The 144,179-nt window shown below is 38.2% G+C and overlaps 1 protein-coding gene across 1 annotated transcript; it reads right to left on the minus strand.

The window, feature by feature from the left end:
- Window positions 1-8,122: 8,122 nt before the first annotated feature.
- On the minus strand, window positions 8,123-74,038 carry VAMP7 (vesicle associated membrane protein 7). Its single transcript, XM_030850203.2, has 8 exons — window positions 73,906-74,038; window positions 59,018-59,172; window positions 53,455-53,512; window positions 51,332-51,469; window positions 41,721-41,811; window positions 20,241-20,308; window positions 12,561-12,653; window positions 8,123-8,446 (listed from the first exon to the last, which is right to left on the minus strand). Exons 2-8 carry the CDS (start codon window positions 59,161-59,163, stop codon window positions 8,378-8,380), a joined length of 663 nt encoding a protein of 220 aa, XP_030706063.1. The 5' UTR covers window positions 59,164-59,172; window positions 73,906-74,038; the 3' UTR covers window positions 8,123-8,377.
- Window positions 74,039-144,179: the final 70,141 nt, after the last annotated feature.

Raw genomic sequence — 144,179 nt, forward strand, 5'->3', positions numbered from 1 at the left:
TATTTGTTCTTCTGTATTATTTACCTTGCTATTTATTGCCTTTAGCTCAGTTTTCATCTTGGCAATTGAGTTGTCTAGTTTTGATTGACTTCTCTTTAAAGTTTTTAGTTCCTTGTTACAGTGATCTGCATTTCTATTGATAGCCTATCTTAATTCCTTCAGCATTTTTATTACCTACTTATTGAACAAAGGGTCTGGTAGACTGAAGGTCTGTTTCATTGTTTGTTCTTTCAGGGGATTTCTCTTGTTCTTTTAATTGGGAGTGGTTCCTCTGCTTCTTCATTTTGCTTATATTTCTCTGACGCTATGAATTTAGGAGAAACAGTTATCTACTGTTGTCTTGAAGGCCTGTTTTTATGTGGGGTCATCCCTGTGTAGCCTGCACAAGTCTAAAATTTTTGGTGCAAGGGCTGTTTTTGGTATGGATGCCTGCCATATCTTTCCTCAAGATGTGTTGGTCATTATCCCCTTGATAGGGGGCATGATAAGTGCTGTGGTGACCAGAGTCTGCACTGGATGTTAGACAGGGCCTCCTCTTTGCTCCATGGTTGTCACAGCCCTTTTGGGGACAGGGTCTGCTCTCCAGTTTTTGGAGTACAAGTCCCCAGATCCAGTTTTAAGCTGAGGTGTGAGGTAGGTGGAATTGGAGTGCTCCTGCTGGGAAAGGAGTCACTGTGTATTCCTCTCCAAGAGCTGTCCTCCAAGACTTGTACTCTGTGATGTTGCCCGTCACCCACTGTGTGTGCTCACAAAGTACACTGTTGTTGGCACTACACTTGGGTCCACCTCTGCTGTGGAAGCACTTGCAAATCAGCTCAGATTTCAGCCCCACCTCTGTGTGTGTGCACCCATAAAGCCTGCTGCTGCTGGTGCTGGACCCACCTCAGCTACGGGAGCACCGGTCATCACCTTGGATGTCCCCCAGGTGCTGCGCTCACAAAACTGCCAGAATGAATCTGCCAAAGTTGCACACCCACTGGGAGTCAGCTCAGAGTTCAGCCCTCTTGCCCCCAGAGCTTGCGTGCTCCAAGAACTCATAGCAGTGGAGCTAGGCCCATTGTGAGCAAGCTAAGAATGAGGCTGCTATGGCGGGGCCACACCCCTCCCTTCAGGCAGGCATTGATCATGGGGCTCTTATTGTGGACCTGAACTCCATCCTGCTCACACCACCAGTTGTGGCTCAGACCACACTCCAGGTCCTTTGGGCTGTCTCCACAGAGCCAAACTGAGTCCTGTCCCTGGGTCTGTCCACTGAAGCCTGGATTTCAGCACCCAGCCGATGCATACACTGGCAGGTACACATCTCAGGCTGGGGTGTTCAGTGAGGTGGCCAGGTGGCCTTCTGTGCAGGTCTATCTTTGTTCTGCCTGCTGCAAGCAGGCTGCTGCACTCTCCTCTGAGCCTCTGAAGCTCTCTATCTGTCCAGCTAATCTCCCAGCCAGTGAAGGGGGTTCCCAGGATGAGGGCACCTTTCCCCTTTCAGAGTTCCCTCCCTGGGGCATAGGTTCTGTCCTGATTCCTTTTTTTTTTTTTTTTTTTTTGCCCTTTCGTCCTATCCAGTTATGTGGTGATCTTGCAGCTCTGGTTGTATGATATCACCTGCCAGTGTTCAGCAGGTATTCTGTGAGAATTATTCCACATGTAACTATTTTTTATACATTTGTGGGAGGAGGTGACCTCCATGTCCTTCTATTCCATCTTGATCTCCTGTCTGCTCTCAATTGCTTTGCTCCATTATCTACATCGTAGGCTTCGTCCCACACACTCTGTTCTATATATAGCCTGTCCCTTTAGGGATAGCTTTAGAGCCTTCTATCTCTTGCCTCTCTCCCTGGGTGGAATATCTAAGGCACTTCTCTGGAGCTAGGGACAGGAACCCACTTCCCTCAAAGTGATACCTGTGCTTTCTGACAGGGTGCTGAGCTGGAGTGGCAGCCTGTTTGCCTTGGCACAGAATCTGTACTCTACAATTGACCTGGGGTGAGGGAGATTGGAGCCCCAGTATTTTCATCATGCTGCACCTGAGGTGGAGCCTCTGCCCTATGAAGGGGTACTAGGTGGAGGAAGGGAGCCTTGATTCTTGGCTGCACTGACCTAGGATTGAGCCTCTGTAATGTGGAGCTGGGGACATAAGAAGGGCTGGCAGCCTGACACTCCTGGGGAGATTCCATATCTCTTGACTGGAGCTGGAAGAGGAGGGATACCTATCTTCTAGCCTCACTCCATCAAGCTTGAGTTTGGAGGGGAAGAGAGGGAGTGGGTCAGGGTTAAAGTGCCACAGAATCTCACTGTTCTTACCAAGATGTAGCAGACTTTCCTGATTTTTTTTCATGTGCTGACTGCCCTTAAGTCAATTTCCAGGACTGCAATGGTTGTTTTTTTTTTTTTCTTTACAGTTTTCACCAGCGTTGCTTGTTTTACTGGTGTGTGGGTCAAAGTTGATCTTTGTGTGCTCAGTTTATTTACTTCAAAAGCCACATGGAGCCATCAGAGAAAAAGTGGCTTTCAGAAATGTTAGCGCTAATCAGAAACCCAGTGTTCATTTTCCTCAGGATTGTTGTGTATGTTTTACCTGTAGCAAGTATTTGCAGACCATAAAGCAAATAATTAAATTAAAATTCATGCCTCTACATTGTAACCTTTAACATGTATTTATCTGTGCTTTATCTATTTATGCACAATGATGAGCAACTGAACTGCCCCTAACCCTGACCCCTACCCCTACTCCGGACAACTACCCCTGGCCCCTGATTCTGACCCTTACCCTGACCCCTATGGAGCCCTTAACCTGATCATAAACACGAACACTGGAAAATACTTGTAATTTTCTAATGGCACACATCTCCGGGATTGTAGTTATGCAGTAATATGTAATTGATAAAGGTATACTTTTGATTTCTCATGTCTCACTGTACCTCCAGTCACAATTCTTTACTAGGGTTAGTTTCTAAGCAAGAATCTGAAGTACAAACCAACCTCTAGTATTTATTTTTTTCCTCATATTATAGGGCTGCAGTTAGAGGTGACCCCAAACCTATCCCCCAATATTAATCCCTATACCCTGACCCCCGATGAATTGACACATAAACTCCTTCATCCCTGGATACTCTTTGCTCTGAAATCTACTTCATCTGATATTACAATAGCCATTCCAATTTTCTTGATTGGTGTCAGCATGTATATTGTTCCATATTTTTACTTTAACCCATTAATGTTTAAAGTGAGTTTCTTATAGGCGTTTAGAGTTGACTCTTCCTTTTTTAAAATTCATTTTGACATTTAACAATGTATTTAACTGGTATGTTTCATTCAGATAGTTTGTATTGCTATGTCTTCAAGGTCAATAATCTTTTCTTCTGAAACGTCTATGCTGTCACTAATTCTATCCAGTGTATTTTTTATCTCAGAAAACCTAGCCTTCATCTCTAAAAATTCAATGGGCCTTTTCAAATTCCATATTTTACTTACTTTTTGGAACATATGAAATATAATATTAACAACTTTTTATGTCTTTGGTAATTCTAACATCTGTATCAGTTCCACGTTTATTTTAATTGAATGGCTTTTCCCTTATTATTGGTCATATTTTCTGCTTCTTTGTGTGACTGGTCATTTTTTATTTGCTGCCCTGCCCAACACTCTTTTACCTTGTTTATATTCCCACAAATATATCCTTAAGCTTTGTTCTAGGACAGTTACTTGGAAACAGCTTCTAAGGTCTGGATTTTAAGATTTATTATCCTGGGTGAGACTGTTAAGTCTAGGCCAGTGGTTCTTTTTTCTTCTTTCTTTTTCTTGCGTTATGCGGGCCTCTCACTGTTGTGGCCTCTCCCATTGCAGAGCGCAGGCTCCGGATGCACAGGCTCAGCGGCCATGGCTCACGGGCCCAGCCGCTCCGTGGCATGTGGGATCTTCCCAGACCGGGGCACGAACCCGTGTCCCCTGCATCGGCGGGCGGACTCTCAACCACTGCGCCACCAGGGAAGCCCTAGGCCAGTGGTTCTTAACCAAGGTTGATTTTGTTCCCCACCCCAACTTTGCAGGAACATTTGGGACACTCTTAGTTGTCACAATTGGAGAGAGGGTGCTCCTGGCATCCAGTGGGTTGTGGTCAGGGATGCTGCTAAACATCCCACAATGCACAGGACAGTCTCAAAGAACATCTGGCCCCAAAGGCCAACAGTGCCAAGATTGAGAAACCCTGGTCTATGCAAGACCCTTCTGAGTACTCTACCCAATACCCTGTGACTCATGAGGTTTTCCTGTCTATCTCCTATCTGTAGGGTTATTCCTAGCCCTGTGTGGGTGTAGGATATTCTTCCTTCTAGTCTTTGGGTGGTTCTTTCCCTGCCATTGGGTAGTTTCCTCAGATCTCTAGAGTCCTCTCTCTGCAACTGTCTCATTTTTAGTACCATGCCCTGCCCTGCAAACATCTCTGGGTATCTGTCATGTGTCAACTTAAGGAATCTTCCAGGCTCTTCCTGGGTTCCTTCTCACTCCATTGTAGCCTGGATACTCTCTCAACATAATAAGCTGGGGCAATAATTGGGTTCACCTCTTTGAAATATCACTGCCCTTCATTGCCTGGAGTCCAGTGTCTTAAAAACAGTTGTTTCAAATATTTTGTCCTTTACTGGGTTATTTCAGGTAGGAGGGTAAATACAATCACTGTTACTCTATCTTGGCCAGAAGTGAAGTCTGTAAGGGGTATTACTGAATTTAATGTTCTCTCTCTGTGCATGAGACTTTTAAACTTTTCTTTATGCTGGTTCAAATTGGAATGCAAATAAAAAACAAAGTAAATCAGGGTGTCAACCTGTGCATATGAATTTTCTTTCACAGTTATTCTTTTTGGAAGAGATGTAACAAGTCACAACATATTTTGAATTTAGACGTTTTGTTTTAGTAAACAACACGCATCCAAAATAATTTTGTACAATGTACCTTGACCAAAAGAATGCTTTAACTTCCCAAATGGTCTTTCTCCCTAAGATGAAGCAGTTGATCTTAAAAATGAATATAGGAAGAACTTGACTGTGCTAGACTGGCACCACTGTTCTTGCTAGAAGCTGGGAATTTCATTAAAATTCCCTTCCCTATATGCTTTTAGAATTGTTTTGCCAGTGAAATGAACTCACGTAAGACTTGGAAAGCAGAAGGAAAGTGGAGGCCAATACTCTTTGAAGGTCAGGGCAGTCAGACATGAAGACGCTAAGGTGCCTGACATACCCTAGCTTTTTCTCTATCTCCTCCACTCTGCATCCAGCTCATCCTCTTGACTACTGGCCCTGCTGACCAACTGGGGACACAACTGGGTACTTGGCATCAGGTTTACTGAGCCTGTGGCTTCTTTTCCACACAACTCTTGTCACACACCTATTTTGGCAAACAGACGTGTAGGGATTCTCAGGTTTTCCAACAAGCTCCAACCTGTTCAACAGCACTAGCACTTTAAGTGGAAATGCTTAGGACTGTTCCTCTGATCCCCTGGCACCTCCCTTCCAGACTTTATCTTCCTACTTTGTCATACACCTGTATAAGCTTGAAGACAGTATTAAACCCCTTGTTTCAGTAATACTTGTGTTGGCTCTGTTTTACTCATTGAATTCAAACTGAATCATAGGTTAACCACCACCACCACCACCACCACTCTACCCCATTTATTATTTTTTAAAAGATGGAGTAGTCAGAAACAGATCTGCTTCTAATGTAAAACACTGTAGGAGGGTCTAGGGCTGTTATTTCTGTTGTTATATCAATTTCATTAAGATATCCAGGGAAGCAACCCAATTTCTTCGTCTATCTTGAGGCTGGGAAAGCAGAGTTAAGCAAGGAAGAATCATTATCTGATGGAAGCCATATCCATCTATTCTGAAGGAAACTTAGGGACTGTGACACTATTTGACCTTGTGGCCAAGGGTTCAAAGTAAAGAGAAATAATTAGCTTTTAACCACTTCTTTCTTTGTTCATAACAACCAAATAGCCTTTTTTCCCCCTCTGTCTGGTTAGGGAATGCACACTTCAGTTGAAACCTGGATGAGGCCCGGGGAGAGTTAAATGGGCTGTTTTTGAGTTGCTCTAGCATGTACAGAAACATATTCTACCATTCTTGACTTCAGTTACCTAGGTTCAAAGGCCCAAAGTGACAGATTATTGTTTCGTTGTGGCCCAGTTTTTGTACATTTCATCTTTGCCACTCTTATTTCTTTTTTTCTTTACCCAAACCTGTTTTGCTCCAACAGATTATTCTCTCTCACCCTCAAATGCCTTCCTTTGAGCCATCTATTTCAGAACCAGTCAGTTGTGTTGAACTGGATTACAATCCCTGGGGTTCTTTTCCTGTTCTGTCTCAGCCACGGTCTCAGGATGATGGCTGTAGAGGCTGTGTGGTCATTTCATGATCTTTCATTGTTTTTGGTATGCCCTACATACTTTTTTAACTTCTTTTGTGTCTTTTGGTTTTGAAGAAATTTTTTACACCTGAGACAGTGCTATAGCTCTTTACTGTAAGGCTCCAGGTCACACTTTTAAATGTATTTTCAGCATAAGTAAAATACTTTTGTTCTGTAAACTATAGTAAAATGTCATCAGAAGAAATCAGACTGCAGGAAGAAACTCTAAAACAAGCAACTCATTGTATTACTCTTAAATTTTATTAATGCCTTCAGTTTGTGCATCATTTAAAACAAGATATGTGCTTTAAAAAGCATTCTTATACATAAATAGATCAAGGGATGGTTAAGTAATTTATCCCTAAAACATGCACATCATTTTTATTCAGGTGTGTATAAGAAAGGGAAATAAGCTTTAAGTCTTTTTCTTTGGATTAAAGACATTTGGAAGTTATTATTAAGGAATGCCAAATGTTTTCATGGAACAAATGTGTTTTCCAATAGGAAATGCTGATGTAATTAAAAGGCATTAGTGTTGATAAAGAGGACTGAAAAAACATTTTCACTATACATGTTCACCAGGAAAAGAGTCCCAAGGGGTTGAAAATATGTCAAATAAACGAATCAGCATGAATTGAAAGATATAGATGGAAGAACAGGTAGCAGGTGCCAGATTATGTGACACATAAATATTCAAGGCACATGATTAGGCTAAAAAGGTGACTAGGTTTTACAGACCAATTTGTTCTTTCATTGGGAAAATAGTCAAATGTAATATAATTTCCATTTACTGGCATTTATTGATAAATAAATGCAATTAGATCTACAGCAGCAAATGCTGTCCTTTCAGATACACACCAAAAGTACACACTAGCTAACAGATGCCAGAGTAGCCAAAGCAGTATGATTACACTCCAGTTACTTCACACTGCAGTTACATGGATGTTAGCTAAAATGTCTTGTACTGTTTCTATGTATCATACTGTCTACTCTCAAGTTTCCCAAAAGAATTCTTCAAAACTAGGCAGATTAAAGAACTTACTAAACCACAAAGGATGCTCAAACTACTATTCAACACCAGTCAAACCCAAACCCTGGAGTTGATTGCTGACTATATTCAGTTTGGGCTTTTCCACTGTGGTTCTCTTCCTTTTCTTTGGTGAGCCAGAGGGATGTGTCTCCCCACTCCCTCCACTACCCATTCTATTATCTACACAATTGCCCTAAATACCCACCAAAGAAAAAGGAATACGTAAAAAACCACAACCTTCAACAATATTTAAACCACCGTCTTCTCAAATCAACTGCAATGGAGAAACAGAGACTATCAAGCTCTGTGAGGTTTGTGAATGATCAAAACTTTCTTCCTAAAAGTTAATAATAGGCAGACAAGGATAATTCTGTTTGCTTCTAACAGGCTAGCAAAACGTTCCCCATCTGACTGAGATAAAATGTTTTAATACTTTACCTGCTTGGGCTCCTAGAAACACCAACAATTAATTACAATTCCCCAAATAACAACAATTTTCCACGTATTTTATTTTCAAGCACTTAAAACCCTTCAAAATCAAAAGACATTAAGACGAGATGTTAGCAATACTGTCTCTTAAACTTTTGTGTGCACAAAGGTCATCCATAATTTCAGTAGACAGCTCATAAGACAGGTGGTTTCTACCTTGGTGATAGCTTTGTGCAGTTATAAACAAAAATGTATCTATAAGTAGATGACACTAGTTAACAAACCAAAGAAACAAAATGCCTTTTTAAGGCTCCTGCTGCAATAAATGGTTCGGTCTGAAGTGCACTGGAATAAACTGGTTGATAGGACAAAGATAAATCTGGAGGCATAGAAGAATATTAAAAAAAGAGAAAGAAGAGGGTTGAAGAGACTGGCAGACACCATCTGTCAGTATTAAAAGGCTTGAATCACACGGATTGCTTTTAACTCTTTGTTCTCTCGTATCCTTGGTTAATGATAACTTTTTTATTTCTTCACACAGCTTGGCCATGTAAATCCACCACAGAGTGGTGACACAATAATATAGATGAATACCTGGGGAGGGGCAGAGAAGGCAATTTTATCTTCTTGAATCCATCATAGGCTCCTAAATAATATATAAAGACTGATGAACAAATATTGGTTCCATTAGAGTAGGAGTTGTGTAATAATACAACATACTAATCAAGTATTTTCAAACACAGAAGTGGAATTAAAATGATCTTTTTTGATATAACCCACATCCACTTGAATTCCACTGTTTTCTTTTCTGGTAGGGAAAGCAGTGGGGTTGTTTCTCTTCACTGGGAAGTAGGCAGAATGGAATTATATAAGCAACTCTACTGATAACATCATTGTCATAAAGATCACAGATTAGCATGATTCCCTTAAGTATGATTTTATAATTAAGTATATTTTTAGGTTTTTGCACATGGATTAATTTTTCATTATCAGGATGATTAAAAATATTAAAAAGCATGAGTAGACTCTACATCTATATCACCTATGAGCAAAAATGTTGCCATGAACCTTTCAGTGGATTACAATGATAATTATAATTACCCAATTATAAGTAACACAGCAAAAATACTAGTCCTAATAAAGATGTACTAGCGTTTTAGGACTCAAAAACAGGATACACTGTATGATTCTGTTACGTGAAGTCCTAGAAGAGGCAAAAGTAGTCCACAGCAAAAGAAATCAGAACAATGGTAGCCACTCAGCTGGGGGTGGGGGTTGACTGAGAAAGGACATGAACCGTCTTTCTGGGGATGAAAACACTCTGTATCTTGATAAAAGTATGGGTTACACAAATGTGTGAATCTGTCATTGAACTGTATGCTTAAGATATGTGCATTTTCCTTTAAGTATCTCAATTTTAAAAAGCTTTAAAAATTGAAAAAACAAAAAAGAGGTATTAGCTTTTTAATTATGGTATTATAATTTTAAATTATGATATTCTGCATGGCATATGCTTGCTCAGATTACTACATTCCAAAAATAGATTCATTGTAAAATTTAGGTTCGCATTAAATCAGTCATTTTGTTCTCATTTAAATTGCAACTTTCTAAGATCTTTAAGTGACTGATTTCATTACTCACACACTTAGAAAAAACTACTTTATGAATTACATGCTCCCTACCTAAAGTCAGCAAAGTGTTTTTCCTTACTTCTCTATAAATGCTGGGGGTAGGGGTTATAGAAAATTCTGGTTATTAATAAATAGGCTAAACTACTCAACATATTCACATAAACACAGATATTCCAATTTGATAGAAAGTTGACTCTTTGCCACGGCTAAAATATAAGGATTTTTAAAGCTGAAGTACAGTATGTTAGGTGACAACACCTTCTGGTAAAGGGTTGGCAAGTCGGCAAAGTACTCTGCATGTAGTAAGTAATCAATAAATATAATCTGAATTTAATAATAATCTACCTTTATAAATCAATCTAAATTCCTAGACCAAAGAAGGAGGAAGAAGCTAAGCTGAGAAGCCAAGAATGTGCCACCTGAGGATCCTGAACAAGGGAACAATCAAGGCACAATTTCCAGTACAACATTAATAGAGCTATAGCTGCCCTTCTCTGTTAGGCAAGTCCAGCTGTCTAAGGTGGAAGACCTTCAATAGGGGTCAAGGAGAAGTGGAGCTGAGTCAGAGATATCTGCCAAGAGTTAACTTTGGGCATCTGTAAATGAAAAAAGGATGAGGAGGAAATGCTGCTTTGCCCAGACACAAACTACCCCCAAAGCAAAGGATCCCTCCCCCACTCCTTAGAGCAGCAGCTCTCAAGCTTTTGGTTCAGGACTTCTTTACACTCTTAAAAATTAGTGAGGACTCCAAAGACCTCTTGTTTAGAGGTGGGTTATAACTATCAACACTTAACCATATTAGAAATAAAATTTTAAAAATATACCCATTACGTATAAACATAACTAACTACATTTCTGTGAGGTCAGTTTTGTGTGTCAACTTGGGGAGGCTACACTGCACTGGTATCCAATCAAACACTAATCAAGGTGTTGCTGTATTTTGTAGATGTGATTAAAGCTCATAAATCAGTTGACTTTAAGTAAGGCAGATTATCCTACATAATCTGAATAAGCCTGATCCAAGCAGTTAAAAGGCCTTAAGAGTGGAGCCAAGGTTTCCTTGAAGAAGATATTCTGCCTGTATATACAGGTTTGCTCCTGCCCCTCAGGTCCAGCCAGCCCTTCCTGACAGCCTGCTCTGTGGATTTTGGACTTGCCTAGCCAGCTCTTGCCCTTGCAGAAACGAATTCCCTATGATATATCTCTGAATATATATCCAGACAAATTCAAGGAGAGAGTATATTTGTTAACAAGTACAACTTCTACGAAAAAAAAATGTTAAAATAAGAATAATAAAAGTTCTTAGAAATTTAAAGCATGGCTTTAAAAAATAAACATTTAAAAATTAATTTTTAAAAAGAAGAACTGGATAGCAGAATGAACAGAGCTGGAAGAGTTAGCTGAATGATTCACCCAGAATGTGTTGCAAAAAGGAGTTTAAACATATTAAAAAGGTTACCAGACATGCAGGATAGTTCAAAGAGGTCCAATATCTTTTTATATTGGGGTTCCAAAAGGAGGACAGCATACAGACTACATTTTTTTTTTGTTTATATTGATGTGGACCATTTTTAAAGTCTTTATTGAATTTGTTACAATATTGCTTCCGTTTTGTGTTTTGGATTTTTTGGCCACGAGGCATGTGGGATCTTAGCTCCCCAACCAGGGATTGAACCTGCACCTGCTGCATTGGAAGGCAAAGTCTTAACCACTGGACCACCAGGGAAGTCCCTAGACTACTTTATATTTATAGACAAGGGTAAGTAAGTAAGTATTAGGAAACTGAACTCACCATGCGTTAAAAGAATACTACAGGCTTCCCTGGTGGCGCAGTGGTTGAGAGTCCGCCTGCCGCTGCAGGGGACACGGGTTTGTGCCCCGGTCTGGGAAGATCCCACATGCCGCGGAGCGGCTGGGCCCGTGGGCCATGGCCGCTGAGCCTGCGCGTCCGGAGCCTGTGCTCCGCAACGGGAGAGGCCACAACAGTGAGAGGCCCGCGTACCACACACACACACACACAAAAAGGAATACTACATAATGACCTCTTAGTACTTATCCCAGAAATGAAAGAATAGTTAATTATTAGTGCTTTCATTAATGTCATTCAATATATTATTAAATGTTGTTATATTATCAATTCATTGGGTAGAGAAATACCATTTCTTAAAAAAAACTTTTAGCACTCTAGAAATAAAATGTTCTTTAACTTCACAATAAAAGTGACAAGAATTCATAGTAAATATCACTCATAAATATTAGAAGCATTCCAATTAAAACCAGGAACTAAATAAAGATTCCTACTGATACCACAATTATTCAGCACCGCTTGTAAATGAAATGTGTGTGTGTGTGCGTGTGTGTGTGTGTGTGTATAAATAAATGATGAGGTTAAGATTATTAATAGACAGTATCATAATTTATCTATAGCAGGAGTCAACAAACTACAGCCATTGCTTGTGAGCTAAGAATGGTTTTTATATTTTTCAACAGTTGTTTAAAAAAATAATATGTGACAGAGACTGTATGTGAACTGCAAGGCCTAAAATATTTACTATTTGGACCTCACAGAAAGTTTGCTGACTCCTGATCTACAGCACACAGAAGAATCAACTGACAAACTATTACAACTACTAAAAATTATGCAAGGTTGCCAGAAACAAAACAGATGAATTAGAAAAGAGAAAACAGAAACAAAGGAACAGAAAACAGAATTAACTAGAAAACAGAAATATAATTAGAAAATATTCACTCAATTAGAAAATGCAAGTTTAAAAGAGTCCCATTTCAGCAGTGAGAAAACCATTAAATAATCAGGAATATCTGGAATGCCTTAAACGACTACTTACATATAAGAATTCTCAGTAGGGAAATAGGGTTTAAGTAGGGATGCTATGACACAGTAACTTCATAGGAAAGCTAATCCCTGGTCATGTGTTTCACCATTAAAATTTATATGTAGCTCATTTCAGAGTGCTAATCATTTTTTTTCAGAGTGCTAATCACTGAGAAAGAATTCCAGCACCTAATTTCTTAGAGATTGAAATATAAAATCATATATTAAAAGGACAAAAACTTACGACCGATATGATGATGATGATGATAGTGAGCTTGAGATTCTTCATACACATGGCTCGGGCAAGATTTCTGCTGGTTGTTTTGAAGGTGACAGACTAGAAAAAAAAAAGCATGAATTGTCTGATCCCTGGCATTGACTACATGATTGATTTGCAATAATACCTGCAAAACTTTTACTTTCATTAAATTCTGTTTCAATGGTTTTTACCCCTTCCCTCTCCACAGGTAGAGACTGGCCATTCATAATCACTAGTTCCACAAAGCAGGACTCTGCCACATATATGGTAAGCAGTATGAGCCCACTGGAAAGGATTCCCTCCTTTTTCTTCTCCACCACAGCAATGCATGTGATGTTGAGCACTAGAAGTAGTTCTTCGTGATAGCAGAAAAGCCTTTTCATCTTCATGCTTCCAATAAGAAAGCATGAGCTAGTTGGCTGCAAACACATTTGCCTATTCTGCCCAGTATAATCCTGGCATTGTGAACCATAAGAACCTGTTCAATTTCCATAGGAAGATATGTATTTACTCGTATGAGGGCCCAAACCCAAAGAACTTCACTCCTTCAGTTATCCATTTTCTGTTGCAGCATCAATTTCTCAATAACTACTGAACGATTCCCACCAGGACACAAGCAGTTTAAAACAAACAAACAAACAAAAATCCCTAAGAGCCCAGCAATTCCACTCCTAGGTATATACCCAACAGAGATATTACATGTATAAGTTCATCTAAAGACATATACAAAAATGTTTCTAACTGCACTATTTGTCTAATCTCAAGACTGGAAACAACCCAAATGCCTACTAAGTGTACTGTATCATAAAGAATTTAACCTTGCCCAAACAGGGATCTGACCTTTGCTCTCAGCTCCTGGGAGGTAACCTTTTCTTTTCTGGGGGCCATGGGCTAGACAAATAGTAACAATGTGACTTAGTGCAGGGACTACTCACTCTAGAAAGCCCAACTATATGATTTAGGATAGGGGCTCTGGGTCTCTAGAGGAGCTAGAGACTGGAGACTCAGATTAAGCAAGTAGGCAATCAGTCAATCATGCTTATGTAATGAAACCACAATAAAAACTGAAAAATGAAATAACAAGGTCCTACTGTATAGCACAGGGAACTATGTTCAGTATCCTATAATAAGCCATAAAGGAAAAGAATGTGAAAAAGCATATATATATATATATATATATATATAACTGAATCACTTTACTGTACACCAGAAACTAATGCAACATTGTAAATCAACTATACTTCAATAAAAACAACAACAAAACTGAACAATGAAGCTTGGGCAAGCTTCCTTGTCGTACAATGCTCTGTGTATTTTGTGAAATAAAATTCATATTTTATGGCAAGACAAAAATTTAAACATAAAAATTTTTCTCTGCCCTTTGGCCTCCTCTCTCCCCACAATGTGCACTGTGTATCTGCATTATGCATTGACCAAACCTTCCCCATCAGCAAAAACTCCTGCTCAACCATAAAGACCAACATTCTCCCAGCACCAACAAGACAACTTAAAGATAACATTCCTTCTTGATCTTGTAAGGGGTCACAGTGACACTTAGATCTGGATTGTGTAAGTGTCAATAATATGTCATTTAATGTCCAGTCCTCTGTCTCAAAAGCCTTATAGAACTGTGACTTGACTTCTAACAGGCGGAACAGTTCTCTGAGCTTTCTGAGATTCTCTTCCCTGGTTATAATTCTCAAATTTGGCTCAAATAAAATTTTCCATTTCTTTCTTAGATGGACTGATTAATTCTTTGTTGACAATGTCATCACACATCTATGCTGGGAGAGTAATGAGCCCATGGGGAGAGAACAACAGAAACTGTGGGTTTGTTACCTCTCCAACTCCACCCCATGTGCTGCTTCTTTTGGCTGAGCTTAATCTGTGACCTTTGCCTGTAAAAACCATAACTATAATAGCTTTCATAGAGTTCTGTGAGTCCTTCTAGTGAGTTATCAAACCTTAGAATGGCTTGGGGAATGAACAAACTTGCAGCTGGTGTCAGAATTGAGGGAGGCTTGGGGACTGTGCCCTCTAAATTGTACATAGTTGGTGAACTTCTCAGTTGCCCAAACTCTTTTCAATTACTCACAAACTAAGTCACAATAAAGACTCCAAGAAGGAGGAAGATAATATGAATAAGAAAAAGTAGTGAGCAATGAAACTAATAAACCTAAATACAGTTATGTGATTCAACAGGTTGGGGTGAAGATTTCTCCACAATCCTCAGGTCAGTATTTGAACGCTGATATATCACCTGTTTAAAACCAGTTCAACTATAAAGAACAATTGTTACACCTTACCAAAGCTTCCCTTGGGGATGGGTGGGGGTGGATGTAAGTAGAAAAGAACAAAAAGATATAAAAACCCCTGTGAGAATGACAAGGGCAAGCTGACCAGCCTGATGGCCTCTCCACTTCATGTAGATGGTTTCACTAGCAGCTGATGATGCACTAAAAATGGGCAAAGGACTTGAATAATTTCTCCCAAGAAGATATACAAATTGTCAATAAGCACACGGAAAGATGATCAACATCATTAGTCCTTAGGGAAATGAAAATCAAAACCACAATGACATACCACTTCATACCCACCAGGATGGCTATAAGAAAAATACGGAAAATAACAAGTGCTGGTGAAGATGTGGAAAAACTGGTATCCTTGCACATGTTGGGAATGTAAAATGGTGTGGCAGTTATGAAAAAATGTTTGGTAGTCCCTCAAAAAGCTAAACATAGGATTACCATATGACCCAGTAATTCCACTCCTAGGTAAATACCCAAAGGAACTAAAAGCAGGGACTTGAATGGATACTTGTATGCCAATGTTCATAGCAGAATTATTCACAAGCGCCCAAAGATGGAAATAACTCAGTGGTCCATCAACAGATGAATGGATAAATAAAATGTGGTATATCCCTATAATGGAATATTATTCAGCCATAAAAAGAAATGAAGTCCTGACACATGCTACAACATGGATGAAACTTGAAAATATGATGCAAAGTGAATTAAGCCAGACACAAAAGGACAAATTATTGTAGGATTCCAATTATAGATCTCTAGAATAGGCAAATTCATAGAGACAGAAAGTAGATAAGAGGTTACCAGGGGCTGGGGGGAGTGGGAATGGGAACTTATTGGTTAACAGTTACAGAATTTGTTTGGCATAATGACAAAGTTTTGGACATAGATAGTGATGATGGCTGCACAACACTATGAATGTAATTAATGTCACTGAATTATACACTAAAATGGTTAAAATGGCAAATTTATTATATGTATATATTTCACCACAATTAAAAATTATAATGTAATATGCCAAAACCCATTGAACTGTACACTTTAAATGGGTCAACTGTATGGTCTGTGATTTATTGATCAATAAATAAATAATTACATAAGGTTGTTAGAAAAACCAAGAGGTGATAAAATGAAACAATTTTTTAAACATTTGAATAAACAAAATAAAAAAGAGGAACAAAGAGGACAGAGCAAATAAAAACCAAAGAGCAACATAGCTTACTGAAACTCAACTCTATCAATATTTATATTACATGTAAGTGGAATAAACATTTCAACTATAAATATACTTTATATATTAAGCAATGTAGAGGAAAGCATGCAAATGTTAAGGAGACACATGAAAGACATAAAAAAGATCAAAATCAAACTTGTAGACATGAAAAATACACAAAATGGGAGTAACAGATTACAAACTGCAGCATAAAAAGATAAGTAAACTTGAAGACACTGTAATAGAAACTATCCTAAATGAAACACAGAAAGAAAAAAGACTGAAAAAAACGAACAGAGCATCAGTGAGTTGTGGGACAACTTCAAGTGCTTTAATGTACACATAACTGGAGTCCTAGAAGGAAAGAAGGACAGAAAAATATTTGAAGAAATAACAGCTGACTGTTTTCATAATTTGATAAAAACTACAAACCCACAGTTCAACAAACCCAGAGCTGAAGAAACATAAAGAAAACTACACCAAAGTATATTATAATCAAATTTCTTAAAACCAATGATAGAAAAATCTTATAAGCACCCAGAGGAAAAAAAGACAAATTATATATGTAAAAACAACAGTGGAATTTTTGTCAGAAAGAAGAAAAAAGACAGTGATGAAACATCTTTCAAATATTGAAAGAAAAAAATAATATAGAATTCTATTCTGTGAAAATATCTGTAAGAAAAGGAAGTGAAATAAAGACTTTTCTGATATACAAATACTGAAAGAATTCATTACTAGCAGACCTACACTACAAGAAATGTTAAAAGACATCCTACAGGCAGAAAGAAAATGTCACCAGATGGAAATCTGGATCTACACAAAAGAATGAAGAGTTACGAGAAATATTAACTACATGGATAAATAGAAAAGATGTTTTTCTTATTATTTAAATCTCTTTTGAAGGTTATATGTGTGTATAAAAGTATGACAAAAATAGCACCAAGGCCAGGTAAAAATTGGAGGTATACTATTATAAGGTTCTCATACTATTTGTGAAGTGGGATAATACCACTTGGAGGTAGACTATGATAAGTTAAAGCCTTATACTGTAAACCTTAAAGCAATCACAAAATAACAAAACAGAATAAAAATGGAATTTAAGACATACTCATTAATGGAACAGAAGGCAGAAAAAGAGAGTGAAGGGAATAAAGAACAGATGGTAAAAAAAAAAAAAGGAAACAAATAGTAAAATGGTAGATTTAAAACCTTCCCACAAAGAAAACTCCAGGCTGAGACTGCTTCACTGGTGAATCCTTCCAAACAGCAAAGAAGCAAATAATATCGATACTACCTAAACTCTTTTGGAGGATAGAGAGAGAGAGGTAACACTTCCCAACCTGTTTGATGGGGCCAGTATATCCCTGATACCAAAGCCCAAAAAGAAAAATAAATTATAGACTAACATCCCTCATGAACACAGATACAAAATTTCTGAATAAATCAATAGCAAATCCAGTAAGGTATTATATAAAAAGGATACTGTATCATGATCTTGCAGGAATGCAAGGTTAGTTTAACATTCAGAAACAAATATTAGTTTAGTAAGTTAGGTTCAGTCATATTAACTGATTAAAGGAGAAAAACCATATAATCTTCTCAATATATAGAGAAAAAATATTTGATAAAATTCATGAATAAAACTCTGAAATGAGGAATTGAAGGAACTTCTTTCACCTGATAAAGGGTACCTATTAAAAGATCTACAGCTAACAACATAATTGTGAAAATACTGAATTTTTCCCCATAAGATGTGCTTCATTCAAGAATGTCCAGTCACAACTTGTCTTCACTATTGTGTAGAAGGTTCTAGCCAGTGCAATAATACAAGGAAAAGAAATAAAATGTAAGCACCTACAAAAAAGCTCGTAGAACTAATAAGTGAATTTTGGAAAGTTGAAGGATACAAACCAGGTCAATATACAAAAATTAATTTCATTTCTATATAATTAGCAATAAATATTGGAAAACAAAATTTAAAATAGAATGCAAAAGCATGAAATTCTCAAAGGTATATTTCACAAAATATGTGCAAGACTTGTACACCAAGAACTAAAAAGCACTGGTGAGAAAAATTAAAGAAATCCTATGCAAAAGCAGACATATGTCAAGTTTATGGATAGGAAGACTCAATGCTGTCAAGATTACCAATTCTCCTTAAGTTGACCTATCAGTTAAATGCAATCACAATCAAAGATACAAATTTTTTTTAAGGATGGAAAATAACAAGCTTATTCTGAAACACAAACGGAAATGCAAAGGACCTAAAATGGTGAAGACAGTCCTGGTGAAGAACAGAGTGAAGGACTTAGGGAATTCTATAAAGCTACAGTTAGCAATACAGTGTGGTACTGGCATAAAGACAGACAAAGAGAACAATGTAACAAAATAGAGAATCCAGAATTAAAGCCCCACAGAGGAGGATGGATAAATAGTGGTAGGTAGACTTATACAATGGAGTATGTAGTACAAAACAATAAAAAATAATAAATTATTACTACATTCAACAACATGGATGAATCTCATAGGCATACTGGTGAGTGAAAGGGGACAGATGCAAATATATAACATACGTTTCCATTTTTCTATACATTTTAAGAATGGGAAAAACATTATCTAGGGTGATATAAGTCAGAAAAGTTACTTCTGTTGGGGATTATTAACTGGAAGGGGCTTGAGGCTGCCTTCTGAGGTGCTGATAGTGTTTTATATCTTGACCTAGGTGGTGGTTACATGGGTATAAACATATGTAAAAAAATAACTGAGCTGCACACTTATTAAAAGTAGTACATTTACTGCACTTTATTGTATTTGTTATTCCTCCATAAAAAGAGGCAGCAGTTAATGAGTACCTTTTGTTAATCTGGGTGATGTAGTCAACAAAGTTAAGAAAGCTTTTTTTGGAAAGTGCAGACTATACTAGTACTGGTCAAACACAGGCCACTCCAGCTAAATAAGGTCATCTTCAGGGACTAAGGATACCTAAGAGATAGACTGGAAGTACAAAAAAACTTGTCATCAGATCTATAATCAGACACCTGTCTCTCTTTGTCCCCAAGCAACAGTTTACAAAGTGAGCCATTATAGAACCCTGGTGTCTTAACTTCCTGTATGGTGCCACTCTTCCTCCAATTTCCATGTACTTTGGTGAAAAAACTATTATCCTCCTAAGACCTACCGTTAATAGATGTCTCTGTAAAACTAACAATAACAATAAACCTTTAAATAGCTCTTACTATGTATCAGACACTGTGTTAGGGATTTTGCATGCATTGTGTGCTTTAACCCTCAAAACACTATGAAGAAGATTCATCTTCATTTTACAGATGATGATGACTGAGGCATAGAGAGTTTAAGTAACTTGCCTAAGGTCACACAACTAGTGAGTGACAGAGCTGGGATTCAATCCCAGGCAACCAGACTCTAGAGCTTGTGCTCTTAACCACTACAATCTACCTGTCAGTAAGAATGAACAAGATCACTCACTGATATCTGTTTCAAGGGGTAAATTTCTACTCTTCATGTAAATTTGTAATTGTATAGACCCAAATTGTAACTGATCTCTGCCCTCCTTCTATTCACTGTATATGTATCATCTTCCCTGAAAACTTTCATCCACCAACCAGATGGAAAATGCAGAGACACACGTAATTGTAGCATAAGTAGGTTACAGGGACACATCCTTCCCTATCAATCTCTGCCTCTTGCTTAATACAAGAAAAGCTCAAGCTGTCACGGTAAGCAAGAAAGTGACTAAACGGTCTGATTTTTAGGATCCACAATGGGTCACAACTGGCCCGCACTTTTGTTTTGTGTTTTACGAATATACAGAGAACAGACTGGTATATGTAGCTAAGGTGCTAAATTATGTAGGCATCAATCCAAAGCTTTAAAAAATTGTTTCTTTATATTGAGTATGTTTTCCAAGTGAAAGCTTCCTTAATGGCTATTAATTGGTTATGGCTTTTTTCTATGCCTCATTGATATCCTCATGATCACAATGTAGTCACATAATGGGGGTTAGAATGGAAAAAAAAAACCCACTAAAGTATTGAATTTAAGCCATTTCCCTATTATATTAGCCAGCAACCACGGTTTCTCTAGTTTACACCCTGGAAAAATATTACCATACCCCATACTTACCGAATCCACGAGATTTTCTGTTTTATCTATCAATAATTCCAATCTTTCGCCTCGCTGAGCTACCAGATCTGAAAATGTTGGAAAAACAAAAAATATCATGTTTATATTACAAATCTACTAATTTTGCCTTTAAGCCAAATCTGATTTTAATTATTGTTGGTATTCTTGACAACTCATATTTACTATGCAAGCACTTATATCTTTAAGTAATGAAAGACTTTAGTAAAGCTTATCAACTAAAGTAGGTGTTGTCAGTTTTTTTGTAAAGGGCCAGACACTAAATATTTTAGGCTTTGTGGGCCAAATGGTCTCAATTGCAATTACTGAACTCTGTCAGCCATAAACAATAAACGAATGGGCATGACTGTGTTCCAATGAAACTTTATTTAGAAAAAGAGGCCAGATTTGATCCAAGGGCTGTAGTTTGCAAACACCTGAATTAAGGGTATGATCTGAGAGTAAAAACCAAAAAAGAACCTTCAAAATAAATGAGAGTTGGACATTTCCAGAACTGCAGTGTGAGGAGCTCCACAGAGCCTCTCTCCAATAAAACCACCATAACTGGTAAAAATTATAAAAACAAACAAAAACAAGTTAAAGTCTCTGAAAACTGTGAATGTCCTAAGGGCATACAGCAAATGAAGAAACATTTACACAAGAAAATCAATGAATTCTTAGTAAGAAAAGTGAGAGTCTATGGTATTTGAGACATGATCTACTCCATGCTTCAGTTCAGTGAGATGGAAGCTCTACTCCTGGCAAATAAAGCCTGGGAGCGCTCTTTCCCCTCAGGTCCCATTCAAAGGCTATGCTTTGCCCCCAGGAGGAGCAACTCATCAGCATTTCTCCTCCTACCTCACCCCATCCCCAGGTCCATAAGGCAGAAGCTCTATTCTAGCATGGCATGACTGGTAGGTGTGAGGCTTCCTCCATCTACCTAGCCCCCATGCACAGGGCAGAAGCTCTACCGCAGGTGGAGGCCAAGAATAGTGGGCTCTGAGTGCCCCTGCCCTGACGTAACTCATAGAGTAGAGGTTCCATACTGGGAGAGGCAAGCCAAGAAAACCAGGGTTACCCAGCACTCCACTGGTAGGGCAAGGGTGTCACTCCAAGAGAAGCAGTCCACTGTCCCTATCCATAGCTCCAGAACAGTGGTTCATAGATTGTTCCCAGGGGGAAAGGCAGGACTTAAGAACAGAGAGCTCTCCTAAGAGAACAGACTTTATTTGGAACAGAGTATGGGGAAGTTCAAGCCTAAGGGTGCTGTCAAAAACAATGGAGATTTGAGAGATGAGCAGTTACAGGAAGCTGGGAGCTTCATGAGAATAACAAGCTAAACCATGTGACAGCTAGAAGTTTAACAGAGTACCTGGGGGAAGAGTCAGCTAAGAAGAACCCTCCTGAGGTCCGAACAAATACCTAAGACTGGCCTCAAACACAAGGGAACCCAAATCTAATTAGATCACTGGAGGACTTTATGTATGGGAAACTGTCAGAAAAATACAAATGGAACAATTAGTCTGCAATTAGTGGAGGCTAACAGCTGGGTGAGGTACCACAGAGGCAGGCTTAATAGGGAGATTAGGAAAAGAAACAAGAAAGCTGTGTCATTCCAGGGTGACTGTGTGCATGCCCAAGGCTGTTCCCTCTGAGAGGTGACATTAGAGGCTGCACACTGTGGGAGAAATAGACTTCAAAGAAAAAGTGCAGCCAAGTCACTAAACAAGTAAACCAGCAAACAATACACCCTAGGGGTTGGGAATCAGTACCCAGAATTGCTACATTATTGAAAATGTCCAATTTTCAAAAAAAGTTATGATATGAAAAGAAACAGGAAAGTGTGATCCATACACAGGAAAAAGAGCAGAAATTAGAAACTTGCTTTGGGGAGGGGGAGCTCAGCTGCTTCACTCAACAATGAAATGAAATTAGAAATCAATAACAAGGAAAACTTATGGGATTAAGTAAAAGCAGTGAATAGAAGGAAATTTATAGCAGCAAACACCTACATTACAGAGAAGAAAAATGTTATAGACTGAATTGAGTCCCCACAAATTCATATATTGAATCCCTAACCCCTAATGTGATAGTAGTTGGAGATGGGGCCTTTGGGAGATCATTAGATTTAGATGAGGCCATGAAGGCTTATGATGGGATTAGTGGCCTTATAAGAAGGAACACCAGAGAGCTTGCTCCCTGTCTTACTTCCAGCCATGTGAGGACACAGTGATAAGGCACCATCTGCAAGCTGGGAAGAGAGTTCCCATCAGAGCCCAACCATACAGGCACCCTGACCTTAGAATTCCAGCCTCCAGAACTGTGAGAAAATCAATTTCTGTTGTTTAAGCCACCCAGTCTATAGTAATTTTTTATAGTACTCTAAGTTGACTAAGACAAAAGATCCCAAATTAATAACCTACTGTCCTATCTTAAGGAACTGGAAAAAGAAGAGCAAACTAAATCCAAAGCTAACAGAGGGAAGTAGATAATAAACATTAGAGCAGAAAAAATATATAGATCATAAAAGAAAAATAGAGAAAATCAATGAAACCAAAAGTAGGTTTGAAAAGATCAACAAAATTGACAAATATTTGCATAAACAGACCAAAAAAAGAGAGAATACTCAAATTACTAAAATAATAACTATCAAATTCATAGAAATGAAAGGGATCCTAAGAGAATACTATGAACAAGAGTATGTCAACATATTAGATAAATGAAATGGATAAATTCCTAGAAAGACACAAACCACCAAAACAGACTCAAGAAGAAACAGAATATCTGAATAGAGCTACAACAAATAAAGAGATTGAATCAGTAATTTTTAAACTTTGCAGAAAGAAAAGCACAAGCACAGATGGCTTCAAGGGTGAATTCTACCAAACATTTCAAGAAGAATTAATACCAATTTTTTACAAATTCTTTTAAAAATAGAAGAGGAGGGAATACTTGCAACTCATCCTATAAGGTCAGTATTACTCTGGTATCAAAACCAGATAAAGGTATCACAAGAAAATAATAGATCAATATCTCTTATGAATAAAGACATAAGAAGTCCTCAGTAAAGTACTGGCAAAATGAATCCAGCAATATATAAAAAGGATTATACACCATGATGAAGTGGCATTTGTTTCAGAAATGCAAGGTTGATTTAGTATTCAAAAGTCAATTATTGTCATGTTTTAATAAAATAAAGGACAAAAACCAATATGATCATTTCAATAGATACAAAAAAGGACTTGACAAAAACCAACACCTTTACATGATAACTCAACAAACAAGAAATAGAAGGGAACTTCCTGAACCTGACAAATGGCACCTATGAAAGAACCACAGCTAACATCATACGTAACTGTGAAAGTCTTCCTAAGATCAGGAATAAGACAAGGATGTCCACTCTTGCTACTTTCATTCAACACTGTACCAGAGGTTCTAGCCAGGGCAATTAGGCAGGAGAAAGAAATGAAAGTTATCCAGATTGGAAAGGAAGAATTAAAACTCTACTTTCAGATGGTATGATCCTATATATATAAAATCATATGGAACTATTAAATGAGTTCAACAAGATTGTACAAGATCAAAATACAAAAACCAACTGTATTTCTATACATGAGCAATGAAAAATCCAAGAAAAAAAGAGAAAAATTCAATTTACAATAGCATAAAAAGATGGGAACAAGGCAAGAAAGATGTTGGAAGAGAGGTACTATTAAAAAGAAATTATTCTGGCACTTGTCAAAAATGGTAAGAAAGACTTTATTCAAGACTATTGCAATAGGGGTCAAGATTATTGGAATAGGGGAGAGAGACTGAGCTCAACTCTGAATATAACAAGGACAAGTGATGTCAGCATCATAGTGGCATAAGATATTCCTTTCTGTCCCCCCTTTTAAACAACTAGTTAGGCATCCATCCATGAACAAAAGTCCCTCTGTTAGAGTTCTGGGATCCAGATATGCCAAGGGACCTGGGAGGAGTCTCACCCACCTGTGCATCAGTAATAGGCAGAAAGACCATTGTATGAGCTGTGGAATCAGCAGGACCGGTGAACCTGCCCCAGTCCCTCTTGGCCATGGTTGGGCTGGGGAAAACCTGAAGAGTACTGACTTGAGCAGGCACCCAAGGACAAAAGAGAATTTGTATAACTCCAGCCTTGCTGAGGGGAGATTCCAGCATGCTACTGGAGCAAAACAAAACAAAACAAATTTGAGGCTGGGGCCTCCATGACTGGGGGAAGGGGGAAGGGAAGAAATCAGGAAAGAAGCAGGTAAGAATATCAATATTAAAGGGATATAGTTCCTGATGACTGTGTTCAAGACTTCAGTGGAAAGTCCATCCGTGAGCTTCTGGGAAACCCTCACCCGATGATCCCCTCACCAGTCCCACAGTCACCCCCAATGCCCAGAGGGCAAGACTCACACCTCCCCCCACTCTCCGGCCAGCTCCTTATATGTGCTCCTGAGTTCAGTGGCAAGAGCAAGCTCTAATAAAAGAAGTGCTCTCAAAGTACCTGACCAGGGTCTATGTGAAAGGGAGAAACCAAAAACTTGAACTGTAGTGCTACCTTCTGAAAAACAAAAGAGAGGTTTCTAGCAGACATCCTGGTGAGCTGTAAGACCAGACAAGACATAAAAGAATAATTATGCCACAAGAGGGAGCAAGAAGCATGGAGCAGGTATATCCACACAAGGTCAGAGAAAACCCCCGATGTAACAGGACGTACGAACAATATTTCCCACCTGAAAGCAATTAGCAAAGTTTTGAGGAAGTGTCTGCTACTTCATGTGTGAAAGCAGTGACACAAAACTCCAAGGAACATGAAGAATCAAGGAAACATGATATCACCAAAAGGTAATAATCAGCGCTTCCCTGGTGGCGCAGTGGTTGAGAGTCCGCCTGCCGATGCAGGGGACGCGGGTTCGTGCCCCGGTCCGGGAGGATCCCACATGCCACGAAGCAGCTGGGCCCGTGAGCCATGGCCGCTGAGCCTGCACGTCCGGAGCCTGTGCTCCGCAACGGAAGAGGCCACAACAGTGAGAGGCCCGCGTACCGCAAAAAAAAAAAAAAAAAAAAGGTAATAATCATTCACCAATAACCAAAGACATGAAATTTTAGGATCTAGCTGATAAAGAATTCAAAATAGCAGGTTTTTGTTTGTTTATTTATTTATTTATTTTTAGCTGTGTTGGGTCTTCGTTTCTGTGCGTGGGCTTTCTCTAGTTGCGGCGAGCAGGGGCCACTCTTCATCGTGGTGCACGGGCCTCTCACTGTCACGGAGCACAAGCTCCAGACGCGCAGGCTCAGTAGTTGTGGCTCACGGGCCTAGTTGCTCCACAGCATGTGGGATCTTCCCAGACCAGGGCTCAAACCTGTGTCCCCTGCATTGGCAGGAAGATTCTCAACCACTGCTGCCAACAGGGAAGCCCAAAATAGCAGTTTTGAGGAAACCAAAAGAGCAGCAAGAAAACACAGAAAGACAATTCAACATCAGGAAAACAGTACATGAACAAAATCTGAAATTTAATAAAGAGATATAAATTATGGAAAATAACCAAACAGAAATTCTGGAGCTGAAGAATTCAATGAGTAAAATGAAAAATGCAATAGAGAGCATCTATCTCAGAGTAGACTGAGTGGAAGATAGATTAAATGAGCTAAAGGATAGGAAGTTTGAAATCAGAGGATAACGAAGAAAAAATAATGAAAAAGAGTGATTTAGAAAGCCTATGTGATCTATAGGACTCCATCAAACATACAAATATTATAATAACTGGGGTTCCAGAGGAAAAGAGAGGGATAAAAGGCAGAAAAGTTATTAAAGATATAATAGCTGAGAACTTCCCAAACTCAAGGAAAGACTGGGACATCCAAATTCATGATGCTAATCACCCTATTATCTCAATGCAAAAAGACCTTCTTAAGATAAATTACAATGAACCTGTCAAAAATCAAAGAGAAATTCCTAAAAGCAGCCAGAGGAAAAAGATTGTGACCTACAAAAGAACCCCCATTAGGTTATCAGCAGTTTTCTCAGCAGAAACCCTAAGTGCCAGGAGAGAGTGGAATGACATATTCAAAATGTTGAAAGAAAAAAACTGTCAGCCAAGAATACTCTATATGGAAAAGTTATCCTTCAGATATGAAGGAGAAATAAAGATGTTCCCAGACAAACATAAGCTGAGGGATTTCATCACCACCAGACCTGCAATGCAAGAAATGCTGAATGGCAAAGACTCTAATTAGTGAAATGAAAACATATGAAAGCATATAATACACTGGTAAAGGTGAGCATGCAGATTCAGAACACTCTGATTCTGTAATAGGTTGGTGTGTTAGACACAACTACAGTATAAAGGTTAAAGCAAAAGAGTATTAAAAATAGCTACAGCTACTGGAGAGGAGTCAAGATGGTGGAATAGGAGGACGTGGAATTTGCCACTCCTCACAAGTACATCAAGAATACATCTACAACACAATACATCTCTCGTAGAGCACCTGCTGAACATTAGCAGAGGACTTCAGACAACCTAAAAGGACAAGAAAAATTCCCTCACAACCAGGTAGGATGAAAGAAAGAAGAAAAAAAGAAAAGAGGAATCAAAACAGGGACCAGCAATCTGGCGGGAAGCTGAAGGTGAGGAGAGGTCCCCACACTCAGAAAAACTCCCTCACAGTGGGGAAATCAGCTGGGACAGAAACGGATCTTTGGGGGATCAAAGGAGAATGCAGTGGACACTCTGTGGAAGGCAGGACAAAGACTGCATGCATGGTCTACACTGCAGCTCTGCACATTCTGGCCTGAGTCGTGAGTTGCCTGTTGTGGAGGGGGGCTGGGTGCTGCAAAGTGGGGTTTGGAGTGCAGACCCAGGGAGGGGGCAGCTGTTGGCTGTGAAAAGACAGTCTGAAGGGACAGGAGTAAGGAGCTCCACAACTGGGAAAGTCTGTGGAAAAAATCCAGGATACCATAGAATCAAGGTGTCATTGTTCAGTGGTGCGTGAGGGGTGGAGCCGCCATTACAACCCCTTTCCCCACCCACCAGCTTCTTCAGCCTCTGCAGGCACTGAGAGGGGCTCCCATCTGAGCAGGCCCACTTGCCTCTCGAGCTGGGGTCTCTGCCCGTGGGCTCTGGGGGACTGAGCGCTGCACACCCCAAAACCTCCTTGGGAACCAGCTCTGGGCACCCCTGCCTGGTACAAAAAGTCTGTCGATGCTGGTGGGGGCTGAGAACTGAAGTGTGGGGTTGGAAGAATGGGTCTGGGGAGAGGAGTACTGTTGGCTGTGTGGATATAGCAGAGGGGACAGGAGTGAGGGGATGCGCAGCTGGGAATGCCCCTAGAGGAAGTGTGGTCTGCCTGGAAAATGAGGCACCATTGTTGAGAGACCCGTGGGGGGCAGGGCCACCACCGCCCCCCGATTCCAGCTCCTGCCTCCGCGGGCACTGGGAGGGACTCTCACCAGAGCGAGTGTGCCAGTCTGTTGCAACTGCCTGCTGGTTCTGCCACCGCAGGCAATTTGCACACAGCCCAATTGTGGCCGCTGTACCCCTCCCTGGCCTGAGTAAGTGGGCTGCAAGCAGCCACTGCTTTCGCCTCCCTCTCGCCTGGGCAAGGAACAGATGCCTGAGGGTGGTGCACACGCAGAGGTGGGGTCAAAACCAAAGCTGAGGCCCAGGGGCAGTGCGACTAAGGAAGAGGAATGGAAATCTTTCTGTGCAGCTGTGCAAGCCACGGATTAAATCCCTGAGGTTGGCTTGCTAAATCCTGTGTCTGTGGAATACCTGAGTAGACAACGAGTGTTCCACAACTGAGACCAGTCTAGCCTTTGCAGCAGTGGACTCTGGGGGCAAGGAGTCTGGCCAGGTCAGAGTCTGAGTTGGCCCCACAGTACCCACAGCAGGTCCCGAGGCCTAACTAGAGGTATTGGAAGGCCTCCTGGGGAGACAGGGATTGGCTCTGGCTCACTGTGGGGGCAAGGACACTGACAGAGGAGGCCCCAGGAAAATATTCTTATTACTATTATTCGTTTTTGGTTTGTTTCATTTTGTTCAGTTGTTGGTGCTGTTGCTTTTATTATTTTATTATTTTTTACCTTTCTATTCTTTATTTTTATTTAAAAATAATTTTTAACATATATATATATATATGTTTTTTTTTTTTTTTTTTTTTTTGCGGTACGCAGGCCACGTTGTGGCCTCTCCCGTTGCAGAGCACAGGCTCCGGATGCGCAGGCTCAGCAGCCATGGCTCATGGGCCCAGCCACTCCACGGCGTGTGGGATCTTCCCGGACCAGGGCATGAACCCACGTCCCCTGCATCGGCAGGCAGACTCTCAACCACTGCGCCACCAGGGAAGCCCCTAACATATATATTTTAAAATTTTTACTTTACTTTTTTGTTGTTTTGTGGGTTTATTCTTGTTTCTGTTCTTCCCCTTTTACTTTTTTATTGTTTTTATGTCTCTATTTTGTTTTCTTCACTTTTTTTGCTGTTTGCTTTCTGTTTTAGTTTTATTTTTCATTTTTTTGTTTTTGTTAGTTTAGTCCTTATGGACTATTCTCATCTTTGAATTCCTTTGCTTGTGCTCTTGTTTTGTTTTTATTTTATTTTCTTTTTTCTGTGTGTGTGTTTGTTGCTGCTGCTGTCTCTTTGCTGTTGTTTTTTCTATTTGTCTTGGATTTTGTTTGTCTGTTTGTTTTCTTTTCTATTTTTCCTTTTTTCTCTGGCCGCTCTGTGAAGTTTGCGGGCTCTTGGCTCCCTGGCCAGGGGTCAGGCCTGGGCCTCTGGGCTGGGAGCGCCTACTCCAGGACACTGGACCGCCAGAGAATCCCTGGGGCCAGGGAATATTAATCGGTGCACGTGCTCCTGGGGTATCCACATCAACACCAGGACTCAGCCCACACAACTGCCTGCAGGCTCCAGTGCTGGACACCTCACGCCAAACAACCAACAAGACAGGAACATAGCCCCACCCATCAGCAGACAGACTGCCTAAAGTTGTACTAAGCTCACAGAAACCCCAAAACACACCACCTGACGCGGCCCTGCCCTAAGAGGGAAAAGACTCAGTTCCACCCACCAGAGCACAGGCACCAGTCCCTTCCACCAGGAAGCATACACAAGCCCCTGGACCAACTTCACTCACTAGGTGGCAGACAACAGAAGCAAGAGGAATTACGACCCTGCAGCCTGTGGAAAGGAGACCATAAACACAGCAGGTTAGACAAAATAAGAAGACAAAGAAATATGCTGCAGATGAAGAAGATAAAAACCCACAAGACCAAATAAATGAAGAGGAGATTGGAAATCTACCTGAAAAATAATTCAGAGTAATGACAGTAAAGATGATCCAAGATCTCGAAAACAGAATGGAGGCAAGGATAGAGAAGATACAAGAAATGTTTAACAAGCACCTAGAAGAACTAAAGAACAAACAATCAGTGATGAACAACACAATAACTGAAATGAAAAATATACTAGAAGGAATTAACAGCAGAATAACTGAGGCAAAAGAACGGAGAAGTGAGCTGGAGGATAGAATGGTGGAAATAACTGCCGTGGAGAAGAATAAAGAAAAAAGAAGGAAAAGAAATGAAGACACCCTAAGAGACCTCTGGGACAACACTAAACACACCAACATTTGACTTACAGGGGTCCAAGAAAAAGAGAAAGGGAAAGGTACTGAGAAAATATGTGACGAGATTGTAGGTGAAAACTTCCCTAACGTGGGAAAGGAAATAGTCAATCAAGTCTAGGAAGTGCAGAGAGTCCCATACAGGATAAACCCAAGGAGAAAAAACAGAGACACATATTAATCAAACTAACAAAAATTAAATACAAAGAAAAACTATTAAATGCAGCAAGGGAAAATCAACAAATAACCAAAAAGGGAATCCCCATAAGGTTATCAGCTTATTTTTCAGCAGAAACTCTGCAGGCCAGAAGGGAGTGGCAGGACGTATCTCAAGTGATGAAAGGGAAAAACCTACAACCAAGATTACTCTACTCAACGAGGATCACATTCAGATTCGATGGAGAAATCAAAAGCTTTACAGACAAGCAAAAGCTAAGAGAATTCAGCAGCACCAAACCAGCTTTTCAGCAAATGCTAAAGAAACTTCTCTAGGCAAGAAACACAAGAGAAGGAAAAGACCCACAAGAACAAACCCAAAACAGTTAAGAAGATGGTAATAGGAACATACATTATCTATAATTACCTTAAGTGCAAATGGATTAAATGCTCCAACCAAAAGACACAGACTAGATGAATGCATTCAAAAACAAGACTCCTATATATGCTGTCTACAAGAGACTGACTTCAGACATAGAAACACATACACACAGAGAGTGAGGGGATGGAAAAAGATATTCCATACAAATGGGAATCAAAAGAAAGCTGGAGTAGCAATACTCGTATCAGAAAAGATAGACTTTAAAATAAAGACTATTATAAGAGATAATGAAGGACACTACATAATGATCAAGGGATCAATCCAGGAAAATATAACAATTGTAAATATTTATACACCCAACACAGGTGCATCTCAGTACATAAGGCAAATGTTAACAGCCATAAAAGGGGAAACTGACAGTAACACAATAATAGTGGAGGACTTTAACACCCCACTTACACCAATGGACAGATCATCCAGACAGAAAATAAATAAGGAAACACAAGCTTTAAATGATACAACAGACCACATAGACTAAATTGGTATTTATAGGACATTCTACCCAAAAGTGGCAGAATACACTTTCTTCTCAAGTGCTCACGGAACATTTTCTCCAGGATAGATCACATCTTGGGTCACAATCAAGCCTCAGTAAATTTAAGAGAATTGAAATCATATCAAGCATCTTTTCTGACCACAATGCTATGAGATTGGAAATCAATTACAGGGGAAAAAAACTGTAAAAAGTACAAACACATGGAGGCTAAACAATATGTTACTAAATAACCAAGAGATCACTGAAGAAATCAAAGAGGAAATCAAAAAATACCTAGAGACAAACGACAATGAAAACACAGTGACCCAAAACTTATGGGATGCAGCAAAAGCAGTTCTAAGAAGGAAGTTTACAGCAATACAACCCTACCTCAAGAAACAAGAAAAATCTCAAATAAACAAGCTAACCTTACACCTAAAGCAACTAGAGAAAAAACAAACAAAACCCAAAGTTAGTAGAAGGAAAGAAATCATAAAGATCAGAGCAGAAATAAATGACATAGAAATGAAGAAAACAATAGCAAAGATCAATGAAACTAAAAGCTGGTTCTTTGAGTGGATAAACAAAATTGATAAACCTTTAGCCAGACTCATCAAGTAAAAAAGGGAGAGGATCCAAATCAATAAAATTAGAAATGAAAACTGAGAAGACACAATTGACACCACAGAAATACAGAAGATCATAAGAGACTACTACAAGCAACTCTATGCCAATAAAATGGATAACCTGGAAGAAATGGACAAATTCTTAGAAAAGTACAACCATCCAAGACTGAACCAGCAAAAAATAGAAAATATGACCAGACAAATCACAAATAATGAAATTGAAGCTGTGATTAAAAATCGTTCAACAAAAAGAAGTCCAGGACCAGATGGCTTGACAGGTAAATTCTATCAAACATTTAGAGAAGAGCTAACACCTATACTTCTCAAACTCTTCCAAAAAACTGCAGAGGCTGGAACACTCCCAAATTCACTCTGCGAGGCCACCATCACCCTGACACCAAAACCAGACAAAGATACAAAAAAGAAACTTACAGGCCAATATCACTGATGAACACAGACTCAAAAATCCTGAACAAAATACTAGCAAACAGAATCCAACGACACATTAAAAGGATCATACGCCATGACCAACAGGGATTTATACCAGGGATGCAAGGATTCTTCAAAATACGAAAATCAATGTGATACACCATATTAACTAATTGAAGAATAAAAACCATATGATCATCTCAATAGATGCAGAAAAAGCTTTTGACAAAATTTAACACCCATTTACGATAAAAACTGTCCAGAAAGTGGGCATAGGGAGAACCTACCTCAATATAACAAAGGCCATATACGACAAACCCACAGCAAACATCATTCTCGATGGTGAAAAACTGAAAGCATTTCCTCTAAGATCAGGAACAAGACTAGGATGTCCACTCTCGCCACTATTATTCAGCATAGTTTTGGAAGTCCTAGCCATGTCAATCAGAGAAGAAAAAGAAATACAAGGAATCCAAATCGGAAAAGAAGAAGTAAAACTGTCACTGTTTGCAGATGACATGATACTGTACATAGAAAATCCTAAAGATGCCACCAGAAAACCACTAGAGCTAATCTATGAATTTGGTAAAGTAGCAGGATACAAAATTTATACGCAGAAATCTCTTGCATTCCTATACGCTAACAACAAAAGATCAGAAGGAGAAATCAAGGAAACAATCCCATTTACCATTACAACAAAAAGAATAAAATACCTAGGATAAACCTACCAAAGGAGGCAAAAGACCTGTATGCAGAAAACTATAAGATACTGATGAAAGAAATCAAAGACGACAAAAACAGATGGAGAGATATACTGTGTTCTTAGATTGGAAGAATCAATATTTTGAAAATGACTATACTATGCAAAGCAATCTACAGATTCAATGCAATCCCTATCAAATTACCAATGGCATCTTTCACAGAACTAGAACAAAAAAGTTCACCATTTGTATGGAAACACAAAATACCCCAAATAACCAAAGCAATCTTGAGAAAGAAAAACGGAGCTGGAGGAATCAGGCTCCCGGACTTCAGACTATACTACAAAGCTACCATAATCAAGACAGTATGGCAATGGCACAAAAATAGAAATACAGATCAATGGAACAGGATAGAAAGCCCAGAGATAAACTGACATACCTATGGTCACCTAATCTATGGCAAAGAGGCAAAAATATACAATGGAGAAAAGACAGCCTCTTCAATAAGTGGTGCTGGGAAAACTGGATAGCTACACGTAAAAAAATGAAATTAGAACACTCCCTAACACCATACACAAAAATAAGTTCAAAATGGATTTAAGATCTAAATGTAAGGCCAGACACTAGAAAATTCTTAGAGGAAAACACAGGCAGAACACTCTTTGACATGAATCACAGCAAGATCCTTTTTGATCCACCTCCTAGAGTAATGAGGATAAAAACAAAAATAAACAAATGGGACCTAATGAAACTTCAAAGCTTTTGCACAGCAAAGGAAACCATAAACAAGACGAAAAGCCAGCCCTCAGAATGGGAGAAATATTTGCAAACAAAGCAACTGACAAAGGATTAATCTCCAAAATATACAAGCTGCTCATGCAGCTCAATATCAAAAAAACAAACAACCCAATCAAAAAATGGGTGGATGACCTAAATAGATATTTCTCCAAAGAAGACATACAGATGGCCAAGAGGCACATGAAAGGATAATCAACATCACTAATCATTAGAGAAATGCAAATCAAAACTACAATGAGGTATCACTTCACACCGGTTAGAATGGCCATCGTCAAAAAATCTACAAACAATAAATGCTGGAGGGGGTGTGGACAAAAGGGAACCCTTATGCACTGTTGGTGGGAATGTAAATTGATACAACCACTATGGAAAACAGTATGGAGGTTCCTTAGAAAACTAAAAATAGAACTACCATATGACCCAGCAATCCCACTACTGGGCATATACCCTGAGAAAACCATAATTCAAAAAGAGACATGCACCCCAGTGTTCATTGCAGCACTATTTACAACAGCCAGCACATGAAAACAACCTAAATGTCTACTGACAGATAAAGAAGATGTGGTGCATATATACAATGGAATATTACTCAGCCATTAAAAGGAATGAAACTGGGTCATTTGCAGAGACGTGGATGGACCTAGAGAATGTCATACAGAGTGAGTAAGTCAGAAAGAGAAAAACAAATATCATATATTAACACACATATGTGGAATCTACAAAAATGGTATAGATGATCTTATTTGTAAAGCAGAAACAGACACAGACATTGAGAACAAATGTATGGATACCAAGGGGGAAAGTGGGGCGGGGGTGAGGAAATTGAAACTGATACATATACATTAGTGATACTATGTATAAAATAGACAACAAATGAGAACATACTGTATAGCACAGGGAACTCTACTTAATGCACTCTGGTGACCTAAATGGGAAGGAAATCCAAAAAGAGGCAATATATGTGTATGTATAACTGATTCATTTTGCTGTACAGTAGAAACTAATACAACATTGTAAAGCAACTATACTCCAATAAAAACTAATCAAAAAATAATTACAGCTACTATAATTTGTTAATGAATGCACAATATAAAAAGAGGTAAAGTGTGATGTCAAAAAGATAAAATAGGGATAGTAAATGGGTGGAGAGTTGTATGCAAAGTTAAGTTGCTATCAGCTTAAAATGGACTATTTTATCTATAAGAGCCTTTATGTAAGCCCAATGGAAACCACAAAACAAAAATCTATATTAGATTCACAAAAGACAAAGAAAGGGGAAATAGAGGACACAACCACAGAAAATCACCAATTTCAAAAGGTAAGCAGAAGTAGAGGGAAATAGGAACAATGAAACTATAAAACAGGCAGAAAGCAATGAATGAAATGTAATTAGTAAGTCCTTTCATAACAATAATTACTCAAACTGTAAATGGACTGAATTTACCAATCAAAAGGCACAGAGTGGTTGGACAGATTAAAAAACAAGACTCGGGCTTCCCTGGTGGCGCAGTGGTTGAGGGTCTGCCTGCCGATGCAGGGGACATGGGTTCGTGCCCTGGTCCAGGAAGATCCCACATGCCGCAGGGCGGCTGCGCCCGTGAGCCATGGCCACTGAGCCTGCGCGTCCGGAGCCTGTGCTCCGCAACGGGAGAGGTCACAACAGTGAGAGGCCCACGTACCGCAAAAAAAAACAAAACCAAACAAACCAAACAGAAAAAAAAACAAGACTCAACTACATGCTGCCTACAAAGAGACTCACTCCAGATTTAAGTCCACACACAGGCTCAAAGTGAAGGGATAGAAAAAGATATTCCATGCAAGTAGAAACCAAAAGAAAGTGGGTATAACTATACTTATATCACACAAAATAAGACTGTACACCAAAAATGGTAACAAGAGACACATTAGGTCATTATAAAATAATAAAGTGGTCAATTCATTAAGAAGATATAACAATCAATGATATGCTCACATGATATCAGAGCACCTAATTATCTTAGGCAAACACTAAAAGATATGAAGGGAGAAATAGACAATACAATAATATTAGGGGACTTCAATACCCCCACTTTCAGCAATGGATAGATCATTCAGACAGAAAATCAAAAAAGAAACATTGGACTCAAAACACACATTAGACCAAGTGAACCTAACAGACATGTACAAAACAATTCATCCAACAGAAGCAGAATACACAGTCTTCTCAAGTGCACACAGAACATTCTCCAGGATAGATCATCTGATAGGACAAAACAAGTCTTAACTAACTCAAGAAGATTGAAATCATACTATCTGTTTTGTCCACAATGGTATGAAACTAGATATCAACAATAAAAGGAAAGCTAGAAAATCTACAAATATGTGGAAATTAAATAACACACTCCTGAACAACCAATGGGTCAAACCAGATATCAACAATAAAAGGAAAGCTAGAAAATCTACAAATATGTGGAAATTAAATAACACACTCCTGAACAACCAATGGGTCAAAGAATAAATCAAAATGGAAATAAAAAAATCTTGAAACAAGTGAAAATGGAAAGACAACATACTAAAACCTATAGGATGCTGCAAAAGCAGTCTCAAAGGGAAATTTATAGTGATAAATGCATATATTAAGAAAACAGAAAGACCTCAAATAAACAACCTAACTTTACACTTCAAGGAACTAGAAAAAGAACAAAGTAAGCCCAAAGTTAGCAGAAGAAAGGAAATAACAAATATCATGGTGGAAATAACTGAAATAGAGACCAGAAAAACAATAGAAAATATCAGCAAAACTAAGAGCTGGTTTTCTGAAAAGATAAACAAAATTGACAAAGCTTTGGCTAGACTAAGAAAAAAAGAGGACCCAAATAAATAAAATCAGAAATGAAAGAGAAGATATCACAACTGATAGCTCGTATGATAGCTCAGAAATACAAAGGACCACAAGAGACTACTATGAAAAGTTATATGCCAACAAACTGGATAACCTAGAAGAAATGAATATATTCCTAGAAACATACAACCTACCAAGACTAAATCGGAAAGTAATAGAAACTCTGAAGATTCTAATAATGAACAAAGAGATTGAATCAGTAATCAAAAGCCTCCCAACAGAGAAAAGCGCAGTACCAAATGGCTTCACTGGTGAATTCTACCAAACGTTTAAAGGAAAGTTAATGCCAATTCATCTCAAACTCTTTGAAAAAAACTGAAGAGGAGGAAACACTTCCAAACGCATTTTACAAGGCCAGCATTACCCTGATACCAAAGCCAGATAAGGACACTATGAGAAAACAAAACTAGACCAATATTCCTGATGAATATAGGTGCAAAAATTCTCAAAAAAATATTAGCAAATTGAATTCAACAACACATCAAAACAATCATACACCAACTAGGTGGGATTTATCCTTGGGATGCAAGGATAGTTTGATATACACAAATCAATACATGTGACATACCACGTTAATAGAATGAAAGATAAATATTTATGATCATCTCAATAAATGGGGAAAAGACATTTGACAAAATTCAGCATAATTTCATGACAAAAACTCTCAACAAACTGAATATTGAAGGTGTTTACTTCAACATAATAAAGGCCATTATGTCACACCCATAGCTTAACATCATACTCAATGATGAAAGATTGAAAGCTTTTCCTCTAAGATCAGGAACAAGACAAGGGTGCCCACTCTCATCACTATTATTCATAAAATACTAGAAATCCTAGCTAGAGCAATCAGGCAAGACAAAGAAATAAAAGGCATCCAAATTGGAAAGGAAGAAGTAAAATTGCCATTATTTAAGATGATATGATATTATACATAGAAAATCTTAAAAGATTCAACCAAAAAAACTGTTAAACTAATCAATGAATTCAATCAAGTTGCAGGATATAAAATCAACATACAGAAATCAGTTGTTTCTATATAATAACAAAATATCAACAAAAGTAATAAAACTATCCCAATCAGAATACCATAAAAAATAATAAAATATTTAGGAATAAACTTAACCAAGGAAGTGAAGATCTGTGTGATAAAAGCTACAAGACTTTGATGAAAGAAATTACAAACAAATGGAAATACATCCCATGTTCATGGATCAGAAAAATTAATATTGTTAAAATATTCATAGTACCCAAAGTCATCTACAGATTCAATGCAATCTCTATCAAAATTCCAATGGCATTTTTGACGGAAATAGAAAAACCAATCCTAAAATGTATATGAAACCACAAAAGATCCCAAATAGCCATAGTAATCCTGAGAAAGAAGAACAAGGCCAGAGGCATTACACTTCCTGATTTCAAACTATACTATAAAGCTATAGTAATTAAAACAGTATTGCTGGCAAAAATAGATACATGGACCATTGGAACAAAACAGAGAGACCAGAAATAAACCCCCACATATAGAGTCAACTAAGATTTGACAAGGGAGTCAAGAACACTCAATGGGGAAAGGATGGTCTCTCCAGCAAATGGTGTTGGGAAAACCACATGGATAGCCACATGCAGAAAATTGAAATTGGATCCCTATATACATCACTCAAAAAATTAACTTGAAATGGGTTAAAGACTTAAATGTAAGACCTGAAACCAATAGAACACCTAGAAGAAAATATAGGGAAGAAAGTTCTTGACATTGGTCTTTGCAATGATATTTAGCATACCAAAAGCACAAGCAATAAAAGCAAAATCAACAAGTTGGACTACATCAAACTACAGAGATTCTGGACATGAAAAGAAACAATCAACAACATGAAAAGGCAACTTATAGAAAGGGAGAAAATATTCACCATATATTGGATAAGGGGTTATCATCCAAAATATATAAAGAATTAATACAACTCAGTAACAAAAAAACAAACAATTGGATTAAAAAATGGGCAGAGGAACTGAATAGAATTTTTCCAAAGAAGATATACAAATGGCCAACAGGTACATTAAAAGATGCTCAACATCGCAAGTCATCAGGAACATGCAAATAAAAACCACAATGAAATATCAACCTCATACCAGTTAGAATGGCTATCATCAAGAAGAAAGAGATAAGTGTTGGTGAGCATATGGAGAAAAGGGAACCCTTATGCACTGCTGGTGGGAATGTAAATTGGTTCAATCACTATGAAAAACAGTATGGAGTCTCCTTAAAAAAATTAAAAATACAACTACCATATATATCTAGCAATTCCATTTCTGAGTTTCTATCTGAAGGAAATGAAAGCAGGATATTGAAAGGATATCTGTACTCCCATGTTTATTGCAGCATTATTTCACAACAGCCAAGATATGGAAACAAGCTAAGTGTCTGTCAATGGATGCATGGATAAAGAAGATGTAGTGTACATATATAATGGAATATTATTGAGCCATGAGAAAAATGAAAATCCTGCCATTTGAAACAACAGGGATGGATCTTGAGGGCACCATGCTTAGTGAGATAAGCTAGTCAAAGAAAGACAAATATTGTATGATATTACTCATATGTGGAATCTAAAAATGTGAACCTTATAGAACCAGAGTAGAATGGTGGTTACCAGGGGCTGGGGGGTACAGGAATTGGGGAGATGTTGTAAAAGGGTACAGACTTGCAACTAGAAGATTAGTAAGTTCTGAACATCTAGTGTACAGCACACTAATTGTAGTCAACAATACTGTATTATATACTTCAAAATTGCTAAGGCCACATTTTATATAACTCCATTTATATGAAATGTCCAGAACAAGCAAATCTATACAGACAGAAAGGAGATTAATTGTTGCTTAGGTCTGCAGGTTGAGGGGAAAAGAGGAATGACTGTAAATGGGTAAAGAATTTCTTTGGGGGGTAATGAAAATATTCTAAAATTGATTGTGGTGATAGTCACACAACTCTGTGGACATAGTAAAAACCATTGGATTGTATACTTTAAATGGGTAAATTGTATGGTATGTGAATTATATGTCAATAAAGCTGTTAAAAAATCAAAGGGAGATGATTAGAAAGGTTTTTGCTACATTTTTAATTTGCTATTTCTGTAATTCTAAACATAAATGTCATTTAAGAGGAGTTGATTAAAAAGGTTCATTTTCTGGAAACATTATGCATCTGCAATAAATACTATTGTAGCAGTTGGCTGCTTCCACTTTTAGGCCAAATAAATATATTTGGTGACCAAAAAAAGAGAAAAATATTAGTAGTTTTTCAATAGGTATATTGAAAGATATATTTAAGAGTTCTCTAGTCTGCATCTAGACCTATATTTAAAACTAAAATCAATGAAAGGAAATCACTTCAAATAACCCAGAGACATACATATTAAGAAATATAGGGCTTCCCTGGTGGTGCAGTGCTTGAGAGTCCACCTGCCGATGCAGGGGACATGGGTTCGTGCCCCGGTCCGGGAAGATCCCACTTGCCACGGAGCAGCTAGGCCCGTGAGCCATGGCCACTGAGCCTGCGCATCCAGAGCCTGTGCTCCACAACGGGAGAGGCCACAACAGTGAGAGGCCCGCGTACCACAAAAAAAAAAAAAAAAAAAAGAAAAGAAAAGAAAAAAAAGAAATATAAAAATGTTTCTGCCTTTTGATTATTAATCCCATTCCTGGGAACTAATCTCAACAAAATAAGAAGAATATAATAGGCACAGAAACATTTATAACAGTACTGTCACTATAACACAAACTCTAAATCAGTGCTACCTAAGAGTGTTTGCTACTGCTCAACTAAGTTTCCAAGTATACTGTTCAGTCAAATTGACATTTTCATAGCAAGATGTTCTCAATGAAGGAAGCACAGCATTGACTTCTATTCTGGAGCAAGCTCCTTGCTGGTTGTAAAACAGCACTCTGAGTAATAATGCTCTAAAGACCCAAAGTGTCCAACATAAGGACATAATTGGTAACCTGTGATATAACTCAAAGAAATACTGCATGAGCATAAAGTAGACTAACAGCTAACAATCATTCAGCTCTTACTATGTGCCAGGGACTGTACACAGTGTTTTACATACATTACCTCTTTTATCCTGGTAATCTCAGGTTCTATTACCTCCTTTTTGCAGATTAAGGAGTAAAGGTCAGAGAGGTTAGAGGACTGATCAAGGTTTAACAGCAGGTAGGAAGTGAAATCAGGACTCAAACTCAGGCATGTATGACTCCAAATCTTGATTACTCTATTATACTGCCTCCACAAAACTGAATATAAACTATGATTAACTATGTATACATGTAAGTAAAAATTTAAAGGAAAGAAAATGTAAATAAAACTTTAGGATGGTGAGACAAAGTAAATTTTTAAAAATGTCTTTTCATAACTTTTAAGAGTTCTAATAATAAATGTAAAATTCAAATAGTAAATTCAAAATTATAACTAAATGGACATTTATGAAATGACATCTCAGTTAAATATCTTGTAAAGCATTTATATACTAATTTTTGTTCAATTTTATATTAAGAATTTATTCTCTGCAAGACATTCCTCTTAGAAGATATATTTAAGAGTGGTTCTGTAACTTGAGTGTGCACTGGAATCCTCTGGAGGGCTTGTGAAAACACAGATTTCCCACTCCAAGAGTTTCTGATGCAGTAGGCTTGGGGTGGGGCCTGAAAATTTGCATTTGTAACAGGTTCCCAGGGGATGCTGATGCTGCTGGCCCAGGGACTATATTGTGAGAACTGGTGCTATTAAAAAATTAACATCATCCTAAATCTAAATACCACTGTTATAATCAATTAAAAAATAAACAGTGCATTTCTCTGGACTACTTTAATGTGGTAAATAGGTTCTTGACAAAACACAGGCCAATGGAATTCATGCCATAGTTCATTCTCTTGAAGAATACAACAGTTTTTTGGTCCAATTCTTTCTCAGTCAAGAGCTACAAACTTTCTAAGGAGGGCAAATAGTTATACTTTAAGTGTCTATACTGATGATATCAACTATCTGGGTATTTCCAGCCAAAACTGACTAAATTATTCTAAGTTGCTGAACTGTTTAAGGGTCTTGGAAATTAGTCTTGCTAAGCAAGCTAACAAATTTAGAATGAATAGTCATAAGTGCTAAAAAGAAACCATCATACAGCAGGCAGTATCATAGGTAAGTAATATCCATATCTCAGCTGACAATTAGCTTCCAATATTAAGAATAAGGAAGTGCTATTTCCGCCTCTCTAGAATGATTTGACCCCAATCAAGTAATCTATTATCATTTTTGCCCTCATGCATGCGGAGTATGCCATGAAACATACCTATGTTTCTGACCATGATTCCTTTAAGTTCATCCACTTGGGCTTGAGTCTCCATCACTTTATCTAGGCCCTTATTCTCGGAGTGATGCTTCTATAAAAGAATATGATTTAACTCATGATACCCAGACATTATTTACAATACAAAAACAAAAAGAAGAGGAATGACATTGAAGAATGCTATAAAACTGTCTTTATCTTTGGCACAAAAGATAGATGTCACTTCATTCAAAAATTGTTACCAAAAATATAGGCAAGCATAAAACTTGCTACCATATGAAATATAATTGTTATAGTATAAAAAGATCACCTTATTTTAAATGAAATAAAGCTAAACGTGTTACATCAAATATACATCTGAGACTCCTGGGGCAGAAGTAGGGTGTTATATAATCTGTGCTCAGACAAGGAAGAAAGGAGAAAAGACTGTAGTGGGGGCAGGGGGAACAGGACAGGGAAAGGGTACTCTAAATTTTCCCCCATTTCTTGGGTATGATGAGGTAGGGACTGGCCCAGCTTCTGAGCATCTGTTCTTGTTATCTGTTGGGATCAGAGTATGCATCCTATTTTCATTGGCTTCTTATAGGATCTAGAAATGTAAGACACTGAAGATAGTATATATATTTTGAAATTATTATCTATAGCAAACAATTGTGGACTGCTTAATACACAATATGCCAGTCACTTCACTGTGCTAAGTGCTTCAAATAAGGGATATTATTTAATCCATGCAAAAACTCTATGACGAAGATGCCATTTTTATTATCTCCATTTATAGTCAAGGATCCTGGCACAGATTTGTTTAGAGGTTCACACACACATCTGGAGCTAAAGACAAACCAGCTAAATTGCAAGTTTTGCTGCCAGCTAACCCTATTTACCTTTTTCCCCCCTTGTGATGAGAACTCTTAGGATTTACTCTCTTAACAATTTTCACACATAACATAAAGCATTATTAATTATATTTATCATGTTGTCCACTATATCCCCAGTATTTATCTATCTTATAACTGGAAGTTTGTACTTTTTGACTGCCTTCATCCAATTCCCCTCCTCACAACTCTGCTTCTCTGATCTATCTTTCTATGAGTTTGTTTTTAAAGTATGATTGACCTATAACACTATGTTATTTCCTGTCACACAACATAGTGATTTGATATTTCTACACATTTCAAAATGATCACGACAATAAGTTTAGCTATGATATGTCAAAATTCAAAGATATTACAGAGTTATGACTATATTCCCAACACAGCACATTTCATACCTGTGACTCATTTATACTGCAACTGGAAGTCTGTAACTCTTAATCTCCTTCACCTATTCTTTCCTACCCCCAACATTCTCCCCTCAGGCAACCTATTTGTTCTCTGTATCTATAACTCTGTTAATGTTTGGTTAAGTTTGTTCATTTGTTTTGTTTTTTTAGATTCCACATATAAGTGAAATCATAGTGTTTGTCTTTCTCTGACTTATTTCACTTAGCATTATAGCCTCTAGATCCATCCATGTTGTTGCAAATGACAAGATTTCATTCTTTTATATGGCTGAGTAATATTCCTGTGTGTGTGTGTCTGTGTGTCTGTGTGTGTGTGTATGCCACATCTTCTTTATCCATTTATCTCTTGATGGGCATTTAGGTTGCTTCTATATCTTGGCTGTTGTAAATAATGCTGCGATGAACATAGGGGTGTATGTACCTTTTCTAATTACTGTTTTTGTTTTCTTTGGATAAATACCCAGGAGTGGAACTGCTGGATAATACAATAGTTCTATTTTTAACTTTTGGAGTAATCTCCATATTGTTTTCCATAGTGGCTGCACCAATTTACAATCCCATCAACAGTGCAGGAGGGTTCCCTTGTCTCCACATCCTCACCAACACTTGTTATTTGTTGCCTTTTTTGAAAATAGCCATTCTGACACATGTGAGGTAATATCTCATTGTGGTTTTGATTTGCATTTCCCTGACAATTAGTGATGTTGAGCATCTTTTCATGTTGGCCATGAAAAGATGTTGGCCATCTGTATGTCTTCTTTGGAAAGACAGCTATCCAGCTCCTCTGCCCACTTTATAGTTGGTTTGTTTTTTATATGTTGAAGTTCTATCAGTTCTTTGCACATTGTAGATATTAAGCCCTTATCGGATATACTGTTTGCAAACATCTTCTCCCATTCGGTAGGCAGCCTTTTCATTTTGTTGGTAGTTTCCTTCACTGTGCAAAAGCTTTTCAATTTGATAAAGTCCCATTTGTTTATTTTTGGGTTTGTTTCCTTTGCCTGAGACATATCCAAAAAAATATTATTAGTACCAATGTCAAAGAGCATACTGCCTATGTTTTCTTCTAGAAGTTTCATGGTTTCAGGTTTTATATGTAAGTCTTTAATCCATTTTGAATTTATTTTTGTGCATGGTGTAAGAAAGTAGTCCAGTTTGATTCTTTTGCTGTAGCTGTCCAGGTTTCCCACACCATTTGGTGAAGAGGGAAAAAGACAGCTTTTTCCCCACTATATTCTTACCTCCTTTATCGTAGATTAATTGACCATATAAGCATGGGTTCATTTCTGGTCTCTCTGTTCTGTTCCATGGATCTATGTGTTTTTGTGACTGTACCATGCTGTTTTGACTATTGTAGCTTTGTAGTATAGTTTGAAATCTGGGCGTGTAATACCTCAAGCTTTGTTCTTCTTTCTCAAGATTGTTTTGGCTATTCTGCAACTTTTGCATCACCATACAAACTTTAGAATTATTTGTTATAGTTCTGTAAAAAATGTCATTGGTATTTTGATAGGTATTGCATTGAATCTGTAGATTGCCTTGGGTAGTATGGTCATTTTTAACAATATAAATTCTTCAAATCCATGAGCACAGTGTATCTTTTCATCCGTGTCTTCTTCAATATCTTTCATCAGGGTCTTAATAGTTTTCAGAGTACAGGTCTTTTACCTCCCTAGTTAGATGTATTCCTAAGCATTTTATTCTTTTTGATGTGATGGTAAGGGGGATTGTTTTTAAATTTCTCTTTCTGATAGTTTGTTGTTAGTGTATAGAAATGCAACAGATTTCTATATATTAATTTTGTATCCTGCAATTTTACTGAATTTACTATTTCTAACAGTTTTTCTGGCAGTATCTTTAGGATTTGCTATATATAGTATCACATCATCTACAAAGAGTGACAGTTTTACTTTCGAATTTGGATTCCTTTTCTTTCTTTTTCATGTCTGATTACTGTGGTTAGGACTTCCAATACTATGTTGAATAAAAGTGGCAAGAGTGGGCACCCTTGTCTTGTTGCTGATCTTAGAGGGTTTTAGCTTTTCACCACTGAGTATGATGTTAACTGTGGGCTTGTCATATACAGCCTTTATTATTTGGGGGTATGTTCCCCCTTTGTTCAGAGGTTTTATCATAAATGGATGTTGAATTCTGTCAAGCTTTTTCTGCATCTATTTAGATGATCATATGGTTTTTATTCTTCAATTTGTTACTGTGGTATATCACATTGATTTCCAGATACTGAACCATCCTTGCATCTCTGGAATAAATCCCACCTGATCATGCTGTATGATCCTTTTCATGTATTGTTGAATTCAGTTTGTTAATATTTTGTTGAGGATTTCTGAATCTATGTTCATTAGTGATACTGGCCTGTAATTTTATTTGTGATATCTGTGTCTGGTTTTGGTGTCAGGGTGATGCTGACCTGTAGAATGAGTTTGGAAGTGTTCCTTGCTCTGCAATTTTTTGGAATAGTTTATGAAGGACAGGTGTTAACTCTTCTTTAAATGTTTGGTAGAATTCACCTGTGAAGCCATCTGGTCATAGACTTTTGTTTGTTGGAAGTTTTAAAATTACTGACTCAATTTCATTATTGGTAGTTGTTCTGTTCACGTTTTCTATTTCTTCCTGGTTCAGTCTTGTGAGATTGTACATTTCTAGGAATTTGTCCATTTCTCCTAGGTTGTCCACTTTATTGGCATATAATTGTTCATAGCAGTCTATTATGATCCTTTGTATGTCAGTGGTATCTGTTGTAACTTCTCCTTTTTCATTTCTGATTTTATTGATTTGAGACCTCTCTTTTTTTTCTTGATGAGTCTGGCTAAAGGTTTATCAGTTTTGTTTATCTTATCAAAGAACTAGCTCTTAGTTTCATTGATCCTTTCTATTGTTTTCTTAGTCTCAGTTTCATTTATTTCTGCTCTGATCTTTATGATTTCTTTCCTTCTACTAACTTTGGGTTTTGCTTGTTCTTCTTCTGGCTCCTTTAGGTGTAATGTTAGGTTGAGATTTTTCTTGTTTCCTGAGGTAAGCTTGCATTGCTATAAATGTCCCTCTTAGAACTGCTTTTGCTGGATCCTACAGATATTGAATCATTGTGTTTTCATTTTCATTTGTCTCCAGGTACTTTTTTAATTTCCTCTTTGATTTCTTCAGTGATCCATTGGTTGTTTAGTAGCATACTGTTTAGCCTCCATGTGTTTGTGTCTTTTGCAGTTTTTTTTCTTATAGTTGATTTCTAGCCTCATAGCATTGTGGTCAGAAAAAATGCTTGATATGATTTCAATTTTCTTAAATTTGCTGAGGCTTGTTTTGTGGCCTAGCATGTGATCTATCTTGGAGACTGTGCCATGTGCACTTGAAAAGAATGTGTATTCTGCTGATTTTGGATGGAATGTTGTATATATGTCAATTAAGCCCATTTAGGTCTAATGTGTTGTTTAAGGCCAGTGTTTCCTCATTGATTTTCTATCTGGATGATCTGTCCATTGAGGTAAGTGTGGTGTTAAAGTCTCCTACTGGGCTTCCCAGGTGGCACAGTGGTTAAGAATCCGCCTGCCAATGCAGGGGACATGGGTTCGAGCCCTGGTCCGGGAAGATCCCACATGCTGGGGAGCAACTAAGCCCGTGTGCTACAACTGAGCCTGTGCTCTAGAGCCCGAGAGCCACAACTACTAAAGCCCTCAAGCCTAGAGCCCGTACTCCACAACAAGAGAAGCCACTGCAACGAGAAGCCCGCGCAACCCAACGAAGACCCAATGCAGCCAAAAGTAAAAAAATAAATTAACTTTTTTTTAAAGTCTCCTACTATTATTGTGTTGCTGTCAATTTCTCACTTTATGTCTATTAATATTTGCTTTGTGTATTTAGGTGCTCCTATGTTGGGTGCATATATATATTTACAATTGTTGTATCTTCTTGGATTGATTCCTTTATCATTAAGTAGTCCTTCTCTGTCTCTTGTTACAGACTTTGTTTTAAAGTCTATTTTCTCTGATATAAATATTGCTATCCCAGCTTCCCTTTCATTTCCATTTGCATGGTATACCTTTTTTATCCCTTCACTTTCTGTTTTCGTCTTCAGATATGAACTGAGTCTCCTGTAGGCAGTATATATATGGGTCTTGTTTTTGTATCCATTCAGCCACTCTATGTCTTTTGATTGGAGCATTTAATCCATTTACATTTAATTATTGACAGGTATGTACTTATTGTCATTTTGTTAACTGCTTTTCAGTTGTTTTTATACTTCTTTTTTGTTCTTCTTTTGCTCTCTTCCCTTGTGATTTGATGAGTATCTTAGTGTTATGTTCGGATTCCTTTCCCTTTTTTGTGTGTGTATCTAGTATAGATTTTTGGTTTGTGGTTACCATAACGTTTATATGTAGCAATCTATATATACATACGTGATTATTGTAAGTTGCTCATCTCTTAAGTTCAAATGCATTTTAACAACCCTGCATTTTTATGCCCCCTCCCACCACATTGACATATTTTACATCTTTTTTGTTTTGTGTATCCTTTATTGTGGTTATAGGTGATTTTACTCCTTTTTCTTGTAATCTTCCTCCTAGCTTTATATGTGGTTGGTTTACTACCTTTACTGTATATTTGCCTGTACCAATGAGATTTTTCCTTTCATAATTTTCATATTTCTTCTTGTGGCCTTTTCTTTTTTGCTTGGAGAAGCCTCTTTAACATTTCCTGTAAAGCTGGTTTGACGGTGCTGAACTCTTAGCTTTCGCTTTTCTGTAAAACTTTTGATTTCTCCACCAAAACTGAATGAAAGCCTTGCTGAGCATTCTTGGTTGTAGGTTTTTCCCTTTTATCACTTTAAATATATCGTGCCACTTCATTCTGGCCTGCAGGGTTTCTGCAGCAAAGTCAGTTGACAGCCTTATGGGAATTCCCTTGTATGTGACACTTTGCTTTTCCCTAGCTGCTTTTAATATTCTTTCTTTAATTTTTGCCATTTTAATTACAATGTCTTGGTGTGGTCCTCTTTGGATTGATCCTGTTTGGGACTCTCTGTGCTTCCTGGACCTAGATATCTGTTTCTTTCCCCAGGTTAAGGAAGTTTTCAGCTATTATGTTTTCAAATATGTTCTCTGCCCCTTTTTCTCTCTCTTCTCCTTCTGGGACCCCTCTTATGCAAATGTTAGTACATTTGATGTTGTTTTAGAGGTTTCTTAAACAGTCCTCATTTCTTTTTATTCTTTTTTCTGTTCCACCTCAGTGATTTCAACTACTCTGTCTTCCTGCTCACTGATCCATTCCTCTGTATCATCTAATCCACTGTTGATTCCTTCTAGTGTATTTACTTCAGTTATTGTATTCATCTTTGTTCGGTCATTGTTTACACTTTCTCTTTGTTAAAAAATTCTAACTTCTCACTCTGTTAATCCAATCATCTCCTGGGTTCTTTGATCATCTTTACAATCACTACCTTGAACTCTTTATTCGGTAGATTGCTTATCTCCACTTCACTTAGCTCTTCTTCTGGGATTTTATCTTGTTTCTTCGTTTGGAACACGTTCCTCTGTGCCTTCATTTGTCCTAATTTCCTTTTTTTGTTTCTATGTATTTTGTAAGTTGGTTACATTTTCCGACCTTGAAGAAGTTGGCCTTTTCTAGGAGACGTCCTACGAGTCCCAGCAGTGCACTTCCCTCTGGTCACCAGAGCCGTATGCTATAAGGATACCTCCTACATGGGCTGTGTGGGTCCTTCTGTTGTGGCTGGCTGACTACTGTGGATAATCTGGTAGGCATGGCTGGTCCCCAGTCTGGCTGGTTGCCAGATCCTGCCTTGTGTGGAGGCTGTCAGCCGCTGGTGGGCAGGGCCAGGTCACAAGGCAGCTGGCTGTAGAGGTCCAGGGGATCCTGGGGTCTCTGGTTGCAGGGCCCTGGGGATCCCAGAGCTGGTGTTGGCCTGCTGATGGGCAGAGCTAGTTTCTGAGATGGCTGGCTGTGGAGTGTGGGGTGTCCCGAAGTTGGTGTTGGTCTGCTGGTAGGCAGGGCCAGTGCCCAGCGGGTCCTAGGGCTAGTGCAGGCACACTGCTATTCAGGGTCAGGTCCTGGGCCCTTTGTTGGGCAGAGCCAGGTCCTGGAGTAGCTGTAGGCTCAAGGGTTCTTAAGGCAACCAGCCTGCTGGTGGGTGAAGGTGTGTCCCTGCCTGGCTAGTTGCTTGGCTTGAGGTGTCCCAGTACTGATGCAGATAGGCTGATGGGCAGGGCCAGGTCCTGGCATTAATACGCTAGAGGGAAGATTCTAAAATGGTGCTTGCGAGCTCCATTAGTAAAGGATGGTAGAACAAGCTCCCAAAAAAGGCTGCCACCAGTGTCTATGTCCCCAGAGTGAGCTCCAGGTGCCTCCTGCCTCTCCAGGAGACTCTCCAAGATCAGCAGGTGGGTCTGATCCAGGCTCCTTTCAAATTACTGCTTCTGCTCTGGTTTCCAGAGCATGTGAGATTTTATACATGCTCTTTAAGAGTGGAGTCTATTTCCCACAGCCCTCTGGCACTCCTGAAATTAAGTCCCGCTGGCCTTTGAAGCCAAATGTTCTGGGGGCTCATCTTCCCAATGGAGGACCCCAGGGCTGGGGAGCCTCATGTGGGGCTTGGACACCTCGCTCCTTGGGGAGAACCTCTGCAATTGTAATTATCCATTTGTGGGTCACCCACCCAGAGGTATGGATCTTGATTATACTGTGTCTCTGCCCCTCTGTCTTACTGTGGTTCCTTCTTTATATCTTCAGTTGTATAAGATCTTTTCTACTAGTCTTCTGTTCTTTCTCATCAATAGTTGCTCTGTAAATAGTTGTAATAGTTGTAATTTTGGAGTGCCCATGGAAGGAGGTGAGCTCAGGGTCTTCCTATTCCACCATCTTGGCCACCAACCTGACCCTATTTACTTTCAAATGGGCACTGGTATATATTTTGCTGGTGATGTTTTACATAGCTTCACATATATGAATGTTTCCTAGTGGAAGTATGAAACAAACCAACTGATTGAATAATAAAGATTTATAACTATTTAAAGGAACTTCATCCCTACAGGATGCATATTTAGAAGTGTAATCCTCAAAAAGGGTATTAAAAAGGAGAAGTGAAAAGGAACGTATTCAATTACAGTAAGTCTCTTTTTCTCATTCACAACACCATCACAGATAAAACTTATGTCTTTGCACTCAAATAGTTTCATGGATAAAAGGTAACTAAGCATTTTTTTAAGGTCTCCACATCCTTAGTCATCAGGGAAATGCAAATTAAGACCACAATGAGATATCATTACACACCCACAAGGACGAATTACATTAAAAAGACAGACCATAACAAGTGTTGGCAAGTATGCAGAAACACTGCAAGTGCTAGTGGGAATATAAATGGTACAACCACTTTGGAAAAACGTTTGACAATTCATTATAAAATTAAACATCATTCACCACATGACCCAGCAATTCCATTCCTAGGTATTTACCAAGGAGAAATAAAAACACGTCTGCACAAAGATTTGTACATGGATGTTCATAACAGCTTTGTTTGTGATAGCTGAAAACTGGAAGTAACTCAAATATCCAGCAACAGGTGAATGGAGAAACAAATTGTGGTGTATGCATACAATACTACTCAGCAAAAAAGGAAACTACTGATTTATACAACATGGATGAATATCAAAAAGCTTACACTGACAAAACAAGGAAGACACAAAAGAGTATATAATGTATGATTCCATTGATAGGAAATTCTAGAAAAGATAAAACTAATTTATGGTGAAAGAAAATAGAGCAGTGGTGGCCTCAGGCAGAGTGATGGGGAGGGAACTGACTGCAAAGGGATATGAGGAATCCTTTAGGGTCATGGAGATGTTTTGTATCTTGAAAAGGGTGGTATTTCACGGGTGTATACATATGTACAACTTTACTGAGCGGATAATTAAGTATTCATACAGATGAACAGACTTTCAAATGACTGAGCTGTTCAAAAATTAAATTTGCCTCGTGGGAGGGTAGAGGTTAATGTATAGGTTAAGAGGCCATTTGGCATGTTGAGTGGATTTACACATTAAATGGGTAGTTGAAGTAGATGATCTTTAATCTCTTTCCCAACCCTGAGATACTCTGAGCACCATTTATAGAGAATATCACCAATTATTCACTTTCCATCCTAAAATGGCCCCTGTATATATTTTTTTAATCAGGGAAGTTTTACTATCTTGGCATATAATAACACAATCAGAAAAATACACTGCAGGTCAGAGTCCCCTATATTCATGGTGCTTTAAGGTAATAAAGAAGATATGAATCAAATACTACATCCTGAGAAAGATCTTACCAGCTGTGCAGCCAAGACACTTGAGAACTCACTATTCATGGCATATGGGAGCGCTGTTTGTGCTCTTGAACCATATGTAGTCTGGAACCTCTTTTTTATCTCATTCAGAAAATTAAAGGCTCTGGAACGCTCAAAATCCTGAAAGGAGATCAACACAGAGTTTACATTACAGTAAACAAAGACGATATGGATGATTAACAACAACCAGAAGAACAGCTAACATTTACTAACAACGATTCTATGAGGAGGAACTGACCTCATTTTACTGATAAAGAAACAAAAGCTCTGAAAAGGTAACTAACTTGCCAAAGGTGAAACAACTAGTAAATGAAAGAGCTGAGAGTCTAATCCAAATATGTTTGATTACTGCCAACTAAGATAACAGTACCTAGGTTAGCTTCTTGAGAGCAGGAATTGGGTTTTACTCCATCTATATCTTTCACAGGATCTATTAGAAAGCCCAGCACAAGAAGATGCTTAAGAAATCCATAATAGTACAGTCTTTCACATACAAAGATAACACTATTGACATAAAGTTTGAATTGATTTTTTTCAATGGTGGTGGTACATTTGAAAAGATCAAGGGATGTACTCTTATCTAGTCCCAGTCAAAATGTGTGTGTGTGTGTGTGTGTGTGTAACATATATACAAAAATATAATTATAGCTCAAGAAATATAAGACTCAACTCTGAGCATCCCAAATTTAGTGATATTTCTCACCTACTCCAAGCACTTTCACATCAGTCATTTCAGATATAGCTGTATTTTTAAAATAATTTTAGAAAATACTGTGAAATCAGGGAATATAAATCATTGTGATGATCACTGTGGTTGACACTCATCTCCATTTCACCTAAGATGATTCGTCTAAGCCAAGAGTTCTTAAAGTGGGGTCAATGGTCCAAATTCAAGGAGCTGATGTACTTGGATAGAAAAAAAAATCTCATCATTATTTTCACCAATCTTTAACTCAAATTTCAATTGTGAATGTGGTAACAAACCGGAGAAGTATTTAACAGTACCTGTGACTTTGTCACCAAGAGAAGTCTTTTTTTCATATACCATCAGTTATAAACATCTCTCAAAATATTATTTATACTCATCACCACATCAAAATAATTTTTATTTATTAGACCCATGAGTAGAACTTGTTATTTAATGAATTCATAAAGAAGCATATACATTACTATATCAATATTTAAAATATTTTGAAGACTGTATTTCAATATAATTGGTTTTGTTTATAATCACACATTTAAAAAAATTCTGGGAGGGGCCCATGAGTGCCAAAGGGGTCTGTGACACAATAAACGTAAGAACCCTGACCTATGGCAATCATGCCAATTCCATGCCTCTTGTCAGTGATCAATTTAGAAATAAATACTTAACCTAGTCCTAGCCAATAAGTCATGAAAAGAAGTCTACTTTGAAAGCGCGGGGAGGGGAGGGTGTGCATCTGGGAAGTTTCCTCATTCATACAGTAAGAGACTTGAGAAGACATAGTCCGTCTTTTTTGGACACAAATAAATAAGCATGTGGCTCCATGCAACCATAAGGGGAATGTGTCCAGGAAGAAGCTAACACTAGGATTGCAGAGAGGAGAAAGGACCTTGATGACCACCGTTAAGTTATTGAGCATTTTCCATCTAGAAGCTACAAATACTCAAAAACAACCTACCAATGTGAACTACAGGTTTACAAAGCTGATCATAATGTATTGTGATTTTCTTTTCCCAAAGTCCACATACATTAAAAGAAATTCACTATTGATTGGAGGAGTGAAATAATCTATTTACTATTTCAGATAAATAAATTTTGAGGGGGTCTGATACCAAAGAATCATAATTATGAACACCAATTCTCACTACACAATAAAATAAATGTAGAAATTACAAGAGGTTAAGCTAAAACTCTACAAAACCAAGCTGATTTGCATATACCCAGATATCAACTTTTATTTTGTTTTGCTGCTCTATATGATAAATACAAAGTATAGAAAAAAATTTCCAGCTACAGACATTATATTCACATCACCTTTACCCACCACAGATACAGATAATTAAGAACCAGCTCTATTAACATTACACATACTTAAATAGCAACATGTCTTCAAGTTACTTACATCATCAGTGATACAAAGATATACAATCCTGTCTTGGCAGATGTAATGAAACAAATAACTGTAGAATAAAAGATATAAAACTTACTGTGGTTATGAGTAATATCTCTTTCACTTCTATCTATGTATAAGAAATTTTAGTACTGCCAACGTGACCATATTATTTATAGATACTGTCTATTCTCCCTCTCCCCTATATACATGTTCCTCTGAAGTCAAACTGATAGAAATAAATAAGAAATTAAAACAAGCTACATAGTGCAATGTTATGCACATTACCCATTAAAATAATAACTGCAAAAGCATAATTGGACTTTTTTTTTTTGGCTGTGCCACGTGCCTTGCAGGATATTAGTTCCCCAACCAGGGATTGAAACTGGGCCCTGGCAGTGAAAGCGCCAAGTGCTAACCACTGGACCGCCAGGGAATTCCCAGATACTTAAGGTTTGAACAAGAGATGACATCTGAGGGACACGTAATTAAGAATAACCCCCAAATGGGCCATACAGTCTTCTTTGACTTCTCCTAAGATTTCATAGCAAACACTTTTTCTACTGAATACTCAACAGTAACATTTATTTGTCATCTACTTTGAACTAGTCACTGGGCTAGGTGCTGAGGATACAAATAAGCAAAACCATCAGTCCCTGCCTTTACAGAGATGAAAGTGCAGGCAATTGTGGAACAAACATAGTAAGCAGGATGATAAGGAGTTAAGGGTAGTACATGGTGCTGTGAGGACATAGAGGTGACACCTAACAGAGTTTGTCAAAGGGTAACAGGAAAACATCCTGGAGCAAGTGATGTTTGAGCTGAGACCTGAAGACTAAGTAAGAGACGGCAAAAAGAACAAGCAAGAGTGTTCCAGAGTGAGAGACCAACAAGCTTAAGGGCTTTGAGATAAAAGAGCAAATACTGGGTTTAAAAGTAAAATTAGTTAATATGACTAGAGCAGTTGTCCCCAACCTTTTCGGCACCAGGGACCAGTTTCGTGGAAGACAATTTTTCCACAGGCGGGGAAGGGGTGATGGTTCAGGCGGTCATGCGAGCGACTGGGAGGATGGTTCAGTGGTAATGAATGTGAGCGAGCAATAGTTCAAGCAGTAATGCGAGTGATGGGAGTGATGGGGAGCAACAGATGATGTTTTGCTTGGTCACACGCCACTCACCTCCTGCTGTGTGGCCCGGTTCCTAACAGGCCTTGGACCACCACCGGTCCGCAGCCTGGGGCTTGAGGACCCCTGGACTAGAGTACAGAATGTAAGGAAAAAATAAACTGCTTGCACAAATGAGGTTGTAAGTAAGCAAATATCATGCTGTATAAGACTTTCAAACCTCACTATGCATTATCCTAAGAACAATGAACAAGCATCAAAGGGCTTTAGCCTGGGAGTGTGATCAGATTTGCCATATAAAAGGATGCTTAGGCTAGAGTGTGGAGAACTGACCGAAAGGAGGACCAGACAGAAGACTATTGAAGTAGAACAGTGAGAGAAACAAACTAAAGTACTATGGGCAGTGAAGAAGGGACTGAGAAGAAATAATAGAACTTGACGACTGGCTACTGGGGGTGAGGCAGAGGGATAAGCCTATTTTGCTTCCCAGATTTCTACCCTGGGCAAGTAGATAGACAAGAATACTTGTTGAATTGTATTATTAATCTTCACATAGAGGCTTGATATGAATTACAAGGAGGTATGGGAACTCAGGCAAAATGTCTTCCTCCACCACTGAAATTGCTGATATCAACTCCACCAATGATTTCCACACTGCATATTCAGTGGCTCTCTCTGACACATTTGATAGTGCTGATCACTTCCTTCCTCTAGAAGGTGTTTTCTCTCCACTAGGTTTCTTAACACCAGGCTTGCCTGGTTTATATGGTAGTCTCTTTCGCTCTCTGTTGATGTCTTGCAGCATCCGGAGCCCCCTGCTTTTCTCACACACATTCCCTGGAGGGTGGCATCCACTCTCTTGTTTTGCTGTCGATATCTGTTTTCAGCTACTACAATAATAATGATTCCCAAATCTAAATCTGACCTATCTCCCGAGCTCCAGGCCTGCATACGCTACTGTCTACTAGACATATCCAACAGGAGTACCATAGACAACTTAAACACTACAGGTGCAAAAATGAAAGTCATCATTTCCCCCACAAAATTTGTTTCTCCTAAACCACACTTGGGAGTATGTTGGTGCAAAGACCACAGAAGGTAATGAGATATGGTCCTTGCCATCAAGGAGCCTATAGTCAGAGGACAGAGACAAAAAATAAAGATAGCAATTATAACACTGCTTCATAAGTGTTACAATATGAATAAACACAGGATGCTATGGAGATACACAAAAAGGGGGCACCTGGCCCAGTCTTGGAATTCGGGGATTTCCAGAAGAGGAAACGTATAAGCTCAGGAAGACAAACTCAGATTTTTAAAAAGTAATAGCTATTGCAAGGCTAGGAAGAGAGAAAGAACCCAACACTGAAATGCACGTAGCTGAGTATGGCTGGAGAACAAAACTGAGGGCTCAAGTAAAGAGAGATAAGGCCAGAGAAGGGAGCAGGGGCAGATCTTGAAGAATCTTTCAAGTAGTGTTAAGGAACTTTACCCTGAGTACCTGCTGAAGGAAGGGACATGATCAGAACTGCCCTTTAATCAGAAGGATTAAAGTGACAATTAAGAAAGTATTTCATTTGGAACCTGTAAAATGAGCAAAAATTTACCGGGGGCCTAGGAATGGAAGGACATTCCAAGACACAAAATCATGAAAAAAGTATACCAAAGCTTGAAATAACATAGATAGGTCAGGTAATGACAAAGATTTCTATAGAGATAAGGAAAGAAAAGTCAGGAATAGACAAAATTGTGAAGGCTGAGTTTGGGCTTTATTCTAAAAGCAATGGGTTTTAAGCAAGAAAGTATAATCATAGGAAAGTGAAATACAGATTTAAGGAGGGATCAACTAGAAGCAGAAAAACCAGCTAGGAGGAGGTTATTAGAAATGCGAAACAATGAATGCCTGAACAGACGCTATGACAAGTGAGGATAGAGGAGATTGAAATACCTCCTGGAGGAGAATGGCAAGGATTTGGTTAAGGAGTCAAATATGATTCTGAAGTTTTAGGCTTAGCCAACTGAATGACTGGTGATGCTATTAAAGAAAGAAAGAAATAGCAAAAGGAAGGTCAGATTTCAGGGAGAAATGATTTTCATACAGTAAAATGTACTTTTTTCTGTTGGTGTACAGTAATAAAAGATATTTTATTCCCAAACTGATTGGGATGATGGAACATGATTATAGGAAAGAAACTAAGGCAGAGGGTTAAAAAGAAAAGACAACTCAGTGATAGAGACTTACTCCAAAGGATACCGGGTAGGACTGGGTCAGGATGCTGGTGGAAAGACACAGCAGATGGATAACATCACTTTCTTGCACTATAACCACATTTTCATTGGATTACATAGTCTAGCTTCTCTTGTAGCTATAGATATGGCTAGTGACTAAGTTCTGCCTGATAAAATATGAGTGGAAGAAACATGCCCTACTTCCCAGCCTTGCCTCTACAAAGATGACATGTGCTTTCCCTGAGCACTTTCCTGGGAACTGACCAGAAACACGATCGTTGAGCCCAATAAATTTTTGAAGAAACCCTAAAGCCATACTCACAAGAAACTGAGGTCATTTAACCCAGAGGTAACTTCTTAGCCCCTAAACTACACCAGGAAGTGACAGACTACAAAACCTATACAGTTCCCAAAGATGACACACTAACACCCATTCTGGATGTGGCCAGAGAGGATAATGGACCAGGAAGAGCCTCCTGGAGAAGAAAGGGAGAAAAGATGAAGAATTTCTTCCAAGAAAGCAGAACCACTAACCACTCCCAGGTCAGAATAAGAGTCTCTGAAATTGCTGTGGAGTAGTTATTTGAATATTGCTAAGAAGCAGTGACATCTATGTGTTTCTTGTTCTTCCCTTTTCTAAATCGAGGTTTACAACTTCCACTTGGTGATGCTGTTCTTATTCCACCAATGTCTATTGGGTTGGTCTGATGAAACAGGGAGATCATATGACTTGTCTTTTAGTTTTTGTTAATGGGCCACAGGAGCCACTCCTGTGCATGATGGAGAGGACTGCGTATCACTCGGACTGTCTGGACCTGGAGCTGGACACAGCGATCAGATGAGTCTTTGGGGCCACCTCCTGCAGAGAGGAGGTATGCTCCATGTTTGGGAAGAAGAGTACATCCTAATATTTTGGTGGCCCAGAAGAGTAGACTGGAAGATTGCAAGTTGTCTCCTGATGTCCTATAACTTCCTCCAGAGTAACAGAGTTTTAGCTGAGCATATGGCTGCACAGCTAGAGATGACAAATTCTAGTCTCCACTCCAGCTAGGTTAGCTACATAACTATGCAGTCAACAATAAACTGTCAGGCCACTTCTGGGCTTTGCCTTTAAAAATACTGGGCAAGCACAGGGAAGTAACAAGAACAGAAGAAGCTGCCTTGGCCAGAGTTGGAAGGCACTAATTAAAAATGGCAGAGCCACCCCACCAGTCCCGAAGTACTCATCTCTGGGCTATCTCATAAATTAATACTGTATTTTGGGTTCTCTCTCTTACAGCAGCTTAGACTAGATCCTAAATTATACAAGGAGTTGGCCCTGGAAACCAATAAGGACCTCCTTCTGAGATAGGGTCTAAGGAAATTAGGATGAGTTAGGTAACCAAAGATTGTTAAGTACTGAGGAGGAAGGTTGAGGCACTTTTTATGATTACTAAGATTTCCCACCTATGCCCCCTCCAATTCATTCTCCAACCAGCCACGACAGTGATTTTTCTAAAGCAAAAGCTTACCAAGTCACACCCCAGCTGAAAACTTTCAATGCCTTCCCATTGCCCATACGGTAAAGTACAACCCCTTAACATGGCCTATGAGGCCCTACAGGACTTCTCTTCTGTCGGCCTCTCTAGCTTTATTTTCACCATGTTGGGCACCAGTCACAGACAAACACCTGCAGTTCGCTAAATATGCCTCCATACTTCTCTACCAGCTGTTCCTTCTACCTGGAATACCATCCCCCTATCCACTAGCTTCTACCCTCTACTGTGATTACCTATGGATTTGACTGTCTCCTTCATTAAACTATAACCTCCATGAGGGCAAATACTGAGTGATTTCTTGTATCCCCAGCACCAAGCAAAGCGTCTGGCGATAGTCAAGTGCTCAGTAAATATTTACAGAAAGAATGAAAGAAAAAAATATTCTTTATCTTAACTACATCAAGTTTCACATGTACTAGAGCTCTATAGCAAAGTCCCTTTTATATCTAACATTTCCATATCTTTCTTTAAAATATTAATATCACTTTGATGACACAATAAAATAATTTTTAGTTAAATTTAAAATTAATAGAACCAGACATTTTCTAAGCTGGTAAAGATTATTGTTCTGTCAGCTTATTCAGATTATCTACTGAGAAGCTTGCTTTTCTAGTTTTCTACTTTTCTGATTATAATAATATAATTCACTTCTTTCACCCGCTACCCACACAGAGCAGAACTCACTTGCCATGTGAGTACGTTAGCTTGTTATTTTCAGAAGGTATCTTAGCCAGAATCTGCTCTGTCACCTCCAGGAAGTTGCCTCCACACCAAGCATGTTTGGCAAGGATAGTGGTTCCCCTGGCAACAACAGCGAAAAGAATGGCCATGGCTTCGATCTATCAAAAGGAAAAAAGACACATAAGACTTAGAATATTTCTTTGACATAATCTTTCAAAAGTAACTTACTATCGTTATCAACATCCATCTGGAGACAGTACTGACCAAGGCACTGTAACATTAAACAGAACAGACTTAACAACAGACTTAACAAAATCACAGTCTTCTACAAACTTATAACCTAAACCACACTGATATGCATTCATATTTAGAGAAAAACCAAATGCATACACATAATATATTTTTATGTGTGTGTGTATATACAATGTAATGTATATGTGATACATGCACACATACACATACATTACACTGATACACAGGTTGCATTTACAAATTACACAGCACAAACTGTTATCATCCTCTGAAAAGCAATGACCATAGATGGCAAAGGGACATAAAAATGTCTTCATCGGGCTTCCCTGGTGGCGCAGTGGTTGAGAGTCCACCTGCCGATGCAGGGGACACGGGTTCGTGCCCCGGTCCGGGAGGATCCCACATGCCGCGGAGCGGCTGGGCCCGTGAGCCATGGCCGCTGAGCCTGCGCGTCCGGAGCCTGTGCTCCACAACGGGAGAGGCCACAACAGTGAGAGGCCCGCGTACCGCAAAAAAAAAAAAAAATGTCTTCATCCTTTAATAAAGTAATCCCATCCTGAAAATTTATCCTAGGGAAATAGTTCAACAACAGTTAGATTCCATATTCACTAATATACCTATTAACAATAATAATAGCCCATATTTATTAAGCACTTACTATGCACCAGGCACCATTTTAAACACTTAATTTAATCCTTACATCAATGAAATTAATACACTATCATGATACTTACATTAAAATGAGGAAAATGAAGTATAAATGACTTAAATAATTTGTTCAGAATTACAGAGCTAGTAAGTGGTAAAAGATGGTATTTAAACCCAGGCAGTATGGTTCTAGAACTCACAATTTTATCCCTATACTATATTCTGCCTGTCCTACGAAGGCATTATCCATCACAGAAATAAACTGAAAATAACCCGAATCTTCTGCAAGAGAGGAATGGTTCTATAAATTATGGTAAGATCCTTTATAAACAAAATATTTCTAAAACAATACAGAATGAGTTTAAGATTACAGTAATACCTTGGAGGTATTGCAAGTTCAGTTCCAGACCACCACAATAAAGCAAATATCACAATGAAACAAGTAACATGAATTTTTTGGTTTCCCAGTGCATACAAAAGTTATGTTTACACTATGCTGTAGTCTATTAAGTATGCAATAGCATTATACCTAAAAAAACACAATGTACATGTCTTAATTTTAAAAAACTTAATTGCTAAAAAATGCTAACCGTCATCTGAGCCTTCAGGGAGTCACAGCAGTAACACCAGAGATCACTGATCACAGATCACCATAACAAACATACTGAAAAAGTTTGAAATATTGCAAGAATTATTAAAATGTGACACAGAGACATGAAGTATGCAAAATACTGTTGGAAAAATGGCACTGACAGACTTGTTCAATGCAGGGTTGCTACAAACCTTTGATTTGTTAAAAAAACAAAAACAACAACAAAAAACCCCAGCAATATCCGTGAAGCACAATAAAGCAAAGTGCAATAAGAAGAGGTATGCCTGTATTTTCCTCATGTTTATGAATTTGTACTATTTTTTTTCCCCACAGAATAGCCTGGTTTCTCTTATTTAATGGCATGAACTTATAAAAGAGATGAACAAATATCTTCCTATTCTTCAACTAACTCTTCAACCTAATGTTATTTGTTAACATGTTCAGTTTCATCCAATAAGCCAGAGTCATCTTGGGTGGCAAAGTGAGAGTCACTTATTAAAAATTCAAATCCTTGGTATAATTCCCTGAAATTCTGATTCAGTAGGCCTGAGGTGGGGCCCTGGAATATATACTTAAGAGCCAAGCCTGTCTGGATGCAGGTGATTCACATGACCACGTTTTGTGAAACACAGTAACTATAAAATGCTTGAGGTCAGGGAATCCACTGATTCCCTCTTGGAATGCCTTTGGTATGAAGGACAGCATACAGAACAGAAATGCTCATGTGTCTCTTGAGCTGAACTCCTCTTGGAGTCTCTTCATTGCACTCTCTAAATGAAGGTGTTTCGCAGGGTTGTGTCCTCAGCCATCTTCTTTCTGGATTTCTCCACACACATATGTAGTAGCATGTTATAATTTCCAAATGACTTTCTCATACACTATATCCCTTGAACCTAAAAGCCTCAACTGACCATGTAACATGCTCCAGGTACTGTTCCATTTCTTAAAATTATCGTCTACACACTATCTCTGCTTCTCTATCTTCTTTTAATTCTTCTCTTCTATAATCTGGCTTTTCCCCTCAACACTCCACAAAACCATGCTTGTCAAGATCACCAACAGCCTCTACATTGCAAACTTCCGTGGTCATTTCTCTATTCTCACCTTACTTGACCTCTCAGAAATAGTCAACACATCTGAATAACCCTCCTTCTGGGAACACTCCTAAATGTCTGGCTGTTCCTTCTGTCTTCTTGCTGAATCCTTCTCCTCTAGCTGACCTCTAAGTGTTGACTTTCCATGGGTACTGGTTCTACACTCTCTTATCCTAGATGAGCTCATCTAGACCTGCCATTTTAAACATGCTTTATTTGCTGAAGATACATTGCATACAGAAAAAACCAAAGGCACAACCAAAGTTGAGGGAAAAACCAAAGACAAAACACAAGGCATACCAAATAGTTGAGGGAAAGGTAGATGAATAGAGACCCACAAAGAAGATGGAGGAGGACCAACCAGGAAAGTGAAAGGAAAGCCAGAAGAGTATGGTGGCCTTGAAGCCAAAGGAAAAGAAACCTTGAAGAAGGAACAAGTGTCACCTCCCAGCTCTGTTCACTGATACACAGTATTAAGACTATAAAACAGTCACTGAAATTTTATAAGGAAGGAGGTCATTGGTAAGGGTCAAAGAGACATGCAGTGGAGTGGGAAAAAAACACAAAGAGAAACAGAGATGAGAAATCATATGGTCCCTGAGACAAAGAGATGAAAAGGTAGCAGCCTCAGTCCTTTAGCAGCTTCAAGAAGAAAACTGAGTTTAGCAACAATACAAAAAGATCTAGTGTGCTAGCGGACCATAAGTTCGTTATGAAGTGTTATGATGTAATTGCTTAAAATGCTTATGTAATCTTAAATTACATTAAGAAACAGGGTATCTTGATCTCTTTAAGTACTATTGCCATTATACTCTGTGCTATTTAGAACACATGTGTAATACTGAGTTCAGTTCTAGGTACAGTATTCTAAGACTGGACAGAAGGGCAAAGTATGGTGAGAGACCTGGAGATTGTATCACTTGAAGAATGGCTAGAGGAACTAGAAATATTACACATGAAAAAGACAGCAATCTTCAAGTTTATATAAAGTATAGTCACCTAGAAGAGGGAGGACATTATTTGGAATATAACTAGGAACAGTGAATGTAAGTTATAAGGATAGCTATGTAAGTTATGCATAGCAGTGTTTTATTCAATAAAAGCAGTCCTCAATTTTAAAAATGCCTATTAAACATTGGGTACATTGCAACCGAAACTTTACTTTCCTCTCAGATGTCACTAATAAACATTTCTTGAGGGAACCTTCAAGATAGCACAGGAGTAAGATGTGAAAATCACCTTCCTCCCCACAAATATATCAAAAATACATCTACATGTGGAACAACTCCTACAGAACACCTACTGAACACTGGCAGAAGACCTCAGACTTCCCAAAAGGCAAGAAAATCCCCACGTAGCTGGGTAAGGCAAAAGAAAAAGGAAAAAACAGAGACAAAAGAATAGGGATGGGACCTGCACCTCTGGGAGGGAGCTGTGAAGGAGGAAAAGTTTCCACACCCTAGGAAGCCCCCTTCACTGGTGGAGATGGTGGGGGAAGCTTCAGAGCCACGGAGGAGAGCGCAGCAACAGGGATGCAGAGGGCAAAGCGGAGAGATTCCTGCACAGAGGATCGGTGCCGACCAGCCTCACCAGCCTGAGACGCTTGTCTGCTCACCCACTGGGGTGGGTGGGGGCTGGGAGCTGACTGGACCTGCCTAAGAGGCAAGAGACCACTGTTTTGGGGTGCGCAAGGAGAGGGGATTCAGAGTACCGCCTAAACGAGCTCCAGAGACAGGCGCAAGCCATGGCTATCAGCTCGGACACCAGAGATGGGCATGAGATGCTAAGGCTGCTACTGCAGCCGCCAAGAAGCCTGTGTGCAAGCACAGGTCACTATCCACACCTCCCCTCCCGGGAACCTGTGCAGCCCACCACTGCCAGGGTCCCGAGATCCAGGGACAACTTCCCTGGGAGAACACACGGCGTGCCTCAGGCTGTTGCAACGTCATACTGGCCTCTGCGGCCACAGGCTTGTCCCACATTCCGTAACCCTCCCTCCCCACACTGGCCTGAGTGAGCCACAGTCCCCTAATGAGCTGCTGCTTTAACCCCGTCCTGTCTGGACAGGAACAGATGCCTGAGGACGACCTACATGCAGAGGCGGGGCCAAACCCAAAGCTGAACCCCAGGAGCTGTGCGAACAAAGAAGAGAAAGGGAAATTTCTCCCAGCAGCCTCAGGAGCAGCAGATTAAATCTTCACAATCAACTCGATGTACCCTGCATCTGTGGAATACCTGAATAGAAAATGAATCATCCCAAAGTTGAGGCGGTGGACTTTGGGAGTAACTGACTTGGGGTCTGCTGTCTGGAACTGATTTCAGATTTTTATGTTTATCTTAGTATAGTTTTTAGCACTTATTATAATTAGTGGATTTGTTTATTGGTTTGGTTGCTCTCTTCTTTTTTTCATTATTACCTTTTTATTTTAATAATTAAAATTTATTTTTATTTTAATTATTAAAAAAACTTTTTTTTATTATTCTTTTTTTCTCTTTTTCTTCTGAGCCGTGTAGCTGACAGGGTCGTGATGCTCTGGCCTGGTGTCATGCCTGAGCCTCTGAGGTGGGAGAGCTGAGTTCAGGACATTGGACCACCAGAGAACTCGTGGCCCCACGTAATATCAATCAGCGAGAGCTCTCCTAGGGATCTCCGTCTCAACGCTAAGACCCAGCTCCACCCAACAGCCAGCAAGCTCCAGTGCTGGATGCCCCATGCCAAACAGCTAGCAAGACAGGAACACAACCCCACACATTAGCAGAGAGGCTGCCTAAAGTCATACTAAGTTCACAGACACCCCAAAACACACCACTGGTTGCGTCCTGCCCACCAGAACAACAAGATCCAGCCCCGCCCACCAGAAAACAAGCACATGTCCCCTCCACCAGGAAGCCTACACAATCCACTGAACCAACCTGACCCACTGGGGGCACACACCAAAAACAACGGAACTACGAACCTGCAGCCTGTGAAAAGGAGAACCCCAAACACAGTAAGTTAAGCAAAATGAGAAGACAGAGAACACAGCAGATGAATGAGCAAGGTAAAAACCCACCATACCAAACAAATGAAGAGGAAATAGGCAGTCTACCTGACAAAGAATTCAGAGTATGATAGTAAAGATCCAAAATCTTGAAAACAGAATGGAGAAAATACAAGATATTTAACAAGGGCCTAGAAGAACTAAAAAGCAAACAAACTATGATGAACAACACAATAAATGAAATTAAAAATTCTCTAGAAGGAATCAATAGCAGAATAACAGAAGAACAGATAAGTGACCTGGAAGATAAAATAGTGGAAATAACTACTACAGAGCAGAATAAAGAAAAAAGAATGAAAAAAATTGAGAACAGTCTCAGAGACTGCTGGGACAACATTAACCACACCAAGACACAAATTATAGGGGTCCCCAGAAGGAGAAGAGAAAAAGAAAGGGGCTGAGAAAATATTTAAAGAGATTACAGCTGAAAACTTCCATAACATGTGAAAGGAAATAGTCAATCAAGACCAGGAAGCGCAGAGAGTCCCATACAGGATAAATCCAAGGAGAAACACATCAAGACACATATTAATCAAACTATCAAAAATTAAATACAAAGAAAAAATATTAAAAGCTGCAAGGAAAAAGCAACAAATAACACACAAGGGAATCCTCATAAGGTTAACAGCTGATCTTTCAGCAGAGACTCTGCAAGCCAGAGGGAGTGGCAGGACATATTTAAAGTGATGAAAGGGAAAAACCTACAACCAAGATTACTCTACCCAGCAAGGATCTCATTCAGATTAGACAAAGAAATCAAAAGCTTTACAGACACACAAATTTAAGAGAATTCAGTACCACCAAACCAACTTTACAACAAATGCTACAGGAACTTCTCTAGGCAGGAAACACAAGAGAAGGAAAAGACCTACAAAAACAAACCCAAAACAATTAAGAAAATGGTAATAGGAACATACGTATCAATAATTATCTTAAATGTAAATGGATTAAATGCTTCAACCAAAAGACATACACTGGCTGAATGTATACAAAAACAAGACCCGTATATATGCTGTATACAAGAGACCCACTTCAGACCTAGGGACACATACAGACTGAAAGTGAGGGGATGGAAAAAGATATTCCATGCAAATGGAAATCAAAAGAAAGCCGAAGTAGCAATTCTCAGATCAGACAAAATTGACTTTAAAATAAAGACTAAAACAGGAGAAAAAACGGACACTACATAATGATCAAAGGATCAAACCAAGAAGAAAATATAACAATTGTAAATATTTATGCACCCAACCTAGGAGCACCTCAATACATAAGGGGAAATCGACACTAACACACTATCAGTAGGGGACTTTAACACCCCACTCTCACCAATGGACAGATCATCCAAAATGAAAATAAATGACACATTAAACAAGACAGACTTAATTAAAATGTATAGGACATTCCATCCAAAAACAACAGAATACACTTTCTTTGCAAGTGCTCATGAAAAATTCTCCAGGATAGATCATATCTTGGTTCACAAATCAAGCCTCAGTAAATTTAAGAAAATTGAAATCATACCAAGTATCTTTTCCGACCACAACTCTATAAGACTAGATATCAATTACAGGAAAAAACTGTAAAACATACAAACACATAGAGGCTAAACAATACGTTACTAAATAACCAAGAGATCACTGAAGAAATCAAAGAGGAAATCAAAAAGTACCTAGAAACAAATAACAATGAAAATACGATGACCCAAAACCTACGGGACACAGGAAAAGCAGCTCTAAGACGGAAGTATATAGCAATGTGATCCTACATCAAGAAACAAGAAAAATCTCAAATAAACAACCTAACCTTACACCTAAAGCCATTAGAGAAAGAAGAACAAAAATACCCCAAAGTTAGCAGAAGGAAAGAAATTATAAAGATCAGCTCAGAAATAAATGAAAAAGAAACGAAGGAAACAATAGCAAAGACCAATGAAATGAAAAGCTGGTTCCTTGAGAAGATAAACAAAATTGATAAACCACTAGCCAGACTCATCAAGAAAAAACGGGACAAGACTCAAATCAACAGAATTAGAAATGAAGAAAGAGAAGAAACAACTGACTCTGCAGAAATACAAATGATCATGCGACAACTACGAGCAACTGTATGCCAATAAAACGGACAACCTGGAAGAAATGGACAAATTCTTAGAAAAGTATAACCTTCCAAGACTGAACCGGAAGAAAGAGAAAATATGAACAGACCAATCATAAGCACTGAAATAGAAACTGTGATTAAAAATCTTCAACAAACAAAAGCCCAGGACCAGGTGGCTTCACAGGTGAATTCCATCACACATTTAGAGAAGAGCTAACACCTATCCTTCTCAAACTCTTCCAAAAAATGCAGAGGAAGGAACACTCCCAAACCATTCTACAAGGCCACCATCACCCTGATACCAAAACCAGACAAAGATGTCACAAAAAAAGAAAACTACAGGCCAATATCACTGATGAACAAAGATGCAAAAATTCTCAACAATATACTAGCAGAATCCAACAGCACATTAAAAGGATCATACACCACGATCAAGTGGGGCTTATCCCAGGAATGCAAGGATACTTCAATATATGCAAATCGGTCAATGTGATACACCATATTAACAAACTGAAGGATAAAAACCATATGATAATCTCAATAGATGTAGACAAATCTTTCAACAAAATTCAACACCCATTTATGATAAAAACTCTCCAGAAAGTGGGCATAGAGGGAACCTCCCTCAAAATAATAAAGGCCATATATGACAAGCCCACAGCCACCATCATTCTCAATGGTGAAAAACTGAAAATATTTCCTGTAAGATCAGGAATATGACAAGGGTGCCCACTCACCACTATTATTCAACATAATTTTGGAAGTTTTAGCCACGGCAATCAGAGAAGAAAAAGAAATAAGTGGAATCCAAATCGGAAAAGAAAAGTAAAACTGTCACTGTCTGCAGATGACGTAATATTATACATAGAGAATCCTAAAGATGCTACCAGAAAACTACTACAGCTAATCAATGAATTTGGTAAAGTAGCAGGATACAAAACTAATGCACAGAAGTCTCTGGCATTCCTATACACTAATGATGAAAAATCTGAAAGGGAAATTAAGGAAACACTCCCATTTACCATTGCAACAAAAAGAATAAAGTATCTAGGAATAAACCTACCTAAGGAGACAAAAGTCCTGTATGCAGAAAACTATAAGCCACTGATGAAAGAAATTAAAGACGATACAAACAGATGGAGAGATATAGCATGTTCTTGGATTGGAAGAATCAACATTGTGAAGATGACTATACTATGCAAAGCAATCTACAGGTTCAATGCAATCCCCATCTAACTACCAATGGCATTTATCACAGAACTAGGACAAAAAATTTCACCATTTGTATGGAAACACAAAAGACACTGAAGAGCCAAAGTAATCTTGAGAAAGAAAAACAGAGCAGGAGGAATCAGGCTCCCTGACTTCAGACTTTACTACAAAGCTACAGTAATCAAGACAGTATGGTACTGGCACAAAAACAGAAATATAGATCAATGGAACAGGATGGAAAGCCCAGAGATAAACCCATGCACATATGGTCACCTTATCTTTGATCAAGGAGGCAAGAATAGACAATGGACAAAAGAAAGCCTCTTCAATAAGTGGTGCCGGGAAAACTGGAGAGCTACATGTAATAGAATGAAATGAGAACACTCCCTAACACCATACACAAAAATAAACTCAAAATGGATTAAAAACCTAAATGTAAGCCCAGACACTATAAAACTCTTACAGGGAAATATAGGCAGAACACCTTATGACATAAATCACAGCAAGATTCTCTTTGACCCACCTCCTAGAGAAATGGAGATAAAAACAAAAATAAACAAATGGGATCTAACGAAACTCAAAAGCTTTTGCACAGCAAAGGACACCATAAACAAGACTAAATGACAATCCTCAGAATGGGAGAAAATAGCTGCAAATGAAGCAAGTGACAAAGGATTAATCTCCAAAATACACAAGCAGCTCATGCAGTTCAATATCAAAAAAAACAAACAGCCCAATCCAAAAATGGGCAGAAGATCTAAATAGACATTTCTCCAAAGAAGATATACAGATTGCCAACAAACACATGAAAGGATGATCAACATCACTAATCATTAGAGAAATGCAAATGAAAACTACAATGAGGTATCACCTCACACCAGTCAGCATGGCCATCATCAAAAATCTACAAACAATAAATGCTGGAGAGGGTGTGGAGAAAACGGAATCCTCTTGCACTGTTGGTGGGAATGTAAATTGATATAGCCACTATGGAGAACAGCATGGAACTTCCTTTAAAAAACTAAAAATAGAACTACCATATGCCCCAGCAATCCCACTACTGAGCATATACCCCGAGAAAACCATAATTCAAAGAGTCATGTACCACAGTGTTCACTGCAGCACTATTTACAATAGCCAGGACATGGAAGCAACCTAAAGTGTCCATCAACGGATGAATGGATAAAGAAGATGTGGCACATATATACAATGGAATATTACTCAGCCATAAAAAGAAACTAAATTGAGTTATTTGTAGTGAGGTGGATGGACCTAGAGTCTGTCACACAGAGTGAAGTAAGCCAGAAAGAGAAAAACAAATACCGTATGCTAACACATATATATAGAATCTAAAAAAAAAAAATGGTTCTGAAGAACCTAGAGGCAGGACAGGAATAAAGACACAGACATAGAGAATGGACTTGAAGTCACGGGGAGGGGGAAGGGTAAGCTGGGATGAAGTGGGAGAGTAGCACTGACATATATACACCCCCAAATGTAAAACAGATAGCTAGTGGGAAGCAGCTGCATCTCACAGGGAGATCAGCTCGGTGCTTTGTGACCACCTAGAGCGGTGGGATAGGGAGGGTGGGAGGGAGACGCAAGAGGGAGGGGTATGGGGATATATGTATACATATAGCTGATTCACTTTGTTATACAGCAGAAACTAACACAACATTGTAAAGCAACTATACTCCAATAAAGATGTTAAAAACAAATAAGCATTTCTTACTCTCTCCTATACTGCTAAAAATCACACCTGTAATCAAGTCTCACATGGGCCCACTATTATTATCTTGCAATAGAATCTGTAATGTCTTAATGAATATTGGGACAATAGAAACAACTGTGGCCAGAAGAATACTGCATTTGAAGTCCGAAAACATGGCTCTGCTAATTATTAGCAGTATGTGAATGTCCATTAAATGATAAAGTGCTATATAAGATCAGATTCAAGAAGAAAAAGAATTAAACTATAAGCCAGAAAGAGAAGAAAAAAAAAAGATAATGGAATATAAAGGAAAGTTGTCTTAACACTGTCCCTCCCTGTTCTCTTACTCACTCCTTGCTTGGTCCCATAGCCATCATCCCAATTCTACTACATTCCTGCTAAGAATCTTGTATGAGTTTCCTGTGGCTGCGTGACAAAGTACCAAAAGATGCAAGGCTTAAAATAACAGAAATTTATTGCCTCATAGTTTTGGAGGCCAGAAGCTCGAATTCAAGATGTTGGCAGGTCCATGCTCCTTCTGAAATCTGTAGGGGAGAATCTCTTCTAGAATCTCTTCCTAGTTTCTGGTGGTTTGCTGGCAATCCTTGGCGTTCCTTGGCTTGTAGCTGCAGCACTTCAATCTGTGCCTCCATAGTCACATGGCATTCTCCACGTGTGTCTATGTCTTCACGTGGTAGTCTCTGCGTCTCTTCCCTTCTTATAAGGACACCTACTCCTGTATGACCTCACTTTAACTTACATCTTAATTACATCTGCAAAGACCCTATTTCCAAATATGGTCCCATTCACAGATAGCAGGGGTCAGGATTCAACATCTTTTTTGAGGACACAACAAATCCCATCTTGGGAACTCACCAGTCCTCCCAAATCACTCCTACTCTCCCCTCTCCACATATTCATATCACCCCAACTTGCCTCCCTCTCTTCTCCAAAACCTCTGTCTCACATCCTTCCATAATCATATTAGAGGCCTGTCCTTAGAACGATGGGCCAGAAGAGCAACCTCCAACAGCTTAGAGTTAGAAAGACCAGTTTCTACTGCCCAGAAAGTTTTAAGGAAAGAACATTTTTGTTTCAGTTGCTGGGATTCCAAAAAAAAGATATGCTACGGGGGAATCCGAGTGAGAATTCTGAATGTAGTTTTTTATAGAGGAATTATTAGAAATTGTGGTGAAGGTCTTTAAGTCCATTAAAGGTTATATATGATGCTATTCGTTGGCGTAACAACCGAAATGTCGTAAGTAGCATTATTTATAGAAAAAAATGCACCCAGAGTTTCAAACAATAATCTTACAAAGGAAATTCTGGGATATATCCATTTGTAAGGGATTGCCTGCATTAAAAATATTGCTAACAAAATAGCACAGCAACAACATAAATGTCCCTCCTCAGTGGAGGCATCTTCAAATGGAAGTTGAAGATGGTTTCAGGGAACTGAGTAGGGTAAAAGGACGAGTCAGTGTTTCTCACACTCAAGTCTTTGTGTTCTGAGAAATTTTTTAATTCTGTATTTTTATTTTGATAACATTAAAAATATATACGAATACCCGGATTATCTACATGTATACCATATAAATGAGTGATGGCAAACAATTCAGTGCTGCATTTGCATTACGAAGGCATAGGTGCCAAGAAATTCCCTAAAACAGTGCTTAATTTTTAATGTATTGGAGGCATGTCTGGCTGCTCCTAGGCTGACACATCCTAAAATCATAATGACAATCATGACTCAAGCACTCTTGTATTCCTGTTGTGTTTTTTAATCAGTTATAAGGACAAAATTTATACTTTGCAGTAACGATTTACATCTGAAAGATATCTGCATGGAAAAAGACTTTTATTTTTAAGAACTGAGACTTAGTTTTCTGACATTCTGAAAATGACAGTGTGGAAGAATAACTAACTCATAAATTATCTCAAGCTAAGCAAAAAATAATACTCAAAGGTGTTTGTACCAAATGGAACCCAAATGATACTATAATGTGCTATATGAATAAACACTGCGCAACTATTCAAACAGAAGAAAGAAATGGAAGAATTAACTCGTCACATAGCGCATGGCAATAGCCAATGCCAAATCAAAAGAAAGCATTTTGTATCATTATCTGTATTACTGCAAGGAAATGTATTATGTTTAATCCTTGCAACAGTTCATTAGCAGAATGTTTCACAGGAAATACATTATGGAAATTAAATTTTTTCCACCATTGTATCATGGGGCATACTATTAAATTGTCCCATTAAATTAAATGTGGGGGGCATGGAAGGTGCTCAGGAAAAAGATGGGAACTCATTTTAGGAGACAGGTATGAAACAAGAGAAGGCACAGAAGTGAGAACATGCTTGAGAAGGTAAATAAACTAGCCTGATGAGATGGAATGGTCCACATTTGGCAAATGAGAAGGTTTTGGGATAAGTCTAATGGCCATATGTAAAAAGAAGGCCTTGTATAAATTAAGTAACTTGTATTTCCTCAAATAGTTTTTCTATTTCAGTTCAACACATGTTCTAAGGCTTTACTATATGGCACCCAATATAGTAAACACTGGAGGTATGAAGACCAGCAAGAAAGGACGTCTATACTCAAGGAAACCATAGTAAAATATGGAAGACAGACATAAACAAATAAATGCAATAGACTTGAAGGGTGAATAATCTAAGAATGCACCAATTGTTTAGAAGATTCCTTAAAGTTTTGTGATTATCTCATCTTGGATGAAGAAAAAAAAAATGCAGGTGTCAGCCTATGTATTGGGAATTCCCTCAGTATACAATTATTTCTTCTTGGAAGAGAGGTCAAAGTCTGTTTTATCCTTACTAGGTTCTCAATGTCCAGCATAGTGCCTGACATATAATAATCCCTCAAATATTTAATAAACACTGAGCATGCTTTGGTTTTAAATATACTATAAATGACAGATAACTTTATATTCAGTAGGACCTGGCAGGAACAATAGTTTGATTACCAAACTATCTCCCTAAGATAAAGGAGTCGAGCTGAGAATAATCCAATCCTCAACTCTTCTTAGGGAGGAACTAAGCAAATGACAGAAAAGCCACCAATTCTGATGTAATAACCTTGGAGGAGACAGAAGAATCAAGAACAAACATTGATATGAGAGAGAAAAAGAAGAAGTGTTTATGAAAATCCTGAAGTCTGGTCACAGATCAAGACTATTCTTGTTGGTATTACAAATATTCTTTTGGGGTGATGCTCTGAGACCCAACCCAACCCTTCTAACTTTCTCAGGACAGGAGACTACCCTGTCAAGTAAAACATTTGTTCTATTTTCCTTTAACCACCACCACCATATAACATCACCTTGATTCTCGTTTGCCCCTTCCACACACACTCACAAATATGTAAGCTACTGAGAGTAGCGATCTCCTATGTCTTGTTTCCAGCTATATCCCTTGCACTTAGAAGAGTGTCTAGCACATATTAGCTGTTCAATAAATATGTGTTAAACAAAACATATGAGTGGCTCTGCTCTCAGTCACAGCTTTTCAAAGGGAAAAAACGTCCGAAACATGACAGTATACTCCGGGATCAAGGGTGGGACAATGGAGGTACAGGTAGTTGAGAGCAATTAATAAGACAAAAAGAAAAGGACTTGATAACTGATTGTTTGTGGGGGTTATGGAGGAGGGAGGTGTAAAGCATTTACTAAAGAGTCTAGTACGTGGTCAGTTTCTTGAATATTGGCCAACAGTAATAAGAAGAACAACACTGTACAGGTCTGACGCTGAGGAAATAGGTCGGGGCAGAGATATAGAGCTCCTATCCGAACTGAGGAAGAAGAATTACAACACTGGGCCTTGGAGGAAGGGCACGCAGAGGGCTAGGAGCCTAGAAGTAGGAGGTTAACCAGAAAGTGACGTCATCGAAACAAGGGCGTAGAGAGTTTTTAGAAGATTCAAGAAATCTCAAGATATTCAAATGGTACAAAGAGGTCTTGCAGAATGCAAACTGAGGGAAAGTTAACATTCTTTTTTCCTCTGTAACAACTTAAGTGACGCATTCTGACTCTTTCACTCGAGGCCCTGTTAGCGGCATAAAACGCACTTCACCAAAACTGGACCTGTCCGACAATTCGAACTGTCGACACCAGAGAAGCCCTAGTCAACCTTGCAGTGCCTCCTAATTCCACCTTCCCGTCGACACCTCTGCCCTCCCTCTGCCATCGTCTCCCCGCCTTCGGCCCAGCGCTCCCCGCTGCTTTTACCTGTCTGGACACCGTGTGAGAACTCGGGGATCGGGACAGAGTCGCGCCGGTTAGCGCGGGGTCGCCAACTGCCTGCTCCCGGAGGAGGCTGAACCAGACGCCGCCGGCTTCCGCAAAAGCGCCCCGCCCGCGCGCGGCTTCCTGGGAATGTGAGCGCTCCTCCAATGGGAGCGAGAGGAGGGGAGGGGCCTGCTGCGTTCCCAGCCTCCGCACTTCCCAGGAGCCGCACTGCATTCTGGGAGTGGTAGTTTCGGCTGGCCTATCGCCGAATATGTCACTCGCTCCATCAACAATTCTTGTCATAAACAACATCAAGCGCTGTTCCTTAGAGAAAGCAAGAGAATGCCCGGCCACAAAAAGTCCACCGGCGGGATAAATGAAGAGCCGAGCTTTCCCCACCGTCTCCCTGCTTAGTCTCAGCAGGTAACGTCGCCTGTTACTTCACAGACAAGATAGAATTCATCTGACAGGAATTCCCTCTACTTTCGCCACGAAATTTTTTTAACCTCCTTGGATCCCTCAGCAATCCTTTCTCCCATTCTTTTGCAATAATAAAAATGGTAATAATAATAATAAACCAACTACTTCTCCTTTGATGTAAACTCCCTCATCCCCTTTACATCCCTATTCCTTCTTACTTACTCAGTCGAGCTCCACTAATAAACTAGTCTGTCTCGTGTCTCAACGGCTCCCTGCTTATTTGCCCTTTATTATCAGCATTTAAAGATTGTCAAAGTTTCTCTCATCTAAAATATTCCAAAGTCAGCTTTCTCAACCCCACACCACCCCAAACCTCTCACCACACACAGACTTAACTTCTCCTTTCCAGTCAAAATTCTCAACCGTGTTGCTAGAATAGACACTTTTTAACCATTACAATACTTCAACTCTGCAGGATTTTACATTGGTTATTCCCTCCTTCTTGAAACCCGCTTAGTTTGGGCTGCTTTAACAAAATACCTCAGACTGAATGGCTTAAGCAGAAATTAATTTTCCACAGTTCTGGAGGCTGGCAAGGTTCAGACTAGGGTGCCACAGTATGGTGGGGTTCTGGTGAGGACCTGCTTCCTGGCTTGCAGACTGCTGCCTTCTTGTTGTGTCCTCATGTGGTGGAGAGATAGTATCTCTCACACATCTCTTATAAGGGCACTAATCCCATTCATGAGGGCCCCACCCTCATGATCTAATTAACTCCCAAAGATCCACCTCCAAATACAATCACATTGAGGATCCAGGTTCTAATATATAAATTGGGGTGGGAAGAACACAAACATTCACTTTATAGCACCCTTTATTCTCTTAGCTTTTTCTAAGATGCTGCACTCTTCTGGTTCCCCTCCCACTTTTGTGGCAGATCCTCATTTTCCTTTGAAATGTTCATTTTCCATAGGGCTCTTCCTTACACTCTCTTCTTTTCTTAGTCGTCAAACTTTTCTTGGGTGATCTTAACTAATCCCATTGCTTTGATTATCATCTGTATGCTGATGATTCTCACATATAGGAAGCCCGGACAAGACTCCTGTAACCCAGACTGAAATATCTAATGAAAGCTGGGCATCTCTTTCAGGCACCTAAAACTTAATGTAGTCTTTAGTTGACCTAATACATTTCTACTCTCCCCTCTCCCATAAGCTGCTCCTCCTTCTCCTCTAATCCCATCTCAGTAAAGGGCACAACCATGCAATCAGTTGCCCACACCAGAAAGCTGGGTATCATTTTGAATGCTTTCACTCCCTCATAGTTCACATCCAAATAATCAGCAAGCCATGTTAATTCCATTCCCTAAATATCTCACTTGTCAAACTTCAGTTTTCTCATCTTTGAAATGAAGATAATAATGGCACCTGTCTTCAAAGATGGCTGCAGTGATAAATGAGCACTACTGCCTGGCAAAGAGCAAGCACTCAAGGACAATAAGCATGTACTGAACAAGCATTATATTTGTCATTAGTTCTTCTTTATTAGGTCTTACATAATGATAGCTAGCATTTACTTCATACTTAGGGAGAAAGAAAAGGAAAATGAGAAATGGTGAGATATTTTGTGTAGGTTACAATCCACTGCATTCCTCAGTATTTTTCCAATCATGACAAAAAGATAGCAGTAGTCACGAGGCACTATACAAACTGTTCTACTCTAATGTGTGCAATATATGCCATACCTTATTTACTGTTATCAGCTCTGGCTGGGCTACAGACATTAAAAAAATCATGACAAATGATCTGAGCACTAGAAACCAGAAGTAATATCTCTGTACCTACAGTATCTCCTTCACCATCTCCCTCCCACCCACTCCTCATCACTTGAAATTGTTCTATCTAAAACAAAATCTGATCATTTCCAACTTCTACTTAAAATCTTAATTCACTCCCCATTATGTAGAGGATAAAGTCTAAGATTCTAAACGGAGAATTCAAGGCCCTCAATGACCTGACCTCTCTCTACCTTCCCTGCTTCATATTCTGCTTCTCTCACCAACACATCCTGTGCTCAAGCCTACTCTTGTATGGTGTCATTCACTAATTCATCCATCTATCTATTCCTCCAACAAATATGTACTAAGTGCCTACTATGAGCCAGGCCTATTCTGGATCCTGGTGATATAGCAGTGAACAAGACAGACAATGTCCTTGCCTACTGGAGTTAACACTTCAATGCCATGCTCTTTCATGCCTCAGTGACTTTGCACAGGCTGCCTCCCTTATCTAAGTCTTATTTACCCTTCAAGACATATCTTAAATATCACCTCTTAATTTTCCAGCCAAGTACACGCTGTTTTAAGCTTTTTCATCCTCTGCAAAGGTTTACTTTTCATCTTAATATTAATTTAATTTTATTTAATACCTATTATTTGAGATGTTACTTTTTTAAAAAAATTATTTATTTACTTTTGGCTGTGTTGGGTCTTCATTTCTGTGCAAGAGCTTTCTCTAGTTGCGGCGAGCGGGGGCCGCTCTTCATCGCGGTGCGCCGGCCTCTCACTATCGCCGCCTCTCTTGTTGCGGAGCACAGGCTCCAGACGCGCAGGCTCAGTAGTTGTGACTCACGGGCCTAGTTGCTCCACGGCATGTGGGATCTTCCCAGACCAGGGCTCGAACCTGTGTCTCCTGCATTAGCAGGCAGATTCTCAACCACTGCGCCGCCAGGGAAGCCCGACAGCATAGTATCTTAGAAAGAGAAGTTTTGGATCCGGACAGTCCTGAGTTAATAGCTATATGAACTCTAAATGTTGCCTCAATTTAGAGGTTTTAGAGCTCTATCAAAGCCCCTCTTGTTACTCTATATTCTCTCCTAAAGTAATCTCACCTGTGCTTCAAAATTTGTATCTCTAGCACAAGCATTTATACTGGGAAATCAGGGAAAGTTCTCTCTGATGGGGTAATATTTAAGCTGAAATATAAATGTCAAGAAGGAATCAGCCATAAGAAGATCAGAGGGAACAGAAATAAAGCCATAGTGACTGGAGGGTAGTGGAAGTGAGGGGAGAGTAGTAGGAGAGGAGATCACACAGGCCTTTCTGCTCCTCAAACATGTCAAGCTCCTCCTCACTTTATATCTTTGCACCAGCTCTCTCTGCTTGGAGTTTGTTCCCTCTTATCTTTTTGTGGCCAGAGGGTCTTGCAAGGCTGCGTAAGCTAGAAGAAGGAGTTTGGACTTTATTCTAAGTGTAATGGGAAATAGAGAGGTTCAAGCAAAGGAGTGAAATGATGTATGGGTTTTAAAAAATTATCTGGCTTTATTTAGCATACCAATATACTGTCTACCCTGGTAATAAATTAATATGTACAGTTTTCAAAATATGTTGGGTAGTTTCCAAGAGGAGTGCTTCTGGATGTGTATACTACAGTGCATGCAGAACCATTTAAATAGGTGACTTTATAATTTGATAATTTTCAAATTTAGAAGTTCTGTTACCATTTCATCAGGTTACTGAAAAATGGATTCTCTTTTTTTATAATACATGATTTTAGATAGTATGAGCTTATGGAGTAAAGGTTTCAATTTCCATTTCAGTTCCTGCAGCTACCAAACCTGGAATTATAGAACTGATGGTTTAGATAACCTAATCCAGTCTCCCAATTATACACATGACAAAGATTACAAAGCTAAGAAGAGATGGAGCCTGGATTACAAACTAGCTTTCTTATAGTAGATGCTCCAGAACTGTCTGTTGTGCTAAAATAAGATACATATGTCATACAGAACTCTAGTCATATCTGAGAGATCCTGGTTTTACATTCTGCTTAACAGGATTGGATCGTGATGTGTTATTTTGTAGTTCACAAACAAATCTAGTGACTGTTGTTTTGGCATCAACATCATTCACATTATTGCAATTTATCACTGATCACCAGTGCTATTTATGCTTCTTTTCTCCTGGATATTTGGACTTGGGCAAATTTTCTTCCTGTTCGTCTGTGCTCAAAATAGATCTACCTTGAGAATGCCTGTTCTCCTTTGAAATTCACAATCAGTAGAGGGAGCTAACACATTATCAATATCTACAAAATCATTGACATTTGAGTATGGGACAGTTTGTTTCTCTTTGTAGCTCATTCCAGTTAGTGTCATCACACTTCCTGCTCTGTTGGCCTTAGCCATCAATGGTTCCAACACCAGCTTTGGCAAAGCAGCTGTGGATTACTTCTGAGGTTTCTATCCCACATAGCAATGAAATTTCTCATCATACGAAGGACATGCCGTTTCTTTACATCTGCAATAGAACAGTGCTTCTCATAACATACCAAGCACTTCCATCATCCAACTTTTGATGATTTATTATTTCTCAGTCAAATGGCTACACGTAGCCATGGTGCTGGCAGGCAAAAATAAAAGACTACAAACGTTTTAATTTAAACCTCTTGTTTCCATGTGCAGCTAACAGTAATAGAATGTTCACATTCTGGTAAGCCATTTTACTTTCTAATTGCAGGAGCCATTTCCCAAACAACCTGCCAGACATCAGTGCATTTTTGTTAAGTTTATATACACACAGGAAAGTTGTGTATAAAAGGGGAGTTTTCAAATTTCCATATTGATTCTAATTTCTTGCTCCTCTCAGCATTCTAATGGAGGAAAGCTGATGACCCAGCTTTCTTTATATATTTATTTTTCTCCAGGACAACATTCTTCTGTCAGAGTGTTCCTCTGGTTTGGTCACAGATTATAGAGGTGCATTAGATATGCCCCCAAGGACACATCTATTCAGATTTGGCTTCTCATTTTCAAGACAATCACCAGCAAACAGAGTTATTGTAGGTGCTTCACTGTTTAGGTTAAGTAAAATGATATTGTGATAATGCTGAAAGCATTGTTGCCAGTCATAAAGACTTGACATCAACTCCCATCTGAAGAGCAATTTCATTAGCCTATTCTAAAAACAAGTGAGCATCCAGATATAGAAATATCTGCCCTGGTCTGGCAAAATTATTCAAGTGTTCCACTTACTAAGTTGGCATATTTTGCTCTTCTCATTCTGTTATGAATTTTACCTCCCTCAGCTCCTTGACTTTTTCCAGTTTTCAAAAAAAATACAGAATATTCATGAGGAAATTCCAAGTTTTTTGACCATTTAACTTTTTGACTTTTCTTTTTTATCCACGAACATTTAGTCCTGGAGAAATTGGCAGCTCACTATATTTTCACTTTAATGGCATGACAAACACTGCATGGAGTGTAACAGAAAAGGCCTGCTTCATAGAACATGAACATTCTCAAAAAGGCAAGACCAAGGGCAAGCCTGAGGCTTGGTGCAGGAGATGAAAGTGCAGCACTGACAAGGCAACTAAGTGTCTTAAGTTCCAAAGTTTCCAAAGCAAAGGTGATGTCAAACTGTAAAATGGGCTACTTTGAATTATTTTTATAACCAAGTCAAAAATAAGGGATACTAATGACTTTGGGGTAGATACTGCTGCTATCAGACAGCAAGTAATTAGGTTTAAGACATTAAAATGATGAAACAGAGGGAAAGAAAGCACTGACTTGAAATTATCCTCCTTTACAATTCTGATGAAAAATTGAGAACACTTAGAGTTCAAAGCTCTAAGCATAAAATCCATACGTTGGCTTACTTATAATCTGATGTAAAGAATCCACAATCTAACGCAATAACAAACCACAAAACTGGTGTCCCTATGGGAGAGGCCTGTAACTTGACATTTGTTTTTTCCACCTTGCCTCATTTCCAATTGTTTAGAATTTTTGACTCCTCAAGCCTTCAGCCTTTAACCAATGATTTGCTGGTGGAAGGGGCTGGGATTGTTTCTCCACACATAAACTGATCTTTGTCATCAATCACTTTCATAATGAGAGAACATCCAGGACACATAGCAATGTCTTCCCCATTCTCCAACTCTTCCTTGGTAGGGATGAAGATGCCTATATAAGTTATCCCCACATGCACAGGGGTAGAAATACATGTCTAAGGCGTGATCATATTGCACGTCCATGATTTCTATCTTGGAACAGAGCTGGTATGTTCCTACCTTTGAGTTTTTGCATCAGCTGTTTACTCAGCACTGAACGCTGAACCTCCATATCTGTGCACATGTCTTTCTCTGGTATCAAATAGTATTCTAAGATAAATATATATTACTGCATTTAATCATTAGTGTAATGGTAGGAAGTCGTTATTATTGTCATCAACCTTTTTTTCCAGATAAGAAAACCGTGGCTTCAAGTTGCACAGAAACTGAAGGGGCCAAGGTTTGCCTCCCGAGGTCTTGGCTTCCTAACCCACCCCGTCTTTCATAAGTTTCAGAAGTTCCTTAAGAGGGAGTGCAAGGAAGGATAGGCAATCAGTGTTGGTTGACTAAATCCAACAGTTCCAGATCGACCTGTTTGCTTCCGTTTGTCCCCTCCATTTCTGTTCCTGTGTCCTGGGCCTTCCTGTCACTTTGAAAAGGGACGATTACAACGCAGAAGCGCAGAGATGGGAGAAGGAGCAGAAATCTCACATTTCTCAGCAAAATGGTTGTAAGACAGTCCGTAAGTGCTACCGAAGGGTGAAGTATTTCAGAGTACACAGCCCAGGGACCTTGGCAGAAAGGGCCCAAGGGGCCCAGAGCTTGAAACAGAGCCGGGAACAAGGTCAGGGGACAGAGACCAGGCAGGCCTGGTGTTGTGTCACTGCCTGTGGCAGCTTCTCTGCTAAGGGTGCAGCGCTCCAGTGAGGAATGGAAGGGTAGGAGGGCCGCTACCCTTCCATACTGAACATGGCCGCTGAATGCGGGCTCGTGACCCCGGTTCGGAAAAGCAGCGGGAAACCGACCGAACCTGTGACCTTCTTCAAGGGGCAAGGGAACAGAACAGTCATGAAGAGCAGGTTAGCTTTGGTTTTCTTTTGTTTCTTTTATTGCTTCTCAAAAACACAGTGAGCAGGGTTTCATCTCCCTCCCCACTCGGCTCGGGATTTACCTGGAGCACTTCTCTGACAGGGTGGGGGGTCGGGGTGGGGACCACCGATAGAGTCCAGTCCTAGAGTCTAAAATAGTAAGGCTCACAGGGGTTGCTCTAAATCATCCCGGGGTTAGAGACTGTGGAGCTGGGACTAGAACCCAAGGCGGCTGCCACCCACACCTTTGGTGTCCCCAAGGCATCACAAGCCTTTTTTTTTTTTCCTTCCCACTACAGCCTTCAACTTTATTTCAAATCCGTGGCCGCGGTAGTTCCCTGTAAGGAAAAGAAATTTAAAAAGGCTTCAGAGGGCTTCCCTGGTGGTGCAGTGGTTGAGAGTCCGCCTGCCGATGAAGGGGACACGGGTTCGTGCCCCGGTCCGGGAAGATCCCACATGCCGCGGAGCAGCTGGGCCCGTGAGCCATGGCCGCTGAGCCTGTGCGTCGGAGCCTGTGCTCTGCAACGGGAGAGGCTGCAACAGTGAGAGGCCCGCATACCGCAAAAAAAAAAAAAAAAAAAAAAAAAAAGGCTTCAGATAGCTTACATGTAAAGATAATGGTTTTCATGCTATGTTTTAAGAGTATCTGAAAGCTGTGAGTCCATATGTAACACAATGGAAATCAAGGGATATATGTTTTTAATTTGGGTATCTTACTTCCTTCTGGGAAGTAATTGCAGAGTGTTTTGGAAGCTGTGTAAAAAAAAAGTGGCTGGAATTCATTCAGGTATCCTGTGGCTCACAAGATCTCTAGGATACACTCTTGCTCAACTCTGCATTCTATCTTCACACAGCTGTGCAGATAATTAGCTTTGTTGAGAGATGGAAATACTTTTTGCAAGAAGACAGTAAGTTTCTAAGTATAATGGAAAGTCATATAGAAATTTAAGAGGATTGAATCAACATACAGGCTAATGGCTTCTATTTAGCAAACATTTATTGGAGCCTGCTGAAGATCAAGAACTGGGAGACTACAAACAAGGATAAAACCATACGTTCACAATCTGGGTCAAGGTACTTAGCATGGTAGAACAATAATTGATATGAGAGAGATTTTATGAACAAAGTAGGCAGAGGAAAGGAAACATTAACATTTTATTTATTGAACATATATTTAATGAGTCCCTGCTATGTCCGAGATACTACTGCAACAGTACACAAAACACAGTTCCTGCTCTCTTGGAGACTGCAGTGGCTGAGTTCCTACTAAGTGTCAGGCACATTCTTACATTCATTTTTTTAGATATATGTGGTCTCAGTTAATATTCCAACAACCCTGGGTAGTATCTTCTTGAGGTCCATATCTTAAAATTTCAGTAACAACTAGAATTTTACAAACAATCCATAAACATCTCTTTATGTAGATATATAAAAGAACATGGTGAAAATGGTGAGAAATCTTGGGCTTAACTCTTGTTAAATGTTAATAGCAAATCAGAAATTCAAATCCAATGTCTCTTTTTACTCCACGGTCCCCATATACCTTTATACAATGCAGCTTCCTGTGGGGCCAAGCCCAATCTGACTTCACAGTCAAACTGCATCTTAAAAGATGAGTGGGACAGGAGCATAATAGAGACAAAGGTTACTGCTTATGTAATAAATCCCACAGAAAGAACTTTTCTTCAGTCATTAAGGTAACATGATTTAGTTATCCAGACTTACTGAGTTATTCATACAATTTTAGCCTGCCAAATTAGGAAGGCCAACATTCTAGGAAATTTTTTTAGAAGTTATTGCCATGACTTTGATTACCTGCAATTAAACAGAGCAGTTCAGTTCAACAAACTTTACTGAGCCATAATGTGCCAAGAAGTATGCTAAGTACTAGAGATACATGCTCTGAAAAGACTTAAATAATATATGCAATTGAGACATTTTTGTCCTGGATTTTGTTACAATTCTGATTTCAATACAATTCATATGACTTCATCTTTCTGACTCTCTATAAATTATGAGGTTGTATTAGCTGGTCATTAAGAAAAATTTTTATAATTTAGCTGTATTAGAATCTGGCAAAAAGCCTTTTTTAAGTGGTTACTTTTCTCTTTCAAATTTTGCTGCATTCTATGGTCTGGTACTTGATACTGAGGAATAACATAATAATCTTTCACTGTATCTTGGTTGGCAGGTGCTGGCAGTTGATGCATATAGAAGTTGTATCACATTTTTATTGCCCAAGGAGGACCCTAAGAAACTCTCATTATATGATCATGAAGAAGTGAATGTAAATGTCCATTCACCAAGAATTTGGTGGTTTCTTCCTAGAACCATTGGACTAAAACATTGATCCTTTAACACCAGTGTATGCATAGGCTACACAAGAATCACCTGGGGTGTTAGCTGTTAGCATAGATTCCTGGCCTACAAAGTCACATTTTTGAGGGTGTAAGATGAGTATCTGTATTTGTAGCAAGGAACACAAGTGATGCTGATAAGCTTAGAAAATACTGCAAAAGCAGAGACTATGGAAACCTATTTAATTCCCCAATTCCAAAATAGGATCAGATTTAATCCTAAACTGGGATCAGATTTTTCAATTTGCAGTAGTGCCTACCAGAGTTAACAACACAAACAGAATGTCGTTTAGTAGATATAACCAAAATCTATCATCCTGTAGTTTCAAGTCCATTTACTGTCCATAGTCTCTAGGATACACTGCTACCGAGGTCTAATTTCAGCTGCCACTTTGTAAAACAAATGCAAATGAAATCTGTCACTAGACAGACTATAAGCCTCATTATTTTCCAACCTTATTCAAAACCTACTTTCATTTGATAAGTCATAAAAGTTTTTTAAGTTACACAAGTAATGCATGATCAGTAATAGAAAAATCTGAAAATGCAAGTAGGTAATAAGGAAAATATAAAAATCAACCTTAATCCTACCATTTAGGGTATATATCTCACAAGACTTTACATGTATATAGACGTGTGTATGTGTGTGTAAAAAATTACTTTAATTTTTTTCTGAGTGTGTATGATTTATGACATTGTATAGGAAAGCAAAATTCATTATACCATGGAAAAGGCCACCGATAAATTGATCACATAAAATTAGTCCGCCTCAAAAACCTAAACAATAGCATCTATACTCTTCATCATATCATTGGTCCTTCGTTGACTGTTGAATGCTAACAATGCAAAAATTACAAATTAATGGGAATTCCCTGGTGGTTCAGTGGTTAAGACTCTGCTCTTCCACTGCAGGGGGCGCAGGTTCAATCCCTGGTTGGGGAACTAAGATCCCGTGCATGCTGCGTGGCATGGCCAAAATAAAAAATTACAAATGAATTGCAAGGGAAAATTATAAATCATGCAAAAGATACAGGAGTTCATAAATTTGAAAGTAGTGTTGGATAATTGCTTCAATACACCAAAGCCACTGACACATGAATTAGATCAGTTAACAACTGAAGTGAAGAAAATCTACATGGAGGATGATTGATAGGTATTTTGATACCAAATTAATGAGGAGTCTTTAGAAGAAACAATGAATTGTTCAAATGTTTGGGCAAAAATCACCTTTTTATGCTAGGAGAACAATAAATGGGGTGAAGGATACTGTATAATGTGATACTTTTATTGGAAAAATGCCCCAAATCCCCCAAACAATTCTTATTTCATTCTTTGTCCAATCTAAAAATTAGTGCATAGCTGCAATTAAAACCTAAATTCTTTTAAATATGAGATTAAGCAAGCTTATTTTCATAATCTTAGGCTTTATTTTTCTGGATGAAGTCCCAAACAAACCTTTTATCCATCATTTGTGATGAAATTTTTTTCCCCTTTTAGGTTGATTCCCTTCAGGTTGCATTTTAAGTACCAGTTGTCCTCGGATAATGAGGACTTTCTATGTGTGTGCATGACATTGTTTTTGTTTTTATTTTAATTGAGATATAATTGACATATAACATTATACTAGTTTTAGGTAGAACCTAATGGTCCAATATTTGTATATATTTTGAAATGATCACCACAATAAGTCTAGTTAACATCCATCACCACACATAGTTACACCTTTTTTTCTTGTGATGAGAACTTTGAAGATCTACTCTCTTAGCAACTTTCAATTATATAATGCAGCATTATTAACTATAGCCACTGGGTTGTATATTATATCCCCAGGATTTATTTGTTTTACAGCTGGAAGTTCATACCTTTTGACCACCTTCACCTATGCCCACCCTCCCGAATCCCCCACCTCTGGCAACCACCATTCTATTCTCTGTATTTTTGAGTTCAGTTTTTTCCCCAAGATTCCACATATGAGATCATACAGTATTTGTCTTTCTCTGTCTGACTCATTTCATTTAGAATAAAGCCCTCAAGTTCTATCGATGTTATTGCACATGGTAAGATTTTCTTCCTTTTTATGAATGAATACTATCCCATTGTGTGTGTGTGTGTGTGTGTGTGCGTGTGTGTGTGTGTAAAACATTTTCTTTTCCATTCACCCATTGATAGGAACAGCTTGCTTCCATGTCTTGGCTATTGTAAATAATGTGGCAATGACCATGGGGGTGGATATATCTTTTTGAGTTAGTGATTTTGTTTTCTTTGGATAAATACCTGGAAAAGGAATTGCTAGATCATATGGTAGTTCTACTTTTATTTTTTGAGGAACCTCCATATTGTTTTCCATAGTGGCTGCACCAATTTACATTCCCACCAAGAGCTCACAAGAGTTGCCTTTTCTCCTCATCCTTGCCAACACTTGTTATTTCTTGTCTTTTGAAAATAACCATTCTAACAGATTTGAGGTGAAATCTCATTGTGGTTTTTTCTTTGATGTACTTTGTTTTACATTTTATGAGAGTACAATTGCTTTACAATGTTGTGTTAGTTTCCACTGTATCACAAAGTGGATCAGCTATATGTATACATATATCCCCATATCCCCTCCCTCTTGTGTCTCCTTCCCACCCTCCCTATCCCACCCCTCTAGGTGGCCAAAAAGCACCGAGATGATCTCCCTGTGCTACGTGGCTGCTTCTCACTAGCTATCTATTTTACATTTGGTAGTGTATATATGTCCATGACACTCTCCCACTTCATCCCAGCTTACCCTTCCCCCCATACTGTATCCTCAAGTCCATTCTCTATATCTGTGCCTTTATTCCTGTCCTACCACTAGGTTCACCAGAACCATTTTTTTATAGAGTCCATATAGATGTGTTAGCATACGGTATTTGTTTCTCTCTTTCTGACTTACTTCACTCTATATGACAGACTCTAGGCCCAACCACCTCACTACAAAACTCAATTTCGCTTCTTTTTATGGCTTAGTAATAGTCCATTGTATATATGTGCCACATCTTCTTTATCCCTTCATCTATCAATGGACATTTAGGTTGCTTCCATGTCCTGGCTATTGTAGATAGTGCTGCAATGAACATTGTGGTACATGACTCTTTTTGAATTATGGTCTTCTCAGGGTATATGCCCAGTAGTGGTATTGCTAAGGCATATGGTAGTTCTAATTTTGGTTTTTTAAGGAACTTCCATACTGTTCTCCATAGTGGCTGTATCAATTTACATTCCCACCAACAGTGCAAGAGGGTTCCATTTTCTCCACACCCTCTCCAGTATTTGTTATTTGTAGACTTTTTGATGATGGCCATTCTGACTGGTGTGAGATGATATCTCATTTTACTTTTGATTTGCATTCCTCTAATGATTAATGATGTTGAGCATCCTTTCATGTGTTTGTTGGCAATCTGTATATCTTCTTTGGAGAAATGTCTGTTTAGGTCTTCTGCCGATTTTTGGATTCGGTTGTTTGCTTTTTAATATTGAGCTGCTTGTATATTTTGGAGATTAACCCTTTGTCAGTTGCTTCATTTGCAAATATTTTCTCCCATTCTGAGGGATGTCTTTTTGTCTTTTTTATGGTTTCCCTTGCTGTGAAAAAGCTTTGGAGTTTCATTAGGTTCCATTTGTTTATTTTTTGTTTTATTTCCATTTCTCTAGGAGTGGGTCAAAACGGATCTTGCTGTGATTTATGTCATAGAGGGTTCTGCCTATGTTTTCCACTAAGAGTTTTAGAGTGTCTGGCCTTACATTTAGGCCTTTAATCCATTTTGAGTTTATTTTTGTGTATGGTGTTAGGAAGTGTTCTCATTTCAGTCTTTTACATGTAGCTGTCCAGTTTTCCCAGCACCACTTATTGAAGAGGCTGTCCTTTCTCCACTGTATATTCTTGCCTCCTTTATCAAAGATAAGGTGACCATATGTGCGTGGGTTTACCTCTGGAATTTCTATCCTGTTCCATTGATCTATATTTTTGTGTTTTTTGCCATTACCATAGTGTCTTGACTACTGTAGCTATGTAGTATAGTCTGAAGTCAGGGAGCCTGATTCCTCCACCTCTGTTTCTCTTTCTCAAGGTTGCTTTGGCTATTCGGGGTCTTTTGTGTTTCCACACAGATTTTTAAATTTTTTATTCGAGTTCTGTGAAAATGCCATTGGTAGTTTGATGGGGATTGCATTGAACCTGTAGATTGCTTTGGGTAGTAGAGTCATTTTCACAATGTTGATTCTTCCAATCCAAGAACATGCTATATCTCTCCATCCGTTTGTATCATCTTTAATTTCTTTCATCAGTGGCTTATAGTTTTCTGCATATAGGACTTTTGTCTCCTTAGGTAGGTTTATTCCTAGATACTTTATTCTTTTTTTGCAGTGGTAAATGGGAGTGTTTTCTTGATTTCGCTTTAAGATTTTTCATCATTAGTGTATAGGAATGCCAGAGATTTCTGTGCATTAATTTTGTATCCTGCTACTTTACCAAATTCATTGATTAGCTCTAGTAGTTTTCTGTTGGCATCTTTAGGATTCTCTATGTGTAGTATCATATCATCTGCAAACAGTGACAGTTTTACTTTTCTTTTCCGATTTGGATTCCATTTATTTCTTTTTCTTCTCTGATTGCCGTGGCTAAAACTTCCAAAACTATGTTGAATAATAGTGGTGACAGTGGGCACCCTTGTCATGTTCCTGATCTTACAGGAAATGGTTTCAGTTTTTCACTATTGAGAATGATGGTGGCTGTGGGCTTGTCATATATGGCCTTTATTGTGTTGAGGGAGGTTCCCTCTATGCCCACTTTCTGGAGAGTTTTTATCATAAATGGGTGTTGAATTTTGTTGAAAGCTTTCTCTGCATCTATTGAGATGATCATATGGTTTTCCTCCTTCAGTTTGTTAATATGGTGTATCACGTTGATTGATTTGCGTATATTGAAGAATCCTTGCATTCCTGGAATAAACCCCACTTGATCATGGTGTATGATTCTTTTAATGTGCTGTTGGATTCTGTTTGCTACTATTTTGTTCAGGATTTTTGCATCTATGTTCATCAGTGATATTGGCCTGTAGTTTTCATTTTTTTGTGACATCTTTGTCTTGTTTTGGTATCGGGGTGATGGTGGCCTCGTAGAATGAGTTTGGGAATGTTCCTCCCTCTGCATTTTTTGAAGAGTTTGAGAAGGATAGGTGATAGCTCTTCTCTAAATGTTTGATAGAATTCGCCTGTGAAGCCATCTGGTCCTGGCCTTTGTTTGTTGGAAGATTTTTTTTTTTTTTTGCGATACGCGGGCCTCTCACTGTTGTGGCCTCTCCCGTTGCGGAGCACAGGCTCCGGACGCGCAGGCTCAGCAGCCATGGCTCACGGGCCCAGCCGCTCCGCGGCACGTGGGATCTTCCCGGACCGGGGCATGAACCCGTGTCCCCTGCATCGGCAGGCGGACTCTCAACCACTGCGCCACCAGGGAAGCCCTGTTGGAAGATTTTTAATCACAGTGTCAATTTCAGTGCTTGTGACTAGTCTGTGCATATTTTCTATTTCTTCCTGATTCAGTCTTGGCAGGTTGTGCATTTCTAAGAATTTGTCCATTTCTTCCAGGTTGTCCATTTTATTGGCATATGGTTGCTTGTAGTAATCTCTCATGATCTTTTGTATTTCTGCAGTGTCAGTTGTTACTTCCCCTTTTTCATTTCTAATTCTGTTCAATTGTGTCTTCTCCCTTTTTCTCTTGATGAGTCTGGCTAATGGTTTTTGTTTTCAGTTTTCAAAATGCTTTCAATTTTGTTTATCTTCTCAAGGAACCAGCTTTTAGTTTTATTGATCTTTGCTCTTGTTTCCTTCGTTTCTTTTTCATTTATTTCTGATCTAATCTTTATGATTTCTTTCCTTCTGCTAACTTTGGGGGGTTTTTTGTTCTTCTTTCTCTAGTTGCTTTAGGTGTAAGGTTAGGCTGTTTATTTGAGATATTTCTAGTTTATTGAAGTAGGATTGTATTGCTATAAACTTCCCTCTTAGAGCTGCTGTTGTTGCCTCCCATAGGCTTTGGATCATCGTGTTTTCATTGTCATTTGTTTCTAGGTATTTTTTTATTTCCTCTTTGATTTCTTCAGTGATCTCTTGGTTATTTAGTAGTGTCTTGTTTAGCCTCCATGTGTTTGTGTTTTTTACAGTTTTTTTTTCCTGTAATTGATATCTGGTATCATAGCATTGTGGTCGGAAAAGATACTTGATACGATTTCAATTTTCTTAAATTTACCGAGGCTTGATTTGTGACGCAAGATATGATCTATCTTGGAGAATGTTCCATGAGCACTTGAGAAGAAAGTGTATTCTGTTGTTTTGGGATGGAATGTCCTATGAATATCAATTAATTTCATCTGGTCTAATGTGTCATTTAAAGCTTGTGTTTCCTTATTTATTTTCATTTTGGATGATCTGTCCAATGGTGAAAGTGGGGTGTTAAAGTCCCCTAGTATGATTGTGTTACTGTCGATTTCCCCTTTTATGGCTGTTTGCATTTGCCTTATGTGTTGAGGTGCTCCTATGTTGGGTGCATAAATATTTACAATTGCTATATCTTCTTGGATCAATCCCTTGATCATTATCAAGGATCGATAGTGTCCTTCTTTGTCTCTTGTAATAGTCTTTATTTTAAAGTCTATTTTGTCTGATATGAGACAGCTTTCTTTTGATTTCCATTTGCATGGAATATCTTTTTCCATCCCCTCACTTTCCGTCTGTATGTGTCCCTAGGTCTGAAGTGGGTCTCTTGTAGACAGCATATATACGGGTCTTGTTTTTGTATCCATTCAGCCAGTCTATGTCTTTTGGTTGGAGCATTTAATCCATTTACATTTAAGGTAATTATCAATATATGTATTCCTATTACCATTTTCTTAATTGTTTTGGTTTGTTTTTGTAGGTCTTTTCCTTCCCTTGTGTTTCCTCCCTAGAGAAGTTCCTTTAGCATTTGTTGTAAAGCTGGTTTGGTGGTGCTGAATTCTCTTAACTTTTGCTTGTCTGTAAAGCTTTTGATTTCTCCATTGAATCTGAATGAGATCCTTGCTGTGTAGAGTAATCTTGGTTGTAGGCTCTTCCCTTTCATCACGTTAAATATGTCTTGCCATTCCCTTCTGGCTTGCAGAGCTTCTGCTGAACGATCAGCCATTAACCTCATGGATTCCTTTGTATGTTATTTACTGCTTTTTCCTTGCTGCTTTTAATATTTTTTCTTTGTACTTAATTTTTGATAGTTTGATTAATATGTCTCTTGGCATTTTTCTCCTTGGATTTATCCTGTATGGGACTCTCTGTGCTTTCTGAACTTGACTGACTATTTCCTTTCCCATGTTAGGGAAGTTTTCAACTATAATCTCTTCAAATATTTTCTCAGATCCTTTCTTTCTCTCTTCTTCTTCTGGGACATCTATAATTCAAGTGTTGGTACGTTTAATGTTGTCCCAGAGGTCTCTGAGACTGTCCTCAATTCTTTTCCTTCTGTTTACTTTTTTCTGCTCTGAGGAAGTTATTTCCACCATTCTATCTTCCAGGTCACTTATCTGTTCTTCTGCCTCCGTTTTTCTGCTATTGATTCCTTCTAGAGTATTTTAAATTTCATTTATTGCGCTGTTCAGCATTGTTTATTTGGTCTTTATTTCTTCTAGGTCTTTGTTAAACGTTTCTTGCATTTTCTCCATTCTATTTCCAAGGTTTTGGATATCTTTACTATCATTACTCTGAATTCTTTGTCAGGTAGACTGCCTATTTCCTCTTCATTTGTTTGGTCTAGTGGGTTTTTACCTTGCTCCTTCATCTGCTGCATACTTCTCTGTCTTCTCATTTTGCTTAACTTACTGTGTTTGGGGTAAGCCTCCTTTTCACAAGCTGCAGGTTTGTAGCTCCCATTGTTTTTGGTGTCTGCCCCCAGTGGGTGAGGATGGTTCAGTGACTTGTGTAAGCTTCCTGGTTGGGGGGACTGGTGCCTGTGTTCTGGTGGGTGGGGTGGCTCTTGTCCTTCTGGTGGGCAGGGCCACATCCAGTGGTGTGTTTTGGGGTGTCTGTGAACTTAGTATGACTTTTGGCTGCCTCTCTTCTATGGGGTGGGGTTATGCTCCTGTCTTGCTAGTTGTTTGGCATGGGGCATTCATCACTGGAGCTTGCTGGCCGTTGGGTGCAACTGGGTCTTAGTGTTGAGAGGCAGATCTCTGGGAGAGCTCTCATTGATTGATATTACATGGGGCCAGGAGGTCTCTGGTGGTCTAATCTCCTGGACTCGGCTCTCCCATCATGGAGGCTCAGACCCAACACCTGGCTGGAGCACAAAGACCCTGCTAGCCACATGGCTCAGAAGTAAAAAAAGAAAGAGAAACCGAACAGATAGAACTGCAAAACAAATGGTAAAAGCAAAACTAAACTGACAAAGTCACACAAAGAAATATACACACACACAGTCATAAAAAGAAAAAACAGAAAGCCCCACAAAAAAACACACACAAAAAAACCAAACAAACAAAAAAAACAAACAGACAGAACCCTAGGACAAATGGTAAAAGCAAACCTAAACAGACAAAATCACCCAAAGAAACATACACACATACACTCTCAAAAAGAGAAAAAAAAAAAAAGGAGGAGAGCAACCAAAGCAATAAACAAATCCACCAATGATAACAAGCACTAAAAACTAAGCTAAGATGAACATAAAACTAAAAACAAATCAAATGCAGAAAGCAAACCCTAAGTCTACAGTTGCTCCCAAAGTCCACTGCTTCAATTTTGGGAACATTCATTGTCTATTCAGGTATTCCACAGATGCAGGGTACATCAAGTTGACTGTGGAGATTTAATCCGCTGCTCCTGAGGCTGCTGGGAGAGATTTCCCTTTCTCTTCTTTGTTCGCATAGCTCTTGGGGTCCAGCTTTGGATTTGGCCCCACCTCTGCATGTAAGCCACCCTCAGGCCTCTGTTCCCCACCCAGACAGGAGGGGGTTAAAGCAGCGGCTGATTAGGGCTCTCTTGCTCACTCAGGCCAGGGAAAGGGAGGGATATGGTAGTCATAATTGGAATGTGGGGTGAGCCCATGGCAGCAGAGGCTGGCATGACATTACAACAGCCTGATGCATGCTGTGTGTTCTCCCAGGGAAGTTGTCCCTGGATCATGGGACTCTGGAATTGGCGAGCTGCACAGGCTCCTGGGGGGAGGTGGGTAGTGAACTGCACTTGCACACAGGATTCTTGGTGGCAGTGGTGGCAGCGTTAGTGGTCCATGCCTGCCTGTGGGGTCCTAGATGATAGCTGTGGCTCACGCCTGTCTCTGAAGCTCACTTAGGTGGTGCTCTGCTATCTGTGGGCACATGGAGCAGGAAGCCCCTCTCCTTGCGCACCCCGAAACAATGGTCTCCTTCCTCTCCATCAGGTCCAGAGTTTTTCCTGGACTCCCTCCCAGCTAGCTGTGGCATACACTAGCCCTTTCAGGCTGTGTTCATGCAGCCAACCCCAGTCCTCTCCCTGGGGTCTGACCTCTGAAGCCCGAGTCTCAGCTCCCAGCCCCCACCTGCCCCAGCGGGTGAGCAGACAAGCCTCTCGGGCTGGTGAGTGCCAGTCGGCACCGACCCTCTGTGCGGGAATCTGTCCGCTTTGCCCTCTGCACCTCTGGTGCTGCACTCTACTCTGTAGCTCCGAAGTTCCCCACCCCCACCCCACCCCCATTCCCACCAGTGAAGGGACTTCCTAGTGTGTGGAAACTTTTCCTCCTTCACAGCTCCCTCCCAGAGGTTCAGGTCCCATCCTTATTCTTTTGTCTCTGTTTTTTTCTTTTTTCTTTTGCCCTACCCAGGTACGTGGGGAGTTTCTTGCCTTTAGGGAGGTCTGAGATCTTCTGCCAGCCTTCAGTAGGTGTTCTGTAGGAGTTGTTCCACATGTAGTTGTATTTTTGATGTATTTGTGGGGAGGAAGGTGATCTCCACATCTTACTCCTCCACCATCTTGAAGGTCCACCCCCATTGTGGTTTTGATTTGCATTTTCTCTGATGATTAGTGATGTTGAGAACCTTTTCATGTGAATACCCATTTGAAAACCTTTGGGAAAATATCTATTCAGGTAATTTGCCCATTTTTTACTTGGATTATTTGTGGGTTTTTCTGACACTGAATTGAATGGGTTCCTCATATATTTTGGATATTAACCTCTTATCAGATATGTGATTTGCAAATAATTTTCCCCATTCTGTAGGTTTCCTTTTCATTTTGTTCATCATTCCTTTTGCTATGCAGAAGCTGTTTAGTTTGATGCAGTCCTACTTGCTTACTTTATTTTGTTGCTTGTCGTTTAGGTGTTATATCTAAAAACTCATTGCCAAGACCAATGTCAGAAAGGTTTTTTCCGTTTGTTTTCTTGGAAGAGTTGTATGGTTTCAGGTCTTGCATTTGTCTTTAATCCTTTTTTTTTTTTTTTTTTTTGTGGTACGCGGGCCTCTCACTGTTGTGGAGCACAGGCTCCGGACGTGCAGGCTCAGCAGCCATGGCTCACGGGCCCAGCCACTCCACGGCATGTGGGATCCTCCCAGACCAGGGCACAAACCCGCGTCCCCTGCATCGACAGGCAGACTCTCAACCACTGCACCACCAGGGAAGCCCAAGTCTTGAATCCATTTTGAATTACGTTTTGTGAGTGTTGTCAGATAAGAGTCTTAGTTTCATTCTTTTGCATGTCAATATCCAATTTTCCTAGCACTATTTATTGAAAAGACTGAATTTCCTCCATTGAGTATTCTTGGTTCCCTTGTCAAATATTAGTTGGCCATGTATGCATGGGTTTATTTCTGGGCTCTTGGTTCTGTTCCATTGGTCTATGTATCTGTTTCTATGTGTTTGTTTTTATTTATATTTTAAACATAAATCAATTTTTTTATTATATTAGCTCTATAATATTGTTTGAAATCAAGAAGTGCAATGCCTCCTCCAGCTTTGTTCATCTTTCTCAGGATTTCTTTGGCTATTTGGGGTCTTTTGTGGTTCCAAACAAATTTTAGGATTGTGTGTTTGACTGCTGGTATTTTTCCATTGGAATCTTGATAGGGATTGCATTTAATCTATAGATGGCTTTGGGAAGTATGGACATTTGAACAATATTAATTCATTTCTTTATAAGATTTTTTTTGATGTGGACCATTTTTAAAAGTCTTTAGTGAATTTGTTACAATATTGCTTCTGTTTTATGTTGTGGTTTTTTGGCCATGAGGCATGTGGGACCTTAGCTCCCCAACAAGGGATCGAACCCACACCCCCTGCATTGGAAGGCGAAGTCTTAACAACTGGACCACTAGGGAAGTCCCAATATTAATTCTTTTAATCCATGAACACTGGATATCTTTCCATTTTTTTGTGTCTTCTTCAATTTCTTTCATCTGTGTCTTATAGTTTTCAGTGTAGAGATCTTTCACCTCTTGGTTAAATTTATTCCCAAGTATTTTGTTGTTTTTGATACTATGATAAATGGGATTGTTTTCTTTATTTTGTTTTCGGATAATTTTATTGTTAGTGTATACAAATGCTGCTGGTTTTTGTATGTTGATGTTATATCCTACAACTTTACTGAGTTTATTGATTAGATCTAACATTTTTTTGGTGGAGTCTTTAGGATTTTATATATTTAAAATTATGTCACCTTCAAATAGAGACATTTTTACTTTTCCCTTTCCAATTTTGAACCTTTTATTTAGTTTTTTTGCCTGATTGCTCTGGCTAGGACTCGCAGTACAATAGTGATATATATATATATATATATATATACACACACACACATATATATATATTCACATTTTGCTTATCCATATATCCATTGATTGACACTTGGGTTATTTCCACATTTTAGTTATTGTAAATAATACTGCTATGGACATTGGTGTTCAACTATCTCTTCAAGACCCTGCTTCTAATTCTTTTGGGTATACCTCCAAAGTGGAATTGCTGGATAATATGGTAGTTTTATTTTTCATTTTTTGAGAAACTTCCATACTGCTTCCTACAGTGATAGTACCATTTTACATTACCATCAACAGTGCACAAGGTCTCCAATTTCTGTACAGCCTTGCAACACATTATTTTCTGTTCTTTAGATATTATCCATCCTAATGGGTGTGAGTTTTGATTCGCATTCATCTGATGATTCATGATGTTGAGAATCCTTTCATGTGCTTATTGGCCATTTAGATTTCTCCATATCTTCTTTGGAGAAATGTCTGTTCAAGGGCTTTTTCCATTTTTGAATCAGGTTGTTTGTTGTTGTTGAGTTTTAGGAGTTCACTATATATTCTGGATATTGATCCTTTATCAGATATATGATCTGAAAACATTTTCTCCCATACTGTGGGCTGCCTTTTTACTGTTTATACTGTCTTTTGATGCACAAAGTTTTAAAATTTTCATGAATTCCAATTTGTCTATTTTTTCCTTTTGTTTCTTGTGCCCTTGGTGTCATATCCAAGAAACCATTGCCAAATCCAATGTCATGAAGATTTTCCCTTATCTTTTTTCTAAGAGTTTTAGAGTCTTATGTCTTACATTTATCTATCTGATCTATTTTGAGTTAATTTTTTTATATGGTGTTAGATTAGGGTCCAACTTCATTCTTTTGCATGTGGATATTTAGTTTTCCCAGCACCATTTGTTTAAAAGACTGTCCTTTCTCCCATTAAATGGTCTTGGTAACCTTGCAAAAATTATTTGACCATATGCATGAGAGTTTATCTCTGGGCTCTCTATCATATTCCATTGATCAATATGTCTGTCTTTATCCCAGTACCACACTGGTTTTGATTTGCATTTTCTGATGATTAGTGATTATAAGTGCCTATTCATATGCTTGGCCATTTGTGTATCTTCTTTGGAGAAATGTCTATTCATTTCCTTAGCCCACTTTTTGTTTGAGTTCCTTATATATTTTGGATATTAATCCCTTATTAGATGTATGGTTTACAAATAGTTTCTCTCATCCCATAGGTTATTTCCTCACTCTGTTGATTGTTTCCTTGCTGTGCAGAAGCTTTTTGGTTTCATGCAATTCCATTTGTTTATTTTTCTTCTGTTGCCTTTGTTTGGGGTGTTTGTGATGCTTAATTTCATGTATTAACTTGATTGGGCTAAGGAATGCCCAGATAGCTGGCAGATCATTATTTCTGGTGTGTCTGTGAGGATGTTTCTAGAAGAGATAGCCATTTGATTCAATAGACTGAGTAAATAAATCTACCCTCAACAATGTGGGAGGGGAACATCGAATCTGTTGGGGGACCTGAATGGAGCAAAAAGTCAAAGGAGGGGCAAATTCTCTCTCTTTTTTTGAGCCGGGATGTCCATCTTTTCCTGTCATCAGACATCAGAGCTCCTGGTTCTTGGGACTTCAGACTTCAGGACTTACATCAGTGGTTTTTTGGTTCTTAGGTCTTTGATGTTGGACTGAGAGTCATACCATTGGCTTCCCTGGTTCTCAGGCCTTCAGACATGGACTGAATTATACCATCAGAATTCCTGGTTCTCCAGCTTTCAGATAGCAGATTGTAGGACTTCTTGTCTCCATGACCACATGAGCCAATTCCTATAATAAATCTCATATCTATCTATCTATCTATCTATCTATCTATCTATTTATCTATCTATCTATCTCTGTCTCTATCTCTAAGGTTCTGTTTCACGGAAGATCCCTGACTAATACAGGGTCATATCCAAAAAAAATCATTGTGCAGACCCATGTCAAGAAGTTTTCCCCTGTGATTTATTCTAGTAGTTTTACAGTTTCAGGTCTTATGTTTCAGTCTTTAATCCATTTGAGTTAATTTTCATATAAGGTGTGAGATAAGGGTCCAAGTCCATTCTTAGATATTTAAAAAAAGAAAATTTTCTTTTTGTAAATATCCAATTTTCCCAATACTATTTATTGAAATGATTATTTTTCCTCATTGTATATTCTTGCACCCTTGTCAAGGATCAGTTGACTGTAGGGGTATAGATTTATTTCTAGGCTTTCTATTCTGTTCCATTGGTATGTGTGTATATTTTTATGCCCGTATCCTATTGTTTCAATTACTTTAGCTTTGTAATACATTTTGAAAACAGGAAGTGTGTTGTTTCCATCTTAGTTCTTGCAAAAGATTGCTTTGATTACTCAGAGTCTTTCGTGGTACCATATGAATTTTAGAATTGTTTTTCCTATTTCTGTATAAAATGCCATTGAAATTTTCATAGGAGTTGCATTGAATCTATAGATGACTTTGGACAGTATGGACATTTTAACAATATTAATTATTCCAACTCATGGACACGGGATATCTTTCCATTCATTTTTGTCTTCTTCAATTTCTTTCATCAATGTTTTATAGTTTTTCAGTATACACATTGCTCTCTTCCTTTGTTAAATTTATTCCTAAGTATTTTATTCTTTTTGATGTTATTGTAAACGGCATTGTTTTCTTAATTTCTTTTTTAGATAGTTGGTTGATTGTATATAGAAATGAAACTTATTTTTTTGTGTGGATTTTGTATCCTGCAACTTTTTAAAATTCATTGATTAGTTCTAACAATGTTTATGTGACATCTTTAGGGTTTTCTGTGTATAAGATCATGTCATCTGCAAACAAACATTACTTCTTCTTTTCTCATTTGGATGCCTTTTATTTCTTTTTCTTGCCTAATTGCTCTGGTTAGGACTTCCAATGCTATGTTGAATTGAAATGGTGAGAGTGGACATTCTTGTCTTGTTCCTGATCTTAGAGGAAAATCTTTCAACTTTTTACCATTGACTATGATGTTAATTGCGGGCTTATCATATATACCCTTTATTATGTGGAGGTAATTGTAGTTGGAAAAGATACTGATATGATTTTAGTCTCTTAAATTTGTTAAAACTTGTTTTGTGGCCCAACATATGATCTATCCTTGAGATGTTTCATGTGCACTTGAGAACAATGTGCATTCTGCTGCCATTGGATAGAATGTCCTGTATATATCTGTAGGTTCATTTGGTCTGTAGTGTTACTCAAGTGTTCTGTGTCCTTATTGATTTCCTGTCTGGATGATCTATTGTTGAAAGTGGGCTATTGAAGGCTCCTGCTATTATTTTATTGTTATCTATTTCTCCCGTCATTTCTGTTAATATTTGTCTTACATATTTAGGTGTTCCAGGGTTGGATGCTTATGTATTTATAAAAGCTATATCCTCTTGATGAATTTACCCCTTTATAATTATATAATTACCTATTTTGTCTCTTCTGGCAGTTTTTGACTTAAAGTCTATTTTTCTGGTCTGACTATAGCTAACCCTTCTCTTTTGATTATTTGCATGAAGTATCTTTTTCCATCCCTTCACTTTCAGCTTATATGTGTCCTTAAAGTTAAGTGAGCTTCCTGTAGGCAGCATATAGTTGGATCTTGTGTGTGTGTGCCTTTTTAAAAAAAATCCATTCAACCTGACAGCTCAAGATGGCAAAGTAGAAGGATGTGTGCTGGCCCCTTCTTACAAGAACACTGGAATCACAACTAACTGCTGAATAACCATCGAAAAAAAAATGCTGGAACCTACCAAAAAAGATACCCTACATCCAAAGACAATCAAGAAGCCACAGCGAGATGGTAGGAGGGGTGCAATTGCAATAAAATCAAATCTCATACCCATTGTGTGACCCCAAAACTGGAAAACAATTATACCACAAAATATTTCCCATTGGAGTGAAAGTTCTGGGCCCCACATCAGGCTTCCCAGCCTGGGGGTCTGGAAATGGGAGAAGGAGTCTCCAGAAAACCTGGCTTGGAAGACCAGTGGGTTTGACTGCAATACTTCCTCAGGACTGGGGGAGATAGAAACTCCACTCTTGGAGGGCACACACAAAGTCTTGTGTGCACCAGGACCCAGGGCATAAAAGTGGTAACCCCATAAAAGACTGGGCCAAACCTACCTGCTAGTATTGGAGGGTCTCCTGCAGAGATGGGGGGCAGCTTGGCTCACTGCAGGGATGAAGACACTGGCAGCAGCTGTGCTGGGAAGTACTCATTGGTGTGAGCCCTCCTGGAGGCCGCCATTAGCCCCACCAAACAGCTTGTAGGCACCAGTGCTGGGTTGCCTCAGGCCAAACAACCAACAGGGAGGGAACACAGACCCATCCATCAGCAGACCAGTGGATTAAAGTTTTACTGAGCACAGCCCTGCCCACCAGAGGAACAAGACCCAGCTCTACCCACCACAAGTCCCTCTCATCAGGAAGCTTGCACAAGCCTCTTAGATAGCCTCATCCACCAGAGGGCAGACAGCAGAAGCAAGAACTACAATCCTGCAGCCTGCAGAACGAAAACCACAATCACAGAAAGTTAGACAAATGAAAAGGCAGAGGATTATGTCCCAGATGAAGGAACAAGGTAAAATCCCAGAAAAACAATTAAGTGAAGTGGAGCTAGGCAACCTTCTGGAAAAAGAGTTCAGAATAATGATAGTGAAGATGATCCAGGATCTCAGAAAAAGAATGGAGGCAAGGATTGAGAAGTTGCAAGAAATGTTTAACAAAGACTTGAAGAACTAAAGGACAAACAAACAGAGATGAACAATACAATAACTGCAATGAAAAATACACTAGAAGGAATCAATAGCAGAATAACTGAGGCAGAAGAATGGATAAGTGACCTGGAAGACAGAACGGTGGAATTCACTGCTGCAGAACAGAATAAAGAAAAAAGAATGAAAAGAAATGAAAACAGCCTAAGAGACCTCTGGGACAACATTAAACACTCCAACATTTGCATTATAGGGGTCCCAGAGGGGAAGAGAGAGAGAAAGGACCTGAGAAAATATTTGAAGAGATAATAGCTGAAAACTTCCCTAACATGGGAAAAGAAACAGTCACCCAAATCCAAGAAGTGCAGAGAATCGCAGGCAGGATAAACTCAAGGAGGAACATGCTGAAATACATAGTAATCAAATTGACAGAAATTAAAGACAAAGAAAAAATATGAAAAGCAACAAGGGAAAAATGACAAATAACATACAAGGGAACTCCCATAGGGTTATCAGCTGATTTCTCAGCAGAAACTCTGCAGACCAGAAGGGAGTGGCACAATATATTTAAAGTGATGAAAGGGAAGAACCTACAACCAAGAGTACTCTACCCAGCAAGGTTCTCATTCAGATTTGACAGAGAAATCAAAAGCTTTACAGACAATCAAAAGCTAAGAGAATTCAGCACCACCAGACCAACTTTGCAACAAATTCTAAAGGAACTCCTTGAGGCAGGAAAGAGATCAACAACTTAAAATAATCGTGTACATATATAGACTGCCACATCAAAACCTCATGGGAACAGCAAACCCCAAAACTACAACAGATACACACACACAAATGAAAAAGCAACCCAAACACAACACTAAAGATGGTCATCAAACCATAAGAGAATAGGACAAAAGAGGACGAGAAGAAAAAAGAACTACAAAACAAACCCAAAACAATTAAGAAAATGGTAATAGGAACATACATATCGAGAATTACCTTAAATGTAAATGGATTAAGTGTTCCAACCAAAAGACATAGACTGGCTGAATGGATACAAAAACAAGACCTGTATATATGCTATCTACAAGAGACCCACTTCAGAGCTAGGGACACATGCAGACTGAAAGTGAGGGGATGGAAAAAGGTATTCCATGCAAATGAAAATCAAAAGAAAGCTGGAGTAGCAATAACATATCAGACAAAATAGACTTTAAAAAAAAAGACTGTTATAAGAGACAAAGAAGGACCCTACATAATGATCAAGGGATCAATCCAAGAAGAAGATATAACAATTATAAATATATATGCACCCAACATAGGAGTACTTCAATATATAAGGCAAATACTAATAGCCATAAAGGGAGAAATCAATAGTAACACAATAATAGTGGGGGACTTTAACACCCCACTTTCATCAATGGACAGATCATCCAGACAGATCAATAAGGAAACTCAGGCCTTAAATGACACATTCTACCAAATGGACTTAATTGATATTTATAGAGCATTCCATCCCAAAGCAGCAGAATACACATTCTTCTCAAGTGCACATGGAGCATTCTCCAGGATTGACCACATGCTGGGCCACAAAGTAAGCCTCAGTAAATTTAAGAAAATTGAAATCATATCAAACATCTTTTCCAACTATAATGCTATGAGATTAAAAATAAACTACTAGAAAAAAACTGTAAAAAAACACAAACACGTGGCAGCTAAACGATATGTCATTAAAAACCAATGGATCACTGAAGAAATCAAAGAGGAAATCAAAAAATACCTAGAGACAATGAAAATGAAAGCACAATGATCCAAAACCTATGGGATGCAGCAAAAGCAGTTCAAAAAGGGAAGTTTATAGCAATACAATCTTACCTCAGGAAACAAGAAAAATCTCAAAATAAAGCAACCTAAACTTACACCTAAAGCAACTAGAGAAAGAAGAACAAGCAAAACCCAAAGTTAGTAGAACGAAAGAAATCATAAAGATCAGAGCAGAAATACATGAAATAGAAAGGAAGAAAACAATAGCAAAGATCAATGAAACCAAAAGCTGGTTCTTTGAGAAGATAAACAAAATTGATAAACCTTTAGCCAGACTCATAAAGAAAAAAAGGGAGAGGACTCAAATCAATAAAATTAGAAATGAAAAAGGAGAAGTTACAATTGACACCACAGAAATACTAAGGATCATATGAGACTACTACAAGCAACTGTATGCCAATAAAATGGACAACCTGGAAGAAATGGACAAATTCTTAGAAAGGTACAATCTCCCAAAACTGAACCAGGAAGAAATAGAAAATATGAACAGACCAATCATAAGTAATGAAATTGAAACTGTGTTTTTGAAACTCCCAAGAAACAAAAGTCCAGGACCTGATGGCTCCAAAGGCGAATTCTATCAAACATTTAGAGAAGAGCTAACACCTATCCTTCTCAAACTCTTCCAAAAAATTGTAGAGGGAGGAAAACTCCCAAACTCATTCTACGAGGCCACCATCACCCTGGTACCAAAACCAGAAAAAGATACCACAAAAAAAGAAAATAACAGGCCAACATCACTGATGAACATAGACACAAAAATCTTCAGCAAAATACTAGCAATTCGAATCCAACAATACATTGAAAAGGATCACACACCATGATCAAGTGGGATTTATCCCAGGGATGCAAGGATTTTTCAATATCCACAAATCAATCAGTGTGATATACCACATTAACAAACTGAAGAATAAAAACCATATGTCATCTAAATAGATGCAGAAAAAACTTTTGACAAAATTCAGCACCCATTTATGATAAAAACGCTCCAGAAAGTGGGGATAGAGGGAGCATACCTCAACATAATAAAGGCCATATATGATAAACCTACAGCTAACATCATACTCAACAGTGAAAAGATGAAAGTATTTCCTCTAAGATCAGGAATAAGACAAGGATGTCCAGTCTCACCATTTTTATTCAACATAGTTTTTCAAGTCCTAGCCATGGCAATCAGAGACGAAAAAGAAAAAAAAAGGAATCCAAATTGGAAAAGAAGAAGTTAAACTGTCCCTGTTTGCAGATGACATGATACTATACATAGAAAATCCTAAAGATGCTACCAGAAAACTACTAGAGCTCATCAACAAATTTGGTAAAGTTGCAGGTTACAAAATTGATATACAGAGATCTGTTGCATTTCTATACACTAACAAAAAAAGATCATAAAGAAAAATTAAAGTAACAGTTCCATTTACCATCACATCAAAAAGAATAAAATATCTAAGAATAAACCTACCTAAGGAGACAAAAGACCTCTACTCCAAAAACTATAAGACACTGATGATGAAAGGAAGCGAAGATGACCCAGATGGAAAGATATACCATGTTCTTGGATTGGAAGAATCAATATTGTCAAAATGACTGTACTACCCAAGGCACTCTATAGATTCAATGCAATCTCTATCAAATTACCAAGGGCATTTTTCACATTACTAGAACAAAAATCTTAAAATTTGTATGGAGACACAAAAGACCTGAAATAGCCAAAGCAATCTTGAGAAAGAAAAACAGAGCTGGAAGAATGAGGAATCCTGACTTCAGACTATACCACAAAGCTATAGTCATCAAAAGAATATGGTAATGGCACAAAAATAGAAATATAGATCAATGGAACAGGATAGAAAACCCGGTAATAAACCCATGCACCTGCAGTCAATTAATCTACAACAAAGAAGGCAAGACTATGCAATGGTGGATAGACAGTCTTTTCAAAAAATGGTGCTGGGAAAACTGGACAGCTACATGTAAAAAAAATGAAATTAGAACATTCCTTAACACCATACAGAAAAATAAGCTCAAAATGGATTAAAAACCTAAATGTGATACCAGACACTATAAAACTCTTAGAGGAAAACATAGGCAGAACACTCTCTGACATAAAATGCAGCAATATCTTTTTCACTCTGTCTCCCAGGGTAATGGAAATAAAAACAAAAAGAAACATATGGGACCTAATTAAACTCAAAAGCTTTTGCACAGCAAAGGAAACCATAACAAAACAAAAAGACAACCCACAGATTGGGGGAAAATATTTGCAAATGATGTGACTGAAAAGGAATTAGTCTCCAAAATTTATAAACAGCTCATGTGGCTTAATATCATCAAAACATACAACCCAATTAAAAAATGGGTGGAAGGCCTAAATAGACATTTCTCCAAAGAAGATATACAGATGGCCAAAAGGCACATGAAAAGATGTTCAACATCACTAATTATTAGAGAAATGCAAATCAAAACTACAGTGAGATATCATCTCACACCAGTCAAAATGGTTATCATCAAAAATCCACAAACAATAAATGCTGGAGAGGGTGTGGAGAGAAGGGAACCCTCGTACACTATTGGTGGGAGTGTAAATTGGTACAGCCACTATGGAGAACAGTATGGAGGGTTCCCTAAAAAACTAAAACTAGAGCTACCATATGACCGTGCAATCCCACTCCTGGACATATACCTGGAGAAAATCATGGTCTGAAATGATACATACACCCCAATGTTCATTGCAGAGCTGTTTACAATAGCCAAGACATGGAAGCAACCTAAATGTCCATTGACAGAATAATGGATAAAGAAGATGTGGCACATATATACAATGAAATATTACTCAGCTATTAAAAAGAATGAAATAATGCCATTTGCAGCAACATGGGTGGACCGAAAAATTGTCATACGAGTGAAGTAAGTTAGACAGAGAAAGAGAAATATTGTATGATATCCCTTATATGCGGAATCTAAATATCAGTACCTTTTTTTTTAGATTCCATATATATGCGTTAGCATATGGTATTTGTTTTTCTTTTTCTGGCTTACTTCACTCTGTATGACAGACTCTAGGTCCATCCACGTCACCACAAAATTCAATTTCATTTCCTTTTATGGCTGAGTAATATTCCATTGTATATATGTGCCACATCTTCTTTATCCATTCACCTGTTGATGGACACTTAGGTTGCTTCCATGTCCTGGCTATTGTAAATAGTGCTGCAATAAACATTGTGGTACATGTCTCTTTTTGAATTATGGTTTTCTCAGGGTATATGTCCAGGAGTGGGACTGCTGGGTCATATGGTAGTTTTAGTTTTAGTTTTTTAAGGAACCTCCATAATGTTCTCCATAGTGGTTGTATCAATTTACATTCCTACCAACAGTGCAGGAGGGTTTCCTTTTCACCACACCCTTTCCAGCATTTATTCTTTCTAGATTTTTTGATAATGGTCATTCTGACCGGTATGAGGTGATACCTCATTGTAGTTTTGATTTGCATTTCTCTGATAATTAGTGATGTTGAGCATCTTTTCATGTGCCTCTTGACCATCTGTATGTCTTCTTTGGTGAAATGTCTATTTAGGCCTTCCACCCCTTTTTTAATTGGATTGTTTGTTTTTTTGACATTGAGCTCCATAAGCTGTGTGTATATTTTGGAGATTAATCCTTTGTCCGTTGTTTCATTTGCAAGTATTTTCTCCCATTCTGAGGGTTGTCTTTTCATCTTGTTTATGGTTTCCTTTGCTGTGCAAGGAATCTAAAGAAAAAAAAAGGTATTTATGAACCTAGTGGCAGGGCAGAAATAAAGCCGTAGACATAGAGAATGGACTTGAGGACATTGAGGGGAAGGCGGGGGAAGCTGGGGCAAAGTGAGAGTAGCATCGACACATATATACACTACCAAATATAAAACAGTTAGCTAGTGGGAAGTAGCTGCATAGCACAGGGAGATCAGCTCAGTGCTTTTCAATGACCGAGAGGGGTGGGATAGGGAGGGTGGGAGGGTGGCTCAAGAGGAAGGGAATATAGAGATATACGTATGCATATGGCTGATTCACTTTGTTGTGCAACAGAAACTAACACAGTATTGTGAAGCAATTATACTCCAATAAAGATCTATTTAAAAAAGAAAGAAATCAAGAATTAAAAATAAAATGATATAAATGAACTTATTTACAGAAACAGACTCACAGACTTAGAGAACGAACTTATGGTTACTGGCCGGAGGGTGGGGTAAGAGAAAGTTAGGGAGTTTGGGATTGACATGTACACACTGCCATATTAAAATGGATTACCAACAAGGACCTACTGTATAGCACAGGGAACTCTGCTCAATATTATGTACCAACCTAAATGGGAAAAGAATTTGAAAAAGAATAGATACATGTATATGTATAACTGAATCACTTTGCTGAACACCTGAAACTATCATAACATTGGTAATCAACTATACTCCAATATAAAATAAAAAGTTTTAAAAAGTCCATTCAACCACTCTGTGTCTTTTGATTGGAGAAATTTAATCCATTTAGAGTTAATCATTGATAGGTAAGGACTTACTATTGCCATTTTGTTCATTGTTTTGTGGTTTTAAAGTTCCTTTGTTTCTCTCTTGCTGTCTTCCTTTGTGATTTGATGACTTCTTGTAGTGCAATGCTTTGATTCCTTTCTCTTTATCTCTTGTGTATCTACTAGAGATTTTTTCCTTATAGCTACTATTAGGCTTACATAAAACAACTTATAGTTATAAAAGTCTATTTTAAGCTGGTAACAACTTAATTTCAATTGCATACAAATCTCTGTACTTTTACTCCCCAACCCACATTTTATGTTATTGATGACATGATTTACATCATTTTTATAACGTGTATCCATTATCAAATATTCTAACTATAGTTCTCTTTAATGCTTTTACCTTTTAACTTTTATGCTAGAGTTAAAAGTCATTTAAGCACCACTCTTACAGTATTAGGGTATTCTGAATTTGACTATATACTTAGCTTTACCACTTGAGTTTTATACTTTCATATGTATTCATGCTATTAATAGCATCCTCTAATTTCAACTTGAAGAACTCCCTTTAGCATTTCTTGTCAGGCAGGTCTAGTGATTATAAACTCCCTCAGCTTTATCTCTTCTTCATTTCTGAGGGACATCTTTGCCAGGTATACTACTCTTGGTTTGCAGGGTTTTTTTTTTTCTTTCAGCACTTTGAATATATATCATCTCACTCTCTCCTGGTCTATAAGGTTTCTGCTGCGAAATCCAGTGATAGATTTATGGGATTTCTCTTGTATATGATGAGTTGCTTTTCTCTTGCTGCTTTCAAAATTCTCTGTCTTTGACTTTTGAGAATTTGATTATTATGTGCCTAGGTTTAATCTTCTTTTGGTTGATCTTGTTTGATGATCTGAGCTTCATATATCTGGATGTCCACATCCCTCCCATGATTTGAAATTTTCAGCAATTATACCTTTATTTTATTTATCTACTTTTAAAATATTTATTTATTTGGCTGCACCAGGTCTTTGTTGCAGCATAGCATGTGGGATCTTCATTGTGGCATGCAGGATCTTCGTTGTGGCATGCAGGATCCTTAGTTGTGGCATGTGGGATCTTTTAGTTGTGCTGTGAGGAATCTAGTTCCCTCACCAGGGATCGAACCCAGGCCCCCTGCATTGGGAGTATAGAGTCTTAACTACTGTACCACCAGGAAAGTCCCAGCAATTATATCTTTAAATAAACCATCTGCCCTTTTTTCTATCTCTTGTTCAGAGTCCCATGTGTTTATTGGTTCATTTGATGAAGCCCCATGAATCACATAGGTTTTCTTCAGTCTTTTTTGTTCTTTTTCCCCTTGACTGGAAAATTTCAAGTGACCTGTATTTGAGTTCACAGATTCTCTCTTCCATTTGATGAGGTCTGCTGTTGAAGCTTTCTACTGCATTTCTCATTTCATGCATCATAATCTTCAGCTCCAGAATTTGTTTCATTCTCTTTTTATGGTTTTTTTCCTCTTTGCTGAAGTTCTCATTTTGTTCTTATGTTGTTTTTCTGACTTTGTATGTTTTCTCTTGTAGCTTTCTGAGCTTCCTTAAACAATTATTTTCAATTATTTGTCAGGAAATTTGTAGATGTCCATTCCTTTGGGGTTCGTTACTGGGAAATTATGCATTCTTTTGGTAGTGTTATGTTTCCTTGATTTTTTTTTTTTTATATTCCTTGAATTCTTGCGTTGCCTTCTTTGCATTTGAAGAAACAGTCAGCTCCTCTGGTCTTTACTGACTGACTCTGGGAGAGAAAGACCTTCACAAGTCAGCTTAGCTAGGGACTCTGGGGGTCTCTCAGACCTTTCCTGTGGGTGTGCCCACTCCACTCCTCTTGTTCCCTCTTAGGGGTGGGGGAGTCAATTTTGTATGCACTCTCTCAATCCTGCAAAGCCAGGCCAAGCACTGAGAGTCTCCCATTTATTTTCCCTAGAGTAGTGCCCTGAAGCATTCAAGGTTATGTGCCTTCTCCCAACCCAGCAGAGACAAGCCAGCTGAATGCACGTGCTTGTGCATGATCTGCAGAGGCTTACATGTACCTTTTATGGAGGCATGCACAGGGCACTAGCTCCAGGGGGTTGAGGGATGCATGGAGTTCTGGGGGCACCTGTGGACCAGCTGGGGGAGCCTGCAGGTGATGCATCCTACAAGGTTTGTGTACAGACCTCTTGGTGGATTCCATGAGGTGAGTAGTAGAATCCATGACCCTTTGTTGAGTTCCACACACAAGTTGCTCTGAGTCTCCATCCATTTTCCCTGCTCCTCGCTGCCTCCTGACTACTCACTCTGCCAATATCCTAAGTGTTATGGGTGGAGTGAAAATAAAGTGGACCTCCAAAGCAGCTAGAGAAGCCAAGCACTCACTTTCCCCCATGGGAGAAATCACAGGCCAAGGGGATCTCTCTTGGCACTGAGCTGTGCCGCCTTTGGGGAGGGGTTACACAGGTAAAGTAAAACTGTTCTTCTTATTCTCTTCAATTAGTTTATTCTTGGATTTTTTCTCCAATGAGGTGCTGGAACCCCTCTATGGACTTCTGCATGCCCACAAAAGTATTCTCATCATTGATTGTTGTAAAAAATCTGTGTTTCTGTGGAGGGATGAGAGCTAAAACCCTTATTCCACTATCTTGCTGACATTACTTTCCTGAGCTAGGATTTTAAACCAGGTTTGTCTCAATAAAATGTCATGTTCTTTGCACTCTACAACACCACTTTCTTTGCTAATTATATCCATTTGGAATGTGTGTATGAAAATTAAACCTGCCTTTTCATTTTACAAGATCAGCAGCTTTCAACACAATTGACCCTTCCCTCCTTGAAGTTCTTTCCTACCTTGGCTTCCATTAAGCTATATTTTCCTGGTTTCCCTCCTATTATGTGGCCATTTCCAAGTCTCTTTTTCTAGGTCCCTCGCCTGTACCTGGCCTTTCAATGTTGGAATACCCAGGACTCTTCCTGGACACTTGGCTTTTCAATTCTACACACTTGTCATAAGAAATGCCATCCACTCTTGACTTCAACTACCATTGATATGCTGATGACTTCCACCTTTGATTTCCAGCATACACCATTTTCTAAGCTCAATACTATATCTAATTGTATACTCTACATCTGCATATTTCAAGTTCAATATGTTCAAAATTGAACTAATTATCTTTTTTTCCTCAAACCTGCTCATCTTCTGGGGTTCCCAAACTCAATAAATGGTAATACTATCTATTCAACTGCTCAAGCCATAAGCTTATGAATCAATCTTATTTTCTCCTTTTCCTTCACCTCATATATACAATGAATCAAAAACGCCCTGTCAATTTTACTTTCTTAAAAAAATATCTTGGGACTTCCCTGGTGGAGCAGTGGTTAAGAATCCGCCTGCCAATGCAGGGGACACGGGTTCAAGCCCTGGTCTGGGAAGATCCCACATGCCGCGGAGCAACTAAGCCCGTGCACCACAACTATAGAGCCTGAGCTCTAGAGCCCACAAGCCACAACTACTGAGTCCGTGTGCCACAACTACTGAGCCCGCATGCCTAGAGCCCATGCTCCACAAGAGAATCCACCACAATGAGAAGCCCACGCACCACAACAAAGAGTAGCCCTGCTCACCACATCTAGAGAAAGCCCACATGCAGAAATGAAGACCCAATGCAGCCATAAATAAATAAATTTATTTTTAAAAATCTCCAATTAATTTATTTTTCTACATCTCCATAATCATACCCACTAACCACAAAGCTATTAATAATGCTTAATTGTACTGCTCCAATACCTTCTTAACTAGTTTCTGCATAAAACTTTTGTCTCCACTCCAATATTTTCTTCACACAGCAAAGAGTAAAAAATTTTCATGCACATTTGATTATGTCATTACCTTGATTTCCATTGTTCTTTGCAGCCTCCTAATTACTAAAACAAACTTCTTAACATTGCCAGGTCACTGCCTAGTTCTTTCCTATCTCATATCCTACCTTATCCCCCTCACTTTATTCCAGGTATACTGGAATAAAGCGGGCCTTCTTTCATTTCCTTAAACATACCAAGTTTGCTCCTGCCTCAGGCATTTGCCCATGTTGGACTATCAAACCAACCCTCTTCACATAGCTTACTCCTGCTCATTCTTTAGATATCTTAACTATAACCTTTGGTTCTGGTCCCTTGAAGACTAGATTATGTCCTCATTACATACACTTCTATAGCATTCAGTGCTCTCACTACTAGTAGTTATTTAATTACATGTAATTATTTAATTACATATTTCATTCTTTCTTCTGCTAAAATATAAACTTCATGAGGGCAGGAATAGTGATAGTGTTGTTAATTGTTGTGTCCTAACTACCTGGTATATTGTAAAACTGCTAGAAAAAAGAACACATATCAATGTACTACAGTCTATTCCACTGACAAATAAAAATAAGTTTCAGATTATTTCTCATTAAAGGTCATTAATATCACTGCTCCCTTATACTAAGGCATAAAATTGAAAGCTATTTGTATTTCAATTGTGTCTATGACTTAGGCCTATACTTCATTCTCTATTGCAATCTTATTATAAAATGTGCCTGAGCTGTTGACTCAAAATTTTTAATTTGTATTATATGCTGCTTGAGAGTCATGCATTATTCATTCAATGTCAAAATATTGCCAGAAGTATTTTTAATTCTTCCTCATTTCTTACTGTGATTTTTTAAAATCCTGTTGGGTCAGGTGGCATTGACTCATCTTGGAAAATATACTCATTTGACTTCACTTACTTTGACTTTCAAATAGGAGTTCCTTACATTACAAAAGAAAAGAAACATTTTCTCTTCTCCTCTCTTGGATACAAAACCAAGACCCAATTAAGAGACTCTATTATACAGACACAGAAAGGTAAAAAGGAAATATGTGGCAAGTGATACACAATGCAGAAATAATCTAAAGAAAGATGAAGTGGCTATATTAACATTATATAAAGTAGATTTCAGAATAAGAAATATTAGGAATAAAGACAGGTATTTCACAATGATAAACAAGTTGATTCTCTAGGAAGACATAGCAATCCTAAATGTGTATGCACCTAACAACAGGGATTGAATGTATATGAAGTAAAAACTGACAGAAATGAAAGGCAAAATAGACAAAACATGATTATAGTTGGGTATTTCAACACATTTTTCTCTGTAACTGACAGAACAAGTAGACAGAACATCAATAAGAGTATAAAATATTTGAAGAGTTAGATCTACCAACATGATTTAATTGGCATTTATAGAAAACTCCACACATCAAAATACACATTCTTTTCAACTGTATATGGAATAGTCACCAAAATAGCCATATTTGGAGCCATAAAACAAGTCTCAATAAATTTAAAAGGAGTGAAATCATACAAAGTATGTTCTCTGACCACAGTAGAATAAAATAGGACTCTATAACTATAAGGTATCTCAAAATTACCTAAATATTTGGAATTGAAAACAAATTTGTATATAACACATGGGTCAAAGAAATCATAAATTAAATTAGAAAATATTTTTAACTGAATGAAAATGAAAATATGCCATACCAAAATTTGTGGGTTATAGCTAAAGCAGTTGCTTATGGGTTATTTATGGTATTGATTATTAGAAAGGAAAGAAGTATTCAAGTAAATAATCTAAGCTTATACCTGAATAACTAGAAATAGAAGATCAAATTCAATCTAAGGTGTGGAAGGATGGAAATAATAAAGAAAGGGAATCAATGACATTAAAAGCAGAAAAACAATAGAGAAAATCAGTGAAACCAAGAGCTGGTTATTTGAAAAGATTCAATAGCCTTACTAACATGGTCAAGAATAAAAGGGAGAAGAAACAAATTATGAATATCAGGAATAAAAGAGGGCTATCACTACATATCCTACATATATTAAAAGGATAATAAGAAAGTATTATGAATAACTTTATGCCAAGACATTTCACAACTAGATGAAATTCACAAACTGATTGTAAAAAAATCAAATTTTTGAAATTGACTAAAAAATAGAAAATCAGAATAAGTTTATATTCTATAAAGACATTGAATTCATCATTTAAAACACTATAGGACCAGATGGACAAGATGAATTCTATGAAACATTTAAGAAGAAGTAATATCAATCTTACACAAACTCTTCCAGAAATTAGAAGAGAGGACACTTTTCAAATAAATTTTAGGCCAGCATTACCCTGATATTAAAACTAGACTAAAATATCACAAGAATAGAAAGCTACAGAGCAACATCCCTTATGAACAAAGATATAAAATTACTCAAAAAGATATTAGCAAATTGGATCCAGCAATATCTATCTAAAAATGCATCACAGGTAAGTTGGGTTTATTCTGTGAACGCAAGGTTGTATTAACATTAGAAAATACACTGTTGTTCACCATATCAACAGAATAAGGGAGAAAAACCATATGATCATCTTAATATGCAGAAAAAGCATTTGAAAAAAATCAAGACTAATTGATGATTTTTTAAAAATCTCTTAGCAAAAAGAAATTGAAGGGTACTTAACCTGATAAAGGTCATCTACAAAAAGGCCCTAATGTTTTACCCTTAAGATTGAGAACAAGGCAAGGATGTCCACTCTTGCCATCTCTTTTCAACATTGTACTGGGGGTCCTAGCCACTATGTAATGAGACCAGTACATGAAATAAAAGTCATAAAGATTGAAAAGGAAAAAAACAACACTATCTTTATTCACAGGTGACATTTTGTATAATGGAAAATCCTAATGAATCTTCAGAAATGCTATTAAATACACAATTAAGCAAGGTCACAAAATATAAGATCAGCATACAAAAACTGATTATTTTTTATAAACTAGCAAATAACAATTGAATACTGACATAAAAAAGCAATTACATTTGAAATAGTATCCAAAAATATGAATTGCTTAAAGCTACATTTATCAAAATATGTGAAAACCTGCACATTTAACATTTCAAATTTTGCTGACAGAAATAGAAGAAAAGTTAAATAAATGGAGCAATACACTATATTCATAGATTGGCGGACTCAGTTGTGTTAAAGTTGTGTCAAATTCTCCTCATTAATTTATAGATTCAACTCAAGCTGATCAATATCCCAACAGGTTTTTAAGAGATATTTATAAGCTGTTACTAAAATTTGTGTGGAAATCTGAAGGATATAAATGCCAGAAAGAATTTTCTAAAATAACAAAGTGGGGGAGGTATGGTCAAAATGGTGGAATAGGAAGATTCTGAGATCATCTCCTCCCATGCGCACACCAAAATTACAGCTACTTACAGAGTAGCTATCTATGAGAATGACTTGAACACTAGCAGAAAAGACGTTCCACAACTAAAGATAGAAGGAAATACAACAAGATGGGTAGGACAGATGCAGTATAGTCAAGGCCCATTCCCATGGTACGCAACCCACAAATGGGAGGATAATCATAATTGCAGAGGTTTTCCCCAAGGAGCAAGGAGTCTAAGCCCCACATTGGTCTGCCCAGCCTGGGTGTTCTGAACCAGGAAAACAAGACTCCAAATATCTGGCTTTGAAAGCAAGCAGAGCTTAAATATGAGAGACCTGGAGGTCTATAGGAAAAAGAGACTTCACTCTTAAAGATGTGTGTAAAAATCTCACATGCTCTGGGTCCTAGCACAGAGGACTAATTTGAAAAGAGCCTGGGTCAGACCCACTTGCTGATCTTGGAGAGTTTCCTGGAGAGGCAGGAGGCAACTGGAGCTCATCCTGGGGACATAGACACTGGTGGCAGCCATTTTGGGGAGCTCACTCTACCACAAGGACACTGGTGCTGACAATTGCCATTTTGGAGTCCTCCCTCTAGCCTATTAGTCCTGGGAGCTTATCTGGTCACTAGCCGGTGGCACCATTATTTGGGACTCCCTAAGACAAGCAGCCAGTGATGTGGGGACAGGAACCCACCCACCATTAGGCAGGCACCAACCCTGGACACTACCAGCCCCACACCCAGGCAGCCTGGGACCCAACACTGCCCACCAGCAGGCTGGCACCAGACCTGGTGACCCCAGGTGGCACAGCCAGATGCTCTGGGACAAGGCCTCATTCACCAGTGGGCCAGTACCAAACCCAGGTCCTTGAGGGCCCCACAGCCAGCCACCCCAGAACCTGTCCGTGCCTACCAGGGAGGCTGTAACAAGCCCAGACACCTTCAAGCCCTGCAACCAACCATGATGGGAACTGGACCTGCCTACCATTGGGGCAGCCACTGCATGAGGGAGGTCCTGGCAGCCAACTGGGCCAGGGGCCAGCCTCACCTACTAGCATTACCACAGTAGCTGGCTTCTCCACCAGAAGGGTGTGTGCAGCCCAAATAGGGGCGCTCCTAAAACATATAACTCTGGTGACTAGAGGGAAGCATGCTGCTTAGGCCCATAGAATGTCTTCCACATAAGGCCATTTTTAAAGATTGGGAAGTGTAACTGACCTACCTAATCCATAGAAATAAGCACAGAGAATGAGGAAAAAGAGGAATATGTTCGAAATGAAGGAACAAGACAAACCCTCAGAAAAAGAACTACACAAAAGAGAGATAAGGAATTTACCCAATAAAGAGTTCAAGGTAACGATTATAAGGATGCTCAAAGAACTCGGGAGAAGAATGGATGAACACAGTGAGAATTTTAACAAAAAGTTACAAAATATAAAAAAGAACCAAACAGAGCCAAAGAATACAATAACTGAAATAAAAAATACACTGGAAGGAATCAACAGTAGATTACATGATACAGAGGAATTGATCAGTGAACTGGAAGATGGAGTAGTGGAATTACCCAAGATGAATAGAAAAAAGAAAAAGAAAAAAGAATTTTTCACAACTGAGGATAGTTTTTTAAAAAATGAGGACAGTTTAAGAGACCTTTGGGATAACACCAAATATACTAACATTCACATTATAGGAGTCCCAAAGGACAAGTAAGAGAGAAAGGGGCAGGGAACTTATTTGAAGAAATAATAGCTGAAAACTTCACTAACCTTGGAAAGGAAACAAACATCCAGGTCCAGGAAGCAAGGAGAGTCCCAAACAGGATTAACCTAAAGAGGATGATGCCGTGACACATTGTAATTAAAATGGCAAAAATTAAAGATAAAGTGGGAATACAAAAAGCAGTAAGAGAAAAGCAACTATTTATGTACAAAGGAACTCCCATAAGACTCTGAGCAGACTTTTCAGCAGAAACCCCACAGGCCAGAAGGGAGTGGCACTATATATTCAAAATGATGAAAGGGAAAAATATATAATTAAGAATACTCTACCCAGCAAAGCTAGCATTCAGGTTTGAAGGAGAGATACAGACAAGCAAAAGCTAAAAGAGTTCAGCACAACCAAACCAGCTTTATAAGAAATGTTAAAGCCTGCATCAAAAAGAATAAAATACCTACCTAAAATACCTAAAATAAAATACCCAAAATGTCTACCTAAGGAGACAGAGACAAAAGACCTGTACTCCAAAAACCATAAGGCACTGATGAAAGAAATCAAAGATGACCCAAAGAGATGGAAATATATACCATGTTCTTGGACTGGAAGAATCAACATTGTCAAAATTACTATACTACTCAAGGCAATCTACAGATTCAATGCAAGCCTTATCAAATTACCAATGGCATTTTTCACAGAACTAGAACAAAAATTTTTTTAATTTGTATGCAAAAACAAAAGACCCCAAATAGCCAAAGCAATACTGAGGGAGGGAAAAAACCCACAGAGCTGGAGGAATCAGGCTCCCTGACTTCAGACTATACTACAAAGCTACAGTCATCAAAACAGTATGGTACTGGCACAAAAACAGAAATATAGATCAATGGAACAGGATAGAAAACCCAGAAATAAACCCACGCACTTATGGTCAATTAATCTATGATAAAAAAAGCAAGAAGATACAATGGAGAAAAGACAATCTCTTCAATAAGTGGTGCTTGGATAACTGGACAGCTACATGTAAAAGAATGAAATTAGAACATTCTCTAACACCATACAGAAAAATAAACTCAAAATGGACTAAAGACCTAAATGTAAGACTGGATATTATAAAACTCTTAGAGCAAAACATAGGCAGAACACTCTTTGACATAAATCACAGCAATATCTTTTTGGATCCACCTCCTAGAGTAATGAAAATAAAAACAAAAATAAACAAATGAGACCTAATGAAACTTAAAAACTTTTGCACAGCAAAGTAAACTGTAAACAAAACAAGAAGAAACCCACAGAATGGGAGAAAATATTTGTAAATGAGGCAACCAACGAGGGGTTAATCTTCAAAATATACAAACAGCTTACGCAGTTCAATATAAAAAATACCAAACAACCCAATCAAAAAATGGGCAGAAGATTTAAATAGAACTTTCTCCAAAGAAGACATACAGATGGCCAAAAAGCACATGAAAAATGCTCAACATTGCTAATTATTATAGAAATGCAAATCAAAACTCCAGTCACCACACACTGGTCAGAATGGCCATCATCAAAAAGTATGCAAATAATAAATGCTTGAGAGGGTGTGGAGAAAAGGAAACCCTCCTACACTGTTGGTGGGAATGTAAATTGGTACAACCACTATAGAGAATAGTATGGAGGTTCCTTAAAAAAGTAAAAATAGAACCATATGATCCAGCAATCCCACTCTTGGGCATATATTTGGAGAAAACCATAATTCAAAAAGATACATGGGGCTTCCCTGGTGGTGCAGTGGTTGAGACTCTGCCTGCTGATGCAGGGGACACGGGTTCGTGCCCTGATCCAGGAAGATCCCACATGCCGTAGAGCGGCTGGGCCCATGAGCCACGGCCGCTGAGCCTGCGCGTCCGGAGCCTGTGCTCCGCAACAGGAGAGGCCACTACAGTGAGAGGCCCACATACCGCAAAAAAAGATACATGTACCCCAATGTTCATAGCAGCACTATTTATGATAGCCAAGACATGGAAGTAACCTAAATGTCCATCGACAGAGGAGTAGATAAAGAAGATGTGTTACATATATATAATTACTCAGCCATAAAAAGTAACAAGATAATGCCATTTGCAGCAACATGGATGGACCTCGAGATTATCATACTAAGTAAAGTAAGTCAGACAAAGACAAATATCATATGATATCATATGTGGATCTAAAAAATTGATACAAATGAACTTATTTACAAAACAGATACAGACTCACTGACTTTGAAAACAAACTTAAGGTTACCAAAGGTGAAACGTCGGGGGCAGGGATAAATTAGGAGTTTGGGATTAACAGATACACGTTACTATATATAAAATAGATAATTAACAAGGACCTACTGTATAGCACAGGGAACTCTACTCAATATTCTGTAATAACATATATGGGAAAAGAATCTGAAAAAGAATGGATATATGTATATGTATAGGTGAATCACTTTACTGTACACCAGAAACTAACACAACATTTTATATCAACTATACTTCAATATAAAATAAAAATTAAATTAAAAAAAAGAAATGTTAAAGGAACTTCTCTTAACATAAAAGTCCACAACTAGAAATATGAAAATTATAGGAGGAAAGTTCTTATTAGGCAACTATACAGTAAAGGTAGTAGGTCAAGTACTAATAAAGCTAGTAGGAACGTTAAAAGAGAAAAGTAGGAAAATAATCTATATCCACAATAAGTAGTTAAGGGATACACAAAACAAAAAGATGTAAAATAAGATGTTAAAATCATTAAGTATGGGAAGGGAGTAAAAATGCAGAATTGTTAGGATGTGTTTGAACTTAAGAAATTTTTACAAAACTAGAACAAATAACCCTAAAATTTGTATGGGGACACAAAATACCCCAAATAGCCAAAATAATCTTGAGAAAGAATAACAAACCTTGATGTATCACACGCCCTTATTTCAAACTATACTATAAAGCTACAGTAATCAAAACAGTATGGTACTGGCACAAAAACAGACACATAGATCCATGGAACAGAATAGAGAGCCCAGAAATAAATCCATGCACATATGACCAAATGATCTATGACAGAGAAGGAAAGAATATACAATGGGGGAAATATTCTCTTCAATAAATGGATTTTGGGAAAACTGGGAAGCTACATGCAAAAGAATCTAACTGGATTACTTGCAACGTGCAGAAGTAAATTCAAAATGGATTAAAGACTTAAATATAAGACCTGAAACCATAAATCTCCTAGAATAAAACATAGGTAGTATACTCTTTGGATTGGCATTGTAATATATATTTTTTTGAATACATCTCTTCAGGTTAGGGAAATAAAAGCAAAAATGAACAAATGGGACTACATCAAACTAAAAAGCTTTTGCACAGTGAAGGAAACTATCATCAACAAAATGAAAAATCCACCTACTAGATAGGAAAAGATATTTTCAAACAATACATCTGATAAAGGGTTATATTTATATTTTGGATAAAATATAAAAAGAACTCATACAACTAAATATCAAAAAACAAAGAACCCAATTTAAAAATGGGCAGAGAACCTGAGTAGACATTTTCCCAAAGAAGATATACACATGGCCAACAGGCACATGAAAAGATGTTCAACATCACTAATTATTAGAGAAATGCAAACGAAAATCACAGTGATATCACCTCACACCTGTCAGAATGGCTATTATCAAAAAGACAACAGGGCTTCCCTGGTGGCGCAGTGGTTAGAAATCCACCTGCCAATGCAGGGGACATGGGTTCGAGCCCTGGCCCAGGAAGATCCCACATGCCACGGAGCGGCTAAGCCCATGCACCACAACTACTGAGCCTGCGCACCTAGAGCCCACGCTCCACAACAACAGAAGCCACTGCAATGAGAAGCCTGCACATGGCAACGAAGAGTAGCCCCTACTCGCTGCAACTAGAGAAAGCCCACACATAGCAAGGAAGACCCAACGCAGCCAAAAATTAATTAATTAATTAATTAATTAATTAAAAAGACAACAAATAAATGTTGGTGAGGATGTGGAAAAGAGGGAACCCTCATGCACTTTTGATGGGAATGTAAATTGATTCAACCTCTATGGGAAATAGTATGGAGGTTTCTCAAAAAACTAAAAATAAAACTACCATATAATCGAGCAATTCCATTCTTGGGTATATATCCAAAGAAAACAAAAGCACTAATTTGAAAAAAGACACCCCAACATTAATAGAAGCACTATTTACAAAAGCCAAGACATGAAAGCCACCTAATAGATGGCTTCATCTATTCACTAATAGATGAATGGATAAAGAAGATGTGGTGTGTATACATATATATATATACACACACACACACACACACATATATATACACAAAATGGAATATTACTCAGCCACTAAAAGGAATGAAATAATGCCATTTGCAGCCACATGTATGGACCTAGAGATTGTCATACTGAGTGAAGTAAGTCAGAAAGAGAAAGAGAAATATCATGATATCCCTTATATGTGGAATCTAAAAAGAAATGATACAAATGAACTTATTTACAAAACAGAAACAGACTCACAGACTTAGAGAGTGAACTTATGGTTACCAGGGAGGAAGGGTGGGGGAAGGGATAGTTAGGCAGTTTGGGATCGACATGTACACACTGCCATATTTAAAATGGATAACCAACAAGGACCTACTGTGTAGCACAGGAACTCTGCTCAATGTTATGTGACAGCCTGGATGGGAGGGGAGTTTGGGGGAGAATGTATACATGTATATGTATGGCTGAGTCTCTTTGCTGTGCACCTGAAACTATCACAACATTGTTAATTGGCTATATTCCAATATAGAATAAAAAATTTAAAAAAACCCCACTAATTCGAAAAGATATGTACACCCCAACATTCATAGAAGAACTATTTATAACAGCCAAGATATGGAAGCCATGTAAGTGTCCATTGATAGATGAATGGATATATATAAACTGGAATATTACTCAGCCATAAGAAAGAATGAAATCTTGCCATTTTCAACAACATGGATGGGCCTAGAGGGTATTGCACTGTGTGAAATAAGTCAGACAGAAAAAGAAAAATACTGTATGATTTCATTTATATGTGGAATCTAAAAATCAAAACAAATGTAACAAAACAGAAACAGACTCATATATATATATAGAAAAAAAAACTGTTGGTTTTCAGAGGGGAGGGGGGAGGGGGATGAGTGAAATAGGTTAGGGAAATTAAAAGGTATAAACTTAAAATTATAAAATAAATAAGTCATGGGATGTAATGTACAGTATAGAGAATATTGTCAGTAATATTGAAATAACTTTGTATAGTGACAGAGATAATTAGAATTATTGTGATGATTATTTTGCAATGTATAAAAATATCTAATCACTATGTTGAACACCTGAAACTAATATAATATTGTAATTCAATTAAGCTCAAAAAAGTGAAATAAAGTGGAAGTACTTACACTACCTGATTTCAACACTTACTATAAAGATGCAGAAATCAAGATAATTTGGTGTTCACAAAAGGATAGTAATGTAGGTCAATAGAACAGAATAGAACATCCTGAAATAGATCCACATAGTTATGGTCAATTTATTTTTGATAAAGGTGCCAAGACAATTAAAGGGAGAAAAAGATAATCTTTATAGCAAGTGATGCTGAAACAACTGGATATCCATACACAAAGAAAGAAAAGAAAGAAAGAAAGAAAGAAAGAAAGAAAGAAAGAAAGAAAGAAAAAGAATTCAAATGCAAACTACAGTGACAGAAAGCAGATGGGCCTGAGGGTTGAGGGGGAGAGGCTTGAGAATACTTTTGTGGGTGATGGAAATATTCAACGTTTTGATATTGATGGTAGTTACATGATTATATACATTTGTCAAAACTCAAGAAATGATAATGGGTACATTTACTGTATATAATTATATTTCAGTGATTCAAAGTGATTAAAAACATTACAAAAAAGAACAAAGCAGAAATATTTAGTATTAAGAAAGAGTTCACTATCTGTGGTAAATAAAGAAATAAAGAGAACAATATCTGGGATAAATAGGAGAACGGATTAAGAAATTATAGAAGCAGATTGAAGAAATTTTTCAATCAAAAGGAAAATATAAAAGGAAACCTTGGGGATATGTATGTGTAATAGAAGTAGAGGTGCTAACATGTGGGTAATAGGAGTCTAAGAAATGGAGAAAAAAACTAAAATAGAGAAGATGAAAATGTAAAGGAATAATGTAGATAAATTTTCCAGAATTAGAGACAAACAACTTCTTATTGGCAGTACTCTTAAGGAGAATAAGGGAAAACCCACACCTAGCCATAGTGAAATTTCAGAATTTCTCGAGGAGAAAATTCTAAGAGCTTATAAACAGAATGAGCAAATGGCCTAACAGTGGCATACTTAATGTATTTATCACCTGAAGTAGATAATTTTTTAATGCTCTCTTCCTTCATATGAAAAAAATATTTTCAATACTATGTAACAATATGCAAAAATCATTATCTTTTGATTTCTTCTTTAGTTTTTAAATAACAATTAATTTTAAAATGCTAAATTTCAATTTAAGCACATTAATCCAACTCAGTAAAATATTTCATGTGTGAACTAAAACTCTCACTTATGAAACAAAAGTGTTCTATCTCACAGTTCATACTGTTACAGTGTTTTGAATTTAAAAACAAATAAAAACTCCAAGTGTTCAAACAAAATGATAGAATTGAAGTAACTCAAAGTTCTTTTTCTCTTAATTTTTACAACTGTACTACCATTATTTCAAGTCCACCATTTAAATACAGGAATACACTGTGTGTAGTAAAAGAGGGGTTGTTGACACGAACGATACCTGCAGCAAGCTTGAACGAATAGAAATCATTATGGACTAACTCCCCAAATGAATGTGTATAGTTGAGTCTGCATGTGTCATAGGTCAACTGCATAATTAAGATTTCTCTAAATTAACTTCCATTTAGAATTAAAGGGTAAGTGATCCAAATTTGCTAATTTGAAGGTTACCTATAAATTGTTAAAAGTAATTCTTACAATAATAGCAGCAAATGTTTAGAATTTAGCCCAATTAAAGACTTTTTATCAGTAAGAGGATGAAAAAAAAAGAATACGAGGCAAATATTAAGAAAAGGAAAATGGTGTGCTTACATTAATTTCAGATAAAATAGATTTTAACACAAAAATATTAGATATAGAAAGGATCATCACTGAATGGTAAATGTTTACATTTTAAATATATTTATAGCCTCAAAACTGTGAAGCAAAAACTGATAGAATACAGGGAAACGTTGACAAATCTACCACATAGAGGTAGATTTCAACACTTTTCTTTCAATTAGTGTTAGGTCAAGGAGACGAAAATGATTCAGAAGAATATAGAAGATATCAACATCAAAATTAAGAAGTTTGACTTAAACTTACCAATAGTGACCCAAGGAAATATAAAATTTTGTATAGTCCTAGAATCATGAAATAAATTAAAGCAGTATTTAAAAATATTGCTCCAATAAAACACCTGGTCCAGATTGATTTACAGGCAAGTTTGACTAAATTTCAAGAAGATCCACTAATTTTAATCAAACTTTCTCAAGCAATAGAAAAAAGAGATACTTCTTAATTTATTCTTTGAAGACAGCATAATCATGATACCAAGATCAGATAAAGACACTCTGTAAAAGACATAATGTAAAAGCATTATGAGACATGCCCATTTCATTTATAAAAAGATATGTTAAATCCTACATGGAACATTAACAATTGAATCAAATGGTTGGTTTTACATTAGAGATGCAAGAGTGGTTTAATATTTAAAAATGTATAGGGAATTCCCTGGCAGTCCAGTGGTTAGGACTCCGTGCTTTCACTGCCAAGGGCCCAGGTTCAGTTCCTGCTTGGGAAACTAAGATCCTGCAAGCCGTGTGGCATGGCCAAAAAAAGAAATTTTGGAATAAAAAGTGACATTTGAAAAAAAATGTATAAAAGTAATTCATTATATTAACAGATTAAAAGAGAAAACTAAATGATAATAGAAATTTATTATAGACAAAGCCTTTGGTAAAATTCTGACTCTGGGAAGAAATGCAGTCTATTTTCCAGTAGATAGGAACAAGGAGGAATGTAGTCCTGATGTTTGCCAGCAGCCATCTATGACTTTAAAAGGAGCCAGGCTTGTGATGAATCTGACACCATGGATGGCAGAGTTTAAGGGAGAGATTTGAACAGGAGACATACATTTTGTATTATCAGCATATGTATGGTATTTAACACTATAAGATTGGTTGAGGTAGGGGAGTAAGTATAGATAGAGAAGAGATCTAAGGATGGAGCCCTAGTGCTTGGAAGTTAGTCTTATGGGAGTCACCTGAGATTTACCTTAATGGGCCAGAGGAACAAAATAACTGAATTCAGTGATCCGAATAAAAGAGTAAATTGTGGCCTCTCTAAGAGTCAGAACTTGATAACCAAAGGGCCTATAAAAGCCTAAAGAAACAGGCTCAGGTATGCTGGTGTGGCCTCCCTTGGATTTCTCCTACTTCTGAGAGAGAGTAGGCCAAGATTTCCCCCAGTTGAGGAAAATGTCTGTCACCTGGCTTCGGAGGGGAAACTTGGGTAAGTCTGAGTATGAGGGTAACCTAGACCATGTCATTTTAAGGTTTAATTTTTAGTATCACCTACATAGGGTTAGGGATGAAAGAATAAGTAGGTATAAGAAAATTATCATTGAGTATCGCCAGAAGGATTGATTGAAAGTACATTAAGGAAAAAAGACTGAACTGCAAGTTTCTATCATATGTGTTTCCAAAATTAACTGCCCTATGGTTATCTTATGTAAAGTAGTAGCCAGAGGACGAAGATGAATTAGAACAGTTCCACAGGGAAACATAGGGACCCTGATATATATTTCTTTTTAATTAGACACCACAAGGGTTAATTATATGAGGTCAATAGAACAACTGCTCCAGATTATCTCTCTGATATGTGCAAAAGTGGTGAGTTGCAATAGTAGATGTACTTTCCCAGCAACAAAAATACTAAGCCCTACACTTTAAGTAGAACACCAAAGAACTGGAATTGGTTCAGAGGATAAAGAGGGTGGTAGGAAGCCAAATAAGTGCAGGAATTTTTAGCTTGAAAAAGAAATGATTCTAGGATGGCAGGATCAATGTCTACAAATATTCAAAAACTTGACATGTAAAAGATGAAAGAGAATTGATTTGTGTAGCTCTAGTGGGAAAAGGAGCCAGCTCTTGAAGTTGCAGAGTTGCTGATTTAGAATCAACATAAGCTACAGTTCTAGCTGCCCAACAATTGAACCGTCTGCATCACGAAATAATGAGTCCTCTGTTCAAATCAACGTTTAATAAGTGATAGAATGATTCTTATTTGGGATACTGGTGAGAATATTATAGCATTGAGAGGCTGTTGGGTGAAAGAAACTTTAAGATCTATTTTAAGCTTATTTTACTTTATGAAAAAAATACTTTCATCTTATTGGATTCAACATTGCATGTTATCAGTGGAATTGGTATTCCTTTGAAGATTTATATGATCTTCATTTTTTTCTTTCTTCTCAAGTTTTTGACAAAACCATTGAATAGTACTACACTATGGCTTTTCATGCAGACAGCAATCTATGAATGAAAACACTTTGGACACAATTGCACATAATATGCATGCAAAATATTTAATGAATGAATTCGCTATGAATATCCTAACAATAACATTCAGGCTACATTTCATCATCTTATTCACAAAAATAGTATCCAGACACCTTTAATATACCTATTAAGCCTATTAATGGAAATGAAAACAATAATAATAAAAATGGTTGAGATTTATTGATCACTTACTATGTGCTAAGCAATTTTTAAAGCCTCTTGCATATATTATTTTAACACAATCCTTTGAAGTAAGTACTACTGTTATCTCCATTTTAAAAATGAGGAAACAGAAGCATGGAGAATTTTTGCATCTTGCTCAAACACAGCTACTAAATTGCAGAGCCAGGATTCAAATACAGGAAGCCCCACTCCAAAGCCCCTGTTCCTAACCACTTCACTATAGTTCAGTATGACTTGATTCCAGATAATTATATGAAATTACTCCACTCTTTTAAATTAGATAAAAGATAATTTTGCAAGTAATAGGTAAATATCTTTTCATTATAAAACTAAAACATTACTAATAAAGCTAAAATTTTGCTTGACCAGCCCCCAAACCCAGTATCCTACCCAAATGTAGCCAATGCTATGTGTCGTAGAATATTTGAAATATTTAAAACTTTTTAATACATATATACAAATATATGTATACACATGTGCATGTATACATACACACTGTTTTTTTATAAGGTATCAACATAGAAATAGAAGTATCTGAAACTTGCTTTTTAAATTCAGCAATATATCTTGGAGCTCTTTTAATTACAGTACCCAGAGATATTCTGCATTCTTTTTTTAACTATTGCATAATATTCCATGATTTGGAAATATTTTAAATTTAGCCATTCTCCTGTTGGTGTACATCTGGGTTGTTTCAAATTTTTTGCTGTTACAAATAAGGTTGTGGGAGTACCCTTGCCATGTCTGCTTTTGTTTTTGTGCAAATGTTACTCTAGTGTAGATACAGAGAAGTGGTATTGTTTGGTCATTGAGGATGTGCATTTTAATTTTAATACACACTGCTAACTTGTCATCCAAAATGGCTGAATAAACTGATACTCCCTGTAGGAGTGGTAGGAACTTTAGAGAAAAGAATAGCTCCACTTCATCTAGAATGTATTAAAGACATGTGGATAGATGAGATCAAATAGAGAGAGTGTAAACTATAGGATCTGGTGACACCCAAAGTTACATCTCCAGTGTGACTTCTCAGCTGAACACCTGACTCATATCTAATTATCTGCTTGATATCTCCATTTCTACATATAATAGGCTTTTCAACACTAATGTATCAGAAGCAGAACTCCTGATCTGGCACTTTCCTTCTCCTAATCAAAACCTGTTTCTCTGGCTTCCACATCTTACTAACTATACCACCATGCACCCAAATGCTCCAGCCAAAACCTAGGTTGTTAGCTAATCTTGTTTCATCTATACCCCCCGATTTTGAAACAAGACCAAGATGTATCATTTCATTCATAAATATTTCACTATATATCTCAAAAAGATAAGGACTCATTTTTAAACATAATCACAATACCACATTAAAGATAACAATTATTCCTTAGTGGCATCAAAAGATACTATCACATCTAAACATAACTAATTCTTGGGCAGAAGACCTAAATAGACATTCCTCTAAAGAAGACATACAGATGGCCAATAGGCACATGAAAAGATGCTCATCATAGCTAATTATTAGAGAAATTCAAATCAAAACTACAATGAGGTACCAGCTCACACCAGTCAGAATGGCCATCATTAAAAAGTCTACAACACAAAAATAAACTCAAAATGGACTAAAGACCTAAATGTGAGGCCATACACTATAAAACTCTTAGAGGAAAACATAGGCAGAACACTCTGTGACATAAATCGCAGCAAGATTTTTTTTGACCCACCTCCTAGAGTAATGAAAATGAAAACAAAAATAAACAAATGGGACCTAATGAAACTTAAAAGCTTTTCCATAGCAAAGGAAACCATAAACAAGACAAAAAGACAACCCTCAGAATGGGAGAAAATATTTGCAAACGAATCAACGGACAAAGGATTAATCTCCAAATTATAGAAACAGCTCATGCCACTCAATATCAAAAAAACAAACAACCCAATCAAAATATGGGCAGACCTAAATAGACATCCCTCTAAAGAAGACATACAGATGGCCAATAGACACATGAAAAGATGCTTGACATCACTAATTATTAGAGAAATGCAAATCAAAATTACAATGAGGTATCACCTCACACCAGTCAGAATGGCCATCATCAAAAAATCTACAAACAATAAATGCTGGAGAGGGTGTGGAGAAAAGGGAACCCTCTTGCACTGTTGGTGGGAATGTAAATTGATACGGCCACTATGGAGAACAGTACAGAAGTTCCTTAGAAAACTAAAAATAGAACTACCATATGACCCAGCAATCCCACTACTGGGCGTATACCCTGAGAAAACCATAATTCAAAAAGAAACATGCACCCCAGTGTTCATTGCAGCACTATTTACAATAGCCAGGTCATGGAAGCAACCTAAATGCCCATCAACAGACAAATGGATAAAGAAAATGTGGTACATGCATACAATGGAATATTACTCAGCCATAAAAAGGAGTGAAATTGGGTCATTTGTAGAGATGTGGATGGACCTAGAGACTGTCATAGAGAGTGAAGTAAGTCAGAAAGAGAAAAACAAATATCATATATTAACACATATATGTGGAATCTAAAAAAGTGGTACAGATGAACCTGTTCACAAGGCAGAAATAGAGGCACAGACATAGGGAACAAATGTATGGACACCAAGGGGGGAAAGGGGGACTGGGTTGAATTGGGAGATTGGGATTGGCATATATACACTAATACGTATAAAATAGATAACTAGTGAGAACCTGCTGTATAGCACAGAGAACTCCACTTCACTGTACAGTGGAAACTAATGCAACATTGTAAAACAGCTATACTCCAATTTAAAAAAAAAAGAGGTTAAAATAAAAGTCTACAAATAACAAGTGCTGGAGGGGATGAAGAAAAAAGGAAACTCTCCTACACTGTTGGTGGGAATGTAAATTGGTGCAGCCATTATGGAAAACAGTATGGAGATTCCTCAGAAAACTAAAAATAGAGTTGCCATATGATCCAGCAATCCCACTCCTGGGAATATATCCAGACAACACTATACCAAATGTAAAATGGTTGGCTGGTGGGAAGCAGCAGCATAGCACAGGGAGATCGGCTCAGTGCTTTGTGATGACCTAGAGGGTGGATGGGAGGGAGGCTCAAGAGGGAGGTGATATGGGGACATGTGTATGCATATGGCTGATTTGCTTTGTTGTGAAACAGGAACTAACATGGTATTGTGAAGCAATTATACTGCAATAAATCTCTATTAAAAAATACATTCACCCCAATGTTCATAGCAGTACTATTTACAATAGCCAAGCAACCTAAATGTCCATCAACAGATGAATGGATAAAGAAGTTGTGACATGTATATATATATATATATATATATTGCCATACAATGAATTATTACTCAGCCATAAAAAAGAATGAAATAATGCCATTTGCAGCAACATGGGTGGACCTAGAAATTATCATATGAAGCGAAGTAAGTCAAAAAAAGAAAGACAAATACTACATGATATCATTTATACGTAGAATCTAAAATACAACACAAATGAACATATCTATGAAACAGAAACAGACTCACAGACTTAGAGAACAGACTTGCGGTTGCCAAGGTGGGGGTGGTGAGGGATGGATTGAGAGTTTGGGATTATCAGATGCAAACTATTATATATAGAATGGATAAACAACAAAGTCCTACTGTATAGCACATGGAACTATATTCAAAATCCTGTGATAAACCATAATGGAAAAGAATATGAAAAAGAATATATATATATATGTATATATATATACATATATATGCATAACTGAGTCACTTTGCTGTACAGCAGAAATTAACACAGCACTGTCAATCAACTATACTTCAATAAAAATTTAAAAAGTCAAGATAACTTTTTTTTTTTTTTTTTTTTTTTGCGGTTCGCGGGCCTCTCACTGTTGTGGCCCCTCCCGTTGCGGAGCACAGGCTCCAGACGCGCAGGCTCAGCGGCCATGGCTCACGGGCCCAGCCGCTCCGCGGCATGTGGGATCCTCCCGGACCGGGGCACGAACCCGTGTCCCCTGCATTGGCAGGCGGACTCTCAACCACTGCGCCACCAGGGAAGCCCAAGATAACTATTATTTAATATCATCAAATATTCATTCAGTATCCAAATTTCCCTGGTTGATGCCTACATCTTTTACAATTTGTTTATTTGAATCAGGATCCAAGCAATGTGCATATGTTGCAGTTGATTGATGTGTGTCTTTAATCTCTTTTTAATCTATAGGTTCTATTTCTCCTTTCCTTCCTTTCAATGTGTTTGTGGAAGAAATCAGTTGTTTGTCCTGTAAAATTTCCCACACTCTGGATTTTGCTAAGTGCACCTCTCCCATGGTATCATTTAACCTCTTCCAGCCTTCCCTAACTCATTAACTGGTACCACCACTCACCAGTTCCTCTGACCCCTGTACTTCTTGTAGTAAGGCATAGAGGCATATCAGATTTAGATTCAAATTTTAGCAAGAATAAATTATAAGTACTGTTATTTTTACTTCCTATCGCATCACATAATATCTGGTTGTCTCTCTCTTTTTGTGACGTTAACTCTGATTAGGTTGTTCATGTGTTGTCAGCCTGATCTGTCCATCATAAACTTACCCAATGACTTTTCACCTAATAATTTTTGCAGTTTTTGATGATCTTTGCCTAGAACTGTCATTTCATTATAGGTTTCAAAATGGTGACATGCTATCATTCTTGCATTTATAAGCTGGGATTCTTCTATAAAGAACTTTTTTACATCAACTATTTGGTTACCCTAAAGTACGTTCATCAAGAAAGGCAGAAAAAATGTTTGGTTTTTTCCCACTTATTTACCAGTTATAATAGATAGTTATTGCCTGAAATAATTTCATGTAACAAACAATTCCAAAATCTCAGTGGCTTAAATAAGTATTTATTTCTTATTCAAATATCTGCTAGTCATTTGTGGTTCTGCTGGGCTCTGCTGGGCTTGGCTAGGCTTGATTCCAGACTGAGGGTTGGATTCAGGTCTGCTCCATGTATCTTATCATTGTGGGATCACACCAGAGGTTACCCAGGGCAAGTTATTCTCATGGCAGGTGGCAAAAGTGCAAGAATAAGCTAACACACAAACATATTTAAAGCCTCTGCTTGTGTCATGTCAGTTCATATTCCAGTAGCCACAGTTACATACCTAAACTCTGTATACCGAGTGTTCTATTGTCAACTTAGTTGAGCTGGAAACTACATTTCCCAGAATCCCTTTATTTGAATGGTTCCATGTTAGAGGAATCTATGTGAGATTTGGGAGGTGGAAGTGAAGCAATGGCTATAATCCTTGGAGGGCCTTCATGATCAGATGTTGTTTTGATTATCTATTGTGACATAACAAATCAACCCAAGACTTAGTGGCTGAAAAACTTTATGCTCTCTTATGGTACTGTGGATTGACTGGATTCAGCTGAGTGGCTCTCACTTGGGCTCTCACAGCTTCAGACAGATGGTATCTGGAGCTGAATTTATCTAAAAGATCAACTGAAATGGACATCCAACTATGATATTCATGAACATAGCTGGCTGTTGGCTGGGAGCTCAGCTGGGGCTGTGGACTAGAGCACTTACATATGGCCTCACCATGTGTAGGTGAGGCTTGGGTTTCTACAGCATGGAAACGGGGTTCCCTGAGGGAATGTACCAATAGTGAGTGTTCCAAGAAGCAGCAATCAGAAGTTTTTATGCCAGGAAAGTGCTGTGCTCAAAACTGGCATAGTTTTACTTACACCATGTTCTGTTAGTCAAAGTAGTCACAGGTGGGGCCCAGATTCAGTGGGGTGAGAAATAGACTGCACCTCTTGATGGAGAAGTGGCAAGGTCATATTTCTCATGAGCATATAAGGTGGAAGATATTGTTGCAGCCATCTTTGAAAAATGTAAATCTGCAAATATGGTGATAGATGCAGAGGCGCCTGATAGATTCCAGTTTGTCATTGCTCTCCTCTGCTCAACATGTAACTCTTATTTCTGACTGTTGACCCTGCTGATCAACAGCAGCCCCAGATCTACCATCAGATGCTAGATCCCAAAGAGGTTATAACTTATACAAAGGCAAAACTTCCCATAGACCGCTGCATGAGCTTCCACTTCGTTGTTCTACTTTAGTGGCTAGATGTAATTGAATTTTCAGATTACCCTGAAAATCTCCAACTTATCCATTTGCTCTAGTGTTTCAGAGGACTTGTCAGTGACTCTCTGATCCTCAGTCCTACAACTGCAAGTAACTGAATTCTCCAATAACCAGTGAGCTTGGAAGAGGACCCTGAGCCTCAGATGAGAGCATAGCCTTGGCCAACACCTTGATCTCAGCTAGCATGGTGAAACCCTGAACAGAAGGTCCAACTAACTTGTACCTTGACTCCTGATTAATATAAGTTACGAGATAAAAAATTTGTGTTGTTTTAAGTTGCTAAATTTGTGGTAATTTCTTACACAATAGAAAACCAACACAGTATCTAAAAAATACTGAGCCTTCCAATACATGACCATGGTATATCTCTCCATTTATTTATATCTTCTGTTTATTCATCTCAACAATGTTTTGTACTTTAAGGCAGGGGTCTCCAACCCCCGGGCCATGGAATGGTACCAGTCCGTGGCCTGTTAGGAACTGGGCCGCACAGCAGGAGGTAAGCAGCAGGTGAGCAAGCGAGGCTTCATCTGTATTTACAGCAGCTCCCCATCGCTCGCATTACTGCCTGAGCTCCGTCTGCTGTCAGCATTATGGTGAGTTGTATAATTATTTCATTATATATTACAATGTAATAATAATAGAAATAAAGTGCACAATAAATGTAATGCACTTGGATCATCTCAAAACCATCCACTCACCCCGTCCATGGAAAAATTGTCTTCCGTGAAACTGGTCCCTGGTGCCAAAAAGGTTGGGAACCACTGCTTTAAGGTGTAGAAGTCTTGCACTTATTTTATTTAATTTATCCATTCATGTTTAATGTTTTTGTATGCTTTTGTAAATGGCATTTAAAATTTTTAATTGCTAATTGTTCATTGCTTCATACATAGAAATACAATTAACTTTTGTATATTGACATTATGTCTTGTGACCTTACTAGTTCAAATAGCTTTTTAAGTAGATTCCTTAAGTTATTATACATAGATGATCATGTCATTTATGAATAGAGGTTTACTTCTACCTTTGCAATGAGTATACTGATTATTTCTTTTTTTCCCTTACATACTGACTAGGATTTCCAGTACTATGTTTAATAGAAATTATGAGAGTTGACAACCTTGTCTTGTTCATAATCTTACAGAGAAAATATTAATTCTTCAATCTTTAGGTATGACATATGCTGCAGGATTTTTACAGATACATTTTATAAGGCTGAGCTGCACAGAAGCTTTTTTCCCCCTTGGCTCCTTGACACAGAGTTGGTGCTGCCTCTTCCCCATGTACCTCCTAGAGACCATCAAGGGCCCAGGCCCAGAGGCCTTTTCTGCCCCCACACATGCTGCTGCAACTTTGTCCTGCAATCCTCAATGTTTTTGAATACCCTCACAGGACCAGGTAAGATGGCGACTTGGGTGCCTATATCTAATAGAGTTATAAAAGTTTGAGTCCCTACTTTCCTCCAAATTCCCGAGTATACCCAGATTTTTTCTTAAATCACTTGAGATTGGGGGAGAAGAGGAGAGAGTCATCAGGGGTGCAGAGAGAGAAAGAAGTTCCACAACAAACCTTTACATTTACTTTGGTTTTCAAGTGGACACTTGCTCAGGCTCAACAAAAGAACTTCTAATGTTTTGTTCCATTCAAAACTCTATATCTACATAGCTGACACTATATCCTCATTGGAGGTCCTTTGACTCAGCATACATTGCATTTTGGCTGGAGTTCCAGGGCTTGCTGCCCTATTGTTATGTTAACATCTCTTCAAACTCCCACCCAGATGAGAGTGAACAATAATCATAAAATCATTGGAGGGTTTTTTTGCAATCCTTGGTCTCATTAACAGCTAGAACAGTGGAGGACCCTTATTTCCACCTTGGCCCTCCCATCACTGGGGAGAAACATTCTCTATTACATCCTGGGGAATCTTTTCACATCCACTAACACAGCCCACAGCCATACTCATTGCCAAAATTGTCAAGAATTGTGAGGGTCTACGATTTTACCCTATGACAAGCTATTGAGATAATGTCTTACTGTTTCATGGATGCTGGCAGAAAACATGAGACTCCTAGATAGATACTTACACACTCAGTGGGCTGCATTACAGGAGAGAAACACTTATATCAGGGTATTCACCATTTTTATAGTGAACCACTACACTGTCCAAAGGAGGGACATTACCTCATCCCTCTAGACCGTTCACTGAAAATAAAACCCTGAGAAACAATCCAGTTAGAGTGTTCAGGGCCTTGCATTCTTGGCATACCCAGCAAGGACTTGAAGGGATAATCATGTCCTATGGTAGATTGCTGCTGCCAACTGAAAAAAAAGGTTCACTCAAGGAGAAATAGATCACTTGAGTACCTTCATCTATATTAAAGAAACTGAATTTATAATGTAAATTCTACACACACACACGGCTCAGATGGTTTTGCACTGGTGAATTCTGTCAAACATTTAAGGAAGAAAGAAGTTTGTTCTACACAAATTCTTAAGAAAAATTGAAGAGGAGGGTGTACTTACCAGTTTATTCGATGAGGCCAGTGTTACTATTATACCAAACCAAAGATGTTACAAGAAATTACAAGAAACAACAGATTAACATCACTGGAGAGCACAGTTGCAAAACCAACACAAAGTATTAGGAAATTTAATTCAGTGATATATAAACATAATCTGCCAAAAATTATAGAAATAATAAGTGAGTTTAGCAATCAAAGGATATAAGGCCAGCAAACAACAATCAATTGTACTTCTATATACTATCAATGTACAATTGGAAATAAAAAAATTTAAATAAAACAATTTATGATAACCCCCAAGAGGTTAAATACTTAAGTGTAAATGTAACAAAACATGTATAGGTTCTGTACACTGAAAACTATAAAACGCTCATGAAAGAAATCAAAGAAGACCTGGAGAGACATAACATGTTCATGGATTAGAAGGTTCAACATAGTAAAGATACAAATTCTACTCAAATTTATTTATAAGTTTAATGCAATTATTATCAAAATCCCAGCAAGATTTTTTTGCAGATATAGACAAACTGATTCTAAAATTTATAAGGAAAACAAATGAACTAGAATAGCTAAAACAATTTGGAAAAAGAAAAAATAAATTTGGAGCAATCACATTACCTTATTTTAAGAATTACTGTAAAACTACAGTAATCAAAAGAGCATGGCATTTTCAAAGGAATAGACATAGATCAGTGGAGCAAAATAAAGAGCCCAGAAATACACCAACATGAATATGGCCAATTGATTTTTGGCCAAGGTGCAAAAGTAATTCAATGCAGTAAAGATAGTTTTTCCAACAAATGGTGTTGCAACAATTGGACATAAATACACAAACAAAATAAGACAAGCAAAAAAGAAAACCCCTGAACCTTAGCCTTATATCATATACAATATACATTTATGTTCAGAACCATATTCTCTTATAATACGATTTAAAGTTATAAAAGTAACAAAAGGGTACTTGTAAAGGTCCATATATACTCATGAATAAGTTAAATACTTCTGAAAAGATATACACAAAACCATTAACAGTTTTCTCATGGTTAGTGGAAGGGGCAATGGAGGATTTTACTTCATACATTTTACCTTATATTTTATATTTACTAAAAAAATGAATCATTTACTATTATAGCAGGAAAGAAATTTTAAAAATATATATCAGTGGCACTTCCCTTGTGGTGCAGTGGTTAAAAATTCTCCTGCTGGGGGGAGACCTTCAAGATGGTGGAGGAGTGAGATGTGGAGATTGCCTTCCTCCCCACAAATACATCAGAAATACATCTACATGTGGAACAACTCCTACAGAACACCTGCTGAATGCTGGCAGAAGAGGCAGAAGACCTCAGACTTCCCAAAAGAGCCATGTGGCTGACAGGGTCACGGTGCTCCAGCTGGGTATCAGGCCTGTGCCTCTGAGGTGGGAGAGCCGAGTTCAGGACATCACTCCACCAGAGACCTCCTGGCTCCATGTAATATCAAATGGAGAAAGCTCTGCCAGAGATCTCCATCTCAATGTTAAGACCCAGGTACACACAACAACCAGCAAGCTACAATGCTGAACACCCTATGCCAAACAACTAGCAAGACAGGAACACAACCCCACCCATTCATTAGCAGAGAGGCTTCCTAAAATCATAATAAGGTCACAGACACCCCAAAACACACCACCGGATGGGGTCCTGCCCACCAGAAAGACAAGATCCAGCCTCATCCACCAGAACACAGGCACTAGTCCCCTCCACTAGGAAGCCTACACAACCCACTGAACCAACCTTAGCCCCTGGGGGCAGACACCAAAAAGAATGGGAACTACGAACCTACAGCCTGCAAAATGGAGACCCCAAACACAGTAAGTTAAGCAAAATGAGAAGACAGAGAAACACAGCAGATGAATGAGCAAGGTAAAAACCCACCAGACCAAACAAATGAGAGGAAATAGGCAGTCTACCTGAAAAACAATTCAGAGTCATGATAGTAAAGATGATCCAAAATCTTGGAAATAGAATGGAGAAAATACAAGAAACGTTTAACAAGGACCTAGAAGAACTAAAGAGCAAACAAACAATGAAGAACAACATAATAAAGGAAATTAAAAATTCTCTAGAAGGAATCAAGAGGAGAATAACTGAGGCAGAAGAACGGATAAATGACCTGGAAGATAAAACAGTGGAAATAACTACTGCAGAGCAGAATAAAGAAAAAAGAGTGAAAAGAATTGAGGACAGTCTCAGAGACCTCTGGGACAACATTAAATGCAGCAATATTCGAATTATAGGGGTCCCAGAAGAAGAGAAAAAGAAAGGGGCTGAGAAAATATTTGAAGAGATTATAGTGGAAAAGTTCCCTAATATGGGAAAGGAAATAGTCAATCAAGTCCAGGAAGTGCAGAGAGTCCCATACAGGATAAATCCAAGGAGAAACATGCCAAGACACATATTAATCAAACTATCAAAAATTAAATACGGGGCTTCCCTGGTGGTGCAGTGGTTGAGAATCTGCCTGCCAATGAAGGGGACACGGGTTTGAGCCCTGGTCTGGGAAGATCCCATATGCTGCGGAGCCACTAGGCCCATGAGCCACAACTACTAAGCCTGCGCACCTGGAGCTTGTGCTCTGCAACAAGAGAGGCCGCAATAGTGAGAGGCCCGTGCACTGTGATGAAGAGTGGCCCCTGCTTGCCACAACTAGAGAAAGCCCTCACACAGAAACGAAGACTCAACACAGCCAAAAATAAATAAATTAATTTTTAAAAATTAAATACAAAGAAAAAAATATTAAAAGCAGCAAGGGAAAAGCAACAAATAACATACAAGGGAATCCCCATAAGGTTAACAGCTGATCTTTCAGCAGAAACTCTGCAAGCCAGAAGGGAGTGGCAGGACATATTTGAAGTGATGAAGGAGAAAAACCTGCAACCAAGATTACTCTACACAACAAGGATCTCATTCAGATTTGATGGAGAAATTAAAACCTTTACAGACAAGCAAAAGCTGAGAGAGTTCAGCACCACCAAACCAGCATTACAACAAATGCTAAAGGAACTTCTCTAGCCAAGAAACACAAGAGAAGGAAAAGACCTACAATAACAAACCCAAAACAATTAAGAAAATGGGAATAGGAACATACATATCGATAATAACCTTAAAATAAAAGGATTAAATGCTCCCACCAAAAGACACAGACTGGCTGAATGGATACAAAAACACGACCCATATATATGCTGTCTATAAGAGACCCACTTCAGACCTAGGGACACATACAGACTGAAAGTGAGGGGATGGAAAAAGATATTCCATGCAAGTGGAAATCAGAAGAAAGCTGGAGTAGCAATTCTCATATCACACAAAATAGATCTTAAAACAAAGACTATTACAAGAGACAAAGAAGGACACTACATAATGATCAAGGGATCGATCCAAGAAGACGATATAACAATTATAAATATTTATGCACCCAACATATTAGTACCTTCAATACATAAGGCAAATACTAACAGCCATAAAAGGGGAAATCGACAGTAACACAATCATACTAGGGAACTTTAACACCCCACTTTCACCAATGGACTGATCATCCAAAATGAAAATAAATAAGGAAACACAAGCTTTAAATGATACATTAAACAAGATGGACTTAATTGATATTTATAGGGCATTCCATCCAAAACCAACAGAATACACATTTTTTTCAAGTGCTCATGGAACTTTCTCCAGGATAGATCATATCTTGGGTCACAAATCTAGCTTTGGTAAATTTAAGAAAATTGAAATCGTATCAAGTATCTTTTCTGACCACAATGCTATGAGACTAGATATCAATTACAGGAAAAGATCCATAAAAAATACAAACACATGGAGGCTAAACAATACACGACTTAATAACAAAGTGATTACTGAAGAAATCAAAGAGGAAATCAAAAAATACCTAGAAACAAATGACAATGGAGACATGACGACCCAAAATCTATGGGATGCAGCAAAAGCAGTTCTAAGAGGTAAGTTTATAGCAATACAATCCTACCTTAAGAAACAGGAAACATCTCGACAAAACAACCTAACCTTGCACCTAAAGCAATTAGAGAAGGAAGAACAAAAAAAACCCAAAGTTAGCAGAAGGAAAGAAATCATAAAGATCAGATCAGAAATAAATGAAAAAGAAATGAAGGAAATGATAGCAAAGATCAATAAAACTAAAAGCTGGTTCTTTGACAAGATAAACAAAATTGATAAACCATTAGCCAGATTCATCACGAAAAAAAGGGAGAAGACTCAAATCAATAGAATTAGAAATGAAAAAGAAGAAGTAACAACGGACACTGCAGAAATACAAAGGATCATGAGAGATTACAACAAGCAACTCTATGCCAATAAAATGGACAACCTGGAAGAAATGGACAAATTCTTAGAAATGCACAACCTCCAGAGACTGAACCAGGAAGAAATAGAAAATATGAACAGACCAATCACAAGCGCTGAAGTTGAAACTGTGATTAAAAATCTTCCAACAGGGCTTCCCTGGTGGCGCAGTGGTTGAGAGTCCGCCTGCCGATGCAGGGGACACGGGTTCGTGCCCCAGTCCGGGAAGATCCCACATGCCGCGGAGCGGCTGGGCCCGTGAGCCATGGCTGCTGACCCTGCGCGTCCGGAGCCTGCGCTCCACAACGGGAGAGGCCACAACAGTGAGAGGCCCGTGTACCGCAAAAAAAAAAAAAAAAAAATCTTCCAACAAACAAAAGCCCAGGACCAGATGGCTTCACAGGTGGATTCTATCAAACATTTAGAGAGGAGCTAACACCTATCCTTCTCAAACTCTTCCAAAATATAGCAGATGAAGGAACACGCCCAAACTCATTCTACAAGGCCACCATCACCCTGATACCAAAACCAGACAAAGATGTCACAAGGAAAGAAAACTACAGGCCAATATCACTCATGAACATAGATTCAAAAATCCTCAACAAAATACTAGCAAACAGAATCCAATAGCACGTTAAAAGGATCATACACCATGATCAAGTGGGGTTTATTCCAGGAACGCAAGGATTCTTCAATATATGCAAATCAATCAACGTGATACACCATATTAACAAATTGAAGGAAAAAAGCCATATGATCACCTCAATAGATGCAGAAAAAGCTTTTGACAAAATTCAACATCCATTTATGATAAAAACCCTCCAGAGAGTAGGCATAGAGGGAACTTTCCTCAACATAATAAAGGCCATATATGACAAAACCCTCAGCCAACATAGTTCTCAATGGTGAAACACTGAAACCATTTCCACTAGGATCAGGAACAAGACAAGGTTGCCCACTCTCACCACTATTATTCAACATAGGTTTGGAAGTTTTTGCCACAGCAATCAGAGAAGAAAAAGAAATAAAAGGAATCCAAATCAGAGAAAAAGAAGGAAAGCTGTCACTGTTTGCAGATGACATAATACTATACATAGAGAATCCTAAAGATGCTACCAGAAAACTACTAGAGCTAATCAATGAATTTGGTAAAGTAGCAGGATACAAAATTAATGCACAGAAATCTCTTGCATTCCTATACACTAATGATGAGAAATCTGAAAGAGAAATTAAGGAAATACTTCCATTTACAATTGCAACAAAAAGAATAAAATACCTAGGAATAAACCTACCTAAGGAGACGAAAGACCTGTATGCAGAAAACTGTAAGACACTTATGAAAGAAATTAAAGATGATACAAACAGACGGAGAGATATACCATGTGCTTGGATTGATAGAATCAACACTGTAAAAATGACTCTACTACCCAAAGCAATCTACAGATTCAAAGCAATCCCTATCAAACTACCAATGGCATTTTTCACAGAACTAGAATTTAAAATTTCTCAATTTGTATGGAAACACAAAAGACCCCGAATAGCCAAAGCAATCTTGAGAAATAAAACGGAGCTGGAGGAATCAGGCTCCCTGACTTCAGACTTTACTACAAAGCTACAGTAATCAAGACAGTATGGTACTGGCAGAAAAACAGAAATATAGATCAATGGAACAGGATAGAAAGCCCAGAGATAAACCCATGCACATGTGGTCACCTTATTTTTGATAAAGGAGGCAAGAATATATAATGGAGGAAAGACAGCCTCTTCAACAAGTGGTGCTGGGCCAACTGGACAGTTACATGTAAAGAATGAAATTAGAATGCTCCCTAACACCATACACAAAAATAAACTCAAAATGGATTAAAGACCTAAATGTTAGGCCAGACACTATAAAACTCTTAGAGGAATACATACGCAGAACACTCTATGACATAAACCACAGCAAGATCCTTTTTGACCCACCTCCTAGAGAAATGGAAATAAAAACAAAAATGAACAAATGGGACCTAATGAAATTTCAAAGCTTTTGCACAGCAAAGGAAACCGTAAACAAGACCAAAAGACAACTCTCAGAATGGGAGAATATATTTGCAAATGAAGCAACTGACAAAGGATTAATCTCCAAAGTTTGCAAGCAGCTCATGCAGCTCAATATGAAAAAAACAAACAACCCAATCCAAAAATGGGCAGAAGACCTAAATAGACATTTCTCCAAAGAAGATATACAGATAGCCAACAAACACATGAAAGAATGCTCAACATCACTAATCATTAGAGAAATGCAAATGAAAACTACAATGAGGTATCACCTCACACCAGTCAGAATGGCCATTATCAAAAAATCTAGAAACAATAAATGCTGGAGAGCGTGTGGAGAAAATGGAACCCTCTTGCACTGTTGGTGGGAAAGTAAATTGACATAGCCCCTATGCAGAACCATATGGAGGTTCCTTAGAAAACTAAAAATAGAACTACCATACGACCCAGCAATCCCACTACTGGCCATATACCTTGAGAAAACCATAATTCAAAAAGAGTCATGTACCACAATGTTCATTGCAGCTCTTTTTACAATAGCCAGGACATGGAAACAACCTAAGTGTCCATCGACAGATGAATAGATAAAGAAGATGTGGCACATATATACAATGAAATATTACTCAGCCATAAAAAGAAAAGAAGTTGATTTATTTATAGTGAGGTGGATGGACCTAGAGTCTGTCATACAGAGTGAAGTAAGTCAGAAAGAGAAAAACAAATACCCTATGCTAACACATATATATGGAATGTAAAAAAAAAAATGTTATGAAGAACCTAGGGGCAGGACAGGAATAAAGTCGCAGATGTAGAGAATGGACTTGAGGACACAGGGAGGGGGAAGTGTAAGCTGGGACAAAGTGAGAGAGTGGCATGGACTTATATATATGTATTATCGAATGTAAAATAGATAGCTAGGGGGAAGCAGCCGCATAGCACAGGGAGATCAGCTCAATGCTTTGTGACCACCTAGAGGGGTGGGATAGGGACCGTGGGAGGGAGACGCAAGAGGGAGGAGATATCGGGATATATGTATACGTACAGCTGAATTACTTTGATTTAAAGCAAAACCTAACACACAGTTGTAAAGCAATTATACTCCAACAAAGATGTTAAAAAGAAAAAAAAAGAATTCTCCTGCCAATGCAGGGGGCACGGGTTCGATCCCTGGTCTGGGAAGATCCCGCATGCCGTGGAGCATTTAAGCCCGTGTGCCACAACTACTGAGCCTGCGCTTTAGAGCCCATGAGCCACAACTACTGAGCCCACAAGCTGCAACTACTGAAACCCGCACACCTAGAGCCCGTGATCCGCTACAAGCGAAGCCACCGCAATTAGAAGCCCACACACCGCAACGAAGTGTAGCCCCCGCTCGCCTCAACTAGAGAAAACCCGCATGCAGCAACAAATACCCAACGCAGCCAAAAATAAATTTAAAATATATATATTGGCAATACCATGTACTGAAAAGAATGTGAGCAAATGTGACTCTCATACATTACTAGAAGGAATGAAAAATGTTACAGCCACTTTGGAAAATAGTTTGGCAATTCCTGTTTATACACCAGAGAAATGAAAACTTTATCTGATCATCAATGTTTACATCAGCTCTATTCATAATTGCCCTAACCTGGAAAGATTTCAAATGTCCTTAATTGGGTGAATGCATGAACAAACTGTAGTGCCCCCATATAATAAAATATTATTCACCATAAAAAGAACAAACTATTGATATACACAACTTAGATGACTCTCAAAGACACGATGCTGTATAAAAAATGCCTGTCTCAAAGGGCTACATACTGCATTCTTTCATTTATATTGCATTCTGAAAAAGGTAAAACTATAAGGATGGAGAATAGATTGTCAGGGTTTATGAGCAGAGGGAGGGGATGACTATAAAATGGTAGAATGAAGGAGTTTTGGGGGGCATTGAAACTGTATCCACATTGTGGTGGTGATTACATATCTATATCTATATCTATCTATCTATCTATGTTAAAATTAATAGAACTGTATAGCAAAATAGAAAAAGTCCATTTTTCTGTATCATAATTTAAAAATAATAATTAAAATATTTTGCTAGCTTAAAATTTTTTTAATGGTAAATGTTAAGAAGCCCACTACTTTTCTGGCCATACCAGAAATTGAAAACTCAAATGTTTCCAGAGGCCAAACAGGTAAAATAAATTTATGAGGTTGAAGTTGTTCAGGTATAAGAAAATAGGGAATGATAAGGACTGTGTTTGACTTATAGAGTGTGTGTCCCAACAAAAGATATTCAAATCCAATTAAAACTAAAACAAAACTAACAACAAGGTCCTACTATATAGCATGGAGAACTATACTCAATATCCTATGATAAACCATAATGGAAAAGAATATATTTTTTAAAATGTATATTAATGTATAACTGAATCACTTTGCTGTACAGCAGTAATTAACACAACATTGTAAATCAACTATACTTCAATAAAAAATAATAAATTCTCAAAAATCTAAAAAAAAACTGCACACACAGACACACACACACACCCTCTGGGATCCCCTGCTCTGTGTGCTGTTTTTAGGTAACTTCGTGTAATCCTATAACTTCAATCACCATTTGAATAAATTTTCTTTTAATGTTTGCTACCCAGATCTTATTCTGAGCTCCAAATCTATATCTTCATATGCCTTCTAGATATCTTCAACTATATTTCCCACTGATACTTCAAAACTTAACATGTTCAAAAAATGAAGTCATCATTTTGTTTTTCACTCAAAACCTTGTTATCCTCCTGTATTCACTAGTATGTCTCTCTGACATAGTTTGACATAGCACTCTTTACTTTTCTTGCTTAATACTCATTTTCAAAACTACATTTTTTGTTAATTTTATTTATATCTTGTTTCCTCCACTAGATTGTAATATACATGTAGACAAGAACTATGTCTAACTTATCGCCTTATTTTCAGAGCCTGGTACATAGTACGCATCAATAAATTTTTGTTGAATGATATATTGTATCATCATATATTCAGTCACCCAAGACAAAAACTTGAAAGTCACTCTCCCTCACTTGCCATGTTTCCACTCACCAGTGAGTCATCAACTTTTATAAATTTTACTTCCTCATCAACTCTCACATCTCACGTCATTTCTTAAAACATACAAACGTGTTCTTTTAAAGGCCTATTTTCATTATATAAAATTTCTGAAAAGGGTTACTCAGTTATTTCTGCTATCATGAAACTTTGCTCACAATATATTTTGACACGGAATTTTACATTCCCATTACTTTTACAGCTTGTATCATACAGTTTCCTGCTTAACTGTATTCAGTTTGTGTATGAGTAATAAACGCTACCATTACTAAATACCTACTACGTGACAGGCAACCATATTATAAATATTTATTGTTGTTATCATTATCCTAATTTTACAAATGGAGAACTGAGGCTCATAAAGGTAAGTAAATACCCAAAGCCACTACAGCTAGTAAATGACAAAGACAGAATTCAACCCCAGGTTTGTTTGAATATCAATGTGTTCTTTTTACTACATCATTATTACCTCCAGTTATTAGCAACTGTATTGTCATTGACAGCATCTGACCAGCTCTTCTTAATTTCTGAAGTACTCTCATATACCATCTCACTGAATATTATTTCAACAGTCTGAGAATCTGAAGCTCAGAGAGAAGTCCCTTGGCCAAAGTCACAGAGTAAGCTGGTGGAATTCAAGTCTTCTGACTCTCAGTCCATAACTCTTTCCATTATATGATGCTGTCTTGGTAAGTACTCTCAGACATGAATCTCATTTCTTCCTCATGTTCTCCATAGCACTTAGCACAGAGCTGAGTACAAAGCAGCTGCT

The sequence above is a fragment of the Globicephala melas genome, chromosome X (genome assembly GCF_963455315.2).
Source record: "Globicephala melas chromosome X, mGloMel1.2, whole genome shotgun sequence".
Lineage (NCBI taxonomy): Eukaryota > Metazoa > Chordata > Mammalia > Artiodactyla > Delphinidae > Globicephala > Globicephala melas.

Bases quoted from the DNA above. Each gene is read 5' to 3' on its own strand.
- VAMP7 (XM_030850203.2), bottom strand. From the start codon at position 59,163: ATGGCCATTCTTTTCGCTGTTGTTGCCAGGGGAACCACTATCCTTGCC. The intron at 20,309-41,720 runs GTATGTTTCATG...CAACATTTTCAG, and splicing joins AATCATGGTCAGAAACATAG to ATCTGGTAGCTCAGCGAGGC. The intron at 12,654-20,240 runs GTAAGTATGGGG...TTTTTTTTCTAG, and splicing joins CAGAAAATCTCGTGGATTCG to TCTGTCACCTTCAAAACAAC.